Raw genomic sequence first — 143,683 nt, forward strand, 5'->3', positions numbered from 1 at the left:
TCCTTTTCTCCGGGCCAATCATTGGGGGACCCAGGACCATGGGTGTTATGCTGCTTGCCACTAGGAGGACACTAAGTGAACACACAAAAAGTTAACTCCTCCTCAGTATACACCCTTTCTCTGGCTGAGATTTTCCCAGTTTGGTGAAAAAGCAGTAGAAGTATTAAACAAAGAACAATAGACTGTCAAAACCTAAGAACGAGACAACAAGCAAATAGGCTAACAGGGTGGGTGCTGTGTCCCCCAATGATTGGCTTGGAGAAAAGGATTTTACGGTGAGGACACACAAAAATCCCTATTTCTCATATACCTCATTGGGGGGGACACAGGACCATGGGAGGTCCTAAAGCAGTCCCTGGGTGGGAAGCAATCACAACTGCTAATACCCAATGTACCACTGGCTTACCGCTGTGGTACTGCCGATTGCAGAATGCGCCTACCAAGAGCTGCATCTGCAGAGGCCTGAGAGTGAATTTAGTAGTGTTTTGTAAAAGAATGCAAGTTGGACCAAGTCGCAGCCTTGTAGACCTCTGCTTCTGCCTGGTGCCCACTGATTGAGTAGAATGTGCCTTAATCCCTGCTGGGACAGGTGTGCCCCTGACACGTTAGGATTCCTGAATAGCCGAGCGAATCCACTTGGCTAGTGTGGCTTTTGAGGCAGCTAGACCCTATGCCCCTCTGGAAGCATGAACAGGGCATCTGACTTACGGAAGGGAGCTGTCCGTGAGATGTACAGTCTAAGAGCCCTAACCACATCCAGGGTGTGGAGGGCCTTCTCGATACGATGGACTGGTGCCGGACAGAATGAAGGCAAAACAATCTCCTCATTGAGATGAAAAGACACGACTTTGGGCAGAAAAGACAGGGACGTTCTCAAAACTGCCTTGTCCTGATAAATTCAGGAAGGGAGGACGGCAGGACAGGGCCACCAACTCCGAATCTCGTCTGATTGATGCAATCGCCACTAGGAAAACCACCTTCCAAGAAAGAAAAGTTAGCGATATGTCCTGCAGTGGTTCGAAAGGGGCTTCCTATACCAAGTTAAGATCCCATGAGTCCAACGGCCTTTTATAGGGAGGCGCCACATGGGAAACTCCCTGAATGAACGTCTACACCTGCAATTTGGTGGCAATTTTGGCATTGAAATAGAATTGACAAAGCTGAAATTTGACCCTTGAGCGCGAGGCCTGACTCTAACCCGGATTGTAGGAATTCCAATATGGAAGGGATGGAGAACACCAGAGGGGAACGACCATGGTCCTTGCACCACGAGAAAAAGATCTTCCAGGTGCGGTGATAAATGCGCAAGGACAATGGCTTCCACCAATAATCATGGTGGAGATCACCTTGTGAGAAACCAGCTTGTGCTAAAATCCAGGATTCAACGGCTACGCTGTCAAAGACGGCCCCGGAGTTCTGGTGGTAAATCGGGCCCTGTGAAAGTAGATCCATGTGATCTGGAAGTCGCCAGGGAACGTCGGCTATAAGTTGGACTAGTTCTGCGTACCATGTCCGGGGCGGCCAATCCGGCACGACTAGGATCACTGGTACCCCCTCTGCTCTGATTTTCTTGATGACCCTTGGAAGCAAGGGAAGAGGGGGGAAAATGTACGGGATTCAAAACCGGTGCCACGGCAGAACTAGGGCGTCTGCTCCGATGGCGCATGAATCGCGTGATCGGGCAGTGAATCGAGGAACTTTGTTGTTTAGTCTTGACACCATGAGATCCACATCCGGAGTCCCCCAGCAACGGCAAATCTGAAAAACTTCCGGATGAAGAGACCACTCTCCTGAGGTGAGGCCCTGGCGACTGAGAAAATCCGCCGCCCAATTTTCTACCCCCGGGATGTGGATCGCCGAGATGGGCGAGTGGTTGGTCTCGGCCCAACGGAGGATGTGACTCACTTCGTGCATGGCCATCCTACTCCGTGTACCCCCGACAGTTGTAAGGCTCGTGACAGGGACGCAGCCCACTCAGGGGGACTAAATTCAGAGGGCCCGGTGGCGGATGGCGTTTGGGCACAAGCTGGGTCGCAATCCGTGCATAAAGGATTAGTTTGAGCACTGGGCAAAGCAGTCTTGGAAGTGGCACAAGAGGTAAAGAACGCAGTGTGCTTCTTAGTAGCCCTTTTGGCTACCTTAGATTGAGACATAGTGCCCCCAAAAGGGAAAGGGTTACAGGCAGAGCCTGGGCTGCAGATGATGTGAATGTGCAGAGAAGGGGTTATGCTTTCTTCCTAAGGCAGATGCCGCTTACCCACAGTCCTGATGCTGTGTCCCCGGGAGGAATATCGGTGGCCCTGCATCTCCAGCTGCCGTCAGTCTGTGCGCGCCCCCCGCAGCCGTCACAGAGCAGGCTGAGGTAAAAGACATGGCCCCCGAGACTAGCAGGGCGCTTCTCGTTCAGAGCGAGAAGCGCCAACGACGTGGGCGGCAGCCCCAAAGGTGGGTGGTGCCATGTAAATTGCGGCCTAGTCCGGCCAAAAAGCTGGGGACTAAATTTCTGGCCTTGCCAGCGCTGAGCGCCGGATGAAAGGAAAAATGGGGGACCGCGACATGGCGCCGATGTACCGCCGCTGACATTAGGTCAGCGCTTCTCCCAGGACCCGACTCCGTACCTCCAATCAGGTGCTCACGCAGTCCGCGCTGTCCGGGACCCAGTTGCAGATCTCACCCTCCCGGGTGATGCAACAGAGCTGGAGGAGTTCTTAAAGGGGTATACCTCAATCCATTCTCCCTATAGACAGAGATGGAGAGGCCATGGGGCTAATTCAGGCCATCAGAAGCGCTCCTCAAGTGTGGTCTTCGTGCGCTTGCCCTTTTATCCGTGCAAGGAGATCGGGACCGATAAGGAACCGTCGCCCTGAAGAATCAGGTATGCCCCAGTCATCGCAGGAGAGGGTACGGGGAGGTATACTCCGCGTTCTTGCCTGTTGGTTCGGGGGAGAGCAGACCCTTGAAAGGAATTCATCGCCCCCTTCACTCCATTAATTAAAAAATGAAAATTTACAGAAAAGGATTCAAAAATTGAAAATAAAAACGATGGGGTCTGAAGCCAGACCCAAGTGCCTCCTACAGACACTAAGCAAGAACTGGGGAAAGCTCAGCCAGCGAGAGGTGTATACTGCAGAGGAGGCGTTACCTTTTTCTGAGTTCACTTTGTGTCCTAGTGGCAAGCAGCATAACACCCATGGTCCTGTGTCCCCCAATGAGGCGTAGGAGAAAAAAGCTGGAACCTAACAGTTTATACTCCAGACATCCCATCCTAGATGCACAGCAGAAGTGTCAACGGCTAGAACGCAAATCATAAACTACAAACCATGAGCATCAATAAAGCCCAGAAGAGTATAATATAGCCAAAAACAAATCACTTTTACTGTAGAGTCTGTGCTGCCCCAACGCATGTTTTTTCAAAACCTTCCTCAGGAGGCGTGTTTTGGGGAGGTCCTGATATTTATAGTAAGGTACCCCAATTGTGTGCGTAGTATTGAGGATGTGTAAACCACATGAACGCAGAGGTGTATATAGGTAGGTGAGTGGAACTGCATGATGCACCTAGGAGAATGCGAGGTGTGGCGCTACAAAGAATCACACGATCATTAGTGAGAAGCGAGCGGGCACTGTTGTTATCAGAGTATCTCAGCCGTGCCCTAGTAATATATTTGAGTCCCTGAGGCTGCATGATTCACTGCTGTTAGGCCGGTTTCACATTAGCGCTTTTTCAGCGCACGCACGGCCGGGGGTAGCTCCGCCCCCGAGCCGGCTCTCTGCCCGGCGTGCCCGCTCCTTGCTTGTAGCGCCGCCTACTAGCGGACAGCGGCGCCTGCGATCGGCGCACCCTATCTTTAGCATAAAATCCGAAGTTTGATTTTGGCGCGCACGGCGCACCGTCAAAAGTGCGCAGCGCAGGTCAAAGCGCAACTAGCGCACGGCCTGCGCACGATCTGCGCACCCTATGCTAAAGATAGAGTGCGCCGATCGCAGGCGCCGCTGTCCGCTAGTCGGCGGCGCTACAAGGGGCGGACACGCCGGGCAGAGAGCCGGCTCGGGGGCGGAGCTACCCCCGGCCGTGCGTGCGCTGAAAAAGCGCTAATGTGAAACCGGCCTTAGACAGCTGCAACACATGCAGGGATTGTCTAACAGCAGTGAATCATGCAGCCAAAAGCAGATGGATTTACCGTCTGGATACGGTCACACCTAAAGACCTAAACTAAAATCTTATGTTTGCTTCCTTTTTATAAGTTTTGGTCATTTTTTTAAATAATTTTTTAGGGGTTGGGATGGCCTAGCATTTGAAGCTGTTTTTTATAGGCATAACACAGGGCTTCTCTTGATTTTGACTAGTTGCGGGCAGACTAGATTCATATATCAATATCAGATTATTCATTATTTACTTTTTTCAAGTTTGTCATTGGAATCTTAGGGACGGTGCAGCCATGGTTGGATGTCCATCCTAAGATCATCAAGAGTGATAGAGAATACGAGATGGACTTTACTATGATATACCTAACTTTGATGAAGTGGGAGATCCACCAACCTTTAGAATCTTCGGGTTAACGTAAAGGAGGAATAATGGATGGACACTTATTGGAAGATTGCCAAATACAATGTGAATAATAGGTGAGACTTGCCCTCAAAGAACGATAACATTTACTCTTCATGATCAGGTTCTTAAGACCACAATTTTTTTTTATTATTATTGTACTCACTTTTTAGGGGAGACTGTTTTAATACTATTTGTTCCTTATACATAGCGATGAGCCTTTCTCCACACTTGTGCTGTTCGGGGCACTCCTCCATGGTCCTCTGGTATCGTGGCCACCAGGGGTGTAGACGTATTTATTCTTTGGCTATATTATACTCTTTAGTTCTGTTCATGTTTTGAAAGTGATCTCAAACATAACGGTGTAGTTGCAAGTCCCTTCTCTGTCTTAAATAAGAGCAGGGCTTCGTTTTCGCTTGTTCAGTCCCTTACCGAGTAACTGCCTGAGCGTCATCCACACCACGTAAACCAAAAAGGGATTGACTTATGGAAGACTTAATCCATAGGTTATAGGAAATTACTTAAAAAAAACCCCCTTCTATTGTGTCAGTAGATGAGAGTGACTTATAAATCGTATTTAGATTGGAACTGGCTGGTGTTTCTCCTGACCGGAGCGAGGGAGCCTCATAGAAATACATGAAGCAGTGTCACACTTGGGAGAGCCGCCGGGCCAGTCCATTCACTGTGTTCCCATCTCGGAGTCCCATTTATACTTTCCCTAAGGAAGAGTGATGACTGTGGGAGAGTACTATTGATTAGAACTGAATCTGATATGGTCCAGAATGTTTGTGGACCTGTATCATGGAGTAGGAAGATACACTGGATAATAAAGGAGATAGTATGGGGTTGGGTTATTTAACAGATAAGGAGGCCTAACACTCACATGCAGTGATAGTAAAATAAGTAAATAAAAAAAAAACAACTGATGTGGAACTGGAACAATCAGAATGGTCCTGGTCTGAACTGTTGGGAGGCCATATTGCTGGACAGCTAATGTATTTGTGGACAGAGTGATTTAACACTGCCTTGTTATAGACTTCAGGTATCTTAAAAAATGTTTCTTTATGTCTTTACACTCAGTGGCTGCTGACCTCGAAATAGAAAAACCATCCATGAAGTGGCGTGATCAGATTAAAAGGCCTGGACTAGGACAAGATGAGTTTCTTGTTCCTTTTAGAAAGCACATGGAGACCTGATTGCCTTGAAAAGGGAGGGCGCTCATCTCTCCCCATAGAGTCAGATGGGTGGGCATCTCTGAGTAGTTGGCCCATAAGCAGGTAGGCTTTGGAGTTGAAGATTTGCACCTAGAGAGGAGCAGTCTAGAGGGAGATCTCTTTGTAATGTTTTTGGACCTTGCCTCAGGAAAGATACCTGAGACCTCCATTTTCCTGCAAAGAAGATGAAGATCTGACAAAGGAATACATTGGGATTTGTAAAAATTGTATTTGTCGCTCATTCTTAAACCATAGAGGTCTATCATTGTGTTTGAGATCCTCGAAGAGGGTGTACTTGAATAATGCTTTGATAAAGCTAACCGGCCCAACTGGTTGCAGCTATGCCAAGTATGGAAAGGCAGATCAACCAAAGTTTTCATAGAGCAAGACCTTTATCATCTGACAACAGCTGAATTTGCCTGGAGTAAAAGGATAACCCAGAACCAACATAGGATTATGATGGATCAGTCTTGTCATACTCATCTGATCACCATCTATGAGAAGGTAAATTCCACACTGCACTAGAGTAATGACATCGATGACGTCTATCTGAAGGTATTTGATAAGGTAAAAGACTGGCATATAAAATGAGAACGATGACCAGGATACAATATCTACAGTTGTGTTAACTGGTTCTTTGTTAGAATACAAAGGTGATATATATACATACATACACTGCTCAAGAAAATAAAGGGAATACTTAAACATGGTGCTGCCCTCCAAAGAAATGCCACCCCGCACCATTACTGACTCACTGCCAAACCGGTCATGCTGAAGGATGTTGCAGGCAGCAGATCGCTCTCCGCAACTCCGTGACTCTGTCACATGTGCTCAGTGTGAACCTGCTTTCATCTGTGAAGAGCACGGCGCCAGCGGTGAATTTGTCAATCCTGGTCTGTGGCAAATGCCAAGCATCCTGCACGGTGTTGGGTTGTGAGCACAATCCCCATCTGTGGACGTTGGGCACTGAGACCATCCTCAAGGAGTCGGTTTCTAATAGTTTGTGCAGACACGTGCACATTTGTGGCCTACTGGAGGTCATCCTGTTCCTCTTTACACAAAGGCTGAGGTAGCGGTCCTGCTGCTGGGTTGTTGCCCTCCTACAGCCCCCTCCACGTCTCCTGGTGTACTGACCTGTCTCCTAGTAGCGCCTCCAGCATCTGGACACTACGCTGACAGACACAGCAAACCTTCTTGCCATAGCTCGCATTGATGTGCCATCCTGGATGAGCTGCAGTACCTGAGCCACTTGTGTGGGTTGTAGAGTCCTCATGCTACCACGAGTGTGAAAGCACAACCAACATTCAAAAGTGACCAAAATATCAGCCAGAAAGCATTGGTACTGAGATGTGGTTTGTGGTCCCCACCTGCAGAACCACACCTTTATTGAGGGTGTCTTGATAATTGCCAATAATTTCCATCTGCTGTCTATTCCATTTGCATAACAGCATGTGAAATTGTCAATCGGCGTTGCTTCCTATGTGGACAGTTTGATTTCACAGAGGTTTGATTTACTCGGAGGTATATTCTGTTGTTTGTGTTCCCTTTATTTTTTTTGAGCAGTGTATGTAAATATATATATATATATATATATATATATATATATATATATATACACACACACACACATACATAAATACAGAGTGGGGAAAATAGGTGTTTTCCCACCTACAAAGAATGGAGAGGTCTGTAGGTACACTTCAACTGTGAGAGAAAGAATCTAAAAATAAAAGTCAAAAAATCACATTGTATGATTTTTACATAATTAATTTGCATTTTATTGCATTAAATAAGTATCTGATCACCTACCAACCGGGAAGAATTCTGCCTCTCACAGACACAGTTTTTCTGTAAGAAGTCTCCTACTCTGCACTCATTACCTGTATAAAACACACCTGTCCACACACTCCAACTCTCCACCATGGCCAAGACCAAAGAGCTGTCTAGGGACACCAGGGACAAAATTGTAGACCTCCACAATGGATGGGCTACAGGACAACAGGTAAGCAACTGTTGGCACAATTATTAAACACGAGATGACTGTCAATCTTCCTAGGTCTGGGACTTCATGCAAGATCTTACCTAATGGGGTAAGGATGATTGTGAGAAAGGTCAGGGATCAGCCCAAAAATACACGAGAGGACCTGGTCAATGACTTGTAGAGAGCTGGGATCACAGTCTCAAACATTACCATTAGTAACTAATGATGAGCGAACGTGCTCGGATAACGTGTTATCCAAGAATGCTCGGGTGTTATCCAAGTATCTTGGGCGTGCTCAAATATTGTTTGAATCACTGCGGCTGCATGTTTTGCGGCTGTTAAGCAATCCCCGCAAGTGTTGCGACTGTCTAACAGCCGCGAATCATACAGCCGTGGGGACTCGAACATATTATTCGAGCACGTTCCCTCATCGCTCTTAGTTACACACTATTCCATCATGGATTAAAATCCTGCAAGTCATGCAAGGTCTCCCTGCTCACCCAGCACACGTCCAGGCCCATTTGATGTTCGCCAATGACGATTTGGATGATCCAGAGGAGGCATGGGAGGAGGTCATGTGGTCAGATGAGACCAAAATAGAACTTTTTGGTATCAACTCCACTCGCCGTGTTTGGAGGAAGAAGGATGAGTACAACTCTAAGAACACTATCCTAACCGTGAAGCATAGTGGAGGAAACATCTTACTTTGGGAGTGCTTTTCTGCAAAGGGGACAGGACGACCGCACTGTATTGAAGGGAGTATGGATTGGGTCATATATCGCACTATTTTGGCCAGCGACCTCTTTCCCTCAGTAAGAGCATTGAAGATGGGTTGTGGCTGAGTCTTCCAGCATGAAAATTACTCGAAACACACAGCCAGAACAACTAAGGAGTGGCTCCGTAAGAAGCATTTCAAGGTCCTTGAGTGTCCTAGCCAGTCTCCAGACCTGAACCCAATAGTGTCTTTGGAGGGAGCAGAAAACTCAATGTTGCCCAGCGTCATGTCCTGAAACCTGGAAGATCTGGAGATCTGTATGGAGGAGCGGGACAAAATCCCTGCCGTAGTGTATGCAAACTTGGTCAAGAACTACAGGAAACGTCTGACCTCTGTAATTGCAAACAAAGGTTTCCGTACCAAATATTAAGCTCTGCGTTTCCATTGTAGCAAATACTTATTTCATGAAAGAAAACGCTAATCAATTTGCATGATTTTTACATATGTGATTTTCTGTTTTTTATTTTTAAATTCTGTCTCTCACAGTTGAAGTGTACCTACGATAAAAATTACAGACCTCTCCATTCTTTGTAAGTGGGAAAACTTGCAAAATTGGAAGTGTATAAAATACTTATTTTCCTCATTGTGTATGTATATATGTATATTGTGTGTGTGTGTATACACACAACCTGTGTTTTTAATGGAAAAGTATGTTTGTGTTTTTGTTTTTTTACATACTTTTAACTTTTATTTACTTGGTCCCACAATAGACTTTTACACTTCTGCTTTCTGGTCCGATACCCTGCAATACTCATGTATTACAGATTATAGACAAATCAGTTTTACACTGACACATGGCCTGTTAGACTCTGCTTATGCCAGGGCCTAACAGGCCTCTGTAGCTAGCAAATACCTAACCCAGGTAATGCCATCAGTTCATTGTGATCATGTGCTAGTGGTGCCGATGGCAGGAAAGAGGAAGCAACCTACTCCATTCACCATCTAGATGCCGCTGTCGCTATGGACATTGGCTAGGGGGCTAAATAGCCTCAATGGTAACAATGCAGTTTTACTAGTTGTACGGTGGCAGCTGTGGTACACCACTGACATTCACATAGCCAGGTCTATGCTGGAGACATCGCTGAGGAATATAGCCCATTAATAAAAACTGTAAAAAGGCATATCGGCGATCACTAACTAGGAGTTTAATAACACGTGTTCTTTCCTTATTGAGTGCTCCAAACTAGGAGACCTAGCACTTTGTTAAAAAAAAACACCTTTCTCACAAATCCATCATAAAACAAACAAGCCCTTATACGCTGGTGTAAATGAGGACAACTCTACTTTTTTATTCCTCTCCTTGAAAACCAGTTTGGTTGAATTGAGGATAAGTAAGGCAGAACTATCTCATTGTTAAGGTGGAATGTGACCTCCTTGAGAAAAAAGGATGGAACTGGCAGAAAAACCACTTTATCCAGTAGAACATGAGGAAGGGCGGGTAGATGTGATCACTATGATGAAAAGACATCTTCCATGAAATCAGCTGCATGGGAACTTCCTGTAAGGGCAAAGACTGTATAACCTCTAGTACTAGGCTGAGATCCCACAGGAGCACAGGGGGTCAAGTAGGGAAGAACAGAATGGGCAACACCCTGGAAGAGGGTCCTGTATCTCTGGCTACTGGGTTGCCAGGAATGAGTCAACTTAAAAGGTGGCTTTTCTCTTGAGGAGTGGAGGTCTTCTCCTGGAGGATAGAGGTATAAGAGCAAAAGGAACAGAACTAGTGTGTCCTGCAAAGTGCCCTTGCCTTGACAACCCCCCCCGAGGAAGCTGATGCGAAACGTGCGTCGGGGTTCTGTTCTTAGTCGCCAGGTATGCACACAGCACTTTTCTAATAGATTATATTTACTGCTTTTTGGGCTATTTTTTTAAGCGGGCATTGGTGCAATTATTTGTGTACTGACTTCACATCATGTGGAACATTGTCTTGTACACTTATACCGGACTTTTCCTATGACATTTGTCATAATATCTTTTCTTTAGGGGACATACTTCATTAGAGGCCGTATTTTGGTCTATATACCCCCTTCTATAGGAGTCGTGTGGTTGCCATATGGCATACATGTTTTTTTTGCACTTCCGCTAGAGGATTTTTATTGCACATATGTAATCCCATTTTCACAGCTAATTTGATGTGAACCTGAGTGTATTATATTTGGAGATGTCACATCTGTTTGTCTCTTCACTTTGTCATCATTTTATTATGGGCATTAATAAAATTAATTGCATTTATGTCTATTGATGTGCGCCTTATTCTTCCGGTTTGGTTGGATTTATATGATAATTGGGAAGGGCGATTTACCCAGACCTTTTTTTAGGGTTCCTTCAGAAATGATCTAGTCTAGCTTTGCCCCTAGAAAATGTAAGATAGCAAGGGATTTTGTGTAAGCAAAGTCTGAATTCCAAACCTTAAGCCAAAGAAATCTCCGAATGGCAATGATGATGGCAGACACATGAGAAGAGCATCTGGCGGCTTCAAGTGAAGAAGAGTAGAGGTATTTGCCTGTATGCGTGATCTGATAGGCTAGGTCAGCAAGTTCTGGAGTTCAGAACACCAGAGAGGATGTCCTGGCATAGTTACTCAAACCAAGAAAAAATTGCTTTAGAGGCTGCAAAGACCAGGTTCAAGGTAGATTTAACCAGATACACGTTGTGTGTCCACCAATGACAAGTTAGTGGACTTCAATAAAGCAGAGACTTGCGAGACTACCTTAGGGGAGGAAACTCATTTACAGAGAATATCCAAGTGCTTTGGACTCTGAAAGCATTTGTCCGGGGGCTTCCACGTCCTGGTCAGAATTTTGTCAAACTCAGAATGGTTACAGAAGTTTCACAAAGTGCGTTTGGCTCTCTTAGGCCTCTTTCACACTTCAGTCTTTTGTCGTCAGTCAAAATCCGTCAAAGTGTGAAACAACGGATCCAGTAAAGATTGGCAAAAAACTGATGCACCAGACTGTTTTTTCTTTTTAACGGATCCGTCGAAGCTGCAGATCTTGGAATTTAAAGGAATAGGATGAGAGAGAGAAAGAAAAAGAGAGAATTTTTTTTATTCCAGAATGGAAAATGCAGCCGTAGAGGTTAAAATAAAGACAGAGAAAATCTTCCGGGCATGCTCAGTTTCAAAAGACGGAATCAGTCACTGGATTCCGTTTTTGACGGACAGCGACGGATCCTGCACCCATAGGCTTCCATTATAGCCAACGACGGATGGCGCAGGATCCGTCGCGATCAGTCATTTCAATGCAGACAAAAAACGTTACAAAGTCCGTCTACTCCAGACGTCGGACGCTGAAATTCCGGCGGTTCCGTCAAATGACGGATGAAACGGACAGCCATCCATCGCTAATGCAAGTCTATGAGAAAAAAACAGATTCCGCCAAAAAAAAAAAAAAAAGGCGTATCTGTTTTTTTCTAAAAACGGCGGATTTCGACTGGCGTCAAGAGCCTGAAGTGTGAAAGAGGCCTTAATGAAGACACCCTCTGACAGAGTAGAGGCATCAGCTTCTTTTGTCTGCAAGGAGTCATTGACTGCCTGCAGTAGATTGTCGACCATTTCTTGCAAATTTAGAGGATCAGTGTCTAGATCCAAGTCAAAATTAGAGAGGGAGATTTCCTGTCTGAGAAAAGGCCTCAGGAGCGAGGGACCGAGGAGCTCTGGGAGAGGCCAGCAGGGGAGCTGACCCGGAGGACCTCAGGCGCAACTGCCTGCTTTGCTTGTGCAAACAACCTTGCTGGATGGTCTCAGCTGGCGGTTCTAACCTTGGGAAGTGTTCAGAGTTCCAGAGTCGATAGATGAGATGGGCAAGGGTACCATAACGGTAACCAAACACTTGGAAACATTGGTTAGCTCAGTCGCAGATTGACCACTAAGGGCGAGACGCAATACACTCCCCAGATGTCTTGGAAGGTAACAACAGGTAGCAACAAGTTGGGTCGAAGAAAACTTGTGCTTGCACATAGATATGCAAAATTGGTGTCTTTTGGCAGTGGTCCTGGCTGGTGTGTGAGAAGGAAAGAACAGTGAGAGAAAAAAAGAAGCAGGAACCAGCAAAGTAGCCAGGGAAGGAGACTTGTTGGGGACAGACAAGTGTCAGCCTCTGAGATAACAAGGCCTATAAGAAGCTGAACTGCTGCGGAGAGACTGCTGTGAGATTCCACAATCGCCATTAAAAGACAGATGCATCTGGAAAAGAAAGCCATGCTGTCTGATAACAGGGTTCCTCTGAAGTGTCAGGAGAAAATAGAGTTAATATCAGGGGAAAGTAGGGGATGAGAAGAGCACTCTGATAAGTCCAGCAGAGCAAATTTGTGTGTGCGTGTGTGAGGGGGGGGGGGGCCATTGGAGCTCTAGTAGGCTGTAAAAGCTACATTTTAAGATAGGTCAAAGTATGGGAGTTGCTGAGGGAGGACGAGTAGCTGTGCCAGAACTGCAGTAAAGAACATGGAGAGTAGAAGGGTGAGGGGCAGAGGAGGGCAGAGGAGTATACATGGTATGTCCTGAAGACTGCCATATGGATACTGTCCATCTTCTCTCCTGCTACATGCCATGCTCCAGGAATGGACAGGCAGGAATTAAGGCAAGAGTCTACAGCTTGATAGGAGATGAGATATTTTTTTACCTATCCCCTTTCTCTTCCTCCTTAAAAAGAGAATCATTCACTAGGTTAAAAGTGGCCAGTTTTTTTTTTATCTTATCGCATACCTGCTACTCTCCTAACTTCTTAGCTTTTGTGTTTTTTTTTAAATCTGCCAAATTGAGCTCCAGCTAACTTACCGTATATGATCTTTACCTAGGGGGCATGACTGAAGGGGTAATTATGAGAACAATCTATAGAAAATCGGCCCTAGAAGAATCCTGTGAGCCATACCCCCTTGGTAAAGACCATAAAAAATAGCGCTAATTAAATGACTAATTAAACACATCTCTTAAGCCATATGTCAGATCTAACAAAAAAAAAAAAACATTCAGAGGATCAGTGGGAATAAATTAACAGCAAAACATGGATTTTTGTGATAAACTCACCGTAAAATCCTTTTCTCCGAGACGCTCATTGGGGGACACAGATACCGTGGTGTATGTTTCTGCCGCTTGGAGGCTGACACTAAGTGAAAAAAAGAGGTTAGCTCCTCCTCCGCCGTATACACCCTCGCCCCTATTGCGGGCAGAAATCAGTTTGGTGCCAAAGTAGTAGGAGGACAACAAAAATCAGCCTTACAACATGTCCAGAAAAAAGACCACCCTTATATCACATAAATAAATGCGTATAAATTAAACAAAATAGAAGCCAACTTGGCTAATAGGGTGGGTGCTGTGTCCCCCAATGAGCGTCTCGGAGAAATGGATTTTACGGTGCGTTTATCACAAAAATCCCTGTTTCTCCTTCGCCTCATTGGGGGACACAGATACTGTGGGACGTCCTAAAGCAGTCCCTGGGTGGGAGATTGACTCACCGATCCAAGCTACATGCACCTCTTGTTTAAAGGTGCGCCAACGCTGCTTGGAGAATCCTTCAACCCAGGCTCGCATCCGCCGAGGCCTGAGTATGGATATTATAATGTTTGGCAAATGTGTGCAGCCTGGACCAGGTTGCTGCCTCGCAAACCTGTTCCGTCGAAGCCTGGTGCCGAAGCGCCCAAGAGGCGCCCACTGCTCGAGTAGAGTGCGCTCTAATCCCTGCTGGAATCGGCGTGCCTCTAATGCGGTAGGACTCCTGAATAGTCAAACGAATCCATCTGGCTATGGTCGATTTTGAGGCAGCGAGTCCCATCCTGCGCCCTTCGGGGAGCATGAACAGCGTGTCCGTATGACGAAAGGGTGCCGTCCTTGACACGCACTTCCGGAGGGCTCTTACTAGGTCTAACGTGTGAAGAGCCTTTTTTACATGGTGCACCAGTGCTGGACAAAATGAAGGCAAGACAACATCCTCATTAATGTGAAATGAGGACACGACTTTCGGCAGAAAAGGAGGGGCTGGTCTGAGCACCACCTTATCCTTATGGAAAGTGAGGAACGGAGCTCGGCAGGATAGTGCCGCCAGCTCTGAAACCCGCCTGATAGAAGTGATGGCCACTAGGTACACCACTTTCCAGGAAAGGTACCTCAAAGAGACATCCTGAAGTGGTTCAAATGGAGCTTCCTGCAGAACACTTAGGACCAGGTTAAGGTCCCAGGCGTCCATAGGCGCCGTATAGGGAGGTACCAAGTGGGAGACTCCCTAGATGAAAGTCTTAACCTGCAAATTGGTAGCAATTCTGCACTGGAACAGGACGGATAAGGCCGATATTTGTCTCCGGAGGGAACTTGGGGCCAAGCCCGAGTCTAGGCCCGACTGGAGAAAGGCCAAGATGTTGGGAATCGAGAATCTCAGTGGAGAAACACTCCGGCCTCGACACCAAGCAAAGAACACCTTCCAGGTGTGGTGGTAAATTCATGCTGAAGCAGGCTTCCAGGCGCTAAGCATTGAAGCGACCACCTTGCTCCCAAACCCTGCCTGGGTTAGAATCCAAGATTCAACGGCCATGCCGTCAAACACAGGGCCCCTGAGTTCGGGTGGCAAATCGGCCCTTGAGAAAGTAGATCCGGGCACTCTGGCAGTCGCCAAGGAACGTCGGCGAGCAGCTGCATTAGATCTGCATACCACGCTCGACGAGGCCAGTCCGGGGCATGCAGAATCGCCGGAACCCCTTCCGTCTTGTTCTTTTTGATGACTCTCGGGAGTAGTGGCAGTGGGGGAAATAGACATGGGAGGCGGAACTGGTTCCATGGCAGAACCAACGCATCCACAGCGATTGCTTGCGCTTCTCTGGCCCGAGTGACATATGTGGGCACCTTGGCGTCCTCTCTGGACGCCATCAGGTCCACATCCGGAGTTCCCCACAGTTGACAAGACTGCTGGAAGACCTCGGGATGTAGTGACCACTCTCCGGACACAAGACCCTGCCGACTGAGAAAGTCTGCCGCCCAGTTTTCCACGCCTAGGATGTGGACTGCCGAAATCACAGAGTGGTTTGCTTTGGCCCACTGAAGAACGTGCCCCACCTCACACATGGTTGCTCTGCGGCGGGTGATCCTTGGTGATTTATGTAAGCCACCGCCATGGCGTTGTCTGATTGGATCCGGACGGGGCAGCCTGCTAAGTGATGAAACTGCTGCAGAGCCAGCCGAATTGCTCGTATCTCCAATAAGTTGATCGGGAGGCGTGCCTCCTGTGGCGACCACCATCCCTGGGTCGTGTGGTGGCGAAACACCGCTACCCAGCCGAGGAGACTGACGTCGGTTGTTATCACCAACCAATGGTCTGGGGGGGAAGGGTTTCCCCTGGGTCAGAGAGGAACTGGTTATCCACCATCCGAGCGACTGCCTGACTTGAGAGGACAGTAGGCACCGCCGATCGAGCGTGAAAGGATACTTGTCCCAGGCTGACAAGAGAGCGTGCTGCACGGGGCGAAAATGGAACTGGACGAACGGTATTGCTTCCATTGCTGCCACCATTCTTCCTAGAATCCTCATCCCAAAACGAATGGTATGAGGGACTGTTTGGCGAAGAGTCCTAACTCCCTGCCGGAGAGCTAGGGCTTTTTCCTGAGGGAGAATCACCAACCCTCGGCAAGTGTTGAAGACCATTCCTAAGAAGGAAATCCTCTGAGCTGGCACAAGGGATGACGTCTTCGCATTGACCAACCACCCTAAGCGGGTAAGTTTATCTAGCGTGATGGTGACATTTCCCTCGCATGCCCGTCTTGAAGGGCCCTTGACCAATAGGTCGTCCAAGTAAGGCAAGACGACTATGCCTCGAGAATGCAATATGGCCCTGACAACTGCCATAACCTTTGTGAACACTCTGGGAGCCGTGGCTAACCCGAAAGGTAGCGCCACGAACTGAAAATGTCAACCGTTGATGGCGAAACGCAGGAACCTTTGATGAGGAGGAAAGATGGGAATATGCAGATATGCGTCCTGGATGTCAACCGAGGCCAAAGTATTCTCCCTGCTCCATGGCCGATATGACTGAACAGAGAAACTCCATCTGGAAATGTCTGACCCTGATGAATTTGTTTAGAAGTTTGAGGTCCAAAACAGGTCTGACAGACCTGTCCTTTTTGGGAACCGCAAACAGGTTGGAATAGAAGGCCTGAGCCCTTTCATGCTCTGGCACGGGAAACAATGACCCCGTTGCGCTGGAGCGATTCGATGGCTCCCAACAGAGCTCTTGCCTGTGTATCCACCCTGGGAAGACGAGAAAGAAAAAAACGTTTTGGAGGGTTTCTGACAAACTCTATTTTGTAGCCCGAGGCCACCAACTCCTTTACCCATGCGTCGTCTGCGACACTGAACCAGACGTGGCGAAACCAGAGTAGTCGGCCGCCCACCTTGCTGATGTCGTCTGGAAAACGCTTCGAGTCATTTGGCTGACGATCTGGATCCCCTCGATCTGGGCTGTTGAGTACGCATTCTCCCCAATGGGTTGTTTCTATACGAGACCTGCCGCTCCCTATCCTGGTTGGGGCGGCCTGAAGCGGTGGAATTGGCCGCTGTGGTCCACCTGGGGTTACGAAAGGCCCAAAAATGTGCCTGAAAAGGGTGGCGAAAAGGTGGTTTGACCTTTTGCTGAGGGAGAAAACCGCTCTTTCCTCCTGTGGAGTCGGAGATAAGTTGATCTAACTTCTCACTAAAATAGACGGCCGCACTGATAGGGCAGGGAAGTCAAGGACTTCTTGGAAGTAGAATCGGCCCGCCATGTCCTTAACCATAGAGCTCTTCTGATAGAAATTGCGTTAGCGGCAGCAAGTGCTGAGCAATTGGCCGCATCCAAAGATGCATTGATTACGTAGTCTCCGGCCATCGCGATCTGACTCGCGATCTCCGATATCTCTGCAGGTAGCTCTTGCTCCTGCGTGACCTTGTTTAATGATTCTGACCATGAGATCATGGCCTTGGCTACCCAAGTTGCTGCGAACGAGGGAGAGAGCACTGATCCTGACGCCTCATATACTGAGCGACCTAAGCTCTCTATGAGGCGATCCGTGGGATCCTTAATAGAGGAACCACTAGGTACGGATAACAGAGTTTTAGTGGCTAGGCGTGACACCGGTGGATCCACCATCGGAGATTCCGTCCATTTTTTACGGAGGTCCGGGGCAAATGGATACCTTGCTTCGAGTGCCTTTTGACCCGAGAAACGCCTGTCTGGTCGTTCCCTGTGTCGCTGCACTATGTCCTCAAACTCAGGGTGAGAGGAAAAAATTCTGTGCGGCCGCTTCACTCGCTTAAACGCCACCTTATGCCCTGTAGCTGCTGCGGGATCATCCTCAATCCCCAAGGTCTGATTGACGGCTTCTATGAGGCTGTCCACTGTCTCACGTGACCCTGGAGCATCCAGGTCAAGGGGCTCGTCTGAGTCGAAATCTGAGGTCTACTCGCTATCAACCACTGGCGACGGGGAGCGGATGCCAAAGCACCGGATGGATTCTCTTCCCCCGGGTCTGCCTGGAATGCAGGCCGAAGGCTCTAGTGAGGTGGAGGTTCCCTCTCAGGCCGGCGAGCCACTGTCCCTGCCCCTATCTGGGGCCTGAAGGGACTCGATTGCCCTCGTAAGCGACGCCATGGACTGTGACAGTGATAGAGCCCACTTCGGGGGGTTCGGGACCTCGGTCGCAGTCGCAGGGGAGGGCTCCTGGGCACGTTCGGACTCGCAGGCTTCGCATAAATTGCTTGCTCTGTGCCCGCGGAAACGCAGCCCGACTAGAGATGCATGCAGCATAAAAAAAGTGTGCGTCTGCTTTTTCAGACATGCTGTATCTGTCCGCTGCTGGGGAGGGGGGGAGGTAGCACCTCGTTTTCCCTGTAGCGTGGCCTCTTGGGCAGCACTTACCCCAGGCCTGGGGGGCGGGCCGCCGGAAGTGACGCGCGGCCCGGAGGCAGAACTTCCGTCCGCGGCCTAGCTCCGGCCTCAATTTATCCCCTGCCCACGACGGGGGGGGGGGGGGGACGCGGGCTTTCCATGGCGCCGCAAAAACTGGCGCTACTTACTGGCGCGGGCTGCTCCGCACTGCGCTCTCCATCTGCAGCCACGCTCAGCCAAGAATGGCCGGTGGTATCCGCCGGCTAAGGGCTCCAGCCCCGGATCTTCGTCGCAGGAGCCCTCCCAGGCCCTCTCCTCACTGACGATCCTCTTCTGCTTCCCAGCTCAGGTATGTGAGGGGGCCTTGAAAAATAGGACGGTGCAGGCACCCTAGCTCCATCTAACCCCTTCAGGGGGTGAGGAGAGGGACCGTCTGCCGCCTTGCAGCACCGCAGTCTAAGCATTGGTGGAGCAGTGGGGGCCGCACGGACTAGTCTTGTGCCTCTGTACAGCCCATGGTTTCAATACCTAGGGGTGGTCAAGGCTAAGTCCGGCATCGTGTCCCACGTCAAGGGAGAGGATACGTGGAGGGACACTCGCACGTGCTCGCCCGTTGTTGGTTTCAATAGGATCCGTTGCCCGCCTTCATGGAAAGTCTGGAGCAAAAAAACAGACGTGTGCCTCCATGGTCACTAAGCAAAAAAACGGATTTCCGCCCGCAATAGGAGCGAGGGTGTATACGGCGGAGGAGGAGGTAACCTTTCTTTTTTCACTTAGTGTCAGCCTCCAAGTGGCAGAAGCATACACCACAGTATCTGTGTCCCCCAATGAGGCGAAGGAGAAAACTGGCCACTTTTGACATGGTGACAGGTGCTTTTTAAATAAGTTTTTAACCTTCCGTGTATCAGGAAAAATTTACATTTTTTTCTCTCATATGGTCTAGGTGTAACATAATAAACCTACTTCTTTTAGTGTAGACTGCATCCTCTCCACAATGGCCCATTCCACTAAAGTGCAAATCATTCTTTTTCTCAATCTCCCTTAAATGTAGCTTGTTCTGTGCAGGTTTGTACAGACATTAGACCATAGTCTTCCATGTATCATACCTCGAGTCCTGCAATACCTCTCCACATCACATAGTTGATGCCTCGGGTAGTCATTAATCAAAGCCAATCTGATAACGGTTGCAAAATCCTAAAGAGGAGATGATTCCCAGATTCTGTGTCTCATTAGTTGCTGCATCAGTGCTGCAATGGGCGATGTCTTCAAGGCATTTTGGAAAATAAAAGTAACGACCCTACTGGTTATACTGGGAAGGTAATCCACCTTTATTTCAGAGCAGTTTTTATTAAATTCCCTAGTATAAACTGTAGGTGGCGCTAGTAACCGTAGAAAAAAAAGAGAGGAACACTTGCTGCAAATTAAGAACACACACCACCAATGTGATCAATAAAATATAAATAATTAAAATTTGCACTTAATAATGAACCCCTTTAGCTTGTAGTGAACTATAAAATACACACAAATAAATTGGATTGCTCCTAATTAGGTATTTATTACCTTAAGGTGTAATCTGAGCAGATGTCTGGACTCCAGAGAACCAATAAAGTAGTGAGCGCTGTATATCTTGATGTGAAGTCAGATGAAATGATATTTGCCAGATAAATGTGGGTTAATACCACAGCTCTTCAGGAGTGCTGTCCCGGCCGGTGACAGACACTCCACGCTCCCCTCTTCCAGCGGTGCGTCGGCGTGCACGATATGAAGCTGTGGCTTGAGATGAGCCAAAAGGACCTTTGTGATGTCACCGGTCACGTGATAGATTACAGGGAGCGCAGTGGCCCAATTCCTCTCCGACTATTTTCGGAAAAAACACAGTTTCCTTGATCAGGGATGGTCCAATGGAGGAATTTATTAAATTCCCATTAAGTGCTGTAAACAATTGCAATTGTTTCTCTGTCTTCATAGATGATCATACCCCACAGGTCTACAGCTTCACCTACATTTTCCAGGATCCCCTTTCATGTGCTCATAAATCACAAAGATGGACACAAACCTGATGTTTTACCGTTGCAAAAACAGATTATGGTTGTTTTGTTTCCATCAGTAACCGGCGCCGCTTATCGGCCACATAGACGGAATTTGAAGAATACGGATGCAAGATGGAGATTTTACAGGGTTTTTTTTTAATAAAAATACTTATTTACAGTTATTTCCTGTAGTGCATCTATATATATGAACTGAATGTGTGCAACTCGCAAATCAACAAACAAAACTGCAGCAAGATGATCACTCGGTTCCAGAGGTTGCTCCAATAACCAAATAAAACTTCCTCGAGGGCCATGAACGTCTTAAGAGTCTGTAAACAAACCAATAAATACCAGACGTGTTCTTCAGACCGGATATGGATATGCCGGACTCCTCAGAACTGCTTCCAGCTGACTTTCTTCTCTGGTGGGTCGCCACTGGTGCAGGCTTCAAGGTGGCTGCTCCAGGTTTTGGGCTTGCCATGAGTGTGCCGGGCTAGGAGAGCCGAGTTGAGACTATCCAAAAACATAGGGGGATAGGTACTGATTGAAATGAACGGTATTCATAAGCACAAAACAAGTCAAGGTGATGATTTTACACTGGAACGCTGTACAGAAAGAGGGTCAATATGGCTGAAAATTACACATCCGGAAGCTAGGAGCAGCTTTTGCTGTAATGTGAGACATGATAGACATTTAAAGGAATTTTCCAGGACAAAAAAAACATTCATCACAGGCTTAGATCTTTAAAAAAAATGTTTGACAAACTGGTTGATACTCGCCCACCAGAATCCAGTGGCGATCACACCACCACAGGAACTGAAGACTTATCCGTTTCACCTCCTGCAGGGGTCACACGACTTTGAACGGCGCATTATTAGAAAAACATCTGATGATAGGCTACTCAAGTCACCTGACCGCTGTGGCTGAGAACGGTGAGGTCACGCTTCCTGTCCGGCTGCAGATCGTGGGAGTGGTCAAGCTCTAGATTTATGTGGGTGTTGGTAGGGGAGTATCAATTATCATGTTATTTATTTATTTTTTACAGATTACATCCCTAGTGCAACTTTTCTTTTTGCCCCGAAGAACCCCTTGAAGTGTACACCCTAACAATAATACAGGATGTATATAAGAAAAAACTGAATGTTCTCTTTTTCTACACAGATTTATCATCCACCTAGTTCTAATGCACTGATCACACGTAAAGGTTTCTACTAAATGTGGCAGATAACTACAAAATGTTTTGAAAAATACGTAATAAATCATTCACCTTAGAGTCAACTGGCACCAAAGACAGGAAATCCAAACCTAATACAAAAATAAAAACAAACAAAATTATTTTATTGAAATGTATCACAGGTTCACCAATTATGCCCGTTCAAGATCCATGTACGTCAATGTGGAAAATGTTGTATGAACAGAACTAAAAAATGAAAACTTAAAGGTGGCTACGGGGACAAAATTCACTTTTCTCGGATTGTTCTACAGTTCTGTAACGCTGTGTCTCAGTCTTCCATGTGGCAGCACCATACAGCCATGGTTTTCAGTGTTCCCCAATGAAGGCTCCGAGAAATCGATTTTACGGTGGGTACCAAAAATCCTCATTTCCGCCCGTGAGCCTTGGTCTATCAGTCAAAGTGAGCAGCGGCTGAGAGCACGCACGACAGTTTGACAACTTGATCTACAGCCCATCTGTGTGGTGCGTGCCTACAGACATTTTTCACAATGCTGTGCACAGTTACAAACCTTTGTAAACCTTGTTGACTGAAAGCTGTAGGTTCCCGTGAGGAAATTGGTTCATTTTCTCCTGGAAGCCGGGCTTTCAGGACGTTGCATTATTTTCTGCAGGAAATACCTGGCAGTAAAGAAGCTACTTACAAAAAGCATGTTTTGCTGCGTTTTTAAGTTTAGTGCCCCCCCCCCCCATCAAAAACAAAAAAAAGAAAAAACATGATGCAACTTCTTTAGATTTTTGCACCAAAAACGCAGCAAAACCTGATACCTTCGGTTTTTGCTGCGCTTTTGCACTTATTGCTTTCTATGGGTGAACCAAACCTGCAAAAACACTAAAACAAGTGACATGATGCAGTTTTCAAAAACACAGCACTATTCCAAAACAGAGTCAGGGACAAAAAAAACCCAACAACGAGTGCATGAGATTTCTGAAATCTCATAGCTTTTGCTGGTACTGTAACACACAGCTTAAAATTTGCATTAAAAAAACGCAGCAAAAACGCAACATGTGAACATAGCCTATGGCCGTCAGACAACATTGTAATGTTATTAACCTGCATATTGAAAGCAAGTTAATCACATTGCCCTGGAGTAAGTCCTAAGCAGAGGAGACCACCCTGTAAGATACTCTGTGGGGTAAGTGTGAGGCCTCCAAGTACATAAAATATACCTGGTAAATCTGCAGTGAGGCCAGAGATGGCCGAATGGTGGAAGTGATCTTGGTATTCCAGCATGGACTGATGTAAGGAGTCAGGCTCTATGCCCGCCATCTTCCCAAGTCGCATTGTGGATGGTTGATAAGATAACACACTTTAAAAAAGGAAAATAACAAATTAGTCAATGTCACACACGTAAAACCATGAAGTAGCGGCTGGTGTAATTCTGGATGGGAGGTTTTCTTCAGAAGCCTGACAAAATGTATTTAAAAGGTGAAAATCTGAGACATGCAGATGATTCAGGACACTTATACTGGATAAGCTGATAATCGCCGCACCTTTTCATCGGAGACCCCTGTGAGTCTGGCATATACAGACAATTCCTTTTCCGAGCTGGCTCATCCTCGTCTTCAGAGGAGCTGTCGATGGTCAGGTCGATGACTTCTGCCTTCTTCTTAGGACTGATCTCAGCCGGCTCTTTAGTAGAGTAGATCTTGCTGATCACTCCAGATCCTGTGAGACGAGGCGAGAGAACAGATCAGGGCCCACATAGAAGCAGTGTTCCATGATTTGCTTCCGGTTTGATGATAACAGGATGGCTACGCTAACAAAGAGAACATGTACAACTCCTATATTAGTGTCACAAAATCATGATCCATCCCCAACAGTTTTAATATTAGTCCTAAAGTGGCCAAACCTTTAAATTTAAAAAGAGAAAAAAAAAAACCCTTTAGGCCACTATGCTCTGGCCGTACCTTCATTGTGTGGAAATTGTGAGGTCGGTGAGCTCAGTGACTCTTTCTTTGGTCTCATGGGACACCAGGATCCGTCCTCCTGGAACTGAATCTCATCTACGTCTGAGCACTGATTGAGAATCTCCATGAAGAGTCTGTGAGAAGAGTACACAGTGATATAAAGATCAGATGGAAACGAAAGGGGAATTTATGCTCTGTTAATAAAGGGCTTCTTCCCTCACTATTTATATTTGACAGCTGCAAGATATGGTCGTAATATAATGAAAGAAGTCATACTCGCTCTTGGATTCCTCTTCATTGCTGCTGCTACATCACACTGGAAGCTATGATGTCATGACCACGGGTGATCTAATCGCTGAGGCCAGTGATTGGCTGCAGGGTTAAGTGACTGGTGGTCGGGTGATAAGCATTGCTTATTTTTCTTCTTTTAAAATTAAAGGGTAACAGTCGTTTTAATTTTTTTTTTGCAACATAAAATCAATCAATACTGCACGTGAAAATAAGAAACTCTATATCACAGAAATCCTCTTCTTTCTCCTCCTTGACTGATCATTCATTCTCAAACCTTTCAATTCACAAGTAAAATCTGTCTTCAGTTAATGCATGTTTCCTCATTAATAAATTAGGAGATGACAGTTGGTGCTCTTAAAGTTCTATGTAGAACTGTAACTGTGGTTTTCAGGAGAACTTGCAGTAGAATGTCTGTCTCCAGCTCCTCCCCCACATCACCCTCCAAATAGAACCTTATAGGCACCATCAGTCACTTTCTATTTCATCAATGTGAAAATCTCTCTCCAGTGAATACATTTTGCAGATTTTCTCCATGAATTGAGAGTGAAATACAATGTGCCACATGGTGGCCCATGTAAACCACGCGCAAACAAACTTCAAAAGATACCTGGCGCCCGTGGATTCTTTTCAGATCGAGCGACCATTTTGTCATGTTACCACAAACGTAGTCATAAAAATGTGCTGACCGGTGATGCCTCACACAACCTTACCCCACATACCTTTCTCTACCCTTTCGGTTTTTCCTTATCCTATGCTGCTTACTTCTACTCTTTATTCAACTCTATCAAAAAATTTGGTTACTGGAAACAATCTTGTGTTTCTTAAAATTGATAAATTACTTATATTTTCTCTGGCTCCAAGCCAATAATTCTTATTACTGATATACAGTCATGGCCAAAAGTTTAGAGAATGACACAAATATTAATTTTTACAAAGTCTACTGCTTCATTTTTTCTAATGGCAATTTGCATATACTCCAGAATGTTATAAAGATTGATCAGCTTAACAGCAATTACTTGCAAAGTCAATATTTGCCTAGAAAATGAACTTTATCCCCCAAAACACATTTCAACATCATTGCAGCCCTGCCTTAAAAGGACCAGCTAACATCGTTTCAGTGATTGCTCCATTAACACAGGTGTGGGTGTTGATGAGGACAGGGCTGGAGATCAAACTGTCATGATTAAGTAAGAATGACACCAATGGACACTTTAAAAGGAGGCTGGTGCTTGGCATCATTGTTTCTCTTCTGTTAACCATGGTTATCTCTAAAGAAACACGTGCAGTCATCATTGCGCTGCACAAAAAATGGCCTAACAGGGAAGAGTATCGCAGCTAGAAAGATTGCACCTCAGTCAACAATCTATCGCATCATCAAGAACTTCAAGGAGAGAGGTTCCCTTGTTGCCAAAAAGGCTCCAGGGTGCCCAAGAAAGACCAGCAAGCGCCAGGACCGTCTCTTAAAAGTGTTTCAGCTGCGGGATTGGGCTACCAGCAGTGCAGAGCTTGCTCAGGAATGGCAGCAGGCAGGTGTGAGTGCATCTGTACGCACTGTGAGGCGGAGACTCTTGGAGCAAGGCCTGGTCTCAAGGAGGGCAGCAAAGAAGCCACTTCTCTCCAGAAAAAACATCATGGACAGACTGATATTCTGCAAGAGGTACAGGGAGTGGACTGCTGAGGACTGGGGTAAAGTCATTTTCTCTGATGAATCCCCTTTTCGATTGTTTGGGACATCTGGAAAACGGCTTATTCGGAGACGACCAGGTGAGCGCTACCACCAGTCTTGTCTCATGCCAACTGTCAAGCATCCTGAAACCATTCATGTGTGGGGTTGCTTCTCAGCCAAGGGAATGGGCTCTCTCTCAGTCTTGCCTAAAAACACAGCCATGAATAAAGAATGGTACCAGAATGTCCTCCAAGAGCAACTTCTCCCAACCGTCCAAGAGCAGTTTGGCGATCAACAATGCCTTTTTCAACATGATGGAGCACCTTGCCATAAAGCAAAGGTGATAACTAAATGGCTCAGGGAACAAAACATAGAGATTTTGGGACCATGGCCTGGAAACTCCCCAGATCTTAATCCCATTGAGAACTTGTGGTCAATCATCAAGATACGGGTGGACAAACAAAAACCTTCAAATTCAGACAAAATAAGAGCATTGATTTTGCAAGAATGGACTGCTATCAGTCAGGATTTGATCCAGAAGTTGATTGAGAGCATGCCAGGGAGAATTGCTGAGGTCCTGAAGAAGAAGGGTCAACACTGCAAATATTGACTTGCTGCATTAACTCATTCTGTCAATATAACCTTTTGTTACTCATAATATGATTGCAATTATATTTCTGTATGTGATAAAAACATCTGACAAACATACATAAAAACCAGAGGGCAGCAGATCATGTGAAAATATAATATTTGTGTCATTCTCTAAACTTTTGGCCATGACTGTATTAGGCAAGTTGTAAGTACCATATGCTGAATCATAATTATCTTAGATTGACTTGCTTTGTACTTTTTGGAGCATTGATCCTTATCTGTTTAATATTCGTCTGTTTAATGATATGTTCTAAAATTCAATAAAAAGAACATTGAAAAGAAAAAGAGAGTGAAATATAAGTCCAGGAAGAGGAAAAATCAGATTTCTCTGATACGATATAATACAAAGTTGCTTATTTTAATGTGTACTATTGATGTATGAAATACAAATTAAAACAACAGACACTCTTTAAAGCTTTACTATAGAAAAAAACAAACAAAAAAAAAAAAGACTATAGTAAGAGACAGATCTGGGCCTTAAAGGGAACCTGTCATCAGTTTTGGCCGATATAGGTTACGGCCATCACCTTTCATCAACCCGACCTGGAGAAGAAGAAAAATAACTTATTATACTCACCTGCACGGCGGGGCAGTCCGATGGGTGTCGATGGTTCTAGTCTGGCGCCTCCCATCTTCTTATGATCGCCGCCCTCCTTCTCCCCGTGTTTGCGTGGGTTTCCTCCCACATTCCAAAGACATACAATACGGATAGGGAATTTAGATTGTGAGCCCCATCGGGGACAGTGATGATAAGGTGTGCAAACTGTAAAGCGCTGCGGAATATGTTAGCGCTATATAAAAATAAAGATTATTATTATTCTTGTTTCGTGTGGATGACGCGTCCCTGCGTCATCCACACAGTCTCCTCGGCATTGCACCCCTGCGCAGGCATAAAAATCTGCCCTATTGAGGGCAGAGCAAAGTACTGCAGTGTGCAGGGCCTCTCTGACCTTTCCGGGCACTTGCGCACTGCAGTACTTTGCTGTGCCCTCAACAGGGCAGAAAGTATACCTGCTCAGGAGCGCGACACGAAGCAAGCAGGAGCACGGCATCTCATGAAGATGGGAGGCGTCAGACCAAGAAGAACGACACCCTTCGGACCGGACCGCTCGCAGGCGAGTATAATAAAAGTTATTTTTCTCTTACAGGTCGTGTTGGGGGAAGATATACAGCAGATACAGATATACAGCATTATACAGGGTGGGCCATTTGTATGGATACACCTAAATAAAATGGGAATGGTTGGTGATATCAACTTCCTGTTTGTGGCACATTAGTATATGGGAGGGGGAAAACTTTTCAAGATGGGTGGTGACCATCGTGGCCATTCTGAAGTCGGCCACTTTGGATCCAACTTTATTTTTTTCAATGGGAAGAGGGTCATGTGACACATCAAACTTATTGAGTATTTCACAAGAAAAACAATGGTGTGCTTGGTTTTAACGTAACTTTATTCTTTCATGAGTCAATTACAAGTTTATGACCACTTATAAAATGTGTTCAAAGTGCTGCCCATTGTGTTGTATTGTCAATGCAACCCTCTTCTCCCACTCTTGACAGACTGAGAGCAACACCGCAGACAAAATGCTAGTCTAAGGGGGTCAGATTCCTTGTAGGAATGCTCGGACCTGACACCCATAATGTGGCGGTGCACCATCTTGCTGGAAAAACTCAGGGAATGTGCCATCTTCAGTGCATAAAGAGGGCAACACATTATCATGTAGCAATTTCAGATATCCAGTGACAATGAGGTTTCCATTGATGAAGAATGGCCCCATTATCTTTGTACCCCATATACCACACCATACCATTAATTATGGGTGTCACATGACCCTATTCCCATTGGAAAAAATAAAGTTGGATTCAAAATGGCCGCCATGGTCACCACCCATCTTGAAAAGTTTCCCCCCTCCCATATACTAATGTGCCACAAACAGGAAGCTGATATCACCAACCATTCCCATTTTATTTAGTTGTATCCATATAAATGGCCCACATTATAGAATGCTGTATATCAGCCCCGAAAGGTGATGGCCATAACTTATATCAGCCAAAACAGCTGACAGGTTTCACTTTAAACCTGTGTCTGCCTCCTATGTGACACATAGCTAAACTGAGCAACTTGGTGCTGGTAGGCGGGAGTAGCCCGCTGGGGAGGAGCTGACACCTCTGATGGCAGCAGTGTACACCCACGCCCATGGTCTCCTGTGTCCTCAATGAGGCGCATAAAAAAATCCATTTTAACTTGCCCAATTCCCAACCACCCACTGATTATATATAAAAAGTGCTGGTCTTAAAGGCGTTAAAGGTTTTGTCCAGGACTATTATTTGTTTTTTTTTACTATGGGCCTAAAAGTGAACTAACAGGGGCAACTGCCTGCCTGTTCTACCTGATGCCAGCTATTCATTTGCTCCACATCCATAGAGCACACGATGCGGATCCGCTGCAGATCCACAGGCATTGTACAGTACAATGCAAATCAATGTGATTTCAAAATCGCAGTGCACATGCTGCGGATTTTTTCACGCGGATTTGCTGCGGTTTTAAATCCGCACCATGTCAATTCTTTCTGCGGATTCCACAGCGGTTTGACACCTGTTCCATAGTCCAGGTTTCAAACCGCAGGGGAAAACCGCTGGCAAATCCGCAGGTAAACCGCACGTCACTTTACCTGTGGTTTTACCTGCAAATCCGCAAAAATCCGCAGCTCAATCCGCACTGTGTGCACTCACCCTTACTCTTCCGTACTGCTGGCTTCCCGCAGTTGGGCAGTGGGGAGCTTGTTATCAATAAACATAATGCTGGCAGTCATGCCCAGTTAACACAACAGAGCAGGTGAGAATCTGCTGCTCTGTTGACGTGACGAGAGAGGGAGCAAATAAGTTAACAGCAGAAGTGATCTGTGACCACTCTATGCCGGCAGACATCGGAGCTGGGTACAATAGGCAGGTAGTTAGCAACTACCTGTCTGTTAGTTCTTAGGTCGTAGTTAAGAAAAAGGAGATTTTTGTGTACTCACCGTAAAATCTCTTTCTCTTAACCTCTAATTGGGGGACACAGAACCATGGGTGTTATGCTGCTGTCCACTAGGAGGCGACACTATGCATAATCTGAAAAAGATTAACTATGGCTCCTCCTCTGCAGTATACACCCCTGGACGGCGTCAGCCTTCTCCAGTTTTGTGCAAAAGCAATAGGAGGAACGTAACAGAAACGACATAACCATGCCTGTAGAGAAGGCAACTATGTACGAGATCAAAGAACAATATGAGAACTCAACCGTAAACAACGGCCCGTAAGGGCAACAGGGTGGGAGCTGTGTCCCCCAATTAGAGGCTAAGAGAAAGAGATTTTACTGTGAGTACACAAAAATCTCCTTTACTCTGTCGCCTCATTGGGGGACACAGAACCATGGGACGTCCCAAAGCAGTCCCTGGGTGGGAGGCAATGGACGAATATTGTGCTAGCAGGTCCCTAAACTTGGGGCACTGCCGCCTGCAGAACCCGTCTACCCAGGCTCGCATCCGCTGAGGACTGGGTATGAACACTGTAGTGTTTCGTAAACGTGTGTAGGCTAGTCCAAGTGGCCGCCTTACAAACTTGTTGTGCCGAAGCCTGGTGCCGAATGGCCCAGGAGGCCCCTACTACCCGCGTAGAGTGTGCCCCAAGAATTGTTAAGGCGGTAAGCCTCTTGTATGGTGGACTTGATCCACCTGGCAAGGGTGGCTTTGGAAGCCGGCAGACCCTTTCGAACGCCTTCCGGAAGAGGGAAAAGGGAATCAGACTTCCGAAAGGGTGCAGTCCTAGACACGTATATACGCAATGCCCTGACAAGGTCAAGCGTATGCAGAGCCTTCTCCACTCTATGAACCGGAACCGGGCAAAGGGATGGCAATGAAATTTCCTCATTGAGGTGGAAGTTGGACACAACCTTCGGAAGGAAGGATGGGACTGTACGGAGAACCACCTTATCCTGGTGAGAGGCTAGGAAGGGCCGTCTGCAGGAGAGTGCTGACAATTCAGACACCCTGCGAAGCGAGGTGATTGCTACCAGAAAAAAAACACTTTCTGTGATAGAATGCGGAGTGGGACTTCCTTAAGGGGTTCGAAAGGTGGTGCCTGCAATGCTGCCAGGACCAAGTTGAGGTCCTACGTTTCCAGTGGAAGTCTGTAGGGGGGAACCAATCGGGAAACCCCCTGGAGAAAGGTCCTTACTTGCGGCTTGTTAGCGATGCGCCTCTGAAAGAGCACTGAGAGCGCTGACACCTGGCTCTTAAGCGAGCCTAGGGATAGCCTGGTGTCCAGGCCCGATTGAAGAAACCCAAGTACTTTTGGGAGGGAATAAGGGAGTGGGACCTGTCCGCGAGATTCGCACCAGGTAAAAAAAGCTCTCCAGGTACGGTAATAAATCTTGGCGGAGGCTGGCTTCCTTGCCCTGATCATGGTCGTAATGACATCGGTGAGAGCCCTGCCTGGGTTAGTACCCAGGTTTCAAGGGCCACGCCGTCAAATTGAGAGCCCGAGTTCTGATGGTAGAACGGACCTTATGACAGAAGGTCGAGACGGTCGGGGAGACGCCAGGGGGCATCTGCTGTAAGTTGTACGATGTCGGCGTGCCATGTACTTCTGGGCCAGTCCGGCTCGATCAGGATAGTTGGAACTCCCTCTTGTTTGATCTTCCTCACTACTCTGGAGATCAGGGGGAGGGGTGGAAAAATGTACAGAAGCTGGAACTGGGTTCAGTCATGAACCAGGGCATCCACTCCTAGCGACCGCGGGTCGCGTGTCCTGGCCATGAAATTGGAGACCTTGGCATTGAGATGGGATGCCATTAGGTCCACGTCCGAGGTCCCCCAGCGATGGCAGATCTGATGAAAAATTTCGGGATGGAGAGACCACTCCCCCGAGTCCATTCCTTGTCTGCTGAGGAAGTCGGCTTCCCAGTTGTCCACACCCGGAATGTGGACCGCCGAGAGTACCGACCTCGTGTCTTCCGCCCAGTGGAGGATATGTGCCACTTCTCTCTTCGCTTGGGTACTGCGGGTGCCGCCTTGGTGATTCACATATGCCACCGCCCTGGCATTGTCCGACTGTATCCTGATATGAGAGGCTGCCAGCAAGTAATGAAAGGCTCTCAGTGCCAGGAAGATGGCCCGAATTTCCAGGATATTGATGGGCAAGGTCGCTTCCACTGGTGACCACTTGCCTTGTGCCCTGTGATGTAAGTGCACCGCACCCCAACCTGTCAGGCTTGCATCGGTGGTCAGGACCTTCCATTGACCTGAGAGAAAGGATTTTCCCCTTGCAAGCGAAGTTGGCTTGAGCCACCAGTGTAGGGACTCCTGGTCGACGATGTCAGCCGGAACTCCCTGTCGAGGGAGAAGGGATTCCTGTTCCAAGACTTGAGGATGGCTAGTTGAAGAGGCCTGAGGTGAAACTGGGCAAATGGTACCGCCTCCATCGCTGCTGCCATCCTGCCGAGGACTCTCATGGCAAACCGGAAAGATCGGGGAGGATTGCGGAGGAGTATGCGAACTCCCAGACGGAGAGCCAGTGCCTTGTCCATGGGAAGGAGCACCAGACCCCTGGAGGTGTCGAATAGCAGCCCCAGGAAGGTCAGGGACTGACTCGGGGTAGTCGATGACTTTTGTAAGTTGACTAAACAGCCCAGTCGACTCAGAGTGTCGATTGTGATTGAGACGCTGACTTCGCAGTCCTTGAAGGTGGAAGCCTTGATGAGAAGGTCGTCCAGGTATGGAATGACTATAATGCCTCTGGAGTGTAGAACGTCCATGGTGGCTGCCATGATTTTGGTAAACGTCCTGGGAGCTGTGGCGAGTCCGAACGGGAGAGCCACGAACTGGTAGTGGTCCTGGTTGATCGCGAACCTGAGAAATCTTTGATGGGCGGGAGCAATTGGTATATGCAGGTAGGCGTCTTGTATGTCTATGGAGGCGAGATATTCTCCCTGCTCCATGGCCTCCTTTCTTGGGGACTACGAATAGATTGGAGTAGAACCCTCGGAAGCGTTCGGTCGTGGGAACCGGTACTACGACTCCTGCTTGAAGGAGAGGAGACCGCCTGGTGAAAGGCACGAGCCTTGTCTGGCGGTTTTGGTGGAACAGAGAGGAAGAACCGGTTCGGTGGACTGGAAGTGAACTCTATCTTGTGTCCGGAAGACACTATTTCCCTGACCCACCTCCTGTCTTCTGTAATAGGCAGCCAGACTTGCTGAAAGAGAAGTCGTCCGCCTACTGTTGGGGTGTCTTCTGGAGTTCGTGAGTCATAATGAAGCGAAATTCTGAGGTTTTCCTCCTTTGGGCTTCGCCTGGCCTGCTTTCGACTGCCAGGTCCTGTCCGGCCTCTGCGCCGTCCGTGGGTTGTCCCTGTGTGGAGAGCGGTTACGATTTTATGCTGGGCGCGAGACTGACCAGCCCGAAGAATTCCGAAAGGATCGGAATCGTGTTTAGTTACGCCGTTTAAACGTGCGTTTAGGTTTGAGCTGAGGGAGAGAGGTACTCTTACCCCCAGTGGCGTTGGATATCATTGTGTCCAACTTTTCACCGAAAAGCCGTCCACTGCAGTACGGGAGATGCGTGAGGGATTTCTTTGAGGCTGCATCCGCTTTCCATTCCCACAGCCAGAGGATATGCCGAATTGTGATGGCGTTTGCTGCTATCCCCGCTACACTTCTTGCGGAGTCAAGGGCTGCATGAAGCATGTTATCTGCTACTACTGCTATTTGAACCGCATGGTCCAACAGCTCAGGATTTGAAGTTTGAAGGCCATCTTGCAATGTTTTGGCCCAAGCCAGAATGGCTGTGGCCGCCCAAACTGAAGCGAACGCGGGGGCCAGGGAGGCCCCTGCCGCTTCGAACACTGAGCGAGCCATGCGTTCTACCTGTCGGTCTGCCGCGTCCCTGAGGGTTGAGCTATCTGGCAGTGAGAGGAGGGTCTGTGCTGCTAGTCTAGAGACTGGGGGGTCCACTTCGGGTGGATCTGTCCACTGTTTGGTGTCCTTTTGTGGGAAGGGGTACCTAGCTTCTAAATATTTACGATTGGTGAATTTTTTATCAGGCTGTGCAAACTGCTTGGTAAGGATCGTTTGAAATTCCGGGTGGTTAGTGAAAACCTTAGGTGGCTTCAGAACACCTTCAAAGCAAATCTTGTGTTCTGGGACTTCCGGGGTTGGATCGGAAATGTCCAGCACCCGATGGATGGAAGAGATTATGTCCTCAACTAGCGCTGTGTTGCTAGGGGGACAAGGGACCAGAGACCTCTCTGTCTCATTGTCTGAGTCGGAGTCACAGATGCCTTCCGAATCCTGCGTATCGCTCAGGGGTTCCATGGTGGGTGAGCTGGGGCAGAGGTCTTCTTGCGGAGATCTGCGTTGTCTGTCTCTGGTAGGGGAAGGTCTAGGCGTCCTGGGACCACGGTGTCTCTCCCTGGAGGGGGATGACTGTGTGCTATGGGATGACGCAGAGGAACGCGACTTGTGGGTCCGCTTACGTCTGAGAGAGTCAGAAACGGCCTGTCCCTGGGTGGAGCTGTCCCTTTGCTGGGTAACACTCATAGGCGAGACATGACCCTGCAGAGCCTGGAGTAATGTGGAGGTCAGGTTATCTATGGACTGTGTCATAGACTGCGACATCTGGGTAGCCCATTCCGACGTGGTAGCGGCCGCTGAAGCAATGATAGGGGCTTCCTGGGGCTCTGACCCAGTATTTTGGATACAATCCTTGCAGTGCGGCTATGTGCTGCCACTGGGGAGAGTGGCTTTGCAGGCTGTGCAGAAAGCATAAAAACAGTCCTGCCTGGTTCTTTTCCTTGAACCTGGCATAGTGCACAGAGGCTGGCTAGCAGAGGACTGTACAGGGGTGACTAAGCAGGGGAGCTACAGGAAAACCTTGTAGGTAATATGGATTCACAGCCGAGTAAAGAGAACCAGGCTGTGATCTTACCCCACCAATGTGCCCCTAGGTCCAGCGCTGACAATTCACAGTCCTGTGCCCCCCGGAGACTGCTGGCGTTGCTGCTGCTGTATGGGACAGCGTCTGCTGCAGCGAAGATGGCTGGCGAGGAGATGAGGGAGAAGAAGGGGGCGGAGAGCAGAGAAAGAGCGCGCAGAGATGTGAAAAAACGCGCCCTTTCTGCCTCGATCCGCCCCTCCTATAACACTGTGGAGTGTCATATTTGTCATCCGGGGGGCGGGCCGGGGGGGCGGAGAGGAGGCGGCGACTTCAGCTAGACCGAAGCCGCGGCCTAAATTAGATTTCTATGCCCAGGAAGGGCTCCAGGTCGGCGGGTAGTCCGGTGGGGGGTCGGATTTTTACCGGACCCCCCGGATTGAAAGGCAGGCTAGCGGTGGGGCCACAACCTGAAGCGGGGCCCTGTGGTGGGTTCCCCTGCGGCGCTGTAGACTAATGCTGCCGCAGACACAGGGGCGCATAGAGCCCTGTGTCTGCATGTGCTATGCCTGCCTGCACTCCCCCCGGCCCCCGACAGGAGCCCGCAGCTGGCTGGGGTCCCTAGATGCGGCGTAGGTTGCCATGGACAGACCCTACCTGCGGCGTCTCAACCTAATACCCCCAGAGGGGGATTAGGGAGGGTGCTGCTGTCACCGTCAGGGGGCTTCTTCCTCGCCCTCAACCCAAGACCAAAAGGAATTGGGGAAGGAGGGGGAGTCTCAACTTCGAACCAGCACCAGCAGGACTGGGGAAGGAGTGACATGGGGAACCGCCATCTCAACTTCAACTGGGCACCCCATAATAGGGGGCCGAGGAAGGAGCCATGCCGGGAGTCTCACTGAGGAGACCCACTTTTCTTCATCTGTCATCCTAAGAAAAAAACGGAAAAAAAGAAAAATCCTTTAGGTGTGCCTCCTTGCGACACTAAGCAAAAACTGGAGAAGGCTGACGCCGTCCAGGGGTGTATACTGCAGAGGAGGAGCCATAGTTAATCTTTTTCAGATTATGCATAGTGTCGCCTCCTAGTGGACATCAGCATAACACCCATGGTTCTGTGTCCCCCAATGTGTCCCCCAATGAGGCGACAGAGTAAAAATTATTTAGTCCTGGAAAACCCCTTTAAGGAGAAAGACAATAAGACATATCTCAAACGAAAAATTTTATGCTATCCCTTATACAGTCATGGCCAAAAGTATTGACACCCCTGCAATTCTGTCAGATAAAACTCAGTTTCTTCCTGAAAATGATTGCAAACACAAATCTTTGGTATTATTATCTTCATTTAATTTGTCTTAAATGAAAAAACACAAAAAGAATTGTCCTAAAGCCAAATTGGATATAATTCCACACCAAACATAACAAAGAGGGTGGACAAAAGTATTGGCACTGTTCGAAAAATCATGTGATGCTTCTCTAATTTGTGTAATTAACAGCACCTGTAACTTACCTGTGGCACCTAACAGGTGTTGGCAATAACTAAATCACACTTGCAGCCAGTTGACATGGATTAAAGTTGACTCAACCTCTGTCCTGTGTCCTTGTGTGTACCACATTGAGCATGGAGAAAAGAAAGAAGACCAAAGAACTGTCTGAGGACTTGAGAAACCAAATTGTGAGGAAGCATGAGCAATATCAAGGCTACAAGTCCATCTCCAAAGACCTGAATGTTCCTGTGTCTACCGTGCGCAGTGTCATCAAGAAGTTTAAAGCCCATAGCACTGTGGCTAACCTCTCTAGATGTGGCCAGAAAAGAAAAAATTGACAAGAGATTTCAATGCAAGATTGTGCGGATGTTGGATAAAGAACCTCCACTAACATCCAAACAAGTTCAAGCTGCCCTGCAGTCCGAAGGTACAACGGTGTCAACCCGTACTATCCGTCGGCATCTGAATGAAAAGGGACTGTATGGTAGGAGACCCAGGAAGACTCCACTTCTTACCCCGAGACATAAAAAAGCCAGGCTGGAGTTTGCCAAAACTTACCTGAAAAAGCCTAAAACATTTTGGAAGAATGTTCTCTGGTCAGATGAGACAAAAGTAGAGCTTTTAGGGCAAAAGCATGAACAATAGAGTTTACAGGAGAAAAAAGAGGCATTCAAAGAAAAGTACACGGTCCCTACAGTCAAACATGGCGGAGGTTCCCTGATGTTTTGGGGTTGCTTTGCTGCCTCTGGCACAGGACTGCTTGACCGTGTGCATGGCATTATGAAGTCAGAAGACTACCAACAAATTTTGCAGCATAATTTAGGGCCCAGTGTGAGAAAGCTGGGTCTACCTCAGAGGTCATGGGTCTTCCAGCAGGACAATAACCCAAAACACACTTCAAAAAGCACTAGAAAATGGTTTGAGAGAAAGCACTGGAGACTTCTAAGGTGGCCAGCAATGAGATCAGACCTGAATCCCATAGAACACCTGTGGAGAGATCTAAAAATGGCAGTTTGGAGAAGGCACCCTTCAAATATCAGGGACCTGGAGTAGTTTGCCAAAGCAGAATGGTCTAAAATTCCAGCAGAGCATTGTAAGAAACTCATTGATGGTTACCGGAAGCAGATGGTCACAGTTATTTTGGCTAAAGGTTGTGCAACCAAGTAGTAGGCTGAGGGTGCCAATACTTTTGTCCGGCCTATTTTTGGAGTTTTGTGTGAAATGATCAATGTTTTGCTTTTTGCTTCATTCTCTTTTGTGTTTTTTCATTTAAGACAAATTAAATGAAGATAATAATACCAAAGAATTTGTGTTTGCAATCATTTTCAGGAAGAAACTGAATATTATCTGACAGAATTGCAGGGGTGTCAATACTTTTGGCCATGACTGTAAATCCAGAAATTAGTAATGCCCAGCAGTCACAACCAAACCAAAATAAAGGAGACCATTCCACCCCTGGATATAATGTATATGTCTGACAGTTTCCCTGACATCTGTAGAGACTGCATGTCATTGGAGGACTTCAATATGCCCAATGAATTACAAACGTAAAAGAATAGCGCTGCCTGAAGCAGATGCATCTGATGGCACGTTTGACAGTAGATTATTCCTCACTTCCCATGGTTTACGGATAAGAGAGGGACATTATCTATAGGCCATAGCTTCTACTATGTCTGTGGGCAGCAAGGGGCTGACTAGCAACATCCTCTTTAGCGCTAGAACAGTACTGTATGGAGAAAGACTTGGGGATAAGGTCATGTTTCATGTTAAATCACCGAAAAATAAATATCCATTTCTATCCATAAAAAAGCAGAGAAACCAGGCAGTTGCCGTCACTTTGGTTGCACTTTCAGAGATGTGACAAGACTACTGCCATGTTCCACTAGCACCAGACTGCTAGTTTCTGCTTCTATGCCCCGCGAATAGCGAGAAAGAAAAACCCTCTCCTGTCTGACCCGTGTAAGACACAAACACTACATACCCGTCTAATATGAGACTCTCGTAGCTCGCCTTCTTGTCACACACGGGGCAGATCCAGGTCGGCTTCTTTTCATTCATTTGCAGGTAAAGTGCAGCGTCGAAGCATTGTAAGTGCGAGCAGGTGACGGCCCGACAAGGGAACGTGAGCCTCATTTTCCCAAGCTGAAGCGCAAGGTTTCCAAAAATGCATAATCAATCATTGACAGACAACCAGAACATGCCTTCTATACACTAGATGTGGAAACTACAGCCTGAAAACTTCTCAGCCGTAATACTCGGTGCATGGAGGCTAAGGCTGTGTGCACACGCTGCGGAAAAGGTGCGGATTCATCCGCGCGGATTTTGTACAATCCGCAGGTGAAACCGCAGGTCAAAAGACCTGCGGTTTTACCTGCGGATTGCTCTGCGGTTTTGCCCTGCGGTTTTTCATCTCCTCAATGGAGGAGATGGCAAACCGCAGGAGAATCCGCAGAAAGAATTGACATGTCAATTCTTTCTGCGGATTGAAAACCGCAGATAATCCGCGCGGAAAATTCCGCACCGTCTGCACTGCGGTTTTTGATTCCCATAGGGAATCATTGTACTGTACACCGCAGCAAAAACTGCTGCGGGTCCGCAGCGGCCAAAACCGCTGCGGAACCGCAGCAAAATCCGCAGCGTGTGCACACAGCCTCACAGTGCTGCTCCCACTGATTCAACCCCTTTCTGTCGTATCTTTATTCCTATGTGGGCTTTTATTTGTTCCTTCCTTTTCCCCAGAAGTAATAACGTTTTTTTATTATTATTACTTTTACGGCAACGTAGCCATATAACGGCTTGTTGTTTTTTTACAGGACGAGTTGTAGTTTCATATGTGACCATTTTCTTTCATAATATATAATGTGCTAAAAAAATTACAAAGCGAGGTGAAATAGTAAAAAAAAAAAAAACCCCACAAGTCTGTAATTATTGTTTGGGTTTCCTTTTTTAAGGGAATCAATATGTTGTTAAAAATAGAAAAAGAAAAAAACGACTGGAAACGGGATTCTTTAGGGCACAATGATTAAGGCAAAGCTAAATTTACATACATAATACACAGTACAGACCAAAAGTTTGGACACACCTTCTCATTCAAAGAGCTTTCTTTATTTTTATGACTATGAAAATTGCAGATACACTCTGAAGGCATCAAAACTATGAATTAGCATATGTGGGATTATATAATTAACAAAAAAGTGTGAAACAACTCAAAATATGTCTTATATTCTAGGTTCTTCAAAGTAGCCACCTTTTGCTTTGATTACTGCTTTGGCATTCTCTTGATGAGCTTCAAGAGGTAGTCATCGAAAATGGTTTTCACTTCACAGGTGTGCCCTGTCAGGTTTAATAAGTGGGATTTCTTGAATATAAATGGGACCAGAAGTCTGGTGGATACACAGTTGATAGTCCTACTGAATAGACTGTTAGAATTTGCAGTATGGTAAGAAAAAAGCAGCTAAGTAAAGAAAAACGAGTGGCCATCATTACTTTAAGAAATGAAGGTCAGTCAGTCCGAAAAATTGGGAAAACTTTGAAAGTATTCCCAAGTGCAGTGGCAAAAACCATCAGGCGCTACAAAGAAACTGGCTCACATGAGGACCGGCCCAGGAAAGGAAGACCAAGAGTCACCTCTGCTGCGGAGGATAAGTTCATCCGAGTCACCAGCCTCAGAAATCGCAGGTTAACAGCAGCTCAGATTAGAGACAAGGTCAATGCCACACAGAGTTCTAGCAGCAGACACATCTCTACAACAAATGTTAAAGGGAATCTGTCACCCCTTTTTTGAGATATCATACAATGATATCATTCAATTGTGTGTCACATAAGGATACTCTTAGTACTTTTGTTTCCCCCTGACCCCGCACCTTTCATGCATAAATAGCTTTTTTTTTATATCGGTTCAGATGTATGTAAACTGCCGCTGTCCGGTTCACTGGGCGGGGCTTATTCGACTGCCCCCCCCTCCCTGTCTTGCTCTACGCATTTCTTCTTGGGTAGAGCAAGACAGGGAGGGGGGGAGCAGTTGAATAAGCCCCGCCCAGCGGACCGGACAGCGGCAGTTTACATACATCTGAACCGATATAAAAAAGCTATTTATGCATGAAAGGTGCGGGGTCAGGGGGAAACAAAAGTACTAAGAGAATCCTTATGTGACACACAATTGAATGATATCATTATATGATATCTCAAAAAAAGGGTGACAGATTCCCTTTAAGAGGAGACTTTGTGCAGCAGGCCTTCATGGTAAAATAGCTGCTAGGAAACCACTGCTAAGGACAGGCAACAAGCAGAAGAGACTTGTTTGGGCTAAAGAACACAAGGAATGGACATTAGACCAGTGGAAATCTGTGCTTTGGTCTGATGAGTCCAAATTTGAGATCTTTGGTTCCAACCACCATGTCTTTGTGCGACGCAGAAAAGGTGAACAGATGGACTCTACATGCCTGGTTCCTACCGTGAAGCATGGAGGAGGAGGTGTGATGGTGTGGGGGTGCTTTGCTGGTGACACTGTTGGGGATTTATTCAAAATTGAAGGCATACTGAACCAGCATAGCTACCACAGCATCTTGCAGCGGCATGCTATTCCATCCGGTTTGCGTTTAGTTGGACCATCATTTATTTTTCAACAAGATAATGACCCCAAACACACCTCCAGGCTGTGTAAGGGCTATTTGACCAAGAAGGAGAGTGATGGGGTGCTACGCCAGATGACCTGGCCTCCACAGTCACCAGACCTGAACCCAATCGAGATGGTTTGGGGTGAGCTGGACCGCAGAGTGAAGGCGAAAGGGCCAACAAGTGCTAAGCATCTCTGGGAACTCCTTCAAGACTGTTGGAAGACCATTTCCGGTGACTACCTCTTGACGCTCATCAAGAGAATGCCAAGAGTGTGCAAAGTAGTAATCAAAGCAAAAGGTGGCTACTTTGAAGAACCGAGAATATAAGACATATTTTCAGTTGTTTCACACTTTTTTATTATATAATTCCACATGTGTTAATTCATAGTGATGATGCCTTCAGAGTGAATCTACAATTTTCATAGTCATGAAAATAAAGAAAACTATTTGTTGAGAAGGTGTGTCCAAACTTTTGGTCTGTACTGTATATATATATATATATATATATATATATATATATATACACACACATACACACACACACAGTATATATAAATACATACACATATACATACACATCTGTTTATATATTTTACTTGTTTGAAGAAAATTCTGAACTTAAAGGAAGAAAGTCGTACCTTTATTTTCCCATCGATTGAGTTGTACAAGGGCTTGTATTATGAATGGTGAGCTATATTTTTATTGGTATTATTTTTGGATACGTGTGACATTTTGTTTATTTAATGCATTTCTTTGGGGGATATGTAAGTTTTCATTTTTTTCTTTGCAATATCTACCATAAAGGTTAAATGGAATCTGTCAGCAGGTTTTGCTATGGAATCTGAGAGCAGCATGGGGTAGGGACAGGGAGCCTGATTCCAAGGATGTGTCACTTACTGGGCTGCTTGGTGCAGTATGCATAGAATCCCTGCTTAGATATAGCAGAGCTCTGAATTTTGAGTTCTTATAACTCCGCCCACACCTCTGATTGGCAGCTTCCTGTGAACACTGTGAATGGTCAGTAAGCAGCCAGTGGGGGGGGGCGGGGTTACACAGATCAGCTGCATGTGAGAACTTGTCTTGCAGTGATAATCTCCTGCTGATAAAACAATGATTGCATTGTAACTACAGCACACAGCCTAATAAGTGACCCATCTCTGGAATCAGGCTATTTTGCTCTTAATTATTCTGCTCTCACATTAAATAGCAAAAAGCTGCTGACAGATTCCCTTTAAATCATTTCATATTTCGATAGTTCAGACTTTTATGGATGCAACAAAAAAAAAATCCTAATTTTTAATTTTGTGTTCTTATTTCTTTAGTTTCAGATTAGGAAAAGAAGGGGTTCAAACGTTTAGTTTTTTATATTTTTTTTTTATTTCTTTAATATGTTTTTCTACTTTTTTTTTTTTCATATTTTTTTTATTCGCCCTAGCGGACTTCACTCTACAATCAATTTATAATGAGATTAGCTATCTCCTACGAAGTGCAGGCGGAAACTGGGATTCATAGGAGCACTCGGGCCATGGGTGCACCAGGATTCAAATCACTTAAATGGCGCTGTCATTGATTGAGGTCATCATCTAAGTTATCAGCAGTGAACGGTGCTAGCTCCGATTGCTGCTGTTAGAGGCAAGTGTTGGCCGTACAACACAACCATTAATGCCATGTTGTGAGTTTAGCTCTCTATACTCCAGTGTATGTCTCATGTTGAGAGGAGGACAATATACAATATAACAGAGTTGTCTATACTGAATATGAGACTGGTGGAAACAAACACTTTTGTGTGTTAATTTTAACATGCTGAATTATTTCCTGTGCAAGATAAATGAATACTAGATACATTACTAGAATGGGTATAATAAGATGTATACTTACTGCACAGCGCTACTTACAGGGCACATTAAGGAAACACGTAGGCTAGTGGTGGCAATCTCACTGTCTGGGTCTGCAGTTAGCTTCTCCTTTACTAAAAAGTCAGAAGAAAAAATAAAATAAAATTTCCATTTATCATAAAACTACAGGACAGGCGACTATGTCTGACCGCTGGGGACCTCGCTAAATACTAAAATGGGGGTTCCTGAATTCCGATCTTCCTCCCCATTACAGAAGTGGGGGCTTGGTTGGAGCATGTGGTGCTGCACCAAAGGCTAAAGGATTAACATAGATAGATAGGATAGATAGATAGACAGACAGATAAATAGATAGAGAACAGCGGGGCGGGGCCTAGCTCTTCATGTGAGAAGTCGGGTGGCTGTGCTTCTCTGCCACCATTAGCCTCAATTATCCTGCACAGAGCCCGAACCAGCTAATTCCTTTACCAGGATCAGATGTCTGAAGGTCCCAGGAGTCAGGGGTGAGCTTCTGCCAGACTCAGAGAGACAGACATGGGCCGCAAAAGGCAGAAAGATGTCAGAGCCTGCAGCAGTGCCTCAGTCCAAGATGGTGCAGAGAGAGAGGAGGAGGCGGGAAGAAGAAACACAGCCTTTGCACAGAGGCTGGAAGTCTCAGCCCGGCTGAACAGGTATGTGAGGGGCATAGAGACAGATGAAGAAGGAAATGGAGAGAGTGAGAAGCACAGAGATGAGGAGGAAGACGATGAGGAGATGCCTGTGCTGAATGCAGAGCTGGAGCAGGAGGAAGAGGGGGATGGTGACACTGTGCAGTTAGCTGAAAGTGCAGATGTAGCAGAGCCCACCCTGCGGGATGTATTCCAAGCTGTCTTATACTGCAAGACTGCCTTAACTGCTCTAACAAAGCAAGTGAATTGCTTGAAAGAAGAAATGGGAGGCATAAAAACATCTATGCAGAAAGTTACAGCCAGATTAACTGAGGTGGAGGACAGAGTTGGTGTAACAGAAGATCACTTAACCTCAGTGCAAAAGACACAACAACAGCACACTCAGAGGATCACAGTAGTAGCCAATAAAAATGATGACCTGGAAAACCGGTCACGTAGGAACAATTTGCGCATTGTGGGCATCCCTGAGAGAGCTGAGGGTGCTGACCCCACAACCTTTATTGAAACCTGGCTGCTGGACAAGTTTGGTGCTGATAACTTGTCGAGAGTGTTTGCGGTGGAGCGTGCCCATCGCGTACCCATGAGACCCCCAGTGCCGGGAGATGGACCTCGCACGATGCTAGCCAGAATCCTGAATTGCAGAGACAGGGACACTATCTTACGAAAGGCTGCAAAGTTGACAGATCTTAACCTGGAGGGCAAACGAATCGAAATATACCTGGATTACTCAGCCGAGGTGCAAAAGTTGCATTTGAAATACTCTACAATTTATCCTGCTAAATTAAGAGTGGAAGCTTTTGGAAAGGTCATTTTTTTCCCGTCACCGGTTGAGGCTGTTTCGTGGTTGGAGCGCAACCGGAGCAAATTGAGAGAAGATAATGGCAATATGACCACATGACCCTGCTAGACTGATCACTGGACAGGGTTGTGGCGCTGCTTTGCTCTGCGAAATAGGAGCGCAGAGGAGGGGGAGAACTCCCCACTGGGATCTACTGTCACGGCCGCCGCTGATACTCACCTGCCGTGTCCTGTGCGCACCTCCCGGCGCGCACCCGCTCCCCGGCGCGTCCCCGCTGCTGACCTCCGGCCTCCCCGACGTCGCTCCCACGCTCCTCTGGCCGGAGCTCTGACGGCGTCCACAACATGGCGGCGCCGCGTCATGTGACGCGGTGGCTCCGCCCCCAACATGGCGGCGCCCATCAGCTATTTCTGGCAGGCGTCTCCCCAGGTAAGACGCCTGTGAATCGTTCTCGGACTGCTGTCCTTTTGGCCAGCGCCCTGCACGCTCTCAGGCCCTGCTACACTTCTCCTCCTACCCCCGCTCTGTTAGGTTTCCTTGACTGTTCTCCCTCGGTTTGCTCCTCTGGCTGTTCCGTTTCCCTGTCTCCTTCCCGGTGTGCTAGCGCCCTGTGGACTCCTTGTCCGTGCCCTCTCTCACCCGCTCTCTCTCTCTTGCAGCCTCCAGCCACTACCTGCTTCGAACCCTCCAAGTGTCTGCGTCCTTCTGTCTCCTACCACTGACCTCCCGTGCCGCTGCTCCGCTGACTCTCCACCCTAGTTCCTCTGGTGCTCACCCAGTCGCCCCTTTGGCTCCGGCTGTCACGGTTCCATCCCTTGTGGGCCTGCCCCTAACACTCCCTGTATAGGGGGTGGCTCCACCTGGTCTAGCTCGCCCGCAGGGGCTCTGGGGCCGTGACCCAGAGGGTCCACTCCGTGTTGCTCTCCTTGTTTTCTGCCACCCGTAACACTCCGTAACAGATTCACAGGCCATGGACCCCGCTGGAGTCACGGCTACGCAGAAGGAGTTACTTTTTTTACGCGAGAACCAAACGCGCATAATGTCCGTCATGAAATCGATGGACGCGCGTCTCTCCGCTCTCCAAACCTCCGATCCCAGTAATGCGGCCCAGCTGGCTGGCTTACAGCAAGAGTTAGCGCAGCAGCGGGACGCACAGAGTCACATCCTCAGTTACATGGCTTCAGTTGATGGCCGCTTACTCGCGCTCCAGGCAGCCGCGGCTGCTCCTCCTCCTGTTACTGGTCCTCACCCCCTTCCACGGTTGGCCAAACCCCCCCCGTTATAACGGTGACGCAAAACTATGCCTCCATTTCGAGTTGCAGCCTCAAGCATACCCCACAGATCGCTCTAGAGTGGCCTTCATAATCTCTCACCTCGAGGGGGACGCTTTGGCATGGGTAAACCCCCTCTGGGAGCGCGATGACCCCCTGGTTACTCATTTGTCAAGTTTTTTGGACACTTTTCGTCGTGTATTCGACGAGCCAGGTCGTCTCGCCTCCACCACCGAATCTCTGTTCAGTTTATGTCAGGGGTCCCTTACCGTGGGGCAGTATGCCATCCAATTCCGGACTCTGTCATCCGATTTGGGTTGGAACAATGAGGCTTTGGTAGGAGCTTTTTGGAGGGGGCTTTCGGGTCGGATAAAGGACGAGTTGGCAGGCCGCGACACTCCCACTGTTCTTGAGGATCTAATCTCGTTGGCAACCCGAATCGATCTGCGGTTCCAGGAACGAGCTCGTGAAAGAAGACTCGCGCGCCCGCTGCCGTCTCCTCGCAGACCACCCAGTCCTTGGTCTAGAGCCTTTCCCTCCGCGTCTGGACCCGAACCTATGCAAGTAGATCGCTTGAAACTCTCCGAACAACGATGTAAGGAGAGAAGTTCTCACGGCTTATGTTTCTATTGCGGTAGCGGGTCTCATTTGCTCCGTGCCTGCCCGGATCGTCCGGAAAACTTCTCCGCCTAGGTCAGGTAAGAGAGGCCTCCCTAGGTGTGCATGATTCCTCTCAACCCCTTTCTCTATCTGTCTTATTGCATGTGGGTGGCAAGCGGGTCTCCTTGGCAGCCTACGTGGACTCTGGCGCCGCTGGGAATTTTATTAGACTCGATGTAGTTTCCCAATTTTTGGTCCCTGTGAAGGCCCTCGAGAAACCCCAAGTCCTTGCATCCGTAGACGGCAATCCCTTGCAAGAGACCGTCAAGTTAGTTACGCATGAGGTCGAGCTTCAAATTGGCGCCTTGCACAAGGAGAAAATCTCGTTTTTTGTTTTAGCCGGTATCTCTCATCCTATTCTCCTCGGTCTTCCCTGGTTGCGACTCCATGAACCCACTTTGGATTGGCGTAACGGCAATGTTTTGTGCTAGGGGGACTCTTGTCGGTCCCAGTGTCTGCAGCCGGTGCATCCCGTAGGTGTTCCCCGTCTCCTCCCTGGTCCCTCTAGTTTGCCGCCCGCTTATCGGATCTACGCGGATGTCTTCGACAAGAAGGAGGCTGAAGTTCTTCCACCTCACCGACCGTATGACTGCCCTATTGAGCTCGTTCCTGGTGCCACTCCTCCCCGCGGCAGAATTTTTCCTCTCTCTTTAGCCGAGACGCAGGCTATGTCGGAGTACATCCAAGAGAACCTAGCCAAAGGCTTCATTCGAAAGTCTTCCTCGCCGGCTGGTGAAGCTTCTTTTTTGTGAAGAAGAAAGATGGGACTCTTCGTCCGTGTATTGATTATCGGGGCCTTAACCGCATCACGGTAAAAAACAAGTACCCGCTGCCATTAATTCCTGAACTCTTCGATCGCCTGAGAGGAGCACGAGTCTTCACCAAGCTGGATCTGCGAGGAGCCTACAACCTAGTTCGTATACGATCCGGGGATGAATGGAAGACGGCATTCAACACAGGGGACGGGCATTACGAGTACTTGGTGATGCCATTTGAACTCTGCAACGCTCCTGCAGTTTTCCAAGAACTCGTCAACGACGTATTTCGAGATCTCCTCTATGTCTGTGTAGTGGTCTATCTGGACGACATCTTGATTTTCTCTCCCGACTTGTCTACCCACCGCCGAGATGTCCGTCAGGTTCTACATCGTCTCAGGGAGAATTACCTGTTCGCTAAGTTGGAGAAATGCCTCTTTGAGCAGTCCTCTCTACCGTTCCTTGGCTACATCGTTTCGAGCACCGGCTTGGAGATGGATCCTGAAAAGGTCTCTGCCGTTCTCAAGTGGCCGCGTCCCCAAGGAGTGAAGGCAATCCAGCGTTTTTTGGGCTTCGCCAATTTTTACAGGCAATTCATTCCGCATTTTTCCTCCCTAGTCAAGCCTATCTCTGCTCTCACTCGCAAAGGGTTTAATCCCCACTCCTGGCCGCAGGAGGCTGAAGCCGCTTTTAAAGATTTAAAGCAGGAACTCGCTAAAGCCCCAGTACTCCACCGTCCAGATGCCAGTAGGCCATTTTTTCTGGAGGTTGATGCCTCGTCTGTGGGTGCAGGAGCGGTTCTTCTACAAAAAACCTCCTCTGGACGCGTGGTCACATGTGGGTTCTTCTCCAAGGTTTTCTCCGCCCCAGAACGTAATTACGCTATCGGAGACAGAGAACTACTGGCCATTAAACTCGCCCTTGAAGAGTGGCGCCATCTTCTTGAAGGAGCTGTCCATCCGTTTACCATATTCACGGATCATAAGAATTTGGCTTATGTTCAGACTGCCCAAAGGCTCAACCCGCGTCAAGCTAGATGGTCCTTGTTCTTCGGGCGCTTTGATTTCCAGCTCCATTTCCGGCCAGGGAATAAGAACGTCAAGGCTGACGCCCTGTCTCGGTCCTTTTCGCCTGTGGACAGTGAAGATGACCCAGCACACATCATCAATCCAGCTAAGATTATCACTGTGGCTCCCCTAAACGTACTTTCTCCACCACCCGGTAAGACCTTCGTTCCGAGCAGGGACAAGGCTAGGGTCTTACACTGGGGACACTCATCTAAATTTTCTGGACACGCAGGAATAAGGAAGACTCTCTGTCTCGTCTCTCGCCATTATTGGTGGCCATCGCTTCGCCAAGACGTCCTGGACTTCATCGCTTCCTGTCCTTCGTGTGCCAGGAACAAGGTTCCTCGATCCCGACCTTATGGGCTCCTACACCCATTACCCATACCCACGACTCCTTGGACCCACATAGCTATGGACTTCATCACTGATCTGCCAGAGTCCTCGAGGTGTTCGGTTATCTTAGTGGTCGTGGATCGGTTTTCAAAAATGGCTCACTTCGTTCCCTTGTCTGGTCTGCCTTCTGCCCCCGAGTTGGCGAAGATTTTCTTGCTCCACGTCTTCCGTCTCCATGGCTTTCCACAGCACATTGTCTCGGACAGAGGAGTCCAATTCACCTCTCGATTCTGGCGAGCTCTCTGCGGGTTGATGAAGATAACTCTGGATTTTTCATCGGCCTATCATCCCCAGTCTAACGGACAGGTGGAACGGGTCAATCAAGTCCTGACTTCGTACCTTCGGCATTTTTCTAACGCGCACCATGATGACTGGGTTTCTCTTCTTCCATGGGCTGAATTCGCGTACAATAATCACCCCAGTGAGGCCTCTACCAGGTCCCCTTTTTTTGTGGTTTTTGGTCTACATCCCGGCATTCCCCTTCCCGTTTCCCCCACCTCGGGTGTACCGGCGGCGGATGCTGTGTCGATAGATTTCTCCCAGATTTGGAGGGACACCAGGGAGGCCCTTGAGAGAGCCAGTTGCAAAATGAAGAATTACGCCGATAAGAGACGTTTAGATGCTCCTCCGTACTCCCCTGGGCAGAAGGTCTGGCTTTCCTCACGGCATATCAGACTTAAGGTTCCGTCCTATAAGTTGGGTCCACGTTTCATCGGTCCTTTTGAGATTCTAAGGCGCGTCAATGACGTGGCCTACAAATTAAAATTGCCTGCCTCGCTAAGAATTCCCAATGTTTTTCATGTTTCCCTCCTCAAGCCTGCGGTATTTAATCACTACCACTCAACCGCTTCGCAAAATTTCCAACCCAGCACTTCTGATAATACCTTTGAGGTTAAAGATATACTCGCCACTAAGACTGTTAGAGGTCGAACATTGTTTTTGATCGATTGGAAGGGTTTCGGCCCTGAGGAGAGGTCCTGGGAACCTCGAGAAAACATTAATGCTCCTCGGATCATGAAACGATCTCTCGACAACCTTAGGAGAGGAGGGAGTAGAGGGAGGGGTACAGTCACGGCCGCCGCTGATACTCACCTGCCGTGTCCTGTGCGCACCTCCCGGCGCGCACCCGCTCCCCGGCGCGCACCCGCTGCTGACCTCCGGCCTCCCCGACGTCGCTCCCACGCTCCTCTGGCCGGAGCTCTGACGACGTCATGTGACGCGGTGGCTCCGCCCCCAACATGGCGGCGCCCATCAGCTATTTCTGGCAGGCGTCTCCCCAGGTAAGACGCCTGTGAATCGTTCTCGGACTGCTGTCCTTTTGGCCAGCGCCCTGCACGCTCTCAGGCCCTGCTACACTTCTCCTCCTACCCCCGCTCTGTTAGGTTTCCTTGACTGTTCTCCCTCGGTTCGCTCCTCTGGCTGTTCCGTTTCCCTGTCTCCTTCCCGGTGTGCTAGCGCCCTGTGGACTCCTTGTCCGTGCCCTCTCTCACCCGCTCTCTCTCTCTCTTGCAGCCTCCAGCCACTACCTGCTTCGAACCCTCCAAGTGTCTGCGTCCTTCTGTCTCCTACCACTGACCTCCCGTGCCGCTGCTCCGCTGACTCTCCACCCTAGTTCCTCTGGTGCTCACCCAGTCGCCCCTTTGGCTCCGGCTGTCACGGTTCCATCCCTTGTGGGCCTGCCCCTAACACTCCCTGTATAGGGGGTGGCTCCACCTGGTCTAGCTCGCCCGCAGGGGCTCTGGGGCCGTGACCCAGAGGGTCCACTCCGTGTTGCTCTCCTTGTTTTCTGCCACCCTTAACACTCCGTAACATCTACGTATTATGGTTAATTGTTTGACTAATGGTTCGGGACTATGCATACTGTTGACAATATGGCGGAGAGGCTGCCAATGATGGAGGAGGACACGACGCATGTTGAAGTGCGGAATACTGAGAAGTTGCTCAGGTTCTTTGAGCTCCCACTCTCACGTTGGGGAGAGAGTGACAACTGCAAAAGGAGAAGGGTGGGGGGAGGGGAAGCGGAGAGGGATGGGGGGAGGTGGGTGGGGCGGATTTGTAGGGAGATGGGGGTTTTCATGCTGTTTGACCGGATATGATTGGGACCACAATGTAATGATGTTACTTGATGATGATGGATTGTTCTTTCTAATGCACAATGAGTAACCGTACTGTTCGGATGTTAAGTTGGAATGTACGTGGTATATCTGATAAGGTTAAGAGGGCGGCTGTTCTGAATCATATCAAATCCTGTGAACCTATGATCGCGTGCTTGCAGGAGACACACCTCACTAGAGACACTATGCACTGGTTGTCAAGAGCCTGGATGCTAAAGACATATCATTCTACTTATTCCTCGTACTGCAGGGGGGTGTCAGTCCTAATACACAAAAACACACATTATGAAGAGCTGGAAGTGCATGTAGACAGTGAAGGGCAGTATGTATGGATTGCTTGCAGATTGTTCGGACACAAAATGATTTTAGTGGCTTTATATATCCCTCCACCTTACTCTAAAAAGAAACTACAAGCAGTACTGGAACTGACGGGCAGATGGGGGGAGACTCCATTGTTGATTATGGGAGACGTTAACAACACTATGAATGATTATTGGGATAAAGTACGACCGGCAGGTACGGAGGCTAGACAGGACAGGATGACTGCCTTTGGCAAGTATGTAGGGGAACTTGGGCTGGTAGATCTGTGGAGAGTACGAAATGAGGGTAAGAGGACTTTTTCATGTCATTCGGCAACACATGGAACACTGTCGAGGATAGACCTGGCTTTGGGGGATACCGCTATGGACGGGATGGTGGGGGAGGTGGAATACCTACAGAGGACTCTCTCGGATCATGGTCCATTGGTGGTCACGCTTCTGGTGTGATCTGCTCAGGGTCAGAGGGGAGGTTGGCGTCTTCACCCGACGTGGCTTAAAGTGGTGGACATGGGTGGCATAACCAAAGAGCTAGAGCACTTCTTCTAAATGAACGAAGGGAGTACTGAGGCCACAACGGTATGGGATGCCATGAAGGCGTTTACGAGGGGACTTTTTATAAGTGAGATTGCGAGGTGTAAGACCAAAACTAAATTGGCAGATCAACAAATAAAGGATGACCTGACAAGAGCGGAGGCAGACATGATTTTGGCGCCAACGAGTGAAGCTCACAATAGACTAAAATTGGCTCAGGAGGCAGTTGATAAACTGCACATGATGCAAGCTGAGAGGAAAAGGGCATTTCAGCAAGCTCAATTCTTTGAAGAAGGAGAGAGAGTAGGTCACTTGTTGGCGGTGATATCTGCGGCACAAAGGGAGTCTTCCAGGGTGTATAAACTGAGAAATCAAACAGGGGCAACTGACAGACACAAAGGACATACTGGAGGTCTTCAGGGCATATTACATGGCACTGTACACTTCGAGAGCACGGGACACAGAGGGGGATGTGGAGAAATTTTTGGAAGGCATTTCACTACCTAAATTGTCTGAGGAAGATAGGTTGAGGTTGGAAGAACCTGTGAGTGTGGAGGAGGTGGAATGTGCAATACTGTCTATGCCCAATAACAAATCACCGGGAGCTGATGGTCTACCTGGGGAGGTGTACAGGGAGTTAGTGGAACTGCTGGCTCCGAAATTGAAATATGTGCTTGATGAGGCTTTAGTGACGGGGGCACTGCCGAGATCAATGGAGGAAGCGGTGATAGTAGTTCTGCCGAAGGAGGGAAAAGATCCCATGGATGCGGAGTCGTACAGGCCCATTTCGTTGTTGACAACGGATGTCAAAATACTCGCTAAGATCCTGGCCACCCGGCTCACCGGGGTTGCGCATACCATTATACACGAGGACCAGTCGGGCTTTATGCCTAACCGCTCCACGGCTGTTAACTTAAGAAGATTATTTCTTAATATGCAACTGCCTGCTGATAATGGTGGCAGGAGAATAGTGATGTCATTGGACGCTAGGAAAGCATTTGATAGCGTGGAATGGCAATACTTATGGAAAATCATGGAACTGATGGGATTCGGCCCCACGTTCATGTCCTGGGTGAAGTTATTGTACTCATCCCCAAAGGCGGTAGTTAAGGTGAATGGAGAACAGTCCGGGATGTTTGACTTGCATAGGGGCACAAGGCAGGGGTGTCCGCTGTCCCCGCTATTGTTCGCGGTGGCAGTGGAGCCCCTGGCGGCCAAGATCAGAGCTGAGAGGGCAGTGGTAGGATTTAAATTTGGGAAGCTGGAAGAAAAAATATCATTGTATGCCGACGACATCCTGTTGTTTTTGGAAAGTGCAGGAGAGACACTGGGGTGCGCGATGGATGTAATTAAACAATTTGGGAGCATTTCGGGACTGGAGATAAATTGGCACAAGTCTTATGTCATGGCTGTGGATAAAGCAACAGAAGCGGAGGAGATAGATGAGAGGGGGAAACAACTCCAGCTAGTTTCACAGTTTAAATACCTAGGGATATGGGTAGCTCTTCCACTGTCCCGATTCACGGGTCTGAATTTGGTTCCTCTGCTAGAGAAATTTAAAGGGAAAATAGGTGCATGGTGCAAATTGGCTTTAACGGTAACGGGTAGAACTAACCTGATTAAGATGGTCCTTGTGCCACAACTAATGTACGTTTTGCACAATTCGCCGATATGGCTACCAAAAAAACGGTTTCGGGGCATTGATTCTATCTTCAGATCCTTGATGTGGGGCAAGAAGCAGGCACGGATTAAATTTGGAACTCTGCAAAAAGGAAAGGAAGAGGGAGGACTGGCCACACCAAATCCATGGGTCTATTTCTTGGCAGTACAGGGCCAGCATGTCAGGGGATGGAGAGAGCTCGATTGTGGAGGAGCAGCTCACCGGGTGCTGGTACATGTGACGGGGAGACGCCCACTTATCCAGGGTCTAGAGGATGGTACCTTTAAGAAACTGGGAGCACCATATCCTACCATAGGCATGATTCAGAAGGTATGGGACACCATTAAAAGGATCAGAGGGGTGGATGAGCTGACTAGGTACTCACCGGTGTGGGACAATGAGCATCTGCCGGAACTTAATAAGCTGCGTCAAATGGGCAATTGTAAGGCGAAAGGAGTAAGATATGTGTGCCAGCTGCATAGTGGAACGGACCTGAAGACCTTTGAGACATTGAGAGAGGAATTTGATTTGCCTTCGGTATGGGGGTTTCAATACTATATGCTTCGACATGCTTGGAGGGCACAGTGTAGATTGGGAGCCATGACGGTTCAGGGCGACATTGTACTAGACTTTGCGTGTATGAAGGGAGGGTCGAGGGGAGTTATATCGAGCATATATCATGATCTACTACACTCCTATCTGGGGGACAATCACCTCACTGCAAAGAGTAAATGGGAAAGGGAGGTGGGTACCCTCACAACAGAACAATGGGAGACTATTCTTGAATATGTCCCGAAGATCTCTCTAAGCGAGCAGGCACGGCTCTCCCAATTATATGTAATACATAGAACATACAAAACACCGCTGGTCCTATTCAAGGCGGGCTTGAGGGGAGACTCTAGCTGCCCTAGATGTGGCACAGACCAGGTCGGACTGTTACACATGCTATGGTCGTGTCCGCGGCTGGTGGCATACTGGCTGGTCGTTATCAACAAAATTGAGAGAGCTTATGCATGTACGCTCGACAGGAATCCAGTGCTGTGTGTTTTGGGGGAGGTGGATGGGATACCTGTCTCAGAACATTACAAAGTGGCAATAGCGAGGTTGCTGTATGTGGCACGCAAACTAATAGCACGAAAATGGAAGGATTCGGAACCCCCATTAGGAGGGAATTTATTGCTCAGACACGTACGGTAGTGCATTTAGAGGAAAGCATTTACAGGCGAAGGCATGGTGAAAGCACTTTCGAAAAAATATGGTCCGCCTGGATGGCGGTGATATGATTGCTAAGACTCTCAAGTATACCCGGCATAAGGAGTATTGGGGAGGGGGGATGGCTTTGATTGTATTACTACAAGATATGTGAATTGTTACATGTATATTGATATCCACTGTTTATTGTTTAAAATCTTTTGAAACCTAAATAAAAATAACTGGTTTAAAAAAAAAAAAAAAAAAAAAGAGAACAGCTCTAGGCTGGTTCCATCTGTTTGATAGACTTTCAAACAAGTAGCGGACAAGTAAAGTTAAGAAATGACTAACAAGTCAGCAGCGGAGAGAGGACAGAAAATTTGGGAATCGATAAGATGCGCATACACTTACTCAGGGCCCTGGAGTGATCTGGATTCCTAATGCCTTTCATCTTTAGCTTTTGTAATAACACCGCTGATGTCAGCTGCCGGACCAGGTACACAGACATCGAGTAATTCTACAGCAAATAAAAGCACTCACTTTAGAAGAACTGAAGGTTTAAAATGTGCGTTTGACATAAAACCCCATAGCGTTCATACACATTGTGACCGTCCCAATTTGTAAGTAACGTTGCTAGGAACTCACCCACCTTTCCAATCTCTGAAGCCCAGGAGATAGAAACTTGGTTTGGGACAGCAGATGACAGGCGAACCAGAGCGGTGATATTCAGCGGGCGTCCTGGTCGCTTCTGTTCAACACCATTTTTTGGAGGTGGAGCACAACCCTGAAATAGCAGAGACCAAAAAATCATTCTTAAAGTACATAGAATAAAACAGCTTCTTCAAAAGATTATTGGTAGATTTAAGGCCCTTTTTGTGGTTGCCTTAAAAAGGTGTATTAACGGTACAGTGAAGGGTTGTATTCCTGTTCCGCTCAATAAAGTGGGACAGGTGAATGATACCTGAAGACCGAAAATTTGGTATCACTGTGTCGGTAGAAGTCTGATCCCCCCCCACCCCCAAAAAAAGGGCAAAAAAATGTTATGGCAAAACAAACAACATTTTTTGTACTAAGTTCTGAATTTTTTAACAAGCTGTATAAATGTGACATTTCTGCTATATGTTCTATTCAATGAATGGTGTAAAAACAAAACTCAAAAACCATGGCAGAATTTTGTTTTTTTCCCATCATGTTATCACACTTGGAATGTTTTCCTTTCAGCACACTATACAATAAAATTAACAGTGTGATTCAAAACTACAACTTGTCATGCAAAAAATAAGAAGCCTTTGTACGGTGAAACAGATGAGAAAAAAAATGAAGGCTCTAGGAAATAGAAGTGGAAAAAATGATGGTGTAAAAAAGAAACCTGTGTGTGGCGGGAAGGCGTTGAAGTGAATGCTACTGTATATTGCCCGTGTAATGAAAGATAGAAAAGTAGTAGTATTATACTGATTCCTCACATTTTTGGAATACACGCTGCTCAAAAAAATGGAGGGAACGTGAAAATCACATAAAATACACATCGGATCTCACTAGCAAAAGATTCAAGTTGTAAACTTTTCTTGATATAAATTGTGGACATTGTTGAGGACAAAATTATGTAACAACGGTGGATGGAATACAAGGTGGTAAAACGACTGAGGGATGGATTCCAAATCTCCCTGAAAATCAAAAGTAAAAAACTGAAATCACGAGCGGATTTGAACAGAGTGAATTTCTTCAAGGGAGCTCATAATTTGATTCAGAAGTGTGTACGGCCTTTGTGCTCTCCCACAAGGTCTGGGCATGGTTCTGATGAGATGGCGGATGGTGTGCAGAGGAATCTCCTCCCAGACCCGCGTCAGGCCATCAGTGACCTCCTGTACAGTCTGTGGAACTGCTTGATGGCGTCAAATACACTGGACCATAATGTCCCAAAGGTTTTCAATTGAATTCAGGTCGGGAGAATACGAGGGCAGTCAATGGCATCAATGCCTTTGTCATCCAGAAACTGCCTGCACTATGGCTCTGAAGATTTCACCCCAATATCTAACAGCAGGCAGGGAGGGTACTGTCAGTCATCGCATGGAGATTTGTGGGACCCTCCAAAAATATTCCTCCCCAGATATCGCTGATCCACCACCAAACCGGTCATATTTGATAGCGTTGCAGGCACCATAACATTCACCACGACAACTCCCAGGGTCTTTCGCTTCTGTCACATGCTTAGTGTGAACTTGCTCTCATCTGTGAAAACAATGGGGTGTCAATGGCGGATATGGTAGTTTTGGTGCTTTGTGTCCCATGCTACATATGGATGTTCCAGCCTGGAGGAGTTGGGCTACCTGTGCGACATATATTGACTGCAGGTACCACCTCGTGCTACCAGTACTGACAAAGACAACAAAACACAAAATGAGAGAAGAATCAGTGGAAAGGATTAAGAAAATTCTCTGTTGCCACCGCCTGCACCACTTCCTTTATGGAGGTTGTCTTGCGGTCTCATCTCCAGTGCTCCTACTGTAACTTTCATTAGCACCAAAACCGGTGGCAGAGATTCACAATCGTTTCTGATTCCTAACTGGACAGATGAATATTCCCGAGGGTTATACTTGGACGTGTAAAAGTTCCCTTCAATTTTTGAGCAGTGATGCTACTGACATAAGAGAGGAAATGTCAGGATTAGTGAGTGAATAACCCCATCACATGAGCAGGACACATTTTTTGTTTGCACTGATAATCAGAGAAGGTTCCTATGCAATGACAGCAAGCAGAGATCTTGCGATACTAGAGGAACAGATAAACAAACTAGAGACTGTTTCCTCTGACACTTTATATAAGCAAAAGTGCATGTCAATAACTCACCGGCAATGGAAATAGCTTCCCATTAACTTTAATACAAAGGCTGCTGGGATAGTTATCCTCCTGAGGACAACTTGTCTCTGCTAAGCACAACCTGGACAGAGAGAGCATAAAGATCAGTCAGTCTTCATGTACAAAAACTTTTTCTAGGATAGCCAAAAGTGGTCATACCTCAGCTGAACTTGCACTGTATAGTCTCGCCGTCCCCCTGGCATATAATCCCTGTGAACAGAAGGGAGAAGAACACAAATTTTCCTGGATGCTCAGACATACGCAAACACAATACCCTCTCCTATACAGTCTGAATTACCTTTTCCCATACATTCAGGACTCCTTTCTATGAGGAAAAGCAGACAAAAAACCTTCACGGGAACGGACATCATGCAAAACAACCAAGTTCCAGGAGTGAGAGGCGCAGTGGTCAGCCAGTGCCAGGGGTGAGAGGCGCAGTGGTCAGCCAGTGCCAGGGGTGAGAGGCGCAGTGGTCAGCCAGTGCCAGGGGTGAGAGGCGCAGTGGTCAGCCAGTGCCAGGGGTGAGAGGCGCAGTGGTCAGCCAGTGCCAGGGGTGAGAAGCGCAGTGGTCAGCCAGTGCCAGGGGTGAGAGGCGCAGTGGTCAGCCAGAGCCAGGGGTGAGAGGCGCAGTGGTCAGCCAGTGTCAGGGGTGAGAGGCCCAGTGGTCAGCCAGTGCCAGGGGTGAGAGGCCCAATGGTCAGCCAGTGCCAGGGGTGAGAGGCCCAGTGGTCAGCCAGTGCCAGGGGTGAGAGGCCCAGTGGTCAGCCAGTGCCAGGGGTGAGAGGCCCAGTGGTCAGCCAGTGCCAGGGGTGAGAGGCCCAGTGGTCAGCCAGTGCCAGGGGTGAGAGGCGCAGTGGTCAGCCAGTGCCAGGGGTGAGAGGCGCAGTGGTCAGCCAGTGCCAGGGGTGAGAGGCGCAGTGGTCAGCCAGTGCCAGGGGTGAGAGGCGCAGTGGTCAGTCAGTGCCTGGGGTGAGAGGCGCAGTGGTCAGCCAGTGCCTGGGGTGAGAGGCGCAGTGGTCAGCCAGTGCCTGGGGTGAGAGGCGCAGTGGTCAGCCAGTGCCTGGGGTGAGAGGCGCAGTGGTCAGCTAGTGCCAGGAATAAGAGGTGGGGCGGTCAGCTGGTCACCTAGTGCCAAGCCCTTAATTTTTATTGATTTTGTACAAAGTTATAGGGATTGTCCAGGTTTGGAAAAACATGGCTGCTCCACTCCTGACCATGGGTTGTGTCCGATATTCCAACTTGCTTATATTGAGGTGGATGGAGCATAGATGCAATGCCAATCACAATCCAGATTCATGGGTGGTGCAGTTTCTGAAAGAAAGTAGCCATGCTTTTCTAATCCTCGATAATCCCACAAACCGTCCAACTAAAGCAGGCACTGTCAGATTAGGGATCAGCTCTGGCCATCTAAGGCTACGCGGCATTAATCATACTGTCCTTCCTTACAATACCTATGAAGCAGAATCTCCATATTCTATCATCGTCTGTGCCCTTCCTTATGTCAACTGCATCTAAGCAGACGAGCATCCCAGAAAGCAGTAGCAAATTATTATGTATAACATTTTACCTGGAGATGCAAATTTCCCGCACTTGCTGAGGTGTCAGTGCAAAGATAAAGAATTTCTCTTGAAACCGCTGCAAACTGTTCTGAACTGCAAGAAACACAAGACATATGTATCAATGCCTAGCACTAATATGCTGCTAAATATTGCTTAGCAGAAGATTCATTGGGGGACACAGGAAACCGCAGGTGTACGCTGCTGACACTAAAAATTACAACTTTAACAAAAAAAAGTCAGCTCCTCCTCAGCAAGCTACGTCCGCCTATTGGCAAGATGTTTTATAAAGCTTAGTGTCACTTAGGAGGCAGACAGGTGCCTGGAGTCTCCAGGCTGTTTTCTGCCAAAGGTGTATTTATTATTTTCTCTAATCTTCTTCCCTGGTCTTTTCTAGACAGTGTAACAGTGGGGGATGGTACACACTGTTTTCCTGACTCAAAAGAAAGAGTACAGTTCTGCCAAGGCTCCGGTTGTATCCTCTACCATCTGGATGGCAGGACCTTTTCTTCTCCTAACACAGTCAGCATTCAGGTATTGGTACGAACAATCATTGCCCTTAGTGTCCTACCCACCAAAGCATGGCGTGTTGCATGGAACGAAGACCGAGCTGAAGATTCGGACCATGGGTGGATCAAGCCTCTGTACGACAGGCGAGCAGATCTTCTTCCGCTTCCCAGCATCTCACTGCATTGCGCTAGCTCCAGGACCACACTTTCTGTGGTGCTTGCTTCCCGTTTTTTTTTTGTTTTTTTTCCCCTCGCTGTACCTTCTCCAGTTTTTTTCTTATATTTACTTGGGGTTCCCCTTGAGTACACTGCCTTTTAATACCATATCTGGAGTTGTGGCTCAATTTTAGTTACCAGCTTCAATTGCAGACTAGCCAGGCCCGTAAGCAATACCCCCTCCTCCGCGGGCTTTTTTTCCTGCTCGGCAGCATCTCCGTCCCTTCCTTCCAGGAACTGCCATTTCTTCCCTATACAGTGAACCCTCTTCAGGACATGTGGCTTTCCAAAGTCAACGTCACCTGCGTCAGAGAAATTGTCTCCTCCTGATACAAGATAGAATTCTCTACTCCAACATCATTTTTTTTTTTTACTATCCCATCCTCCACGGATATTCTCTTTGGCGATGGTTTCTCCCCCAAACCATTTCCTCTCTTTCCAGTCAGGCATCATAGTTCTGCCTCCCTTCCAGGAATGGTTCTAAGGTTTTATGAAATCCTTTTTGTCAACCCCAAAATAAAAAGCTTGGTTCGTCCCATTCTGAACCTAAAATTGCTAAACAAGTTTATCCGGCTCTGCTGCTTCAGGGGGTGGTGTCCCTTTACTCGGTTGTTGACTCCATGAAACCTGAAGAATTTCTTTCTTTCGTGGTCAATAAGAATGTGTAGCTCTACACCACGAATTTTTCGGTGCACCAGAAGTTTCTCCACTTTGCTGTCAATCAATTCCATTTTTAGTTTGTAGTCCTCCCCTTCAGACTGGCCACAGCCCCAGGGTGATCACAATAATCATGGCTGCCCTCATGTATCTTCTGCATGTAAGGGGGATAGTGGTAATCCCCTACTTGCACAACATCCTTGTCAAGGCTCCCTCTTACTCCAAGAACCTACAGAGTAGTCTGCAGATCACGGACACACTGTCTCGCTTCGGATAGATTGTCAGTTAATCAAAGTAATCTCTGATCTCTGCTCAGCACATCATCGTCTTGAAAATGCTTTTCAACACAGTTCAAGCAAAGGTTTTTCTTCCAAAGCACAAAAATAGTCAGCTTTACAAACCAGCATCCAATCTCTAACTTTCGCATGAGCATTTTAGGCAAGATGGTGGAGGCCATAGAGGCGATCCCATTTGTTCAGTTCCAGACCAGGACTCTGAAGCTGACCCTGCTCTCCTAAGGCCTGTTTCACACTTCAGTTTTTTCTTGTCAGTTAAAATCCGCCAAAATGGCGGAAAGCGGATCCGTTGGTAACTGAAGAGAGAGAGAGAGATTTTTACCGTCCGGCAGAAATGATTTCAGGGTTAAATTTCCGGCTGAGATCATTCCTCCGGACATGCGCAGTACAAAAATGCGGATCCTTCAGCCAAAAAACGTTACAAGCTCCGTCCGGTCATGTCGGCGGACGCAAAAAAATTGGCGGATCCGCAAAAAACGGATCCGACGGATGGCCATCGGTCAAGATCCGCCAGTAATGCAAGTCAATGGGAAAAAAAACGGATCCGCCAAACAAAATGGCGGATCCGTCTTTTTAAGAAAATGGCGGATCTTGACTGATGGAAAAAAACTGAAGTGTGAAACAGGCCTAATGGGACAAGTCTGTTCTCTCGTTAAATCGGCTGATCCTTCTTCACCCTCCCGCTGGATCACACAACATCTGATTTGTTGGCGGGACTCTCCCCTCGTTCTTCTCGGTTGTTCCTTCCTCCAGTTTCACTGGCAGTTTGTGATGACGAACGCCATTTTTTTCAGTAGGGGAGCAGTCTTCCAGAAGTTACTGCGCAGGGTCAGTGGAAGAGTTACATAAACATTCCTTGGTGACTTCCAGATCAACCAGACCTACTCTTCCAAGGTCTTCTCTTCCACCCAAATTCTCGGTAGCTCAATTTAACACCATGGCTATTGAAGCCGCAGTTCGAAAGTCCTCAGGATTTTCTGATCAGGTTGTGAAAACCATGATCAAGGTTTGGAAGCCATCCTAGTCTCATATTTACAATTGTAACTGGAAGATGATCTTCCTTCCGTTCCTACAAATATCATTGTCTCCCCTATGGTTATTTCCCTACTATCTCTTCCACATTCCTGCAGCTGGGTCTGGAGTCTGGCCTGGCCCTCAGTTGCCTCAGGGGCCAGGTCTTGGCCCTACTCTTTTGCAGAATGATCTGGCTTCTAAACCTTAAATCAAGAATTTTCTTCATGGTGTGACCCACTCTGTTCCTACTTACCGGCCTTCCTTGAATCCCTGAGGCCTTAACCTGATGCTTAATGCATTAGTGTCATCCCTTTGAACCAACTTAAAGCATTTGCCAACTTTGACTTTCCTGGAAAGTGGCGTTTCTCATTGTTCTCTTTCCTCAGGTATCAGAACTAGTCAGGGCTCTGTTCTGCCCCTCTCTTTTTCTCATCCTTCACCTGGACAAAGTGGTGAAGTGTCACGTGCCTTTGTTCATAACAGAATTGCTTGCTTGATTTCTTCTTAAAGGGGTTGCCCGGTCCAAAATGATAAGTCTGCAGTCACTCTATGAGCCAGAATCGGTGGGTACATATGCGTCATACATATTTCCGGCCAGAGCCTTGCTAATGGGTGCAGCCTCGCTCCATACACTTGCATTGAGCGTGGTCGCGCCCACTAGTATGCCACACCCACTGGATGTCCGCGTCACTAGACAGGGCAGGGCTTTGCTCAATAGAAGTGTATGTAGCAAGGCTGTGCCCACTAGTCGGGCTCTGACCAGAAGTATGCATAACGAATACATACCCGCTGGTCCCGGTTTAGAAACTAGCTAATCCCCTCAGCGTACAGTGCTTGCGCTGGGAGAATTCATAAGTATGCATTTACACAGAGTGACTACAGAATTATCATTTTGGACCAGATAATGTCTTTAACACATAGAAAATTCTTCCGTCCCTCTACTCTTATAGAGAAATCCTAATTTTCCTGAAAGGTGGTGTTCCTGATTGATATCACTTACATCAGGCAAGTGTCAGAACTTGCGGTTCTGTCTTGCTGCTATACTTTTCTTGTCCTTCATCGGGACAAAGTGGTTTTGAATCCGGTACCTTCATTTGTTCCCATGGTGGTTTCTTCCTTCCACCTTACCGAAAACATCATTCTGCCTTCACCATGTCCTTCTCCTTTTCTTTCTTATCCAGCATAGAAATCCTTACACTATTTGGATTTAGTCAGAGCGATGTGTCACTACCTGGCGTAAACACCTTTTTCAGACTTTCATATTCTGTTTATCAGTCTAGAACGACCTCGTCAAGGTCTCTCTGCTTCTTTGGTGAACATTGCCCACTAGTTTCGGTTTGCCATTCTGGAACTTATAAAGCCAAAAAAAAGCAGCCATACCGGGGATCAAGCCTCAATCCACTGGGCAATGGGGGCTTCTGGGCTTTCCGTCAACAGACCTCGACCTTGCAGCTTTGTAAGGCTGCTACTTGGTCCTCGGTCCACACTTTCTCAAAATTCTACAAGGTTCACACTTTCGCTTCCATGGATTTGAGTCTGAGCAGAAAAGTGCTGGAAGTGGCAGTCTTTCGGGTCACTACTTGAGGGACTGCTTTGGAAAATCCCACGGTTTCCTGTGTCACCTAATGAAGTGCCCCAGAAAATAAGATTTTTAGGCTTACCGTAAAATCACTTTCTCATAACCTTCATTGGGGTACACAGCACCCACCCTTTTATTCTTGTTAGAGAGTATTCATTATTTTTTTCTACTTCTCCCACTAACTGAATGCCTGTAGGCAGCTGTAGCTTGATGAGAAGACAACTTTTTTCTTAAAGGGGTTGTATGGTTCCTTCCTAAAGGTTGCCATCAATGTTTGAGAGGTCTGCAATGCTTCAACAAGTGCTTCATGTTACGAGGCAAGGCATTAGTTTACTACAACGTTGTCCTATACGGATGATTTGAACTGAGCTCCAATACCAGGTACAGTCACCAAGAGTTAAGGCCCCTTTACATTTAGCGATGCACCAGCGATCCCGACAACGATACGACCCGGTCAGGATCGCTGGTGCATCGCTAAATGGTTGCTAGTGAGCTGCCAAACAGGCAGATCTCACTAGCGATGCGGCAGCGGTCGGCGGTCGCTCTTTCCTTTCAGACGCGTCGAGGGTGTACGTCTTCCACCTGTGTCCATGGCTCGCTCGTCGGCGCCAGCAGGAAGCCGACGATGAGAAATGGACAAGGCCGATCTCGCGTGATCAGCGATAGCCAGCCGGGGAGCCGGTCGGAGGTAAGTATCACATGTAGCGATGTCGCTAGCAATATCGCTGCTGCGTCACAAAATCGGTGACGCTTTAGCAATATTGCAAGCGATATCGCTATGTGTAAAGCCCCCTTTAGCCCTCCACTTATCTAATATTGGTAACCTGTATTAAAGGAGATAAGAATAAGAAACCACATTTTCTTCCCATGAAATATACATAGGGCTGCAGTACAATGTGTTAGGGTTGGTGGATTGCACTAAATAAAAATAATAATAGAGTGAAATCGCAACCCGGGGTCCACCGTGCAGAGATGTAAAACTGCTGCAATGAACAATGGCGGAGCTAACCAGCGAGCGATCACCTTAGAGTGGTTATAACTCTGGAAAGCTTCAACGGATCCCAGTGATTCTGAGACTGTTTTTTTCATCACATATTGTACTTTATGATAGTGGTAAAATTTCTTCAAAATTTCTTGTATTTATTTGTGAAAAAAATATAAATTTGACAAAAAATTTGAAAATTTCACAATTTTCAAACTTTTAATTTTTATGTCCCTATGTCCCGTTTTATGTCACACAAAATAGTTAATAAATAACATTTCCCACATGTCTACTTTACATCAGCACAATTTTTGAATCAATTTTTTTTTTTGTTAGGAAGTTTTAAGGGTTAAAATTTGACCAGCGATTTCTCATTTTTACAACAAAACTTACAAATCCATTTTTTTACGGGCCACATCACATCTGAAGTCACTTTGGGGGCCTATATGACAGAAAATACCCAAAAGTGACACCATTCTAAAAACGGCACCCCTCAAGGTGCTCAAAACCACATTCAAGAAGTTTATTAACCCTTCAGGTGCTTCACAAGACTTGAACCAATGGGGAAGAAAAAAATTAACATTTAACTTTTTTTTCACAAAAATTTTATTTCGGACACAATTTTTTATATTTTGTCAAGGTTATCAGGAGAAAATGAACCACAATATTTGTTGTGTAATTTCTCCTGAGTACAGTACATGGATACCTCATTTGTGGAGGATGACCACTCGTTAGGCGCACGGCAGGGGTCAGAAGGGAATGAGCATCATTTGAGGTTTTTAACGCAAAATTGGCTGGCATTAAGATTGGACGTCAGGTCGCATTTGGAGAGTCCATGATGTGCCTAAACAGTGGAAACCCCCCATAAGTGACCCCATTTTGAAAACTAGACCCCCCAAGGATCTTATCTAGATGTGTAGTGAGCACTTTGAACCCTCAAGTGCTTCACAGAAGTTTATAACATAGAGCCGTGAAAATAAAAAATCATATTTTTTCACAAAAATGATCTCTTCGCACCCAATTTTTTATTTTCCCAAGGGTAACAGAAAAAATTGGACCCCAAAAGTTGTTGTGCAATTTGTCCTGAGTATGCTGCCCATATATGGGGTTAAACCACTGTTTGGGCGCATGACAGAGCTCAGAAGGGAAGGAGCACCATTTGATTTTTTTCAACGCAAAATTGGCTGGAATTGAGATAGGACGCCATGTCGCATTTGGAGAGCCCCAACAAGTGACCCCATTTTGAATACTAGACCCCTCAAAGAATGTATTTAGATGAATGGTGAGCACCTTGAACCCCCAGGTGCTTCACAGAAGTTTATAACAAAGCCGTGAAAATTAAAAATCACGTTTAGCACCAAATGTTTTATTTTATCAAAGGTAAACAAAGACTGACTGACCGATCACATCGATATGGGTGCGGGAACTGACAGCATGGGTCCCCTGCACCTCTTCCAGTGCCTCAGTTGTCGGCACTGAACTGTCACTGCACGTGACAGTTTAACTGCATGACTGACACAGTCTGTCCTGGTGCGGGAACTGACATCCTGCCATGACGGACTGCATTGGACGTTAAGTGGTTAACCAACTCCACTTTACAGAGACTGGCAAATTATTATGCAGATTGCTATTACCCACTCCTAGGGTGGTTTCACATGTTGGTATGATTATCGCCTGCGATGTCCAGATTGGCCGTGGGTCTCCTAACCCAAACTCAACCTACTTGCTTGTGAAGCTGTTGAGTTTGGGTCTGGAGACCTATGACTGGTCTGTACATCACAGACCATACTTGGACCATAAATGTCAGATGTATGAAATCAGTCTTACCCAGACTCGTTGGTTTGATGAGGACATCAAGTACATCATAGAAAGGAAGACTTCGGAGATGGACATCTGGATGGACAGGTGGGATTGGTGGAGAAAGTTGCTGTAAGTCAAAGTGTGGCTTGGTATCCTGTAGGAGTACTGTGCCAAGTGGGGATGCAGGGGAGTGCGGAGCTACAGATGTGGAAGGTAGGGAATGGATTCCAGCCAAAGCGAGATCTGAATCTACGGATGAGTTGCTATCCAAGTTGAAGACATTAGATCTGATGGATGAGAGACCTGGACCTGCTTCTAAGTTACGAGGAAACCTTCTTCGGTACAACTCTTTGATTTTAATCTGAACAGCGGGACTGCATCCGTTCTTCAGTAAGTGGAGGGCTCTCAAGAGGAGGTCGTGTTTGCGACCGCTTTTGTTGCGGCCAGCAAAGCCCAAAAGTACTTGGAGTTCCGACACTCGAAAACTGGAAACCATGTTCTGAATGCAAAAAATATGTAGTTAATATACAGAACTAATGCAAAGAAACAAAGAATATGGTGATACCTTAGAGCCAAGTCTCGAAAGACTGCTAATCAATAGTAGGCTTTTAAAAAAAAAGAAAAATTAAGACGCGACAACTGGCGTGAAAACATAAGGAAAAGATAATTTATTTTATAATTTTGTAAGTACTGTTTAGGCCCATTTGGTTCATTGAGTTGCAAATAAGCAAGGATTAGAAAAAAGCTTCGGATAGGTACTTATCCAGCTATAGCCCTTCCCGAAAAGCTGCCTCCGGAACCCGGATACCTGGAGCACTCCCGATAATCAGCTGTTTGGTGCCGCAGCTGCATGTGTCACGACTGTGTCACAGTCTCAACAAACAGGCTATCCATACATGTGTTGTGACTGTCACACAGCCACGACACATGCAGCTGCGGCGCCGAACAGCTGATTATCGGTAGCGATCCAGTTATCCGGGATCCTGAGGCAGCTCTTCGAGAAGGGCTATAGCTATTCGGATAAGTACCTATCTGAAGCTATTCGATCAACCCTAGCAATGATAAACCTACTAACATGACAAGAATTTGTAGACTTAGGAGCCAAAATCATAGCTCACCAATAAAAAAAAAATCAAACAAAAAAATAAAGGCCAGCAACAAATTGTAAGAGCTTTGGCTACTGAGATGACTCCTCTCAGTTAATATAACAACCCCTTAGTGACAGAGCCAATTTTGTACTTAATGACCAAGCCAATTTTTACAATTCTGACCAAGACCACTGTCACTTTATGAAGTTATAGCTCTGGAACGCTTCAACGTATACCACTGATTATTTTCATGACATATTGTACTTCTATTAATGGTAACATTTCTTCAATATGACTTGCGTTTATTTATGAAAAAAATGGAAAATTGGCAAAAATTGGAAAAATTTAGCAACTTTCAAACTTTGAATTTTTGTGCCCTTAAATCAAAGATTCATATCGCACAAAACAGTAAATAAATAACATTTCCCACATGTCTACTTTACATCAGCACAATTTTTGAAACATCATTTTTTTTTTGTTAGGATGTTGTAAGGTTAAAAGTTGACCAGCGATTTCTCATTTTTCCAACAAAATTTAAAAAAACATTTTTTTAGAGACCACCTCACATTTGAAGTGAGTTTGGAGAGTCAAAACAGAAAATAAAAAGTAACACCATTCTAAAAACTGCATCCCTAAAGGTGCGCAAAACCACATTCAAGAATTTTATTATCCCTTCAGGTGCTTCACAAGAGTTAAAGCGATGAGGAAGGAAAAAAGCCGGATTACTTACCGGTAATACTCTTTTAATGAGTCCACGACGGCACCCACTGGAGGTAGCGGGATCCGCCCCAAAGGAACAGGAAACCTACAGAGAAATAAAAGGGGGCGGTCCGCCTCTCCCCCTCAGTTGTATTTCAGAGCATCAGGAGGACCGCCAATAGTTAGGCAAAGTTCTTGCATTTTAAGTTTAACTTATTTACTTCACATTTAAGGAATACACTCTTATTAACACATGGTGTATCTATCGCTATTATCTTCATAGGGAGGGTAGTGAGCGGGTGCTGTCGTGGACTCATTAAAAGAGCATTACCGGTAAGTAATCTGGCTTTTTACCCTTCGCCACGACAGCACCCACTGGAGAGATTCCAGAGACCATCACCTGGGTGGGACCACCGTGCCAAGGACAGTCCTGCCAAAGCTTAGGTTGGAAGTTGATGAGAGGTCAAGCCTATAGTGATTATAGAAAGTAAAAGGGGTTGACCAAATTGCCGCCTTACATATGGCTTCGATTGGAACGTCTCCCCTCTCGGCCCAAGATGATGCCATTGCTCTAGTAGAATGAGCTTTAATGTTCTCCAGAGGATCTTCATTTCTCGCGGAGTAAGCTAATCGGATGGCGTCCCTGATCCATCGGGATAAGGTGCTCTTCGTGACTCCGTACCCCTCTTTACAGCCCTGAAAAGATATGAACAGAGCCCTACACTGCCTCCAGCTCCAAGACCTTTCGATGTATTTTAAGACAGTTCTCTTAATGTCTAAGGTGTGAAATTTCTGTTCTTCAGGAGTGGAGGGATCCCTGAAGAAAGTGGGGAGAAGTATCTCTTGTGACCTATGGAATTTTGCTGATACCTTAGGAAGGTATGAGGGATCTGGTTTTAAGATCAACCTATCCTGATACGTTTGTAGGAAGGGTGGATCTATGGATAAGGCTTGAATGTTGCTAACTCTTCTAGCGGATGTTAGTGCTATTAAGAGGGTCGTTTTGTGTGACAAGTATTTAGGAGAAATACTGTCTATTGATTCAATCAAGAGGGGCTTCAGTTAGGGCGTCTAGAACCAAAATTTAAATCCCAAGAAGGGATTCTAGGTATGTGAACAGGTGTCATCCGTTCACAAGCTGTAATAAATCGGGACACCCATCTGTTCCGGCTATATTATGGCCGTAGAGCGTTCCTAATGCAGACACTTGGATTTTATTGCTAGACCCAGTTCTTTACCTTTTGGTAGAAATTCCAGGATAGGAACTATCGGAATTTCTGTGGAGTGAGAGGCTGTATAGAACTGCAGAAAAAAATGTTTTTTTTCCCCATATTTTTGCATAAATCTGAGTAGTAGACTGCTTCCTACTCTGTAGGAGCGTAGTAATTTGTGTCTCAAAAAACCCTCCTGTTTTTAGTAGCTGCTTCTCAGATTCCACGCCGACAAGTGTAGGCTGTCCACCTTGGGGTGGAGAAAAGGGCTTTGGGAGAGTAGGTTAGGGATCGACGGCAGGACCCAAGGATCTGATATGGACATGGTTTGTAGCCATGAGAACCATGGTCTCTTGGGCTAGAACGGTGCTATCAAAATTATCCTCTCACTGTCTTCTCTAATCTTCCGAATGATCTGTGGTAGGAGGATTATCGGAGGGAAGGCATATGTTAGGTCGAATTTCAATGGGCCCTGAAGGGTGTCTAGTATGTCTGGATGATCCATCACGGACAGGGAGGCGAATGTTTTAACTTGTCTGTTCTCTCTCGTGGCAAACAGGTCTACTTGAGGTTGCCCCCATAGAGCTATTATGTCCCTGAAGACATGGTGATTGAGGCGTCATTCCCCCTGCCGAATTGTGTATCGGTTCAAGAAGTCCGCTTCCTGGTTGTTCTTTCCCTTGATGTGGAGGGCAGAAAAGGGACGACAAACAATTTTCGGCTAATGTTAAGATTTTTGCTGCGGAAGACATCAGAGTCTCTGATCGAGTACCTCCCTGTCTGTTTAAATACGCCACTGTGGTGGTGTTGTCCGATACGATCCTGACATGCTTCTGCTGAAGCTGTGGAAGAAATTATTTAATCTACTGCCGTCAGCTCCTTTAAGTTAGATGAATATTGTGGTTCCTCCTTATTCCATCTTCCCTGACAGCAGCTATTCCCCATATGGGCTCCCCTGTCATGGGGGATAGTGTCACTGGCTATAGTATGGGACAGCGATATTACCCATGGAACTCCTGTGGTCAAATGGTTACTATCTAGCCCCCATACTCGAGAAGTCAAGACTTCCTGTAATAGGGTTATCTTGCTCTCGAGGTGACCGCCAAGCCGTCTGTCCTCATGGAGGATGTGATGTTGCAGTGTGCGGATGTGATATTTGGACCCCCTAAACTGCCGGGGTACAGGAGGTGAGCGACCCCAACAACGACATTGCCCCTCTCAGGGACATGCGTGGTCTGTTCATTGCTGCTTTAACTTTATCTTTGATGAGCATAATATTTTTCCCCTGAGGAAGTAGACACCTCAGGGTCGTAGAGTCTAGCTGGAACCCTAAACCCATCTGGAGGGATAGTGGAACAAGTCTGGACTTCTGGAAGTTGATGATCCAGCCTAGATCCAGCAAAGATGAGACCGTATCAGCCACACGTTTAGTACACTGGGCGATCGAGTTCCCGATAACTAAAAAGTCATCTAGGTAGGGCACAATCAAAGTGTCTTTTTGACGAAGATACGCCATCACCTCCAGCATCACTTGGTGAAAATTCTCGGTGCTTTAGAGAGACCGAAAGACCTGGCCTGGCCGTATACTGAAAATGACGAATCGCGCCTTCTAATGCTACTGCGACCCTCAGGTACCTTTTGTATCTGTCATGGATAGGGAGATGATAGTAAGCATCTTTTAGGTTGATGCCCGTCATAGAAGAATTTGGAAAGAGAAGCCTAATGGTGGACCTGATCGACTCCATCTAAAATTATAATTTTGGATAAACGTATTAAGTTTTTGTCTTTTGTTTTTTTTTTATTTATGATTGTCCTAAACATACCATCAAGTTTGGGAACTAAAAATAAAGGCGAGTAGAACCCTCTACCCTCTTGTCCCTCTGGGACTTTAACTAAGACCCTCTTGGATAATAAACTCCGAATTTCCATTTTGAGGCTTTTTGTTGTACTGATGAACTAAGGGATGTTATTTACTTCCACTTTGGAGCAAAGAGTTTCAGTCTACCCCCTACTGGGGCATTGACCGTTCAGTATTTATTCTCTTTCCTGAATCCTGAACTCCTAAACCTGCTTTTGCTTCTCTTCTTTGTGACCCATCTCGTTTTCCAAAACGGCCGCCTTTTAAAAGGTTCTCTTATAGAAAGGGATAGAAGAGTCAGGGAAAGCCTTCTTCTTTTCTTTAGCTTTGGCAAATATGCCATCTAGGGTTTTCCCAAGAGGAACCCGGGATCGCGCAGATCTTAGATTTTGATTGTGTGTCTCCCTTCCAGCTTTTTCATCCATAGTGCCCCCCCTGGCACTAATAACAAGACCCGCCAATCTTGCTGCTAAACGTAGGGTGTCTGGGAATGCATTGGCCATGCAGGCTGTTGCTCCTCTAATTAACGGAAGAGTGGTACGCAGCTTTTCCCTCGACACTTTCTGCTCGATCTGTTGGTCCAACTGGTGTAACCAAACGAGCAATGATCTGGCGGTGCATGTGCTGGCTACTGCTGGTTTAAAAAAGCCCATAGATGATTCTCATGACCTTTTTAATGATGCCTCTGCTTTACGGACTAATGGGTTGGACAATAAACCTGCATCCTCTACCATAATAGTAGACTGGTTAGAGGTGGAGGCTACAACAGCATCGACCTTGGGAGTTTTTGTCCGTTTTAGTAGTTCATCATTACTAAATGGATATTTCCTTTTCGAGGCCGATGGGAGAAAACTTCTCTAATCTTGCTTTCCCCATTCTTTTTATTAAGGCCTTAATTGCCGGTATTACTGGAAAAGCTCTTATTCTTTCTGCCAAACCCGCAACCATTATATCTTGCGTGGTTTGAGCGCCTTTTGTCTCCTCACACCCCATAGTGTTTCTTACGGATTTGACCAGGTTATCAACACTATCCAGGGGGAAACATGATCGTCCCTCAATTTCTGATGATGACGTGCGTGAGGAGTCTGAGGCTATCTCTTGTACCTCCTCTGACTCTGAAATGAGAGTCACTTGGTTTTTTTGCCCCTGGACTCCGAGAGAGTACTAGTATGGGCGATGGCTTGTAGTTCCCCTCTAGTGATGGCCCGTATGTCTTTAGATGACACTGCGGCCCCCTGTCTGGTTTCCCTAACGCACTGTTTGCAGAGCTTTTGGGGTAGGAGTCAGGGAGAGGCTGAGCGCATAAAGCACATTCTTTGTTTAGTCTGGAAGAGGGGGGAGACATAGTGAGAAAAGAGAGGGTGTCAGCTTAATAGGCAGAGTATGTTTTGCGCACTCACCCAGTGAAGCTTATGGTACCGGATCAGATGGCAGAGGAGCAGTCCTGGCGTCACTTCTGCGAGCGGTGTCTGTAGATCCTCTGCCAGAGCGGTCTCGGGACACCTGCAGAGTCCCCTGCACCTCTGAGCGTTCGTTTAAATAAACACTTATATTATTTTTTTTTTTTCCCGACCTCAAAGTTCTTCTGCTACTTCCGGGTCCAATCGCGTGCTTCGCGCTTGCGCAGTAGCGCTAGTGGGCGCCCTGCACCTCAGCCATTGTGCCCCGGAAGTTCACCTATTACTTCCCGGGCCTGGAGCATCGATGTCGGGTGGCGCATGCGCAGGCCCGCTCTATACACCGGGCCGCGTCCCCATGCCCTGGAAAGCCCCCTTCCAGTGCGGTTGCTTCTCCTAGTCCCAGAGCCGCCGCTGGGCATCGGCGCTCCATGCGGCCCCCGACGTGCTCCTGAGTGAGACCGGACGGCCCTTCCCGGACCCAGTCATCGTTCCAGACGATCCACCAGACGAGGGGGGAGCCGTCTAACTGAATTCCCCCGACGCTGCTTCTGGACCGCAGCCCCTGCCGTTCGGCAGAAACTGCACAGGTGGCATGCCTTGGCCCAGGTATGTCTTCTGAAGGATTCTTCCTGAGGTTCCCCTGGGAACAGGAAACCAAAAACTGAGGGGGAGAGGCGGACCGCCCCCTTTTATCTCTCTGTAGGTTTCCTGTTCCTTTGGGGCGGATTCCGCTACCTCCAGTGGGTGCTGTCGTGGCGAAGGGTAAAAATTAACATTTTACTTTTTTCACGAAAAATTTACTTTGGAACCAAACATTTTAATTTTCACAAGGGTATAAGGAGAAAATGGACCACAAAATTTGTTGTGCAATTTCTCCTGAGTACGCCAATACTCGTATGTGGGAAAAGCCCACTGTTTAGGTGCATGGCAGGGTTCAGAAGGGAGGGAGCACAGTTTTACTTTTTGAACGCAAAATTGGCTGGAATCAATGTTGGGTGCCATGTCGCGTTTGGAGACCCCCTGATGTACCTAAACAGTGGAGACCCCCCCCATTCTACCTCCAACCCTAACACAGCCCTAACCCCAACCCTAACACATCCCTAACCATAACCTTAACCACAACCCTAACCCTAGCTCTAACCCTAGCCCCAACCCTAACCCCAATGGAAATACATTTTTCTATTTTATTATTTTTACCTAACTAAAGGGGTGATAAAAGGGGGTTTGATTTACTATTTTTTTTATTTTGACCACTGTGACAGAGGGAGAGAAGTGTCAGTGTGTCTGGTCCCATAAGTAATGGTGGTGTCACACCCCCTCAGACATGTTTGTTTTTCTGCCTATTTTATAATGCTACTCTCATGTGCTGCTATGGATTAATAATACACTTTAGATTTTAACTAGCTGAAGAGCCCGGCGTTGCCTGGGAATAGTAACCAACTGTGGTTAGTTATAACAAATTATAATGCTTATATTGCACATAAAAACCGTGCATCTAATCCTATCCTGTGTGATACTGACTGCTGAGCCGTGTATCTAATCCTATTCTGTGTGATACTGTGTGCTGAGCTGCGTATCTAATCCTATCCTGTGTGATACTGCCTGCTGAGCTGTGTATCTAATCCTCTCCTGTGTGATACTGACTGCTGAGCTTTGTATCTAATCCTATCCTGTGTGATACTGACTGCTGAGCCGTGTATCTAATCCTATCCTGTGTGATACTGGGCTCCCCCTGCAGTCAGTGTCAGAGGGTGGTCTGTGTTGGCACGGTAATAAATTGTGTTATTTCCAGCTTTATAGAAGGACGTTAACACCATAGAAATGATAAGAATAATAGGCCTCAGTTAACACAACTGTCTACAAAGAAAACTGTTGCTGATAGCAACCAATCACAGCTCATTTTTCATCTTTTACACAGCTCTGGGACAGCGTGGCGAGTTTTGAGTGGCGACTTTTGTGTTTCGACTTTTATGTGGTGAGGTTGGTGTATGTGTGGTGAAATGTGTGCTGAGGGTGGTATATGTGTTGAAGCACGTGGTAGTGTGTGGCGCATTTTGTGTGTGTGTTCATATCTCCGTGTGTGGTATCCCATGTCAGGGCCCCACCTTAGCAGCTGTACGGTATATACTCTTTGGCGCCATCGCTCTCATTCTTTAAGTCCCCCTTGTTCACATCTGGCAGCTGTCAATTTGCCTCCAACACTTTTCCCCCCATTATGTAGATAGGGGCAAAATTGTTTGGTGAATTGGAACGCGTGGGGTTAAAATTTCGCTTCACGACATAGCCTATGACGTTCTCGGGGTCCAGACGTGTGACTGTGCAACATTTTGTGGCTGTAGCTGCGACGGTGCGGATGCCAATCCCAGACATACATACATACACACCCACATTGAGCTTTATATATTAGATACATACTGAGCCCTTGACTCCATTTACTTTGCCCTCAGTGCTTTTGTTTTTTTTAACTCAGTGTAAACTGATGTGTGGTCCATTTTTGAAATCCGCAACATGTCAACTTCTCTTACGAGCACATTGAGTTTCATGTACAGATTTACCCCATACAAATTGCACTCAGGTTTTAAATACATTAGATAGGACTGCTCCGTGAAGGGTATACCGTGACGAGTTGCTTAGTATACATTTTTTGCAAAAAACGTATCAACTAAATACGCTGTGTTTGTTATCATCTTTTACTAGCACTTGCTGCTTACTGTTACATATATTTTACAACAGAGTACTCATGCACGTTTGTCATACTGTGTTTTTTCTGTGTCTTAGGCTATGTGCCCACGTTAGAGTTTTTAAACGCTCAGCAAACGGGTCTCCTCCCCAGAAAACGCGTGTTTTTTTCTGTGCGTCTTCTCGACTATAGGAAATAGCCAAAAACGCGGACATAAGCAGAAATTAATGAACATGCTGCGTTTCCTTAGCGCTAAAAAACGCATCCATTGGCACAAAAAGGCCAAAATGCATTAAAATGAATGGGATGCTTCCTGTAAGCGTTTTTGATGCGATTTGACACCGAAAAACGCATCAAAAACGCTTAAAAAACGCAACGTGGGCACACAGCCTTAGTCTTTAGGTGGTGTGAACTGTTTCTTACTGACCTGTTCATTTTTTGTGCATGTCTCATGTGTTCTTAATCCAAATTGCACTAGATGCGTAAAATCAGGCGGTTAAAAATATATACACACTTCACCAAAGAAGAAGTATAAGAAGTTTAAAATGTTTATTTTTTTCATATGAGAGTTTTAAAACTTTTCTGTTTTCATTCATTTTAACGTTAACCCCTTAGTGATGGAGCCAAATTTTAAAAATCTGACCAGTGTCTCTATGTGGTGATAACTCTGGAATGCTTCGACAGATTCAAGTTATTTTGAGATTGTTTTTTCATGACACATTATACTTTATGACAATGGTAAATATAGGTCGATATGCTTTGTGTTTATTTATAAAAAATATCAGAAATTTGACAAAAATATTGAAAAAAAAGAAATTTTCAAACTTTGAATGATTATCCCTTTAATCCAGATGGTCATACCATAGCAAAACATTAATAATATTGGCTGTTGTGAGTTCATTTTCCCCTTCGTCACTGGGGTCTGGTGAACTCCCTATTCTGGTAAAGGAAGGTAATGAGCCTGATTATCAGGCACCTGAGTCTAATGAGGATGACTGGCTGAGTGGAGTCACGGACTGAATATAAGTCTGCCGACGCCCTTCTGCCCTGCGGGTGAGTTCTCTGTGGACTTCTAGGACACCAGTCTGATTCCTGCTCCCTAAAGCTAAGTTTTCTGTTTTGCCTGTTAGCTTTTTTGTTTTGTTTTTTGTTTTCCTTGCTTTTCAGTATTCTGCCATTCCCTGCTGGGGTGAGCTGAATCTCCTTTTGCCTGTAGCTCTGTCTTCAGTATATTCCTGAGTACTGACATAGCTTTTTTGAAGCCTAGCGTCTTCAGGGCCTTTTTCACTGTCAGTCTGTTGGCTTTTATTTTCATAGGGTTTTTCACGGATTGCAGACAGCAGCCTTCCTGTCCTTTTCTATCAAGTTAGCTTGGGCCCCTCTTTGCTCAGTCTATCTTTCTGTCTGTGTTAGTATTTTCATCTTGCTTCACCGTCATTATATGTTGGGGGCTGCCTATTGCTTTGGGTTCTGCTCTGGGGCAGTTTAGATTTCCCCTTTCTTTCTTTAGGCCTATTTAATTCTCCGGCTGTGATCGAGGGGTCTAGGACATCGTAGGAACCCCCCACGGCAACTGCTAATTGTGTTGATAGGTTCAGGGGTCTGCAATCCGATAGCTGCCAACTTCTCTGGTTTTCTGGACTTAGCTAGCATTTCTGTTTTTGCCTCCTACGGTGACTCAATCATAACAATTGGCCACATGTCTGCTTTACATCATCATCATTTGTAAAATGCTATTTTATTTTGTTTGCATTTTAAGAGGTTTAAAAATGTAGCAGCAATTTTTTAACTTTTTCAAAGAAATGTACAAAATTATTTTTTTAGGGATCTATCCAGGTTTGAAGTGACTTTAGGGGTCCTATATATTGGGAAACCCCCAAAAGTGATAGCATTTTAAAAACCGCACTCCCTGACATACTGACATCCCTGACATACCGAAAACTGCTGTCAGGTAGTTTATTAACGCTTCAGGTGCTTTTCAGGAATTAAGACAAAGTGGCATGATGGGAATGAAAAAGTTGATTTTTATCATCTAAACGTCGCTGACATTTGAACAGGTCAGTATAGCCGGCAGACTCTAAGGCCACTATTTGCTCATGAATTGCCATGGCAAACATCAGGACCACACAATCATGATCTCAGGGTGCCGATGGGGGTAAAGAGGGAGAAACCACACTCTTTTAAACATTTTTATGATATAGTCACTATTGACATCAGAATCTAAGGGGTTAAACAGATATGGACTGTGACAACACTGATCGTTTGTGATGCAGCAAGTTGTCAGCTATGGTGTACAGCCGACAGCTGCTGGATTGTCACCTCTATGGGGATGCTAGTCTCTTATACCTCAGGTCAGTTAAAAGACGTATTGACGGTCATTAAGGGGTTAATTTTCCTTCTGCTAGGGAGCTTGAAACTGCAATAGTTATACTTTAGTATTGCAGTACATAGTAAAATTAAAAGAGGTACGTGAACAGGTATAGTGATGAGCGAACGCGCTCGGATAAGGTGTTCTCCAAGCATGCTCGGGAACTAATCGAGTGTCTTCAGCATGCTCGAAAAATATGTTTGTGTCCCCGCAGCTGTATGTCTCGAGGCTGTTTCACAGCCTTGCACGGTTTACCTGTTTGTTAGGCAACCCCTGCATGTGTCGAACAGCTGCGAGACATGCCGCTGCGGGGACTCAAACATATTTTTTCGAGCAAGTTCGCTTGTCACTAGACAAGTGATAACTTTTAGAACAGTAGGGGGTATGACAGCTGGGAGTCACGTCAATCAGCAGAACGGGACGCTTAGATCCCTGTTATGGCGCATTCAGATATATTAATCGGCTCACAACGCCAAGAGATCGGACCACCATGCCAACACACTGGCCGTGGCTCTCCCGACTCAAGCGTGACCGCTTCATATATTCCTATGGGACTGATGTATACAGCTGTCTGAATACACCTTACATGTTTGACCGTTGCATCATTCATTCTCTATGGGGCTGCTGGAAAAATTGAAAGCGCACCGCTTGGCTGCCCCATAGGGAGTGAATGGAGAGCAGGTGGAGCCTGTGCACTGACAGGGATAAGAATTTACCATTCTACCGGTGGTCGGGGGTCCCAGCGGTTGGATCCCTGAGGATCAGTAAGTTACAACCTATCCTATAGAATGGAGATAACTTTGGGGGTCTAGACGACCCGGCATTCACTTGGCGCCGCTGGAGTGGCAGCCTGTTACAGTAGCTCCTTCTTTGCTCTCTTTTTTCTCTATTTTTTTCTATTTTTCCTTTCTCTTGTTTATTGTTACTCCAAAGGACATTGCACTGTGGAAAACCATAAGAGGACCTGGACCTTCGATGGACTTTTTACCTTGTTTTTACTTGGATCTATTGTGTTGGGAAATCCAGGAACTGAAAAAGACCCTATTGTCTACTCCAGAGAAGCTATACTGCTGCTTAGGGATACAGCAAGGCAGCATGCTGCTAATAGACCAGAGGACATTCTACCAGAAATAAGGAGGACTAAGAGAAGAGGTTGCAGAGCTGGAGCCCTCAGGAAAGCTAGAAGAAGGCGCTATAGACCTGCTCTTCCCTCCGTCATTATGGGCAATGTGAGGTCACTCGGGAATAAGATGGACGAACTGTCGGCGCTGACCAGACATCATCGGGAATTAAGGGAGTGCAGTATGTTGCTGTTTACAGAGACCTGGCTCACCGAAGGTACTCCGGACACTGTTGCCTCGTTGGATGGCTTTAAACTCATTCGTGCGGGCAGGACAAGGGAGAGCGGTAAGAGGAAAGGCGAAGGGCTGGTGATATTTGTGAATGATAGATGGTGTGACTCTAGGCATATCGTGTCAAAGAGCAAACATGCTGTAAGGACATTGAGCTATTAGCTGTGGGCATGAGACCGTTTTATTTACCGAGGGAACTATCGCATGTAATCATGATAGCTGCATATGTCCCCCCTTCTGCGAAAGCTGATGCCACCACTGAGGTCCTACAATCCACAGTGAGCATGATGCAGTCCCTTCACCCCCAAGCACTCCTTCTGGTTTCGGGAGACTTCAATCATGTGTCTCCAGCATCCATACTACCCGGTTGCACACAGTATGTTACCTGCCTCACTAGAGACAAAATATTGGCCTTGTTCTTTGCCAATGTGAGAGGGGCATATGCCTCGTCAACCCTACCACCCCTTGGAAGATCGGATCACAACCTAGTGCACTTCCAACCCGTGTACAAGCCACTTGTACAGAGAGAACCTGCTGTCACTCGCACAGTGAGGATATGGACTGAGGAGAGTGATGATGCTCCGAGAGACTGCTTTGAAACAACCACTTGGGATGTGCTGCAAGATTCCTATGGTGATGATATGAATGGTCTCACACACTGTATAACAGACTACATTAATTTCTGTGTAGACAACACGGTACCCACAAAAGTAGTGAGGTGCTTCTCTAACAATAAACCATGGATCAGCCCCGGAATAAAGACTCTTCTCAGAGAGAAGAAGTTGGCCATCAGATCAGGTGACAAGGGCAGGCTGAGAGAGGTGCAGAAAGATCTGAAGAATCTAATCAGGCAGGGAGAGGCTAATTATAAGAGAAAGATTGAACTGAAATTGTCACAGAAAAGGATTCATGAAGTCTGGGAGGGTCTAAAGTCTATATCTAGGCATAGCAGACTGTCTCCAGGATGGTTGTAGATAAAGAGGGGCTTAATGAACTTAATCTATTCTTTAACAGATTTAATCACACACTGGCAGCTCCTGCCCCTGCATACCATTCACACCTCTCTGCTACAATAACCTCACCCCCTGCTGCAACTTGTCAACTAAGCCAGGGTCTGTTCTCCACAAGTACCCAGGTTGCAAAAGAACTGGATAAGATCAAAGTTTTGAAGGCTGCAGGTCCTGACGGCATCAGTGCAAGGCTAATCAGAACCTGCGGGCACCAGCTGAGTGAGATCATTACATATCTGTTCAATACGAGCCTGAGAATAGGTATAGTACCACAACTGTGGAAATTATCGTGTGTGGTACCAGTTCCGAAGAAACCTTATCCGAAAGACCTTAATGACTATAGACCTGTAGCATTGACATCACACCTGATGAAGGTACTAGAGAGACTGGTTCTCACACGTCTCCGTCCTCTAGTGAGCTTGGATATGGACCCTCTCCAGTTTGCCTACAGGCCGGGCATTGGTGTGGATGATGCCATTATCCACCTTCTAGATAGGACTCTCTCTCACCTGGAGAAACCTGGGAACACTGTGAGAATAATGTTCTTCGATTTCTCTAGTGCTTTTAATACCATACAGCCAGGTCTACTGAGAGACAAGCTGGGCCTTGTTGGCGTGGACCTCCAACTCTCCACCTGGATCCTTAACTACCTCATGAACTGACCTCAGTTTGTAAAGGTTCGGGACAGTGTGTCAGACACGGTGATCTGCAATAGAGGGGCACCTCAAAGTACAGTTCTTGCCCCTTTTCTCTTCACACTGTACACTGCGGATTTTAAGTGCAACTCATCTAGCTGCTACTTGCAGAAGTATTCTGATGACTCTGCAATAGTAGGCCTCATCACAGGAGGAGATGAAAGAGAGTACAGAGATACTAACCAAGCTTTTGTGGAGTGGTGTCAGAGGAACCACCTTAATATTAATTCCAGGAAGACCAAGGAATTGGTGGTGGACTTTCGCAAGGGAAAAAATCCACCAGTAGTGGTGAACATTCAGGGAAGTGACATTGAGACAGTCGACACCTATAAGTACCTTGGTGTGATCCTCAATAATAAGCTTGACTGGGCCCATCACTTGGATGCAGTGTACAGGAAGGGCCACAGTAGGCTTTATCTGCTCAGAAGGCTGAGAGCCTTCGGAGTTAGGGGGGCACTCCTTGCATCCTTCTTCAACTCTGTTATGGCATCAGTCATCTTCTTTGGTGTGGCATGCTGGGGTAGTGGCATATCAACCAGGGACAGGAATAGGCTGGACAAAATGATTAGAAAGGCCAGCTCTGTCCTGGGATGCTGCCCTGATCCAGTTCAGGAAGTAGGCGACAGGAGGATACTGGCCAATATGAGCTACATGGTGCAGAATGATTCCCATCCCATGCATGAGACCATGACAAAGATGTGCAATACTGTCAGTGACCGGCTACTTCATCCTAAATGTGTGAGGGAGCGCTATCGAAAGTCCTTCCTTCCTGCTGCAGTTAGGTTGTATAACCAGCACTGTCCAAAACGGAGAACGACCCAAACAGAGAACTGATAGATCCAAACTTGTGATGGTTATATCTTTTTTTTTCGTATATGTACCTACCTACTGTCAATGTAATGCCTTTATGCATCTGTATCTGTACTTGTTCCTGCCTTGCTGCTGTAATGCTCTGAATTTCCCCATGGTGGGACGATTAAAGGATTATCTTATCTTAATTACTCCGTAGGCAGCTCAGCCATTGGAAGACCAAAAATGAGGGTGACAGCGTACTCTCAGTGGCCCTGGTTACCGTGGTAACTCAATGGCGCCTCCACATCACATGTAGTAGGGGCCAGAACAGGGCGGCAGAGGATGACACCCGAGTAATAGAGCCAGCATATGCCGGGTAAGCAGCAGGCGCAGCTCCTGAACCCGCTCCATACCCAGCCCCATGCATAAGGCCTGTTTCACACTTCCGTTTTTGTGTCCGCCAAACGGATCCGTTTCCGTTTTTTGACGGAAACGGATGCAAACGGATCCGTTTTTAAAACTCGGATCCGTTTTTTTGACGGATCTGCGGTAACCGCTATGGGACAAAAACGGATCCTGCAAAAAAATGGCGGATCCGTTTTTTAACGGAAACCAACGGATTTTGACGGATTTGAAAAAACGGAAGTGTGAAACAGGCCTTATAATAACGTTTTCACGCCTTCCTATTTCCTTTACGTTTGGCGGCCGTCTCCATAACCGTGCCGCAGTCTTGTACAACGCCGCAGGGCTGGTCTGGAGTCGGTATATCGATATTTGATGTGAAATACAGATGTGACCACTGCAGACAATCACCAGACGGAGAAGCTACATTCAACTGGCAGTGACTGGCTGCAGCGGTCACAGATGGGACAGAAATAATCAGTGACACAAGCAGCCGCCACGACTGACAGGTGCCATCATGGCCATTTTATAGATGGACAGGTGTAGACGTCACTTGTGTGACCGCAGAGTCATCCTCCATATATTTACCACAGAATCCCTCCTGACCACCCTGCCCATCCCCCTCAGTCACCCACCCACCAGGGTTGTCAGCAGAGCCCGGCCTGTGACAACAATCCCTATATCGCAGTCCTGACGTCCCCTCCTACGTCCTTCTCTCAGTAGCGACTATTTGCTCTCACCCGTAATTCCTCGGGATCCGCCATTTTCTCCCGACACCATCCTGCTTCCCGGCGGCGGCGGCGGGGGTCACGTGACGGGGCAGTGGGGGAGGGAGAGAGGGGCGGAGCCACGCCACTGACAGGAATCCCGCCCAATGTCCAATCACGTGACCGACGTCTCGGGCGCGAAATTGAGTGTGCGGAATCACATACAGTTCGCACAGGGGAGACCTGACTCCTGACAGGGAGAGGTAGGAAGCGTGCGAGCTGGGTAGTGCGGCAGCTCTACGGAGACCTGAGGAGGGGAATGGTCTACACAGAGAGCTGAGGAGGAGGACAGGGGGTCTCCACAGAGAACTGAGGAGGAGGACAGGGGGTCTCCACAGAGAACTGAGGAGGAGGACAGGGGGTCTCCGCAGAGAACTGAGGAGGAGGACAGGGGGTCTCCGCAGAGAACTGAGGAGGAGGACAGGGGGTCTCCGCAGAGAACTGAGGAGGAGGACAGGGGGTCTCCGCAGAGAACTGAGGAGGAGGACAGGGGGTCTCCGCAGAGAACTGAGGAGGAGGACAGGGGGTCTCCGCAGAGAACTGAGGAGGAGGACAGGGGGTCTCCGCAGAGAACTGAGGAGGAGGACAGGGGGTCTCCGCAGAGAACTGAGGAGGAGGACAGGGGGTCTCCGCAGAGAACTGAGGAGGAGGACAGGGGGTCTCCGCAGAGAACTGAGGAGGAGGACAGGGGGTCTCCGCAGAGAACTGAGGAGGAGGACAGGGGGTCTCCGCAGAGAACTGAGGAGGAGGACAGGGGGTCTCCGCAGAGAACTGAGGAGGAGGACAGGGGGTCTCCGCAGAGAACTGAGGAGGAGGACAGGGGGTCTCCGCAGAGAACTGAGGAGGAGGACAGGGGGTCTCCGCAGAGAACTGAGGAGGAGGACAGGGGGTCTCCGCAGAGAACTGAGGAGGAGGACAGGGGGTCTCCGCAGAGAACTGAGGAGGAGGACAGGGGGTCTCCGCAGAGAACTGAGGAGGAGGACAGGGGGTCTCCGCAGAGAACTGAGGAGGAGGACAGGGGGTCTCCGCAGAGAACTGAGGAGGAGGACAGGGGGTCTCCGCAGAGAACTGAGGAGGAGGACAGGGGGTCTCCGCAGAGAACTGAGGAGGAGGACAGGGGGTCTCCGCAGAGAACTGAGGAGGAGGACAGGGGGTCTCCGCAGAGAACTGAGGAGGAGGACAGGGGGTCTCCGCAGAGAACTGAGGAGGAGGACAGGGGGTCTCCGCAGAGAACTGAGGAGGAGGACAGGGGGTCTCCGCAGAGAACTGAGGAGGAGGACAGGGGGTCTCCGCAGAGAACTGAGGAGGAGGACAGGGGGTCTCCGCAGAGAACTGAGGAGGAGGACAGGGGGTCTCCGCAGAGAACTGAGGAGGAGGACAGGGGGTCTCCGCAGAGAACTGAGGAGGAGGACAGGGGGTCTCCGCAGAGAACTGAGGAGGAGGACAGGGGGTCTCCGCAGAGAACTGAGGAGGAGGACAGGGGGTCTCCGCAGAGAACTGAGGAGGAGGACAGGGGGTCTCCGCAGAGAACTGAGGAGGAGGACAGGGGGTCTCCGCAGAGAACTGAGGAGGAGGACAGGGGGTCTCCGCAGAGAACTGAGGAGGAGGACAGGGGGTCTCCGCAGAGAACTGAGGAGGAGGACAGGGGGTCTCCGCAGAGAACTGAGGAGGAGGACAGGGGGTCTCCGCAGAGAACTGAGGAGGAGGACAGGGGGTCTCCGCAGAGAACTGAGGAGGGGGACAGGGGGTCTCCGCAGAGAACTGAGGAGGGGGACAGGGGGTCTCCGCAGAGAACTGAGGAGGGGGACAGGGGGTCTCCGCAGAGAACTGAGGAGGGGGACAGGGGGTCTCCATAGAGAACTGAGGAGGGGGACAGGGGGTCTCCATAGAGAACTGAGGAGGGGGACAGGGGGTCTCCATAGAGAACTGAGGAGGAGGACAGGGGGTCTCCGCAGAGAACTGAGGAGGAGGACAGGGGGTCTCCGCAGAGAACTGAGGAGGGGGACAGGGGGTCTCCGCAGAGAACTGAGGAGGGGGACAGGGGGTCTCCGCAGAGAACTGAGGAGGGGGACAGGGGGTCTCCATAGAGAACTGAGGAGGGGGACAGGGGGTCTCCATAGAGAACTGAGGAGGAGGACAGGGGGTCTCCATAGAGAACTGAGGAGGAGGACAGGGGGTCTCCATAGAGAACTGAGGAGGGGGACAGGGGGTCTCCGCAGAGAACTGAGGAGGGGGACAGGGGGTCTCCGCAGAGAACTGAGGAGGGGGACAGGGGGTCTCCGCAGAGAACTGAGGAGGGGGACAGGGGGTCTCCGCAGAGAACTGAGGAGGGGGACAGGGGGTTTCCGCAGAGAACTGAGGAGGGGGTTTCCGCAGAGAACTGAGGAGGGGGTTTCCGCAGAGAACTGAGGAGGGGGTTTCCGCAGAGAACTGAGGAGGGGGTTTCCGCAGAGAACTGAGGAGGGGGACAGGGGGTCTCCGCAGAGAACTGAGGAGGGGGACAGGGGGTCTCCGCAGAGAACTGAGGAGGGGGACGCGAGGAGTCTCCCCAGAGAAATGAGGAAAGGAGTCTAAGGCCTCTTTCACACTTCCGTTTTTGACAATCAATCAAGATCCACCAATTTTGAAAAAAAACGGATCCGCCATTTTTCTTTGCTGAACAGTTTTTTTCCCCCATTGACTTTCATTATTGGTGGATCCTGACTGATTGCCGTCCATTGCATCCGTTTTTTTGAGGATCTGCCATAATGTTGCTGTCCGTCACCATCCTCAAAGATTTCCAAACGGAGCTTGCAACGTTTTTTTGGCCGGCGGATCCTCCAGACACTGAATTAACCCCAAATTCTGTCTGGGTGCCGGACAAAAAAAAAATCTCTCTCTCCCTCCCTCCGTTTCCTTTAAATTTCCTCATTTTCAGGATTCGTCTACAAACGGATCCTGTGCCATCCGTTCACATCAGTTGAGAACGGATCCGCTTGTCTGCCTTTTTGGCGGATTTTAACTGATGCAAATAACTGAAGTGTGAAAGAGGCCTAAACAGAAAAAGGAGTCTGCACAGAGAACTGAGGAGGAGAGGTGTCTGTACAGAGAAGAGGGAACACCACAGAAGAGAGGGGTCTATGTGAGTGGGATGCAGTGAGGCGGCAGAGCAAGGCTAAAGGGGTTTTACACATAGCGATATCACCGATTTTGTGACGTTATAGCGATATCGCTATGTGTGATACTTACCTCCGACCGGCTCCCCCGCTGTCCATCGCTGATCGCGCGAGAATGTCCGGCTCCATTTCTCGTCGGGCGCTTCCTGCTGTGACGACGAGCGACGCGTGGAGGCGGGCGGGGGGACGCCAGGATCGCTGTGTGTGAAAGGTGAGTATCGTGCGCTGCGTCGCTGTGAGATCTTCCTGTGTGACAGCTCACTAGCGATCATTTGGCGATGCACCAGCAATCCTGACCGGGTCGGATCGCTAATTGTAAAAGGGCCTTTAAAGGATTTCATTAACAGGGGAATACTTGAAGATAAAGCAATTTAAATGATGGAACAGGTGGTATGATGGGGGAAAATAGCAGTTACTATAACAACATAAGTTCTTTTGGTTGACTTATCATGAAGGTCGGTTCTTGGATCGTGGATGTTGCTGAACAGAAGATGGCGCCCACAACGGCGGGCACGATGCTGATCTGATGAAGTCCTATGGATAACGAGGATCCGTCTTCTGGCGGCAGCAGTTGGCTTCCGATACCTTCCCCTGAGCTTTTAGTCCATTTACTAATGCAGCCAAGAAGGTATAGGTCTCGGCACTCTCCGGGTTTAACGTAGACTGGTGGACGTATACAGGGGAATCGGGGCACAGCTTACGGTCCCACACTGAGTCAGAGGTGATGCATATGTGGTACTCACAAACCCGGAGCGTTTGACACCTCACTTCAGGGTGACCAACAGGGGTCTTGCACGTCTCTCCTGGCGGACGCCGCTAATTGCCGTGGGGATCTACACAGAACAGGTACCCGTGGTCCGGTCTTCTTACATCTACACAGAGAACTGAGGAGGAGACGACGATGAGCCTCCACAGGAAACTGAGGAGAGGAGTCTACACAGAGGAACTTGGGCTGTTATGCACCTCCTCACTGAGCACAGAAGAAAATCAGCATCACAGGCTCAGTATATGGTCACTATTTGTTAACCAAAACCAGGAGTTGGTGAAAAATTCAGGAGTGTTGCACATTTCTAGTATACTTTTTTCCTCTGATTGTTCCTCTCCTGATTTTGGCTTATAAATACTGAAGTAAAATACTGAACATGTGAACGTGACTTAAATACCGCTATAGAGAGCAATACACCATAATGCGACCATATAGATCCCAAATAATACCGCTTTTGTAGCGAGACAGCATAATACTATCATATAGAGCCCAAATAATACATTATAATACCACAATAAAAAGGCCAAATAATGCATCATAAACTGCAATACCCATACAGTTATATGAAGCCCAAATAATAGTGAGCAATACAGCATAATGCTACTATAGAGTACCCCCATTGTACTGTTTTATAGAGCTATACTTCTTAATACTACTATGCAGCTCTCATACCATCTTGGAGCCCAAACAATTTTATGTCCTATAGAGCAATACACAATAATACCTGTATGCAAAGCACAAATAATGTAATTTATACAGTACACCATAATACCAGTTACAGAACCCAAATAAAATTGTCAAAGTAATACAGCACCTTATATAGCCCAAATAATACATTAGAGCAATACACCATAACACCGATATATACAGGTGATTCTCAAAAAATTAGAATTTCATAAAAAAGTTAATTTATTTCAGTTCTTCAATGCAAAAGTGAAACTCATGTATCATATAGAGTCATTACACACAGAGTGATCTATTTCACGTGTTTATTTCTGTTAATATTGATGATTATGACTTGCAGCCAATGAAAGCCCAAAAGTCATTATACCATGCCGTATTTCCTTCCTGCCACAGCTCCGGCACACTGCTCTGCCCTGTTGAGGGCAGAGAAGAGTCCTGCAGTGCGCAGGCGCCGGGAGAGGTCCGGCACCTGCGCACTGCAGTATTCTGCTCTGCCCTCAACAGAGCAGAGCGCCTGCTCAGGAGCCGCGACAGGCAGCAAAGAAGACGTCACCGTTAGAAGATGGGAGACGCCGGACCGTTCTACTGACTTTGGTCTTGATATAACACAGTGGACCTACACCAGCAGATGACATGGCTCCCCAAACCATCACTGATTGTGGAAACTTCACACTAGACCTCCAGACAGCTTGGATTGCGGCCTCTCCGCTCTTCCTGCATCCTCTGGGTCCTTGATTTCCAAATGAAATACAAAATTCACTTTCATCTGAAAACAACACCTTGGACCACTGAGCAACAGTCCAGTTCTTTTTCTCCTTTGCCCAGGTAAGACACGTTGTCTATTGGTCATGAGTGGTTAGACACGAGGAATGTGACACTTGTAGCCCATGTCCTGGATACGTCTGTGTGTGGTGGCTCTTGAAGCAATGACTCCAGCAGCAGTCCACCCCTTGTGAATCTCTCCAAATTTTTTGAATGGCATTTTTTTACCAAACCTTTCAAGGCTGAGGTTATCCCGGTTGCTTGTGCACCTTTTTCTACCACACTTTTTCTTTTCACTCAACTTTCCATTAATTTGCTTGAATACAGCGCTCTGAACAGCCAGCTTTAGCAATGACCTTTTGTGGCTTACCCTCCTTGTGGAGTGTGCCAATGACTGCCTTCTGGACAGTCAAAAACAAGGCACAAAACACAAATATCCTAAAATAAAAAATACATTGCAAAAAATGCATGGAGGTAATAAGGGTATTTAGTACACATAATTTATTTTTTTTGTATCTGTCAAGTCAGCAGTCTTCCCAATGATAGTGGAGCTACTGGAACAGAATAAGGGACCTTTTTAAACACTTAGGAAGCCTTTACAGGTGTTTTTTATTAATTCTAATTTACTGAGATAATGACTTTTGGGTTTTAATTGGCTGTAAACCATAATCATCAACAGTAACAAATAAACACGTGATATAGATCACTGTGTGTAATGACTCTAGAATAGATGAGTTTCACTTTTTGTATTGAAGAACTGAAATAAATTTACTTTTTGTTGATATTCTAATTTTGTGCGAAGCACCTGTAGATCTCAAATACCGTTTTATATAACCCCCATAATACTGTCATATACAGTAATACACCATAATACCACTATGCGAATCTCAAATATCATATGATGCTAGCGCCAACTCTATTGATATTATTTTACCAGATGTCCTTTATATGAATTCATCTAAATAAAGAGGAACCTGTTCGTCGGCTGGATTCCTTTTCCATTTACTTGCATGCTTGGGCTGTGGCAGGGCCAGTATCCGTGCTCCGGACAGACCGAGAGTCAGTGACCATGAACTGGAACTGTTATTATACTATATGATACTACGGTACAGCCGAACCAAGGAAATGGCAGGAAGCTGGTAGGCCTGGAGCACGAGTGGGACAGAAATTGTCCAGAAGAGGGACAGGGATTGTCCAATAGTGGGTCAGGGATTGACCAAGAGTCTGACACAGGATGCAAGGATATAGACAGAGTTGACGGGAAGAGCCGAGTTTGCTCGGACGACAGGGAAAGATAACAAGATGTCTCTGTGTTTGAACTGTGCTGTCTGTGAGATGAATATGCTGCTGTTTAGTAAAGTTAACCCCTTCACTACCAAGGGTGGTTTGCACGTTAACTCCCGGGCCAATTTTTACAATTCTGACCACTGTACCTTTATGAGGTCATAACTCTGGAACGCTTCCATGGATCCCGGTGATTCTGACATATTGTACTTCATGTTAGTGGTAAAATTGCATTCAAATAACTTGCGTTTATTTGTGAAAAAAACGGAAATTTGGCGAAAATTTTGAAAATTTCGCAATTTTCCAACTTTGAATTTTTATGCCCTTAAATCACAGCGATACGGCACACAAAAAACTTAATACATAACATTTCCCACATGTTTACTTTACATCAGCACAATTTTGGAACCAAAATTTTTTTTTGTTAGGAAGATATAAGGGTTAAAAATTGACCAGCGATTTCTCATTTTTGCAACACCATTTTATTTTTAGGGACCACATCACATTTGAAGCCACTTTGAGGGGTCTATATGATAGAAAATACCCAAAAGTGACACCATTCTAAAAACTGCACCCCTTAAGGTGCTTAAAACCACATTCAAGAAGTTTATTAACCCTTTAGGTGCGTCACAGGAATTTTTTGAATATTAAAAAAAATGAACATTTAACTTTTTTCACAAAAAAAATACTTCAGGTTCGATTTTCTTTATTTTATCAAGGGTAACAGGAGAAATTGGACTGCAAAAGTTATTGTGCAATTTGTCCTGAGTACGCTGATACCTGATATGTGGGGGGGAACCACTGTTACGGCGCATGGCAGACCTCAGTAGGGAAGGAGCGCCGTTTGACTTTTTCAAAGCAAAATTGGCTGGAATTCAGATCGGACGCCATGTCGCGTTTGGAGAGCCCCTGATGTACCTAAACAGTGGAAACCCCCCCAAGTGACCCCATTTTGGAAACTAGACCCCCCAAGGAACTTATCTAGATGTGTGGTGAGAACTTTGAACCCCCAAGGGCTTCACAGAAGTTTATAACGTACAGCAGTACAATTAAAAAATATTTTTTCCACAAAAATGATCTTTTCACCCTCAATTCTTATTTTTCCAAAAGTAACATGACCCTAAAAGATATTGTGCAATTTGTCCTGAGTACGCTGATACCCCACATGTGGGGGTAAACCACTATTTGGGCGCATGGCAGAGCTCGGAAGGGAAGCAGCGCCATTTGACGTTTTGGGCTGGAATTGAGATCGGACACCATGTCGCGATTGGAAAACCCCTGATGTACCAAAACAGTAGAAACCCCCCACAAATGACACCATTTTGAAAACTAGACCCCCTAAGGAACTTATCTAGATGTGTGGTGAGCACTTTGAACCCCCAAGGGCTTCACAGAAGTTTATAATGCCCAGGCATGAAAATAAAAAAAATCGTATTTTTTCCACAAACATGATCAGTCTCCAATTTTTTTATTTTCCCAAGGGTAACAGGAGAAATTGGACCCCAAAAGTTGTTGTCCAATTTGTCCTGAGTACGCTGATACCTCATATGTGGGAGAAAATTACTGTATGGGCACACGTCGGGGCTCGGAAGGGAAGTAGTGATGGTTTGGAATGCAGACTTTGATGGCATGGTCTGCGGGTGTCATGTTGCTTTTGGAGAGCCCCTGATGTACCTAAACAGTGGAAACCCCCCACAAGTGACCCCATTTTGGAAACTAGACCCCCTAATGAACTTATCTAGATGTGTGGTGAGCACTTTGAACCCCCCAGTGCTTCACAGAAGTTTATAACGACCGGGCGTGAAAATAAAAATATCGTATTTTTTCAACAAACATCATCTTTTATTCCCCATTTTTTTATTTTCCCAAGGGTAACAGGAGAAATTGGACCCCAAAAGTTGTTGTCCAATTTGTCCTGAGTACGCTGATACCCCATATGTGGGAGAAAACTACTGTATGGACACACGTCGGGGCTCGGAAGGGAAGTAGTGACGTTTTGGAATGCAGACTTTGATGGATTGGTCTGCGGGTGTCATGTGCGTTTGGAGAGCCGCTGATGTACCTAAACTATTGAAACTCCCCACAAGTGACCCCATTTTGGAAACTAGACCCCCCACGGAGCTTATCTAGATGTGTGGAGAGCACTTTGAACCCCCAAGTGCTTCACAGAAGTTTATAACGCCTGGGCGTGAAAATAAAAAAAAGATTTTTTTCCGCAAAATTATATTTTTGCCCCCAATTTTTTATTTTCCTAAGGGTAACAGGAGAAATTGGACCCCAAAAGTTGTTTTGTAATTTGTCCTGAGTAGGCGGATACCCTACATGTGGTGGTAAAACACTGTTTGGGCGCATGGCAGAGCTTGGAAGGGAAGGAGCACCATTTGACTTTTTCAACGCAGAATTGTCTGGAATTGAGATCAGACGCCATGTTGCCTTTGGAGAGCACCTGATGTGCGCAAACAGTGGAAACCCCCCAATTATAACTCCAACCCTAATCTGAGCCCTAACCCTAGCGGGAAAATGGAAATAAATACATTTTCTTTTAGTTTTATTATTTTTCCCTAACTAAGGGGGTGATAACGGGGGGTTTGATTTACTATTTATGGCGGTTTTTATGTTTGGCAGCTGTCGCACGCTAAAAGACGCTTTTTATTGTAAAAATAGTTTTTGCATCACCACATATTGAGAGCTATAATTTTTCCGTATTTTGACCCACCGAGTCATGTGAGGTCTTATTTTTTGCGGGACGAGTTGACGTTTTTATTGGTACCATTTTCGGGCACGTGACATTTTTTGATCGCTTTTTATTCCGAATTTTGTGACGCAGAATGAACAAAAACCAGCGTTTCATGAATTTCTTTTGGGGGGTGCGTTTACACCGTTCCGCGTGCGGTAAAATTGATAAAGCGTTTTTATTCTTCGGGTCAGTACGGTTACAGCGATACCTCATTTAGGTCGTTTTTTTATGTTTTGTCGGTTTTTTGCAATGAAAACAATTTTTATATAAAAATTAATTATTTTTGTATCGCTTTATTCTGCGAGCTATAACTTTTTTATTTTTTTGCGGATGACGCTGTATGGCGGCTCGTTTTTTGCAGGACAAGATGACGTTTTCAGCGGTACCATGGATATTTATATGCGTCTTTTTGATCGCGCGTTATTGCACTTTTTGTTCGGTGGTATAATAAATCATTACTTTTTGCTTCGTTTTTTATTTTTTAAGGGGTTCGCTAAAGGGGTTAACTAATGGGACAGTTTTATAGGGCAGGTCATTACGGACGCGGCGATACCAAATATGTGTACTTTTATTGTTTTTGTTTTTTTTTATTTTGAAAAAATGGATTTATTGGGGAATATTTTTTTTTTTTTTACTAATTTATTTAGCGATTTTTTTTTTTTTTTTTTTTTTAAATTATTTTTAACACTTTTTTTTTTTACTTTATTACCTTGTCCCAGGTGGGACATCACTGTCCTGTGACAGATCGCTGATCTGTCACATCACAGATCACTGTGACAGATCAGTGATCTGTCACAGGCACTGCTGCAGACTTCCTCATGCCTGCGCTTTGCAGGCAGTGAGGAAGTCAGCTCTCTACAGGCCCCCGAAGGCCCCCGTCGCCATCTTGGATCCGGGGGCCTGTAGGGAAAGAGCCCCCCGCAGCAGCGCTGCACATTGCGCTGCCGTGGGGGGCTCAGGGAAGCACGGAGGGAGCCCCCTCCCTGCCGATGCTTCCCTTTAACCCCCGGTACACCGCGATCGCGTTTGATCGCGGTGTACAAGGGGTTAACGTGTTGGGGGCGGTCCGTGACCGCCCCTGACACATTGTGCCGGGTGTCAGCTATGATAATTAGCTGACACCCGGCCGCGATCAGCGGCGCTCACCACGTGGGCGCCGCTGATCGCTGGGACGTAATATTCCGTCCATGGTAGTTAGGTCCAGGGTCACATGGACGGAATATTACGTCCTTTGTAGGTAAGGGGTTAAACTGTTGGAAAAAGATCCTGTCTCTGAAGTGATTTGCTGAGTCGATATGACAGCAGCCGAGAGGCCGCTAACAATAACCCTGTGTGTTGTTGCACGTGCAGTACAAGGGACAGTGTATTTCATCTGTAGGGCGCCAGGGTGTGGGGACACTACAGCCTGTTGCCATGACTACCACCCTGGCAGCCTTACACTACCCATTCATACACAGCGATACCGTACATACACCGCGATACCGTATATACACAGCGATACCGTATACACAGCAATCATACACAGCGATACCGTAGATACACTGCGCTACCGCACATACACAGCGATACCGTACATACACAGCAATCATACACAGCACTACCATATATACACAGCGCTACCGTATACACAGCAATCATACACAGCGCTACCGTATATACACTGCGCTAGCGTACATACACAGCAATCATACACAGCGCTACGGTATACACAGCACTCATACACAGCGCTACCGTACATACACTGTGCTACCGTCTACACATCAGTTATACACAGCGATACCGTATATACACAGCGATACCGCGCATACACAGCGCTACCGTACATACACAGCAATCACACAGCGCTACCGTACATACACAGCAATCATACACAGCGATAGCTTACATACACAGCGCTACCGTATACAGCAATCACAGCGCTGCCGTACATACACAGCGAAACCGTATACACAGCAATCATACACAGCGCTACCATACATACACTGCGTTACCGTATACACAGCAATCATACACAGCACTACCGTACATACACTGTGCTACCGTATACACAGCGATACCGTATACACAGCAATCAGCGCTACCGTATACACAGCAGTCATACACAGCGATACCGTATACACAGCAATCATACACTGCGCAACCGTACATACACTGCAACCGTATATACACAGCAATAATACGCAGTGCTACCGTATACACAGCAATCACACAGCGCTACCATACATACACTGCGCTACCGTACATACACAGCGACACCGTATACACAGCAATCACAGCGCTACCGTACATACACAGCAATCATACACTGCACTACCGTATACCCAGCGCTACCATACATACACTGCACTACCGTATACCCAGCGCTACTGTACATACACAGTGTTATGATACATACACAGTGGTCACCAATGAGAATGAGGCAGAAGCAGCTATGTAGCCTTATTGTATGCACGTGGCTCTGTGTGTATAAAGTTGGCTTAAAAAAAAAGGAAACTGCCGCCCTCGCTGCTGTCATGTTAGGATATCATGGCGAATGACGGCTCAGGGTTGTTCTTGTCCTCTTGCCCTTGAGCGAATAAAGCTAACACGAAAAAAAAAAAAAGTTCTGTCTAGTGGGTGGAGCCTGCGGTGGGCGGGAGTGACCTTCCTTCACTAGCTCGCTGCCGGGACGCCATTTTCTCTCAGTCTGCACGGACAAGCGGACAGGGAGGACGCCCCGCTCATCTGACGTAGAGCCTCACCGGCCTCTGGAAGCATGCTGTCTGTCCGTGTAGCCGCCACCCTCGCCCGCTCCCTGCCCCGGCAGGCCGGTCTGGTAGGTTGTACAGCTTCTTACTGCCGCAGCTCCCGGCGTGGCCGCCTGCGGCCTGCACTGCCGCTCCGCGCCCTCCTGCGCTCTGCGGCCTGGTGATACGGGGTGTCGTGCAGAGGTCACCGGGGTACAGCAAGGCTGATACTGCAGGACCGGGCGTGGGGCGCAGGGATAGACTAGGCCGCAGGTGTCCTGTGAAGGTCACTGGCCCGGTGTCATTGTCAGCAGTGACAGGCGCTGCCCTCCCCCAGTACTGCCCGTACACTGCCCTGTGCTGGCGCTGCCCTCCCCCCAGTACTGCCCGTACACTGCCCTGTGCTGGCGCTGCCCTCCCCCCAGTACTGCCCGTACACTGCCCTGTGCTGGCGCTGCCCTCCCCCCAGTACTGCCCGTACACTGCCCTGTGCTGGCGCTGCCCTCCCCCCAGTACTGCCCGTACACTGCCCTGTGCTGGCGCTGCCCTCCCCCCAGTACTGCCCGTACACTGCCCTGTGCTGGCGCTGCCCTCCCCCCAGTACTGCCCGTACACTGCCCTGTGCTGGCGCTGCCCTCCCCCCAGTACTGCCCGTACACTGCCCTGTGCTGGCGCTGCCCTCCCCCCAGTACTGCCCGTACACTGCCCTGTGCTGGCGCTGCCCTCCCCCCAGTACTGCCCGTACACTGCCCTGTGCTGGCGCTGCCCTCCCCCCAGTACTGCCCGTACACTGCCCTGTGCTGGCGCTGCCCTCCCCCCAGTACTGCCCGTACACTGCCCTGTGCTGGCGCTGCCCTCCCCCCAGTACTGCCCGTACACTGCCCTGTGCTGGCGCTGACCTGCCCGTACACTGCCCTGTGCTGGCGCTGACCTGCCCGTACACTGCCCTGTGCTGGCGCTGACCTGCCCGTACACTGCCCTGTGCTGGCGCTGACCTGCCCGTACACTCCCCTGTGCTGGCGCTGACCTGCCCGTACACTCCCCTGTGCTGGCGCTGACCTGCCCGTACACTGCCCTGTGCTGGCGCTGACCTGCCCCATTACTGCCCGTACACTGCCCTGTGCTGGCGCTGACCTGCCCCGCCCCATTACTGCCCTGTGCTGGCGCTGCCCTCCCCCCAGTACTGCCCGTACACTGCCCTGTGCTGGCGCAGCCCTCCCCCCATTACTGCCCGTACACTGCCCTGTGCTGGCGCAGCCCTCCCCCCATTACTGCCCGTACACTGCCCTGTGCTGGCGCAGCCCTCCCCCCATTACTGCCCGTACACTGCCCTGTGCTGGCGCAGCCCTCCCCCCATTACTGCCCGTACACTGCCCTGTGCTGGCGCAGCCCTCCCCCCATTACTGCCCGTACACTGCCCTGTGCTGGCGCAGACCTGCCCGTACACTGCCCTGTGCTGGCGCAGACCTGCCCGTACACTGCCCTGTGCTGGCGCAGACCTGCCCGTACACTGCCCTGTGCTGGCGCAGACCTGCCCGTACACTGCCCTGTGCTGGCGCAGACCTGCCCGTACACTGCCCTGTGCTGGCGCAGACCTGCCCGTACACTGCCCTGTGCTGGCGCAGACCTGCCCGTACACTGCCCTGTGCTGGCGCAGACCTGCCCGTACACTGCCCTGTGCTGGCGCAGACCTGCCCGTACACTGCCCTGTGCTGGCGCAGACCTGCCCGTACACTGCCCTGTGCTGGCGCAGACCTGCCCGTACACTGCCCTGTGCTGGCGCAGACCTGCCCGTACACTGCCCTGTGCTGGCGCAGACCTGCCCGTACACTGCCCTGTGCTGGCGCAGACCTGCCCGTACACTGCCCTGTGCTGGCGCTGACCTGCCCCATTACTGCCCTGTGCTGGAGCTGACCTGCCCCATTACTGCCCTGTGCTGGCGCTGCCCTCCCCCCAGTACTGCCCGTACACTGCCCTGTGCTGGCGCTGCCCTCCCCCCAGTACTGCCCGTACACTGCCCTGTGCTGGCGCTGCCCTCCCCCCAGTACTGCCCGTACACTGCCCTGTGCTGGCGCTGCCCTCCCCTCAGTACTGCCCGTACACTGCCCTGTGCTGGCGCTGCCCTCCCCCCAGTACTGCCCGTACACTGCCCTGTGCTGGCGCTGACCTCCCCCCCAGTACTGCCCGTACACTGCCCTGTGCTGGCGCTGACCTCCCCCCAGTACTGCCCGTACACTGCCCTGTGCTGGCGCTGACCTCCCCCTGTACTGCCCGTACACTGCCCTGTGCTGGCGCTGACCTGCCCCATTACTGCCCGTACACTTCCTTGTGCTGGCGCTGACCTGCCCCATTACTGCCCGTACACTCCCCTGTGCTGGCGCTGACCTGCCCGTACACTCCCCTGTGCTGGCGCTGACCTGCCCGTACACTCCCCTGTGCTGGCGCTGACCTGCCCGTACACTCCCCTGTGCTGGCGCTGACCTGCCCGTACACTCCCCTGTGCTGGCGCTGACCTGCCCGTACACTCCCCTGTGCTGGCGCTGACCTGCCCGTACACTCCCCTGTGCTGGCGCTGACCTGCCCGTACACTCCCCTGTGCTGGCGCTGACCTGCCCGTACACTCCCCTGTGCTGGCGCTGACCTGCCCGTACACTCCCCTGTGCTGGCGCTGACCTGCCCGTACACTCCCCTGTGCTGGCGCTGACCTGCCCGTACACTCCCCTGTGCTGGCGCTGACCTGCCCGTACACTCCCCTGTGCTGGCGCTGACCTGCCCGTACACTCCCCTGTGCTGGCGCTGACCTGCCCCATTACTGCCCGTACACTGCCCTGTGCTGGCGCTGACCTGCCCCATTACTGCCCGTACACTGCCCTGTGCTGGCGCTGACCTGCCCCATTACTGCCCTGTGCTGGCGCTGACCTGCCCCATTACTGCCCTGTGCTGGCGCTGACCTGCCCCATTACTGCCCTGTGCTGGCGCTGACCTGCCCCATTACTGCCCTGTGCTGGCGCTGACCTGCCCCATTACTGCCCTGTGCTGGCGCTGACCTGCCCCATTACTGCCCTGTGCTGGCGCTGACCTGCCCCATTACTGCCCTGTGCTGGCGCTGACCTGCCCCATTACTGCCCTGTGCTGGCGCTGACCTGCCCCATTACTGCCCTGTGCTGGCGCTGACCTCCCCCATTACTGCCCTGTGCTGGCGCTGACCTCCCCCAGTACTGCCCGTACACGCCCCTGTGCTGGCGCTGACCTGCCCGTACACTCCCCTGTGCTGGCGCTGACCTGCCCATACACTCCCCTGTGCTGGCGCTGACCTGCCCGTACACTGCCCTGTGCTGGCGCTGACCTGCCCGTACACTGCCCTGTGCTGGCGCTGCCCTCCCCCCAGTACTGCCCGTACACTGCCCTGTGCTGGCGCTGCCCTCCCCCCAGTACTGCCCGTACACTGCCCTGTGCTGGCGCTGCCCTCCCCCCAGTACTGCCCGTACACTGCCCTGTGCTGGCGCTGCCCTCCCCCCAGTACTGCCCGTACACTGCCCTGTGCTGGCGCTGCCCTCCCCCCAGTACTGCCCGTACACTGCCCTGTGCTGGCGCTGCCCTCCCCCCAGTACTGCCCGTACACTGCCCTGTGCTGGCGCTGCCCTCCCCCCAGTACTGCCCGTACACTGCCCTGTGCTGGCGCTGCCCTCCCCCCAGTACTGCCCGTACACTGCCCTGTGCTGGCGCTGACCTGCCCGTACACTGCCCTGTGTTGGCGCTGACCTGCCCGTACACTGCCCTGTGTTGGCGCTGACCTGCCCGTACACTGCCCTGTGTTGGCGCTGACCTGCCCGTACACTGCCCTGTGTTGGCGCTGACCTGCCCGTACACTGCCCTGTGCTGGCGCTGACCTGCCCTGTGCTGGCGCTGACCTGCCCTGTGCTGGCGCTGACCTGCCCTGTGCTGGCGCTGACCTGCCCTGTGCTGGCGCTGACCTGCCCTGTGCTGGCGCTGACCTGCCCTGTGCTGGCGCTGACCTGCCCGTACACTGCCCTGTGCTGGCGCTGCCCTCCCCCCAGTACTGCCCGTACACTGCCCTGTGCTGGCGCTGCCCTCCCCCCAGTACTGCCCGTACACTGCCCTGTGCTGGCGCTGCCCTCCCCCCAGTACTGCCCGTACACTCCCCTGTGCTGGCGCTGACCTGCCCGTACACTCCCCTGTGCTGGCGCTGACCTGCCCGTACACTCCCCTGTGCTGGCGCTGACCTGCCCGTACACTCCCCTGTGCTGGCGCTGACCTGCCCGTACACTGCCCTGTGCTGGCGCTGACCTGCCCCATTACTGCCCGTACACTGCCCTGTGCTGGCGCTGACCTGCCCCGCCCCATTACTGCCCTGTGCTGGCGCTGCCCTCCCCCCAGTACTGCCCGTACACTGCCCTGTGCTGGCGCAGCCCTCCCCCCAGTACTGCCCGTACACTGCCCTGTGCTGGCGCAGCCCTCCCCCCATTACTGCCCGTACACTGCCCTGTGCTGGCGCAGCCCTCCCCCCATTACTGCCCGTACACTGCCCTGTGCTGGCGCAGCCCTCCCCCCATTACTGCCCGTACACTGCCCTGTGCTGGCGCTGACCTGCCCCATTACTGCCCGTACACTGCCCTGTGCTGGCGCAGACCTGCCCGTACACTGCCCTGTGCTGGCGCAGACCTGCCCGTACACTGCCCTGTGCTGGCGCAGACCTGCCCGTACACTGCCCTGTGCTGGCGCAGACCTGCCCGTACACTGCCCTGTGCTGGCGCAGACCTGCCCGTACACTGCCCTGTGCTGGCGCAGACCTGCCCGTACACTGCCCTGTGCTGGCGCAGACCTGCCCGTACACTGCCCTGTGCTGGCGCAGACCTGCCCGTACACTGCCCTGTGCTGGCGCAGACCTGCCCGTACACTGCCCTGTGCTGGCGCAGACCTGCCCGTACACTGCCCTGTGCTGGCGCAGACCTGCCCCATTACTGCCCTGTGCTGGCGCTGACCTGCCCCATTACTGCCCTGTGCTGGCGCTGACCTGCCCCATTACTGCCCTGTGCTGGCGCTGACCTGCCCCATTACTGCCCTGTGCTGGCGCTGACCTCCCCCAGTACTGCCCGTACACTCCCCTGTGCTGGCGCTGACCTGCCCGTACACTCCCCTGTGCTGGCGCTGACCTGCCCGTACACTCCCCTGTGCTGGCGCTGACCTGCCCGTACACTCCCCTGTGCTGGCGCTGACCTGCCCGTACACTGCCCTGTGCTGGCGCTGACCTTCCCCATTACTGCCCGTACACTGCCCTGTGCTGGCGCTGACGTGCCCCATTACTGCCCGTACACTGCCCTGTGCTGGCGCTGACCTGCCCCATTACTGCCCGTACACTGCCCTGTGCTGGCGTTGACCTGCCCCATTACTGCCCGTACACTGCCCTGTGCTGGCGCTGACCTGCCCCATTACTGCCCTGTGCTGGCGCTGACCTCCCCCAGTACTGCCCATACACTGCCCTGTGCTGGCGCTGACCTGCCCATACACTGCCCTGTGCTGGCGCTGACCTGCCCGTACACTGCCCTGTGCTGGCGCTGACCTGCCCCATTACTGCCCGTACACTGCCCTGTGCTGGCGCTGACCTGCTCCATTACTGCCCTGTGCTGGCGCTGCCCTCCCCCCAGTACTGCCCGTACACTGCCCTGTGCTGGCGCTGCCCTCCCCCCTGTACTGCCCGTACACTGCCCTGTGCTGGCGCTGCCCTCCCCCTGTACTGCCCGTACACTGCCCTGTGCTGGCGCTGACCTGCCCCATTACTGCCCGTACACTGCCCTGTGCTGGCGCTGACCTGCCCCATTACTGCCCGTACACTGCCCTGTGTAGGCGCTGACCTGCCCGTACACTGCCCTGTGTAGGCGCTGACCTGCCCGTACACTGCCCTGTGTAGGCGCTGACCTGCCCGTACACTGCCCTGTGTAGGCGCTGACCTGCCCGTACACTGCCCTGTGTAGGCGCTGACCTGCCCGTACACTGCCCTGTGTAGGCGCTGACCTGCCCGTACACTGCCCTGTGTAGGCGCTGACCTGCCCGTACACTGCCCTGTGCTGGCGCTGCCCTCCCCCCAGTACTGCCCGTACACTGCCCTGTGCTGGCGCTGCCCTCCCCCCAGTACTGCCCGTACACTGCCCTGTGCTGGCGCTGACCTGCCCCATTACTGCCCGTACACTGCCCTGTGCTGGCGCTGACCTGCCCCATTACTGCCCGTACACTGCCCTGTGTAGGCGCTGACCTGCCCGTACACTGCCCTGTGTAGGCGCTGACCTGCCCGTACACTGCCCTGTGTAGGCGCTGACCTGCCCGTACACTGCCCTGTGCTGGCGCTGACCTGCCCGTACACTGCCCTGTGCTGGCGCTGACCTGCCCGTACACTGCCCTGTGCTGGCGCTGACCTGCCCTGTGCTGGCGCTGACCTGCCCTGTGCTGGCGCTGACCTGCCCTGTGCTGGCGCTGACCTGCCCTGTGCTGGCGCTGACCTGCCCTGTGCTGGCGCTGACCTGCCCTGTGCTGGCGCTGACCTGCCCTGTGCTGGCGCTGACCTGCCCGTACACTGCCCTGTGCTGGCGCTGACCTGCCCGTACACTGCCCTGTGCTGGCGCTGACCTGCCCGTACACTGCCCTGTGCTGGCGCTGACCTGCCCCATTACTGCCCTGTGCTGGCGCTGACCTGCCCCATTACTGCCCTGTGCTGGCGCTGACCTGCCCCATTACTGCCCTGTGCTGGCGCTGACCTGCCCCATTACTGCCCTGTGCTGGCGCTGACCTGCCCCATTACTGCCCTGTGCTGGCGCTGACCTGCCCCATTACTGCCCTGTGCTGGCGCTGACCTGCCCCATTACTGCCCTGTGCTGGCGCTGACCTCCCCCAGTACTGCCCGTACACTGCCCTGTGCTGGCGCTGACCTCCCCCAGTACTTCCCGTACACTGCCCTGTGCTGGCGCTGACCTGCCCCAGAACTGCCTGTACACTGCCCTGTGCTGGCGCTGACCTGCCCCAGAACTGCCTGTACACTGCCCTGTGCTGGCGCTGACCTGCCCCATTACTGCCCGTACACTGCCCTGTGCTGGCGCTGACCTGCCCCATTACTGCCCGTACACTGCCCTGTGCTGGCGCTGACCTGCCCCATTACTGCCCTGTGCTGGCGCTGACCTCCCCCAGTACTGCCCATACACTGCCCTGTGCTGGCGCTGACCTGCCCCATTACTGCCCTGTGCTGGCGCTGACCTCCCCCAGTACTGCCCGTACACTGCCCTGTGCTGGCGCTGACCTCCCCCAGTACTGCCCGTACACTGCCCTGTGCTGGCGCTGACCTCCCCCAGTACTGCCCGTACACTGCCCTGTGCTGGCGCTGACCTGCCCCATTACTGCCCTGTGCTGGCGCGGACCTGCCCCTGTAATACCTCTACATTGCTCTACTACTGGTTGCGGCCTCTGCAATAGAAACCCATTGGTCTCCTCAGCCCATACATTGCTCACCTTACTGCACATGTGCAGCAGCTACCAGGAAATGTTCTGCTTAAGGGGGTTGTCCACCATTGGGGGCTCTTTTTTCTGGCTCTCCCACCCCCACCCTTTTAAATGCATGTTTGGGGATGAAAACCTTTATTTTACTAAAAGCATTGCATCGTTCACCTTCTATAGTTCCAGTGCTGTACTGAGCTCTACTGGTGGCTGCAGCCGGAGCTAAGCGTGTCAGTGAGCCCGACCTTACAGGAGAGAAAATGAAAGTGGTGAGCCCACCACATCTTGTGGCCATCAAGATTTGTCCAGAGGGACAAGAAGACTGTAAAAGCAAAACCTGTCATGAAATAGAATTTCAAAAATGATTGATTAGCCCCAAATACATGCATTTTAAAGGGCTTTTCCACTACTTGGACATCTTTCTTAATCACAATTTCCCCCCATGTAAAATAACACCTATACGTTTGTCTACATGTACTCGTACATTGCATGGTTTGTGCTAATTCCTCTCCCCCCCCCCCCCCCCCCCCCTCCTTATTAACAAAATCTTTTGCCGGTTCCCCCTGCAGACTGCATGTATCTCTCTATAATAAAAGCTGCTGTACTGGGGCAAATGGATGGGGGACAGAGCTCTGAATCCTCCTGTTGCTAGTAATTCTAATATTGAAGTGAGCGGCTCTGAAACATCCTTTGGCTATGTGTCCACGTTGCAGAAATGCTGTGGAAATGTCCGCAGCATTTCCGCAACTCTCCGCCGTGGGTAAAACATGCGGAATTCGCTTGCGTGTTCCTGCAAAACACAAGCGTTTTGCAAGTGTTTTTAGTTTGCAGAATGCTAGCGCTTTTCCAAGTGATTGGAAGCATCGCTTGGAAAAGTGATTGACAGGTTGGTCACACTTGTCAAGCATAGTGCTTGACAAGTGTGACCAACTTTTTACTATTGATGCTGCCTATGCAGCATCAATAGTAAAAGAATATAAAAAATAGGGTTATACTCTCCTTCTGTCAGCCCCCGCAGTTGTCCCGCCTCTCAGCGACGCTGCTGGCAACTTCCGTTCCCAGGGATGCCTTGCGACAATGACCTCTGATGACGTAGCATCATGTGAGACCGCTAAGTCATCACAGGTCATTCGCACAATGCATCCCTGAGAACTGAAGTTGCTGAGGGCCGGGAGGACTCCGGGGGCCATCAGAGGGTAAGTATATCCCTATTTTTTTATTTTAATTCTAATTTTTACGGGGATATGGTACCCAGGGCCTGGAGGAGAGACTCCTTTCCTCCAGACCCTGGGTACCATTCGCACGTGAAGCGCTCACTTCAGGCATGGTAGGCATAGCCACATGCGTAAAGTAAGCGTTTCAATTCAATCCTATGGCGGCAGAATTGCCACGATTCCGCAGAAAAAAAATGAACATGCTGTGGATTTTACCGCTATGCGATTCCGCAGCGGTAAAATCCACAGCATGGGCACAGCAACTGTGGATTCCCATAGGATTGCATTGGGATGCGTTTTGTTAGCTTTTTTTTAAGCATTTCCACTGCGGCGGAAACGCATAAAAAAAGCAACGCGTGCACACAGCCTTTGACTTTACTCACATGGGTAATAGAGATCTCTTTACACCCATTATTTTCCTAAATGGGATGTCTCATACTAAACATCCAGGCTTCTTGGATGTGTCTAGCTGATAAGCTTTGATGTAATCTTTTCCAGGTAAGTCCAGTGGGTGGTCCTAATCACAGCTGTGATCACTGGCTAGGACCGCCCACTGGACTCCTAAGCACATAATTAGCATGGATTAGATAAGACAAGTTATAATAAATCTCTTCCCACCAGAGTATATCCAGCTGTAATATATTACCTGCAGAGTGGACCGCATGTATAACGTGACAGGTTTTTGTGGCTTTGGGTTTAAAAAAAATAAATAAAAAAGCAACCAAAAGAAAAAAATGACTACTTTATTCTATTTTCATTGTTTGAGACCGTTCTATTTCTGCTTGTGTGATTCTGCGGTAAAGCTCACTAAGGACAGGTTAATGTCTTGCGGTGCACGTGTAGTTCTCCAGGCTTCTTACACTCGCTCTCGTTCCTCCTCGTGTCGTGCTCTTGGCTTCTCTGCACTTTGTCCTCTGTGTGACCTACAATGAATGAAGTCACTTACGGAACAGCCTATAAATACTTCCCTTCACTTGTCTTTCCACTCAGGTCTCTAAGAAGGCCCTTGGTGCTGCTTTCGTTGCCACCCGTAACATCCATGCATCCGGATCATGGCTTCAGAAGACTGGTGAGTGCTTATGATGCCTCTGTGCTGGTCATCCCACATGGCCAGGACCAGAGGTCCTGAAGCTGCTGTGAAATGTCAAGGGAGGGCAGCCTCCTAGGTAATGTGAAGGGGACCAGCTTGGGTCTACGCATTGACAGAATAAGCCCAAATCTAGTGCTGCTCTTCTAGGACAGTATGCTCAATAAAAGCGAAGGCTATAAGCTCAATTAAAAGCACGCCCCCCTTCTTTTTTTTTTTTAAACCAAAGATTTTTATTATATTCAAATGTCGTTATAATTACATTCAAGCACAGCTTTCAAATCATTTCCATTGCATATAGAAAAATACACGACATTCAATTTCCTCCCCGTCATAAAGAAAAAAAAAAAGATAAACTAATCCAACCTCCTCCCTCCCCCCCCTTCCCAGCTGCAATACAGACTTTCTCAATGTGATTGTCTCCACTGTAACCACATGGCCCAGAGTTTTTCAAAGTGAGCTTCCGTATGTCGCCTTCTATAAATTCTCTCCTCCAATCGGATTACGTTATTCACACGAGTAACAAACTCCCCAACCGTTGGGGGTTCAGCATCGATCCATTTTTGAGCTATCAGCTTACTGGCAATATATAAGAGTTTTGCTATGATGGACTTATAGGCATTCCCCACCGACACCTCCTCCACATACCCCAACACACACGTTACCGGGTCCCTTCCTATAACACATCGGTATATCTTCTCAACAAGCCCTATAACCTCCTCCCAGTATGATGAGTCGTGGACAAGACCAAAGCATATGAAGCATTCCCGCAGGTTCATACCCACATCTTGGACATTCCGCATTATCCCTTAAGCCCATTTTCCTCATAAGTTCTGGAGTCTTATATGTTCTATGTACAATATATAGTTGCGATATCCTACCTGGCTCACTCAAAGAGAGTTTAGGTATATACTCTAAGATAGACTCCCATGTGTCATCTACTACTTCCCCCACTTCTCTCTCCCATTTAGATTTTACTGTTAAAGGAGACCCAGCCAAGTAAGAATATAATAAGTCTCTATAGATGGTAGAAATAACACCTCTCGTACCCCCGGACGCACACACATAGTCCAATACCACATCCCTCTGCACCGTCATATGCATTATCTGTTTCTGCGCTTGAAATGCATGCCTGAGACCAAAATATCGAAATTCCCCACTACATGGGAGTCCAAACTCTTATTTTAAAACAGTAAAAGACTTGATCTCAGACCCTTCCAATAGTTGCCACACATATTGCAAACCTCTCCTCTCCCAATCAATAAAGTCCTTCAGTTTGTATAGTTCAGAAAGGTTCACATTATCCCAGATAGGTGTGTATGTCGTCAATTCCTCAACTCTTCTAAGAATTTTGATATGTTGCCATATTTTGTGCATTAGTCCAAATGTGGGCATTTCCTTCCCTAATCTCCCGAAGTTTCCTGCTTCTAGACTCTGTACCAATGTTCTCTTGTTGGTCATTTGGGCCAAAACTCTCCCCATAATGCTCAAGTTCCCCTCCTCTCTCCAGCCCCTAAAGTGCTGCCCCTGCGTTGCTACAAAGTATATCCATGGATTTGGCGCCGCCAACCCACCCTCTTCCTTCCCCCTTTGCAGTATTTCAAATTTAATTTTTGCTTGTTTTTTCCCCCAAATCAATTCCCTAAAAATGGTATTAATTTTGTAAAATTTTTTCTTTGGGATCCAAACCGGGGCATTATGGAGGACGTACATCAACTGAGGCATCATAATCATTTTAATTAAATTTGTCCTCCCCACTATTGATAGTACTAGCTTACACCATGCTGTCATCTTAACTTTAAATTTAACTAGTAATGGGTCCAAGTTTAGTTCGAGAAATCTAGACACAGGCATAGATACCCATATTCCGAGGTATTTAAATTCCTTAACTACTTTCAAGTGTCCAGCTACCCCCCCCACATCTCGAACTCCCAACACTCTATCAACCCCCATGATACATGACTTGTCCCAATTAATTCTCAATCCGGAAAAGTATCCAAATTTCCCTTTAAGGCCCATGACCTCAGTCAGTGCTTCTCCGCCGTCTTTTAAGAACAGGAGTATATCGTCCGCGTATAGGGCGATCTTTTCCTCCAATTCCCCATATCTAAAGCCTTGTATTTCTTTGGAGTTACGAATTTTAATCGCTAACTGTTCCATCGCTACAGCAAACAATAACGGTGACAATGGACATCCCTGACGAGTTCCTCTGAACAACCCAAATGCCTCCGAAGTCTCCCCATTAATCCTAATATATCCTTTGGGGTCTACATACAGTAACTTAACCCAGGAGATAAATCTATGCCCAAATCCCATGCATTTCAGTACTGCCCATAAATACTTCCACTCTACCCTATCAAATGCCTTTCGTGCATCCAGTGAGACCACCACCCTTTCCCCCCTGTTATCTGCTGGGATTTGAATATTTAAAAAAAGTCTTTGCAGGTTAATGGCGGTGGATCTATTTTGTAAGAACCCTGATTGGTCTGGATGTATCAATTTTGGGACAACTCTAGACATTCTTATCGCCAACATTTTGGCTAGTATTTTAACATCTGATGTCAATAACGAGATTGGTCTATAGGATTCTACGGATGAGGCATCCTTCCCTTCCTTAGGAATCACCACGATTACAGCCTCCCTCATAGATCTTGTTAATACCCCTTTCTCTACTGCTACCTCAAGTACATGCTTAAGTTTGGGTGCTACAATTCCTATTAACTCTTTGTACACTTCTCCTGGGATCCCGTCAGATCCAGGTGATCTGTCATTTGTTACGCCCCCCTTCTTAGGTTGTGCTTTTAGGTACGGCACTTATCTACCCAAGAAGATTTAGGACTGTTCCTCCTTGGTAAGTCTGGCAGCTAACGCACTGCTTTGAAACGTTCTATGACGCAAGCTGGAAGCCTTGGGGTTGATAACAACTGGCAAAGACTTGTAAATTAGGCCATCAGGCATGAGGAAGTTGCTCATATACAACAGAGTGGTCTGGTTTTCATAAATCTTATGTATAAAATTAGTAAATGGCAATCCTTGTTCTATACAGGCACCGCTGAGGTGTCCTCCATCCTCGAGGAGCGCATCCTCGGTGCAGACACTAGTGCAGACCTAGAGGAAACCGGTCGTGTCCTCTCCATTGGTGACGGTATCGCTCGTGTCTATGGCCTGAGGAACGTCCAGGCCGAGGAGATGGTGGAGTTCTCCTCTGGACTTAAGGTAGGTCTGTTATCAGTAGTCTCACTCTCCACTGGAGGCCTTGATTTTGCACCCACTACAACTCCCCTCTTAGCTTTTTTACTAAAAAGGCTGATCAGAATCATAACTTAAAGATGGCATGTGTATACCCATCATGTGAATGTGGGCAGGATATCTTAAGGTGCCTTGAATGAATCCCCTCTGTATCTCGCATCTGAATGGCGCCGCAGTTATAACGTGTACTGCTGCCTCGTTTATGGTCTACGGGATTGACTGAATTGGCAGAGCGTTGTACTTGGTCCTGCAGTTAGTGAATAGAGATGCAGTACACATACTTAACCTTCACTGCATTTAAATGGGTATACAGGACCCTCTCCATTCTAATAAATCAGCAGGGTCTTGGCTATGGGACCCAATTGATGGAACACTTACAATTGTGCCTCAACCCCTTAAAGGTAAATGAGGGAATCACTATGTCCCAGACATGGTTAGTGCCACGGCAAAGGACACAGCTTACCAGTAATGTCACGAGACTGGGGAAGGTGATGTGATTTTGTGTGACGTGACCTCACATTGGCAGTGTTGATGCTGCTGTACAGTACTTTGTGCCTTTTGGGTTAGGGGAAACGACTGTAAGGTGTCTGTATAAAACCTGTGATGTTGGGGGCAGAGAAAGATTTGTATGTAATTGTAGTAATTTATTATTAGGGAATGTCCTTGAACTTGGAACCCGACAATGTTGGTGTTGTCGTGTTTGGTAACGACAAACTCATCAAGGAAGGTGACATCGTGAAGAGAACTGGTGCCATTGTGGACGTTCCTGTTGGTGATGAGCTGCTTGGCCGTGTTGTGGATGCCCTGGGAAATGTTATTGATGGCAAGGTGAGATGACCTGGTGGGGGATACAGGGCCAATGAAGGCTATACCGGTCAGAGAAGCTTTCATAAGAAGTTGTCTGCCACTCCTGTAATAGGTGATCGGCGCTAATTAAGTCATCGACATATCTGCTCGTATCTGCAAAGACTCATGAACGATCGGCAGATATGTGCAGAAATCATCAGCACCGGATAATCATTTTTATAAAGCGTTTAGAGTGGATAATGAGGTTAAAAAAAAAATAAGGAAATGGAACACCAGATCTGATATTGGCTTGCTTTTCTGATAAAAGGGCCCACTTACAGGGAAAAACCGCAGAAGAGTTGGACTGAAGGCCCCTGGTATCATTCCACGTATCTCTGTGCGGGAGCCCATGCAGACTGGAATCAAGGCCGTCGACAGTCTGGTGCCCATTGGCCGAGGACAGCGCGAGCTGATCATTGGTGACAGACAGACTGGGTAAGGCTATCTCCGCTCTAGAAATGGTGATTTTTTTTTTTTTTTTCTTTTTGCATTGAGTCATGCTGTTGGTGCTGTGGCTGCCATTTCTGACACAACTGCAAGAACCCTGGCTGTTATCATGAAGGAATTGTACTAACTAGAAAAGGGCACAAGTCTGATACTTGCTAGGTCACATACCATAGAAGAAAAAAAGCAGGACAAAGGCACAGCTGTATGACCTCGGGCTAATGAAGCTGCACACACATCAGGGAACACGGGTGCCAATTCCAAGGAAAATAGTCTGTAAAACCATAGAGAAGAAAGTGGATAGGCACAATCCGTCCCATACAAAAATATCCTTTATTGTGGCATCAAGTTACCAACAGCAGGCAGATAAAACCATGGAGTTCCATGGTTTTATCTGCCTGCTTTTGGTAACTTGATGCCGCAATAAAGGATATTTTTGCACGGGACGGATTGTGCCTAACCACTTCTCTATGGAGATACTTGCTAGGTGCCCAACAGGAAAAGTCCTGCCTGACATGCAGAATAGTGTCAGTGCCCTTTGCAGAAAGGTGCTGCATCATTTCTGTAATTGTGGACATCTCTACTTTCTGCAGTGAGGTGTTGCCTTCACTCAGTTTTTTTTAGCCTAAAATATATGGGAGCCATGCACAGAGGCATCTCCTAGAATCAATGTGCAGGACTACGACGCTTTACCTCTAGTGCTGTGCTTATTGCCTCCATCCACATCACCAACACTGTAGGTATCTGCTTAAGATGTAGTTACGTACCCCAACCTCTAGAGTAAGACGTGCACGATGAGCCGGCAGCGTCTACGATCAGACATCGGTGATCCAGCAGGAGCTTATTCCCCCTCTACTGTCACAAACTGAGAGATACTTGGCCCCAATTCCCTTAAGTTTTGCATGGTGTAATCAGTGGTGAGATACATATAGGATGAAGAGCTACAATGCTTTAATTACTGCTCAAGACTACAATCTTTTTTTAATGACATCTGGCCTCTTATCTTTTCAGCAAAACCTCCATTGCCATTGATACCATTATCAACCAGAAGCGATTTAATGATGGAACTGATGAGAAGAAGAAACTATACTGTATCTATGTGGCCATTGGTCAGAAGAGGTCCACCGTGGCTCAGCTGGTAAAGAGGCTGACTGATGCAGGTACGACCACATCTTCAGCTGCCTACCTGTATAGTGTAGCGATCCGCAACATATGGCGCTCGAGCAGTTAAACTGCCGCTCGCAGCATGAAGGTTGTCAGGGAATACTGAGAGTTGAAGTTTCATAACTGCAGTGCCACCCGTTGCACCTCTTAAAGCGGTTGTCAGAAAGATATTTTTGACAGGCTGCTCTTCCGGGTTGCTCTTCTGATGTCATTCTGATTGACAGCTGGCTTCCTGCAGTTAGACAGCAGGGAACCAATGGTCAATCAGTATGATGTTGGCAGTCACACCCCATCAACAGACCTTAAGATCTACTGTCATTGTGCCAGAAGCCGCTGAATAGCCGGTAGGAGCTGTCTGACTGCTCTGTACCAGCAGAGATTGGTGATGACACTTTTCAATGGTGGTATATATTTTATTATTTTTTATAGAGGCTATGAAGTACACAATTGTGGTGTCTGCCACCGCCTCTGATGCTGCCCCTCTGCAGTACCTGGCACCATACTCCGGCTGCTCCATGGGAGAATATTTCAGAGACAATGGAAAACACGCTCTGATCATCTATGATGACTTGTCCAAACAGGTAACTGACATTAAAAACCTGCTGTTGTGAACGTTACATACTTGTCGTCTATAAGGACTGCACATCTTGTGCAACGTAAATTGGCATAAGACTAGGCCTCCGCAGTGATGCGTATAAGTCGCAGAAAATCTTTCTATTAGACTGGCTGTGACACAGCCCCAAACCTGCTACTCGCCCCATTGTCATATGCCCAAAAGTATTACAAAGTGCAAAGCCTTCTGTGGTGTAAAACCTAAAATCTGCTTCCTTTGCCCCCTCTCCCTGGATTCTACCTACTTCTCTTGCTACCATCAAAACATAGTATGAGAAGTCATGACTGTTGGAGCGACATCGCACACATCCATGCACTAGTGCACCCCAAAGGGGGTTTAAATTGATTGCTGTGGACTAAATATTTTTTACAGCTTCTTACTTAATATTTTTTAAAAGCCTTTGCTGCCGTCTGTCAGATAATTAACTTTTTTTTTTTTTTTTTTGCCAGGCTGTGGCCTACCGCCAGATGTCTCTACTACTGCGTCGTCCTCCTGGTCGTGAGGCCTACCCTGGTGATGTGTTCTACCTCCACTCCCGTCTGCTGGAGAGGGCTGCTAAGATGAACGACCAGTTTGGTGGTGGATCCTTGACTGCTCTCCCCGTCATTGAGACCCAAGCCGGTGATGTGTCTGCTTACATCCCAACAAATGTCATTTCCATTACTGATGGCCAGGTAAGTTTGTAAATTTGTAACACTTCTGCATACTTTAGCTAATTGAAATGCCCACTTTTTTTTTTTTTTTTTTTTTGGACAGCTTATATTTTGCTAATGCTCTACAACTACTAAACATTGGGATAGGAACTTGAAGACGGGAATAGCCCTTAAGTCCTTTGAGTGTTGACGGCATTAATACACACTGTCTCTGTCTTAGATCTTCTTGGAGACTGAGTTGTTCTACAAGGGTATCCGACCTGCCATCAATGTCGGTCTGTCTGTGTCCCGTGTCGGATCTGCTGCTCAGACCAGAGCCATGAAGCAGGTTTGTAGGTTCTATTTGCATGTGATAGAGGACTGAGTGGGGGGAAGAAACCAATCCTCAGTGTATATGCTCTGACCATAGGTGGCTGGTACCATGAAGCTGGAGTTGGCTCAGTACCGTGAAGTAGCAGCTTTTGCCCAGTTCGGCTCTGATTTGGACGCTGCTACCCAACAACTGTTGAACCGTGGTGTCCGTCTGACGGAGCTGCTGAAGCAAGGACAGTATGGTGAGCCACAAACTTATTTCTTGTAGTATTTTGTTGCCTGATGCGTCCTACAGTGACATGTATTCTAACATGGCTTCTTCTGCAGTGCCCATGGCTATTGAGGAGCAGGTGACTGTTATCTATGCCGGTGTTAGGGGTCATCTGGATAAAATGGAGCCAACCAAGATCACAAAATTTGAGAATGCTTTCCTTGCCCATATTAAGAGCCAACACCAGGATCTACTTGCAACCATCAGGTATGTCAAAATTTGGTCAACGGTACATCTCAAAGCAACACATGTTTGAGGTCTCCTGTGCAGGACATAATGCAGCACCCAGAGATGTTTGATCCATCTGATAAAAATGGCAATTCTCACCCCCCCAAAAAAAAACTTTGCTTATCAGATGATTTTGATCTACTGTTTATGGCAATGCTAACATTTTACCCATCATAATTGCGTTTTGTTTTTTTGTTTTTTCATCAGGGCTGACGGGAAGATCTCTGAACAGGCAGACGCCAAGCTGAAAGAAATTGTAATAAATTTCCTTTCTACTTTTGAGTAAACACCAGTTTCCATTTCCAGTCTGTGGCTGTTGCTGTCAATGCTCTTCTCTTGTTCCATTTTCACTAAACTTATTGAAGCTCTTGTGGCTTTTAATGTACAGAAATTTCTCAATTGGAGAGTAAAATGTTCCGTGAAAACTTTACTGGACATGCCTGGTTATTTCATTTTCTTATATATTATCTTGTTAGGTTCTCATTTTTACCCTTTGTCTGAAAAGGGGACAAACCCTTTAAAGGGAATCTGTCGCCTATTTTTTCGTATATAAGCTGCAGCCACCGCCATCAGGGGCTTATCTACAGCATTCTGTAATGCTGTAGATGACCCCCCGATGTAACATGAAAGAAGAAAATAAGTTATATTTATTCGGTCGTCCATGACAGCAGCACCTGAGAGGATCCGGCCTCCAGGAACAGGAAATCCTACAGATGCACAAAGGCGGCACCTCTCCCACCTCCAGTGGTTTCCTGTTGGAGGACAGGATTCCCTACTGATCATGCCATCATGGATGAAGGAATCCCCAGGCCAGCTGTCCGACTCAGGTAGCGGGGGGGGTCTCCTACCTCGGGCAGTGTGGATTCCCCTGGAAGCGCCACAGTGGCCCGGGTAGGGTTCCATGTCAGTGTGCGGGGCAGGTGGGAGCAGGGTCGGCAGATGCCTGTCTCCTGGGCTGGCGCCGGCGGGTAAGTATGGATCTGGACCCCGGTCCTTGGTCCTGCTGGTGCGGTCTCCCTTTGTCCGGGTCGGGGGGCGTGCAGCTGTGCCTCGGTGGCGTGCAGGGGGGTGCTGTGCGGGGTCAAGTGGCGCTGGTGGCCTGCGCGTCCCCTCAGACCAGAGGTGACGCGGGGCCGGAAGTCGGATGCCGGCTGGCTTTTTCTCCCCGCGTGTCGCCGGGCGCAGCAGCGTGGGCGCCGACAGCGGTGGGGGAGGGGGGCGCATGGGGGGGGAAGTACCCATGGATGTCGGCGGGAAAGGGGGGGGGGGGGGGGCGAGAATCAGCCCCTGGCCATGACACCTGTGAACCCAGATTCCCGGGGGGAAGAAAAGGGCACCGAAGCACTGCAGAGCGGTTTCAGCTCAGGTGCAGGAATGGATGACCCGGAGGCTCCCGTGGCCCAGCTAGACCGAGAGCAGGAACGTACCTAAGAGAGGTCCCAAACCAGCTCCCAGCAAAAGAAAAAACGAACTGGACAATCCGGCCATAGAAGTTCCTCCAGGCCGAAGGATCCAGCTGGCCCCAAACCCCCCCCCCCTTCTGTGAACCAGTACCTATGCCTTCTGCTCAGGGTAAGAGAGCTTCGTGAATGTGTCCTGATGCAGTGTTCCCCTTGTTTTCGCCTTATAGGGGAAGAAATGCGCTGACAAGGCAAAAAACGGAATGCGCCCTTTGCAAATGCCCCTTGCCGGATGCCTACCCTAAAAGGCTGTGCCAGTCATGCATACGGCAGATGGTAAAAAAAAAAAAGGGAGGGGGCGCAGTCCCAAAAAATTACCAGGCATACTTCCTTACTCTGTCCCCCCTCCTGTAGGTGGCGGAAGAAACCCCAAACTTCGCTACAAGTCTTAAGGGAAATCATCAGGATGGAGGTTAAAGTCCTAAAATCCATACCCCAGGGGGAGTCGTCTAGGAAGAGGAGAGCAAGTTTCTCAGGGTCAGGCTCTTCAGCTGACCCTAGAGGAAGTGAAGACTCCACAGAGCCCTCCACCTCCGCGTCTGCGTCCTCTTCAGAGGAAGACGCCAGTCGTTTCTGCCTCGGTCTGGAACAAGTGGACAAGCTAGTCGGGGCTACCATGGGGGTAATGGACACAAAACCAGAACGGTCAGCGCAGGACCTAATGTTCGGGGGTTTAGACCCCAGAAAAAGTAAGTCGTTCCTGTTAAACGACAAGCTCCAAAATTTGATTAATAGGGAATGGAGGAAACCAGAAAGGAAAGGCTCCCTACCACCAACTTTTAAACGGCGATATCCCTTTGAGGACCCTGTGGTAAATTGGACAAAGCCCTGAAATTGGATGCAGCAGTGGCTAAGGCGTCCAAAAAATCCGCTATCTCCTTTGATGACATGGTCTCTTTAAAGGATCTGCTGGATAAAAAGGCAGACTCCTACTTGAAAGGCACATGGGGAATGTCAGCTGGTGCCCTGAGACTGGCAGTAGCAGCTACCTGCACAGCCAGATCTATGATGGTCTGGTTGGACCAGCTGGAAACGCAGTAAAAGGACAGAGCCTCGAGGGAGTCTATCTTGAAAACCCTACCTACCATCCAGGATGCGGCAGCCTTTTTAGCCAACGCTTCGGCAGATTCCGCAAGAAAAATGCAGCCCGACGGGCTATATGGCAGAATTGCTGGCCCGGGGATATCCAGGCCAGATCCCGGCTTTGCTCCATCCCGTGTGAGGGGGAATATCTATTCGGACCAGTCCTAGATGAACTTCTGGAGAAGGCTGGCGACAATAAAAAATTCCCTCTCAGGAAAGCAATGTCCCTCCTGGGTTCTCTCTCATCCTGTTTTCACACGGTCCGATGGGCCCAGTTCCATACAAGGGGGCTACAGGGTGAGGTTTTACGCCATCAAAAGATCCTGGGTGGTTATCTAGAAGGCCAGTTGACTATCCCAACATACCTTGAGATCCCTTGAGTGGTGGCTAGATGAGAACAATCTAGCCAGAGGGGTGCCTGTTATGAATGAGTCACCGGAGGAGGAAAAAAAAATGCAAGCTAAGTCCAGAAAACCAGAGAGGTTGGTAGCTAGCGGATTGCAGACCCCTGATCCTATTCACAACAACTAACAGTAGCCGTGGAGCGTTCCTACGGTGGTCCTAGACGCCTCTTCACAGCCGGAGAATTAAATAAGCCTAAAGAAAGGGGAAATCTAAACTGTCCCAGAGCAGACCCCAAAGCAATAGACAGCCCCCAACATGTATTGTCGGTGAAAACAGATGAAAACGCAAACACAGGCAGAGCAAACTATGGGGCCCAACTAACTAGATAGGAAAGGACAGAAAAGATGCTGGCTGCAATCCGCAAAAACCCTACCAAAAATGTCCCAACACGTCTGATAAGAAAAACGGCCCTGAAGTCACTAGACTTCAAAATCCCTATATCAGCACTCCCGATATATTCTGAAGACAGAGCAAAAGAGATTTAACCGATCAGGGACAAAAATGGAAATTCAGCAGAGCCCCAGCCGGGGCTGGCAGAACACAAAACTAAGCAAATCAGACAATCTCATGGAACAATAACAGAGCAAAAGTTAGCTTTAGAAGACAGGAACTGAACTGGAGGCCGGAGCTCAGAGCAGAGAAATCACCAGCAACCCTACAGGGTGTCGGCTGCCTTATATCCACTCAGATTCCGGATGTCCAATTGCAATCCACCTGTTCAGGTGACAGGTTTCTCCCATCCAAATCAGTTTCACCACCTCCTTTCACCAGCAGAGGGAGTTCATCGGACATCAAAGGTGAACGAGAAAATGAGCTCACAACAGGTGCCCTGGGAATATAACGTAACCCGGGTAGTCACCACAGATGCAAGCCCTACGGGTTGGGGGTCCCACATGGGGGAAGTTCTGATCCAAGACCTGTGTGAATGCCATCAGTTGGGAATGTCCTCCAACCTGAAAGAGCTAACAGCCGTAGAGCAGGCAGTCAAAAACCTTTTTGTGTATCTACAGGGTCACCATGTTCGAATATTCTCCGACAATCAGGTCACCGTGGCTTACATCAACCACCAAGGTGGGACTCGTTCCAGGCCCCTGATGGAGGTAGCAGAACGGGTGTTCCAATGGGCAGAGGAACATCTCCTGTCTTTAACAGCTCTGCACATAAAGGGAAAAGAAAACACCACAGCAGACTTCCTAAGCCGCAACCTTCTAAAATGGGGAATGGTCCTTAAAAACGTCCATCTTCGACTGAATCGTACAAAAATGAGGGCAGCCAGAAGTGGACCTCTTCGCCACCAGAGAGAACAGGAAGGTGCCTCAGTTCTGCTCTCTAAATCCCAGGGATAATCCTCTGGCAGTAGATGCTCTTCTTGTCAAATGGGACTTCGGGCTAGCATACGCCTTCCCTCCCCTGGCTCTACTACCCCTGGTGATGCGGAAGGTCAGGAAGGACAAAGCAAGGATTATAGTGATCGCCCCGTTTTGGCCCAGGAATGCCTCAGGACCATGTCGGTGTCCGACCCTTGGGTCCTACCAAACATCCCAGACCTCCTATCCCAGGGCCCAGTTTACCATCCTCAGGTAGCTGGCCTACATCTGACGGCGTGGATTTTGAACGGGCACTACTAAAGGAGAAGGGTTTCTCCCCGACCCTAATTAACACCCTGCTCAAAAGCAGAAAACCGATTACAACCAAAGTCTACGTTAGGATCTGGAAAAGATTCCTTCAGGGGTAGTAGCTGGGCAGCCCACTCCCATAGCACAGCTCTTAGAGTTCTTACAAAGAGGTCTGGACATGGGACTCTCCACCAGCACCCTTAAGACCTGTTTCACTCGTACATTTTTCTTGTCAGTTATAATCTGCCAAAAAGGCGGAGAATGGATCCGTAAGCGTCGAAATACCAACGGGAGCCACCGGACCGTTGGTGCGCCGGGATCCGCCGATCTGGGAAAGTTAAAGGAGCCGCGCTTAAAAAAAACAAAAAAAAAAAACGCCGATGTAGCAGATGAGAGCCGGGATATCGCAGAGAGAAAATTCTCCAGTGGCCAGATTGGATTTAGGGTTAAATATGTAGCAAGAGGCAAAAATGCGGATCCGGCTACCAAAAAAAGTTGTATTGTCCGTCCGGTGATGTCAGCGGATGCCAAAATTTTGGCGGATCCGCAGAAATACGGATGCAACAGATGACCGTCAGTCAAAATCCGCCGCTAATGTAAGTAAATGGGGGGGGGGGGGGGGGGAAACGGATCCGCCAAGAAAAATGGCGGATCCGTGTTTTTTTTTTTTGTTTTTTTTTGCAAAGCAGTGGATTTTGACTGATGGTGACAAACGGATGTGTGGAACAGGCCTAAGGTACAGGTGTCTGCTCTAGGGCTGCTTTTCAACTGCAACATCGCCAGTAACTATTGGATCAATAGGTTTATTAATGCAACAGGCAGGTCCAGACCGGTAGTGAGAAATAAATTTATGCCATGGGATCTAAACCTAGTCCTTACGGCCATGACAGGGGCGTCTGAGCCTATTTCATCAGCTTCCACCAAAAACCTGTCCCTTTAAGTGGCTCTCTTGGTAGCGTTGACCTCAGCCCGGAGAGTTAGTGACATCCAGGTGCTGTCTAGACTTCCTCCTTACATACAATTCAGGGATGACAGGGTAATTCTTACACCTGATCCAGCATACCTGCCTAAAGTAGCCTCCAGTTTCCATAGAACTCAGGAGATAGTCCTTCCATCCTTCCTCCCTAATCCCACGAACGATAAGGAAAGGAAATTACACACGCTAGACGTTAGGAGATGTCTCCTAGAGTACCTGGCAGTTACGGACCCCTGGAAAAAAATGCCTTGTATATTTCCTATCAGGGCACTAGAAAGGGCCTTAGGGCTTCAAAAAGCTTGCTAGCGAGATGGATTAGGGAGGCCATTTAATTGGCATACACCTCAAAAGGCAAACCGGCCCCTGGCAAGCTGAGGGCGCATTCCACCAGAGCCATGGCAACCTCTTGGGCAGAGAGATCGGAGGTCTCAATCGACCAGATATGTAAGGCAGCTACTTGGTTATCTCCGAGCACCTTCTACAACCATTATAGACTAGACCTGGGTGCTTCCTCAGACCTCTCCTTTGGTGTCAGGGTTCTGCAGGCGGTAGTCCCTCCCTAAAGTAATTATTACTCTGTAATTCTCAGGTGGTGCTGTCATGGACGACCGAATAGAGTCGTAGTTACTCACCGGTTAACGGTATTTTTCGGAGTCCATGACAGCACCCGTATATTCCCTCCCTTTAGTTTAATTTGGGTGTGCACTTCTTCCTCATGTACACGGGTAATTAAGTCATGTAAGAGTATTGTATATAAATTATGCTATTAACCTTTGTGGTCCTCTTGTGCTCTGTAAACCAACTGATGCGTGGGAGAGGTGCCGCCCTTATGTATCTGTAGGATTTCCTGTTCCTGGAGGGCGGATCCTCTCTCAGGTGGTGCTGTCATGAACTCCGAAAAATACTGTTAACCGGTGAGTAACTACGACTTTTACTCGCCCAGGGGCGGTCCGAGTTCCGATGGGTGTCGCGGTCCGGCGCCTCCCCATCTTCTAGCGATGACGTCCTCATCTTTGTTTCCTGTCGTGGCTCCAACGCATTCCTCTGCCCTGTTGCGCCGGAAGTGGACGTCATCACTAGAAGATGGGGAGGCGCCGGACCGTGACACCCATCGGACCCGGACCGCTCCTGGGTGAGTATAATATAACCTGAATTTATTCGGTCGTCCATGACAGCACCACCCGAGAGAGGGGATCCGCCCTCCAGGAACAGGAAATCCTACAGATACATAAGGGCGGCACCTCTCCCACGCATCAGTTGGTTTCCTGTTCCTGGAGGACGGGATTCCCTACAGATCATGCCATCATAGACGAAGGAAGGTAGCGGGGGGGGGGGGTCTCCTACCTCGGGTAGTGCGGAGTCCCCTGGAAGCGCCGCGGTGGCCCGAGCAGGGTTCCACGTCAGTGTGTGGGGCAGGTGGGAGCGGGGTCCGGCGGATGCCCGTCTCCTAGGCCGGCGCCGGCAGGTAAGTATGGCCTCTCCCTCCCCTGATCCCGGTCCTGGTTCACGGTGCGGTTCCCCTCGGCCCCAAATCGCGGTCGGGGGAGCTGTCAGGCGCCGCAATGGCGCTGGGGGCCTGCGCGACCGTGCGCGCCCAGACGGGATGCGGTGGGGGGGCGGGGCCAGTGGCGCTGGCGGCCTGCGCCCGGATCGGATGTGGGGGGCGGGGCCAGCGGCGCCGGACCGGAAGTCGGGTGCCGGCGTTTTCCTCTCCCCGTGTGTCGCCGGGCGCAGCGGCGCGGGCGCCGGGAGGGACACGGCACGCAGACGGAGGGGAAAACGGGGGAGGGGGGGCAAAAATCAGCCCCTGGCCACGTCTCCTGATTTGACATCCTTATAAAAAGTTAGAGACTAAAGATCCTGTCATGGTAGAGTAGCAACTCATTTGGGAAAATAGGTAAAAAACTAAACACTGCAACAGACCCTGCCGGTTCCTGTACAGACTAAAGATTCTGACACCGCAGTCCCTACTGGTTCCTGCATGAGCAGAGATGGCCCTATCCACAGAATAGAAGATGGCAACTCGGACCTATGCTGCCTGAAAGGCCATCAAGCCTTGTAAAGAACAGTAGGGCAGAGCACAGTGTAAATTACCTACAAAAGGGGAAGTGTGCTGAAATAAGACATCCCAGAGTGAGTAAAATATACCACAAAATACAAAATAAAGTATAAGGAACATACTGTTATATTATTAAGCCTACTTCCAGTTTTGTTTGTTTAATTTACCCTTTCTGTTGTACCCTTAATTCTTTATTGACATGGTTTATACTTCCTTAATTGTTACTATATGATGACATTGTGGCATTTATCATTGATCACACTGCCTTTTGGGGTTTTTGTGGGGTCTTTATAATGTTGTTTTTTTTTTAGTAATTGTGTTTTCTCTTTCTGTATTTAATATGTATATATTTGTATATAGTTATTTTTTACTGCAGTTTCTGCTTTAAGAGTAATTTATAGGCATTTACACTCAATAGGAAGATTTACACAGACATTTTCCCAAACTTTCAGATATATGGTGCATCTTGATGGTTCAGAAACATAAGTTTCATAGTTTTATAAAAAGTCAAGAAATGTGTTCCTTGGTGGCTGCTGACTTATAAGATGATACTCCTAGTAGCAATCACTTCTGTCTTGGCTGAACAGCAACAAGAAACTATCACCAGCAGGAAATACCAGAAAGGGGACATAAGATAAGGCTGCACCCAAAAGGTGATAGGGCAGACAAATGAAAACACCTGTCTTAGGCTAAATAGACTGCAGTCAGAATAACATAACCTAAACACCTAGAGAAAAGGTGTCTGCTGTGGCTCGGCAGAAAGAGAAGTCAAAAACACAACACAGGAGCATGACAGATACACATATAAAATTACACACAATGGTAAGAAATATATAAGAAGACAAAAAAAACAAAACCGCACACTGGCAGCCAAGCAACAAGTACGGTGAGATGGGTATATTGACAATAGCGAAAGCATATTGACAGACATAATGATCAGAAAAAAGCTATATTCTCAGTATTTATATCATAAACAAAAGGTCCGAGATCAGAATGTACAGCCAAAGTACTAGCAGTCGATATGACTAACCAGATTAATCACTGCTTTTGGTGTAAATTATATTACCACATGTCAAACAATTTACCAGTTGGTGCAGTAAATTCTTTGAAAATCAACACACTCAGCATTCATGATCTTCAGGATTCTGAGTCTATGTATTAGAATAATTAATTGAATGGTGGTGTTCAAAATAATATCAGTGTGGCGTTTATTTAGTGGCGTCAAGCATTCTGTGAAGAGACAGCTGTGAATTAGATGGCCTTTATCTAAGGTTGACGCCAGGACATGTTGTACATGCATTTCTCCTCGAATGCCTGAGAAATATGGGTCATCCAAGATATTGTTCAGAAGACCAGCGTACTGTGATTAAAAAGTTGATTGGAGAGAATAAAACTTATAAAGAAGTGCAGACAATGATCGGCTGTTCAGCTAAAATCATCTCCAATGCTTTAAAATAGAAAGCCATACCATAGCGACGTTGAGGAAAATGGAAGACGACCATTCCAATGGATGGAAGCTGTTGTGAGTTCATTTTCCCCTTCGTCACTGAGGTCTGGTGAACTCCCTATTCTGGTAAAGGAAGGTAATGAGCCTGATTATCAGGCACCTGAGCCTAATGAGGATGACTGGCTGAGTGGAGTCACGGACTGGATATAAGGCTGCCGACGCCCTTCTGCCCTGCGGGTCATTTCTCTGTGGACTTCTAGGACACCAGTCTGATTCCTGCTCCTCTAAAGCTAAGTTTTCTGCATTGCCTGTTAGCATTTGTGTTTTGTTTTCCTGGCTTTTCTGGATTCTGCCATTCCCTGCTGGGGTGAGCTGAATCTCCTTTTGCCGGTTGCTCTGTCTTCAGAATATTCCTGAGTACTGACATAGCTTTTTTGAAGCCTAGCGTCTTCAGGGCCTTTTTCACTGTCAGTCTGTTGGCTCTTATTTTCATAGGGTTTTTCACGGATTGCAGACAGCAGCCTTCCTGTCCTTTCCTATCTAGGTAGCTTGGGCCCCGTCTTTGCTCAGTCTATCTTTCTGTCTGTGTTAGTGTTTTCATCTTGCTTCACCGTCATTATATGTTGGGGGCTGCCTTTCGCTTTGGGGTCTGCTCTGGGGCAGTTTAGATTTCCCCTTTCTTTCTTTAGGCCTATTTAATTCTCCGGCTGTGATCGAGGGGTCTAGGGCATCGTAGGAACCCCCCACGGCTACTGTTAGTTGTTGTGGATAGGATCAGGGGTCTGCAATCCGATAGCTGCCAACCTCTCTGGTTTTCTGGACTTAGCTAGCATTTCTGTTTTTGCCTCCTACGGTGACTCAATCATAACAGGAAGCATAGCCAGAATGGTAAAGGCTCAGCCAATGATCGGCTCCAGGATGATCACAGACAGTCTCACGTTACACGTGAAGACTGTGACAGAAGATGCCGGTGTGATGCTAATCTCTTAGCAAGAAGACCCCGCAAAGTCCCACTGTTAAAAAAAATGACGTACTGAAGCGGATACCGTTTGCCAAAGAACACATAAAGATTTTGTGATTAACTTAGACATATTTTGTCATGATTCTCACAGCTGACACCCGGCACTAAGTGCCAGGAGCAGTCACAGACCGCTACCGGCACTTTAACCCTCGGAACACTGCGATCAAACATGATCACAGCGTTCCAGGTGCATTCAGAGGGGCTGACAGCCCCACTGCCTTTGGATCAGAGACCCTGCAGCATGACACGGGGTACCGATCGCTCCCATAGTAACCAGATGTCATGACGACTTCCAGGTTACCAGAGCAGAGAGACTTGCTGTCATGCGCAGTGCATGTCAAGAAGTCTCTCAGGTCAGTGTGCACAGAGTGCAGCGCTGACAACTTTTATGGCATGCAGATCTCCATGCCATATAAGCGATCAGCCTGCAAAAAATGAGTGTCCGATAGTGGGACACAGTGTGAAAGATAGAATGAAATTTAAATAATTGTAAAAATATTAAAAAGAATAATAAAAAAAATCAATATTCAATCAATAAATAGATATTTAAATAAAAAAAATCTAAACAATAAAAGTACACACATTTAGTATTGCCGCATCCGTAACGACCCGACCTATAAAGCTGTCCCACTGGTTAACCCCTTTAGTGAACACCATTAAAAAAAAAAAGAAAAAAATAATGCTTTATCACCATACCGCCGAACAAAAAGTGGAGGGAGCGGGGAAAGCACAGCTGATCGCGGCCGGCTGTCAGCTGATTATCACAGCCGACACCCGGCACTATGTGCCAGAAGCGGTCACGGACCGCTCCCGGCACTTTAACCCCTGACACACTGCGATCAAACATGATCGCACTTTTCCGGTGGCATAGGGAAGCATCGTGCAGGGAGGGGGCTCCCTGCGTGCTTCCCTGACATTCTCACAACAACGCAATGTGATCGCGTTGTTCCGAGGGCCTCCTTCCTGCAGAACCCCGGATCCAAGATAGCCACGGGGCCCTTCCAGGTCCTGCAGGGAGGTGGCTTCTCAGTGCCTGCTGAGAGAAGGCACCGGCAAGCCTCCTGCACTGCCTGTCATCGCTGATCTGACACAGTGCTCTGCAAAGTGTCAGATCAGCGATCTGACACTATATAGTGATGTCCCACACTGGGACAAAGTAAAAAAAAGTGTAAAAATATTTTTTTAAAAATCCTAAATAAAGAAAAAAAAATATTCCCCAATAAATACATTTCTTTTTGAAGAAGAAAACAAAAAAAATACATATTTAGTATCACCGCATCCGTAACGACCTGACCTATAAAACTGTCCCACTAGTTAACCCCTTTAGTGAACACCATTAAAAAAAGGCAGAAATCAATGCTTCATCATCATACCGTCGAATAAAAAGTGGAATAACACGCAATCAAAAAGACGGCTATACATAAACATGGTACCGCTGAAAACGTCATCTTGTCCCGCAAAAAACAAGCCGACATATAGCTCCATCACCGGAAACATATATCTCAGAATAAAGTGATGCAAGAATAATTATTTTTTCTATAAAATAGTTTTTATTATATAAAAGTGCCAAAACATAACATAAATGAGGTATCGCTGTAATCGTACTGACCCGAAGAATAAAACCGCTTTATTAATTTTACCACACACGGAACTGTATAAACGCCCCCCCACCCACTATAAATAGTAAATCAAACCCCCCTTTATCACCCCCTTAGTTAGGGAAAAATAAAATAAAAAATGCATTTCCATTAGGGTTGGGGTTAAAGTTAGGTTTGGGACTAGGGTTAAGATTAGGGTTAGGGGTGTGATGGGGAAGGGTTGGAGTTAGAATTGGGGGGTTTCCACTGTTTAGGCACATCAGGGGCTCTCCAAATGCGACATGCATCTGATCTCAATTTCAGCCAATTCTGCATTGAAAAAGTCAAACGGTGCTCCTTCCCTTCCGAGCTCTGCCATGCGCCAAAATAGTAGTTTACCCCCACATATGGGGTATCGCCATACTCAGGGCAAATTGCACAATAACTTTTGGTGTCCTATTTCTCCTGTTACCCTTGGGACAATAAAAAATTGGGTGCGAAAAGGTCATTTTTGTGCAAATAAGATTATTTTTACGGCTCTACATTATAAACTTCTGTGAAGCACTTTGGGGTTCAAAGTGCTCACCACACATCTAGATAAGTTCCTTAGGGGGTCTACTTTCCAAAATGGTGTCACTTGTGGGAGGTTTCCACTGTTTAGGCACATCAGGGGCTCTCCAAACGCGACATGGCGTCCGATCTCAATTCCAGCCAATTTTGCATTGAAAAGTCAAACGACGCTCCTTCCCTTTCGAGCTCTGCCATGAGCCCGAACAGTGGTTTACCCCCACATATGGGGACAAATTGCACAATAACTTTCCATGTCCAATTTCTCCTGTTACCTCTGGTAAAATAAAACAAATTGGATCTGAAGCAAATTTTTTGTGAAATAAAGTTAAATGTTCATTTTTTTTAAACATTCCAAAAATTCCTGTGAAGCACCTGAAGGGTTAATAAACTTCTTGAATGTGGTTTTGAGCACCTTCAGGGGTACAGTTTTTAGAATGGTGTCACTTTTGGTTATTTTCTATCATATTGACCCCTCAAAGTCACTTAACCCCTTCACAACCAATGACGCCACATAGGCGTCATGAAACCTGGTTCAAATCTGACCAGTGATGCCTATGTGGCGTCATGACTTCAAAGCCCCCCTGCGGGTCGGGTGACCGGGGTCACTGAAAGGTCACCCGACCCGCAGATACAGGGGGCTTTGTAATTCACCACAGGGGGCGTGGCTTCGCCCCCACGTGGCTACGATCGCTCTGATTGGCTGTTAAAAGTGAAACAGCCAATCAGAGCGATAGTAATATTTCATCAATGAAAATTGATGAAATATTACAATCCAGCCATGTCCGACGCTGCTGTAGCATCGGACATGGCTGGAGACACCGATTCCACCCCCCCCACCGGCGATCGCCCCCCCCCCCCGCAACTGAATGACAGCAGCGATCTGCCGCCGCTGTCATCTGCCCCCCTCCCATTCCCTCTGCTCCCCGCCAGCCTCCGATCCCCCCTCACCCCCCCGGTACCTCCGGTGTCCCTCGGGTCCGGATGATGGGCGCAGCCATCTTTGAAAATGGCGGGCGCATGCGCAGTGCGCCCGCCCGAATCTGCCGGCTGCAGATTCCATTCTTTCATTTTGATCACTCTCACAGTGATCAAAATGAAAGAAAAAGTAAATAAACCCCCCGATTATCACCCCCATAGGTAGGCAGAACTAATAAAATAAAGATAATATTTTTATTTTTTTTTTTTCCATGAGGGTTAGGGTTGAAAAGAGGGTTAGGGTTAAAAAGAGGGTTAGGGTTGAAAAGAGGGTTAGGGTTAGGGTTGGAAAGAGGGTTAGGGTTGGAAAGAGGGTTAGGGTTGGAAAGAGAGTTAGGGTTGGAATTAGGGTTAGGGTTGGAATTAGGGTTAGGCTTGTGGTTAGGGTTATGGTTAGGGTTGGGATTAGGGTTCGGGGTCTGTTGGGGTTAGGGTTATGGTTAGGGTTGGAATTAGGGTTAGGGATGTGTTGGGGTTAGGGCTGTGGTTAGGGGTGTGTTGGGGTTAGGGCTGGAGTTAGAATTGAGGGGTTTCCACTGTTTAGGCACATCAGGGGGTCACCAAACGCGACATGGTGCAACCATTGATTCCAGCCAATTTTGCGTTCAAAAAGTTAAACGGTGCTTCCTCCCTTCCAAGCCCCGACGTGTGCCCAAACAGTGGTTTACCCCAACATATGGGGTATCAGCGTACTCAGGAAAAATTGCACAACAACTTTGGGGGTCTAATTTCTCCTGGTACCCTTGGGAAAATAAAAAATTGAAGGCTAAAAAAATATTTTTGTGGAAAAAAAAATTTTTTTAATTTTCACGTCTCTGCGTTATAAACTTCTGTGAAGCACTTGGGGGTCCAAAGTGCTCACCAGGCATCTAGATAAGTTACTTGGGAGGTCTAGTTTCCAAAATGGGGTCACTTGTGGGGGGTTTCTATTGTTTAGGCACATCAGGGGCTCTGCAAACGTAATGACGACCGCAGACCATTCCATCAAAGTCTGCATTTCAAAACGCCACTACTTCCATTCCGAGCCCTTACGTGTGCCCAAACAATAGTTCCCCCCCATATATGGGGCACCAGCGTACTCAGGACAAACTGTACAACAACTTTTGGGGTCCAATTTATCCTGCTACCCTTGTGAAAAAAAAAATTGCTGGCTAAAAATAATTTTTTTTGAGGGAAAAAAATTTTTTTTTATTTTCACGGCTCTGCATCATAAACTTTTGTGAAGCACTTGAGGGTTCAAGGTGCTCACTACACATCTAGATAAGTTCCTTAGGGGGTCTAGTTTCCAAAATGGGGTCATTTGTGGGGGAGCTCCAATGTTTAGGCACACAGGGGCTCTCCAAACACAACATGGTGTCCGCTAACGATTGGAAGTAATTTGCATTTCAAAAAGTCAAATGGCGCTCCTTCCCTTCTGAGCCCTGCCGTGTGCCCAAACAGTGGTTCCCCCCCACATATGGGGTACCAGCGTACTCAGGACAAACTGGACAACAAGATTTGTGGTCCAATTTCTCCTGTTAGCCTTGTGAAAATTAAAAATAGTGTGCTAAAAATCATTTTTGAGGAAAAAAAATTATTTTTTATTTTCACTGCTCTGTGTTATAAGCTTTTGTGAAGCACTTGGGGGTTCAAAGTGCTCCCTACACATCTAGATAAGTTCCTTGGGGGGGTCTAGTTTCCAAAATGGGGTCACTTGTGGGGGGTTCCACAGTTTAGGTACTTCAGGGGTTCTGCAAATGTAACATGATGCCCGCAGACCATTCCATCAAAGTCAGCATTTCATAATGTCACTACTTCCCTTCCGAGCCCCGACGTGTACCCAAACAGTGGTCCCCACCCACATATGAGGTATCAGCGTACTCAGGACAAACTGGACAACAACTTTTGGGGCCAATTTATCCTGCTACCCCTGTGGAAAAAAAATTGCTGGCTAAAAATCTTTTTTTTTTTTGTGGAAAAAAAAATATTTTTTTATTTTCACGGCTCTGCGTTATAAACTTCTGTGAAGCGCTTGGGGGTTCAAGGTGCTCACCACACATCTAGATAAGTTCCTTGGGGGGTCTAGTCTCCAAAATGGGGTCACTTGTGGGGGGGTTCCACAGTTTAGGTACATCAGGGGATCTGCAAATGTAACATGACACCCGCATACCATTCCATCAAAGTCAGCATTTCAAAATGTCACTACTTCCCTTCCGAGCCCCGACGTGTGCCCAAACAGTGGTTCCCCCCCACATGTGGGGTACCAGCGTACTCAGGACAAACTGGACAACAAATTTTGGGGTCTAATTTATCCTGGTACCCTTGTGAAAATAAAAAATTGCGCACTAAAAAATAATTTTTTGAGGGAAAAAAAAAATTTTTTATTTTCACGGCTCTGCATCATAAACTTTTGTGAAGCACTTGAGGGTTCAAGGTGCTCACTACACATCTAGATAAGTTCCTTAGGGGGTCTAGTTTCCAAAATGGGGTCATTTGTGGGGGAGCTCCAATGTTTAGGCACACAGGGGCTCTCCAAACACAACATGGTGTCTGCTAACGATTGGAAGTAATTTGCATTTCAAAAAGTCAAATGGCGCTCCTTCCCTTCTGAGCCCTGCCGTGTTCCCAAACAGTGGTTCCCCCCCACATATGGGGTACCAGCGTACTCAGGACAAACTGGACAACAAGATTTGTGGTCCAATTTCTCCTGTTAGCCTTGTGAAAATTAAAAATAGTGTGCTAAAAATCATTTTTGAGGAAAAAAAATTATTTTTTATTTTCACTGCTCTGTTATAAACTTTTGTGAAGCACTTGGGGGTTCAAAGTGCTCCCTACACGTCTAGATAAGTTCCTTAAGGGGTCTAGTTTCCAAAATGGGGTCACTTGTGGGGGAGCTCCAATGTTTAGGTGCACAGGGGCTCTCCAAATGCGACATGGTGTCCGATAACGATTGGAGCTAATTTTCCATTCAAAAAGTCAAATGGTGCTCCTTGCCTTCCGGGCCATGCCGTGCACCCAAACAGTGGTTTATGACCACATATGAGGTATCTGTGCACTCAGGAGAAATTGCTCAACAAATTTTAGGATCCATTTTATCCTGTTGCCCATGTGAAAATGAAAAAACTGAGGCTAAAAGAAAATTTTTGTGAAAAAAAAGTATTTTTTTTTTTTTACAGATCAATTTGTGAAGTACCTGGGGGTTCAAAGTGATCACTATGCATCTAGATAAGTTCCTTGGGGGGTCTAGTTTCCAAAATGGGGTCACTTGTGGGGGAGCTCCAATGTTTAGGCGCACAGGGGCTCTCCAAACACGACATGGCAACCGCTAAATATTCCAGCATATTTTCCATTCAAAAAGTCAAATGGCGCTCCTTCCCTTCTGAGCCGTGCCGTGCGCCCAAACAGTGGTTTATGACCACATATGAGGTATCGTTGTACTCCGGAGAAATTGCCCAACAAATTTTAGCATCCATTTTATCCTGTTTCCCATGTGAAAATGAAAAAATTGATGCTAAAAGAAAATTTTTGTTGGAAAAATAAAAATGTCCATTTTTTCTTTCCACATTGCTTTAGTTCCTGTGAAACACCTGAAGGGTTAATAATCTTCTTGAATGTAGTTTTGAGTAGCTTGAGGGGTGCAGTTTTTAGAATGGTGTAACTTTTGGGTATTTTCTGCCATATAGACCCCTCAAAGTGACTTCAAATGTGAGGTGGTCCCTAAAAAAATGGTTTTGTAAATGTTATTGTAAAAATGAGAAATCGCTGGTCAAATTTTAACCCTTATAACTTCCTAACAGAAAAAAAATTTTGGTTCCAAAATAGTGCTGATGTAAAGTAGACATGTGGGAAATCTTATTTATTAACTATTTTGCATGACATATTTCTCTATTTTAAGGGCATGAAAATTCAATTCCGTTTTTTTCACAAATAAACGCAAGTCATATTGAAGAAATGTTAACACTAACATGAAGTACAATATGTCACGAGAAAACGGTGTCAGAATCACCGGGATCCATGGAAGTGTTCCAGAGTTATTACCTCATAAAGGGACAGTGGTCAGAATTGTAAAAATTGGCCCAGTCATTAACATGCAAACCACCCTTTGGGGTAAAGGAGTTAAGCTGCGCAAACTAGTAGATAAAGATGTACAATCCTATACAGATCTAGTACTGCTACTTAGAAAAGGGATCATATGTTTATGTTTGCCAAGTACTACAGATTACCTTCTAAAAAAATGGGATTTAGCCTTTGTTAGGATACTGCCAGCGCCCCTGCACATGCCCTCTCCCTCCCCCTGCAGGGACACCAGCATGTGAACCTATGTGTCCACACTTTCTCGATGGCTGTCTGCTCCCAGGACCTGTGCGTGGCATGCAGGTCTCCTGGGAGTAGGCTTAGGTCACGCACTCCCTGATTCTTAAAGGGCCAGCGCGTGCACTGCTAAAGACATCCCCAGCCAATGGCTGGGAGACTTCTTGTATATAAGGCATCTTCCCCTATTGGGAGGTGCCTCTGCAACTTGGTTACCATTTGTGTTCCTGCTAGTTGTTTTTAGGTCCCCGTGCACTTGATATGATCCTCCCCTGTCTGTTCCTGTCCCAGTACACCAGGGGAAGAGTCCTGAGGATATAATTTGCATATTCCCAGTGGCTTCTGGGATAAGTGAAGAGTCTCCGCGAGCTCAACGATCACTGGATTTTGGCCGTTGCAGCTGAAAAGAGGTAATCGGTAAACCAGGGGAAGAGTCCTGAGGAGATAATTTGCATATTCCCAGTGCCTTCTGAGATAAGTGAAGAGTCTCCGCGAGCTCAACGATCACTGGATTTTGGCCGTTGCAGCTGAAAAGAGGAAATCAGTAAGTCGTGCGCCTATCGGCGCACAAATTTTGGGTCATTTTTCATTACTTTGAAATCTCTTTAATAATAACAAAATGAAAGAGGCCAGGGGCCATTTGGTGAGCTGCATTTCTTGCTACATGTTCACAGACTTACCAGTGGAAAAGCCAAACTTCACATGCCACAAATGCAAGCTTGTGTCCCTGTTGGAGGAAAAGTTGCAAAATCTCGTAGAGGTTAGCTACGTTGAAGATCATTAAGGAAGGTGAAGAGTTCTTAGACAGAGCAGAATTATCTCTTCATGTTACAGAAAGAAGAAATTCGAAGTGCACCTGAAGAAACAGGAATGGAAAAGTGACCCACAGAAGCAGGAGGATGGGGAGGCAGTCAGCACCCATACTGCTAAGGAACCAGTACCAGTCTCTTACGCAGGAGAATAATGAAGAAATACATAAGACTTTGCCCACAAACAGCAACTTTGTACGCCCTCAGAGTCGTCCTGGATGGAGAAAGGAAATGTGAAGAAGAAACGGAGAGTGGTGGTCATGGGGGATTCCCTGTTGAGAGGAACAGAGGCCGCTATCTGCAGACCGGATATAACCTCAAGAGAAACGTGCTGTCTTCCAGGTGCAAAAATTAAAGGTGTCTGACAGGATATCGGAACTCTTCAGACCTACTGATGACTACCCATTCCTGCTAATACATGTGGGGAAAAATGACACAGCAAGAAACGACCTGGAAACCATCTGCAGAGACTTTGAAAACTTAGGTAAGAAAGTGAAATGAAAGAACTGGGAGCGCAGGTGGTCTTCTCTTCCATCCTCCCAGTGGATGGCCATGGAACAAGGAGGTGGAATAAGATTCTGCAGGTGAACAACTGGCTACGTCGATGGTGACGTCAGCAAGGATTTGGATTTCTGGGTCACGGAGTGAATTACCTATATGATGGACTACTTGCTAGAGATGGGGTGCACCTTACGAAGACTGGAAAACATGTAATTGGAAGTCGCCTTGCTACATTCATCAGGAGAGCTTTAAACTAGAACAATGCGGGAAGGGAAGCAAAAGGCCAGAAAAAGCCATACACCTGACAAATGCTATTGAGAGCTCTGCTATTAGAAATGGGAGGAAGGAACAAAGACAAAAAAATCTAAATAATAAAAATATCGGAGAAAGAGAAACCAATCACAAACTAAAATGTTTCTATACTAATGCACAAAGCATGGGCAACAAACAAGGAGAATTGGAACTACTAACACAGGAAAAGAAATATGATGTCATTGGAATCACTGAAACTTGGTGGGACGATACACATGATTGGAATACAAGGCAATAAGGATACAACTTATTTGCAAGAAACAGACTTGATAAACGAGGAGGAGGTGTCGCATTGTATGTTAGAAACGCGTATATCTGCACAGAGATTGAAGCTTCAGAAACTGGGAGTTCTGTGGAAACTGGGTAAGAATACAAGGACAGAACAATGGAAAGGACACCATTGTAGGCATTTACTACAAGCCGACTGTGCAAGCTGAAGATATGGATGAACTCTTTATGCATCAAATGGCCAAGTTCTCCAAAAAATATGACACAGTTGTCATGGGAGATCTCTCAGGCAAAACTATCAGGTCAAGGAAATTCTTATTCTCTCTTGCTGATAACTTTATCTTCCAAAAGGTAGGGGAGAAAACAAGAGGAACTGCTACCTTGGATCTAATCCTTGTAAACAGGGAGGAAATGGTTGAGGAGGTAAAAATGGCTGGGACCCTAGGAGGTAGCGACCATGCTATTTTAGAATTTTGGATAACTAGAGGAGGAAGACCTGTGAAGACTCAGACGTCAAGGTTAGATTTTAGAAAGGCAGATTTTAAGGGATTCAGAAAGAGAATTGGAGGGATCCAATGGCTGGATATCCTTAAGGACAAAAATGATCAGGAAGGATGGGAAATCTTGAAAAATGAAATTCTCAAAGCACAGTCGTTAACATTTCCGAAAAGAGGGAAGAATAGGAAGCATTTAAGGAAACCAGGATGGATGAACACAGAACTTAAGCACATGCTAAAAAGGAAGAAAGAAATGTTTATAAAATGGAAAGAGGGAGGCATATCTAAAGAAGAATATAATGCTGTCTGCAGAACCTGCAGGGCACGAATCAGATTACTAAAGCTGACAATGAATTGAGGCTTGCAAGAGACGTCAAATCCAATAATAAAGGATTTTGGGGATATGTCAAAAGTAAAAGAAAAGTCAAAGATGCTATAGGATTTCCACAGGATGAAAATGATGAAATGGTAAGCCAGGATGTTGAGAAGGCCGAACTGTTAAATTCCTATTTTGCATCTGTTTTCTCTCAGAAAGGAAATGTAACATCAACTATTCTTCACTGTCCTATTAAGGGAATAGAAGAATCCAGGATATCTATAAACAGAAATATAGTGAGGAAACACTTAGCTAACCTAAATGAATTCAAGTCTCCAGGTCCGGATGAATTACACCCCAGAGTATTGAAGGAGATAGCAGAAGAAATTTTTGAACCGCTCTCCATAATCTTTGAAAATTCGTGGAGAACAGAAGTCCCAGAAGATTGGAGAAGAGCAAATGTTGTTCCTATCTTCAAAAAGGGGAAGAAGGTGGACCCAGGCAACTATAGGCCGGTGAGTCTGACGTCTATACCAGGAAAGATCTTTGAACCAATTATTAAACAACATGTATGTCAGTACCTGGATAAGAATGAAGTGATTAAACAGAGTCAGCATGGATTTGTAACTAATAAGTCATGTCAGACTAACTTATTTTCCTTCTATGACAGAATCACTGATTGGGTGGATCAGGGAAATGCTGTAGATATAGTATATCTTGACTTCAGCAAAGCATTTGACAATGTATCTCACGCAATCCTTATTGAAAAAATTACAAAGTATGGAATGGACAAGGCAACGGTTATGTGGTTTCATAACTGGCTTAGTGATTGGACCCAAAGAGTGGTCGTAAATGGCTGCACATCCAGTTGGAAGAATGTCTCAAGTGGGGTACCACAGGGCTCTGTCCAGGGCCCTGTATTGTTCAACATCTTTAGCAACGATATGGATGAAGGAATTTGTTAGGCGTCGGATTCCTGCAGCGACACAACAGGAATCTAGAGGCTCACATGCTGCTCTGCAGCAAGCCATTCCTGAGGCTAAGTCCTCTGCTGCTCCACTGAGCATGCTCACGAGATGATCTCCCATTGGAGGTCAGGAGTCATGTGCTCAGGTCCCTCTCCAGATCTGATTGGTCCATCTCAGAGATCTGGAAGGTCCCGGCAGCGCACGCCTATAAAAGGCCCGCATGCCACTCGGCCATGCGCTAGTATAGACTTTACTTGCTAGATATGTGAATGGTGATGGATGTATGATTCTGGTGACTGAACGCAAGCAATGACTAGCCAGGTCTTTCCCCGGGAAGGAACAACCACGGGAAGGGCAGTCTCCAATGAAGGAAACCACCTATGCCAAAACATGGTATCCATCCACAGACAGCTGTTTCGGGGTATTGCCCCTCATCAGTGTGGAGTAGGAAACTGGCTAGTAGGAGCAATGCCTAGTAAAAGACTGTGAAAAATGAGGATGAATGAACTCATGGAGATCAACATCCAACACTGCGGAGACACCATCACATGTTTCTCAACGCAGTGATTCTAGAGCAATGCTCCCATCCCTTATGGGAAATATGCAAAAACATGCAAAACACAAGCCGCTGAGACACCATCACGTGTTTCTCAACGCAAGCAATGACTAGCCAGGTCTATCCCCAGGAAGGAACAACCACGGGAAGGGCAGTCTCCAATGAAGGAAACCACCTATGCCAAAACATGGTATCCATCCACAGACAGCTGTTTCGGGGTATTGCCCCTCATCAGTGTGGAGTAGGAAACTGGCTAGTAGGAGCAATGCCTAGTAAAAGACTTCCTAGAATGCTCTAGAATCACTGCGTTGAGAAACATGTGATGGTGTCTCCGCAGTGTTGGATGTTGATCTCTATGAGTTCATTCATCCTCATTTTTCACTGATTCTGGTGACTGACTTATTAAGATTCCTCTCCCTCTGATAATACGAATGTGGATTGGGAACTAGAGAAAGAGTCAGCGCCAGTCAGTGGCAAGCCTTAGGCCACTGTGCACACCGCACCTCTACACTAGCGTCCGATCGTGCCACGCCTCACGGCACTATCGTATAGTGGTAGCGATGCCACACGCACGGTAGATCTAGACGGACACCGACCTCAGCCTTGGGCCCGTGTCCTGTGACCGTATACCGCGCGTGCAATATAGCTGAGACCTGTGAGTCTAACAAGCTTGGTGTTTGTGTTTATGTTACAGCACCTCTGTGAGCTAACAGAGTCCGCTTAGTGCACATCGGGTGGCGTTTAACCCGTGCGCGTTATACCGCCATATAGTGCGTCTGCCATTACTCAGCAGCAGTGATAACACCGTCTGCACGGTGGACCCTGAGCGGCGAATGCACTTTATTATTTATTTATTCAGTGCGTTCCGACGTTCCTAACAGAATTGAGGGTAAACTGATTAAATTTGCTGATGACACAAAGCTAGGAGGGATAACTAATACTAGAGAAGAGAGAGAAGATTCAAAAAGATATAAATAAACTGGAGCAGTGGGCAGCAACTAACACAATGGTTTTTAACAGGGAAAAATGCAAAGTACTACATCTGGGCAATAAAAATGAAAAAAGCATATACAGAATGGGAGGAATAGGGCTAAGCAACAGCACATGTGAAAAAAACTTGGGTATACTAATAGATCACAGACTGAATATGAGTCAACAGTGTGATGCAGCAGCAAAAAAGGCAATTGCAATTCTAGGATGTATTAACAGAAGCATACAGTCTAAATCACATGAAGTCATTATTGCCCTCTACTCCTCTTTGGTCAGACCTCATCTGGAATATTGTGTCCAGTTTTGGGCGCCACATTTTTAAAAAGACATCAACAAACTGGAGCAAGTTCAGAAAAGAGCGACCAGAATGGTGACCGGTCTGCAAACCCTGTCTTATGAGGAAAGGTTGCAGGATTTGGGAATGTTTAGCTTGCAAAAGAGAAGACTGAGAGGAGACTTAATAACTGTCTACAAATATCTCAAGGGCTGTCACATTGCAGAAGGATCATCTTTATTCTCATTTGCACAAGGAAAGACTAGAAGCAATGGGATGAAACTGAATGGGAGGAGACACAGATTAGATATTAGAAAAAACTTTTTGACAGTTAGAGTGATCAATGAGTGGAACAGGCTGCCATGAGGGGTGGTGAGTTCTCCTTCAATAGAAGTCTTCAAACAGAGGCTGGACAGATATCTGTCTGGGATGATTTAGCGAATCCTGCTTTGAGCAGGGGGTTGGACCAGATGGCCCAGGAGTTCCCTTCCAACTCTACGATTCTATGATTCTATACGCCTTGCTATTCCTATACGCGAATCCATCCTGCCTGTGCCTAGTCCTGTTCCTGATCCGCTTGCTCTGTACCTGTGCTACTTATCTACCCTGTCTGAACTTGCATCTGAGTACCTGCACTTTCATCCAGTATTGTGGCCATCCCATGTTCCTGTTCCAGTCTTGCCTAGACCATACCTTTCCACTAACCAGCTGCTGGCAGGTCCTGCTTCCCTGTCACCTGAGGGGGTCAGCTGTCATGGGTCCATCCTGGAGTAGCACCTGGTTTGCATCTGGAGCAAATCCTAATCCCCCCAATGGAGGCTCTAGCGAAGAATGAGGTGCAAGCTTAGTTACGCCCCTCCCTGGACCATGGCACAGTGTGTAAGAGCCTTAAAGGGAACCTGTCCTATTGAGAATGGTATCTGATCTGCAGGCAGGATGTTACAGAGCAGGAGGATCTGATAAGATTGAAAAGTTTCAGTAAACCTTGTATTTTACTAATTGAAGTGAGTGGTCCTATTCAGTGATTGACAGTCTTTCCTGTGTGCATACAGAAATAGCTGTCAGTCACTATAAGGACTGCCCACAAGACTCATTCATACAAATCATGAAATGAAATACTAGAATCCCTAAATGTTAAAATTAATATACTGGTTATACCAGATTTAATGAAGCATTCCAAATGGTGAAATATGGCTGTGCTAGGTGTCAGGATCCTGTCAGCGCCGGCGTGCAGCCTCCGCTGAGCAGGGACTCACCCGCACTGTAGGGGGGTCCGGGGTCAGGTACAGCCGGAAAGTACAGATACACAGGACCTGTGGACACTGAAGTTCAGCAAGTAGTCACAGGACCTACGGTCCTGTGACTGCAAGGGGGCGGGGCTTAGCGTCCTGCTTTCAGAGATGGCAGGACACTATACAGAAATACTTAGAGTCAGGCAAAACGGAGGTCATACACAGAGATATCAGTAAAGTACCAGGGATGAGACAGAATGGATAGTCAGGGCCAAGCAGAAGTCAAAACCAAATAGACATAGAAGGTACCAAGCAGAATCCAAAGCAATATCCAGAGAACAGACCGAGTCGTACACAGAGAATCAAGCAACCAGAACACAGCACAAACACACTCAGGGGTCACCACACTATGCCAAGGGCGAAAGTATAACTGACGGGGATGGGAGCGTCCTGAGGCTTTAAGAAGCCTCTCCCAGAACCAGGGAGAGGCCACAATCATAGCCCCAGGTGTGCAGGTAAGCCTACACTGGGATCACAACCTTTAACCCCAGAAATGCCAGTCATCAGCACTGGTTCCAGACATTAACCCCACGTGTGCGAGTCAAACCCGCACTGAGATCTTGACACTAGGCATCAATAGGCCTTAGCATTAAAGGGCTCCTTCACACCTCGTATGCACCTTTCAATGAATCAGGCATCTCGCACTCCACCTCACCTCCTCATCAAGACCAGAGTGAAAACCATCAGTCTTGATGAATCAGGTCCTCAGTCCATTCACATGGCATTGGTAAAAATCATAATAATTCAGAAAAGAGGGGTATTTTGGTGCAACACTACAAAATCTGCAACAGCCAGAGCCTTTGTTCATACTGTGGTCTGTGTCCTAATTTGTGACTCCATCAAGAGCTTCCATCTGAATCCCCAAAATATGTGGTGCACAGGTGCCCCTGACACCTAATGACTTCAATGAGGCAACCCAAGTCTAAAACATAACATTTGGACTTCATTTGATCTCTTTATGGTGGTAATATAGTCCTAGGCCTCATTCACATGTTCGATCTTTTCACGTAGGAGAAAATAGGACCTATTATTCTGATCAGACTCTGATCACATTTTGATCAGAGTTTTATTAGAGTGTCTTACGAGTGTCATCTGATTTTCTCGTACGTGGAAAGAAAATAAAAAACAAAAAAAACGAAATCTCCACCTTTCTGACAGTCCGTGAAAATAGGACCACATTTGGAAGTCATCCAATGCAGGCCGATTTTTTTCAAGAACCCATTGACTTGCATTGCCCATTTTGATCCAAACCTCGGCTCAAAATTGCACGTCTCCACTACTTGCTGCCAACCACTCGGTCCTAGGATAAAATTGGACATGTGAATAATCCCATAGAAATTCATGGGTAGAGGGCTAGCCGTGAAAATCATAGCACTCGTACGCAAAAAGTGACATAGAGAAAGCTGAGGCTTGATGAGCAATAGAGTCAGGGAGGTAGTGGCTCGGGAAGTGCTTTAACACTCCTAAAGCACATAAGCCTGATCTGCATATTAAAACAGTGATTTATTTCAAAGAGGGCGCTACAGATTGAGTAAGGAAGGGGCCCAATGGTTTGAATGTCAGGTATGTCTACCAAATCTTCCGATTACGCAGAAATGATCGTTCTGCCAAGAACAAACGGATTGACAGTGCAAAATTGGACATGTTAGTTCCTTCTCTTCCATGATATCATCATCTGCCATTGAAGACTTGCGAGACCACCATACACATAAGAATGTCCTCCGAGCCTGCAGATATCAGCAAATTCAGCCAGCATTAGTCTGATGGGCATGGTTCAGAGGGTAACATAACCATATAAACAGTTTGGGAAGGGTGTGTGGTGGATCGATATGTGAGGGCTGAAAAGTTATGAGGACAGGAAGTAAACTTATTATATTCCTAAGAAACAGCTTGGTCAGTGTTAGGTTGGGATCAGATGGAGTATTTAAAAAAAAAATGGATGCAAAAAATGATAAATAGATGCAAAAACAAAAAAAAAAGCAAAACCAGACAGATGTAAATATGGAAACAAATGTGTTCATGTGGCTTTAGGACTCGTTCAGACTTCCTTTTTTGCCTTGTGCATTCTATTTCTGCTTTTCATGATTACAAAATGTAACCACTATATTCTATGGGCCTGTTAGTGATCACTAATACAATACATAAAATACATACCGGTAGTGAACCAGTAGCTGCCGGTAGCTGGCGTAATGATTGTCGCGCGTCATGTTGTAGAGGGAAGAGGTGTACGCCCATCTACAAATGCGAGCGTGCACTGAAGTGCATGGAGTAAGTATGTATGGAGCCCCCGAAGGCGGAATAGTGTAATTAATCATATATTTTAACCACTGGGGTCTAATTGACTTTACTTCCCCAGATGAAGCCATGCTTCATGTGGCGATACGGGTGTGTCAGGTGTGACAGTCATCCTGGATCACTTTTGCATCTCTGGTATGGAGTGATATCCTTCTCCCTGTAGGACCCAACAGTTACCTCCACCTTCTGCAGCTAATTAACACACCCTTGCTGAAGGTTTAAATATCTACAGTTTCTTCAGTAAGGTGCTGGTATTAGCTCAATTTCCCTCTGTCTGGTTGGAAGTACTAGCAGTCGGCTAAAGTCTTCTTGGAATGCTCTTTTAGGCCTCTTTCACACATCAGTTTTTCGCCATCAGGCACGATCCGACTTTTTTTTGTAAAACCGGATCCGGCGAAATGCAATGCCGACCCAGTTTTTCCCCATTGACTTGCATCAGCGCCGGATGGCATTGCGTTTCATCCGTTTTTTGCCGGATCCGGCTACTTGTCTCATTCCGGCATCTGGAAAAAACGGCTACTGTAACGTTTTTTGTCTCCGGCGAAAAAGCCGGAAACGCCGGATCCGACGCTTCCGGCTTTTTGCCACAATAAAAGTCTATGGGCGCCGGAATGCGCCGGATCCAGAAAAAGACGGATCCAGCCACCGGATCCGTTTTTTTAAGTCTGCGCATGCTCAGATCCAATTGGCCAGCCCCTAGGAAACAGATATAACCTGCTAGACAGATCCGGAAGAAAAACGGATCCGGTTCTACAGTTCTCCAAAATTTATGCCGGATCTGTTTTTTCTAAAAATAGCCGGATCCTGCCTAAGGCAAAAAACTGATGTGTGAAAGTAGCCTTAGGATTGCTGGTGTGATATCTCGGTGGTCTTTTCAAGCTAAGTGTATCCCCTCGTTTGACCACCCTCTCTGTCTTCAGCCGCAATGGGGGCTGACTAGCACTCACCCCATTCCCTCCTATCCAGGGCCTATCGCTAGGGTTAGTCAGGGATTAGGTTCCTGCTCGGCGATATGTGCGGAACCTATTTAGGGACGTTTAGGGAAGACAGGGTGTTGTTAGATCTGCCTAGGGGTCTCCTTCCTCCTTCTCCTAGTGTTTGGACTTCCCCTAAAACTACTCGTTTTGTTGTTGTGCACCTTGCTGCTCCCTCACCCAGCGTGACATACGCGCGGGGCTTGCTGCCTGCCTCACCATGCTTAACACTACTCCTTTCAGCCTCATGGGTCTCACTATTATAGGTGCCTGCAGGTACATCCCTCACTCTGCCTAACCTCTTTCCTTATTCCTCGCTCATTTTGTTTAATCTATTTGAGGTAGGGACTTCTTAGAGGGATAGGATATTATCCTTTTCTTATCTTGGAGCATCCTCTCTTATTATATTTCTATGTATGGTTATTTGCATGAGCTATATTTACCATATGCATTGATGTCAGATTTCTATACTAGTCCTATTTCCTCTTTTCCTCTTCAGACTTTAAAAATAAGATTCCCATGGTACCATATCTATCATTGCTGTTATCACGATTATTTTTTCTGGGTGCTCCCTTACACATTTCTAATTTTTTGCGACCATGTTTGTGCAATTTTCATGGTATTGGCCCAGCTGTATACATCTACCTTAGGGTACATCGCATATTGTATTAATATAATATATTACCAGACTGGTGACTTTTGGACATTTATTTGGGGTCACAGGGTTCACAATAAAACACAGACATGAAAACAACTCCATAGTTTATAGTAGATATAGAGGGGGAAAACATTTTTCAAGCTCTTGGTCAGAGCTTTTAAAGGGACTGCCAGCAGGTATGAGCTATGTAATCCAACAGCAGCAAGATTTAGTAAACAGCAAGGTGAAGGTGTGCTGCCCAGATGAGGTATAAAGTGCAATATTCAGCAAATAATGTTACTTCTTATTGAAGTCCACAAATTGACTGATCACAAAGCGGTTTTCAACTCCGGACAGGAGCTTTCGTCAGGACAATTAGTCCTCTAGTGATAATCTCCTGCTGATAAAATACTGATTGTATTGAAACAGCAACACACAGTCTAGTAAGTGATACATCCCTGGAATCAGAGTGTCACCCCCTACTGTGGATTGCAAAAGTTTTCAACCCCTCCCTCCTTTTGGCTTTTTATCTTTTTTGTTAATTACAACCTGTGTTTAAATAGTTTTGTAATCCGATTTGTGTGTGATGCATCAGCACTAAACAGTCTAAGTTAGTAAAGTGAGAAAAATATAGGAATAAATTAAATTTATGGGATTAAATAGCTAAAAATTGGCATGTGCATACATATTCACAGGCTTTTGCTATGAAGCCCCTAAAAAAATTTCTAGTGCGAGCAATTCCCTCCATAAGTCATGTTTGGGGACAGGACGTCACCTATGTGCAATCTATGTCACGTCTGTGCGTATATACACACAGGGCCATATTTGTCACTAGGCACCCAAGGGCACATACCTAGGGCGGCAGATTGCGGGAGGACGCTACCGTGATGGAAGATTTAAAAAAAATATATTTTTTTAATTTCTTCCCTCTTACCTCTGCTGGACTGGGCATGAAAACCGCCATTTTTTTGGGGGAGGGGGAGGGGAGTATATGGGCAGAAGAGCACCTATCAGCTCCCTGCCGAAGTGGGGGAAGATAAATCATAGAGGTGAAGGCCCTTGATGATGTCATGGCCATGTGATTCTTATGGGCGGAGCCCATTTTCCCAGGCAGAAAACAGCAGAAAGGAATGGGTGACAGGTAATTAGGGAACGGAGATACATGGGGGTGCAGATTCTGTGTGAGGGTACATATAGGTGGTGCAGGCTACATATGGGTGTACACAGTAACGTAGTTATGGGGGGAGTCAGTGGGGGCTCTATGGGGCCCACTCAGAGCTACACTACTGTTAACTGTATCAGCGTGTGCAACGCACCAATACAGTTAAACTCTGCAGCAGAGAGGGGAGACAAGATATACACTGCCATGAGGCAAATATAAGGCTCTTGAGCTGGAGGGCCTAGTGCCAGCATATCCTTCACAGTCCATACGTATGAGGGTGGCACCCCGCTCTAGAGCAATACTGGTTCAGGCTCTTCAGGACACAAAAACCACCGGAGACTCCTCTCTCCAGTCTAGCTGAACCCAGACTGCCTGTAGATCTCAGTTACTTAAACGCAAGACCATGTGACTCCATCATGTGAATGACCACATAATTATGACATCACGCAGGTTCTGGTAGCTCTTCAGGTGGAGATAACGTGGGTGGACCTCCTCCCACCCGCTCTTTGAAGGTCCACATGAAACCAGCCCATTATGCAACTTAACTTAACCCTCCCAACACATATCGTGCTGGAAGAAAATACTCTGGTTTCATATCACTGACGCCATTAAGTGCAGTGACATATATCTCCCCTCTACTACATTACCAGTGACTTTGTCGCAGTATTTATGACCTATCTGCAGATCGGTGCGAGGTGGACAGCTGCTGCCCCCTTCTGATCAGCTGTTTTTTTCCTTTAGCACTGGCTGGATATGAACACTCCGTATGGAGTAGCGGCTGCTGCTGATTCTTTGCATAGAAGCTGTGATGCAGTACCCAGCAGCAACTGCTACACCTTGATTAGAGCTGTAGTGGATGTTGGACTCATTCCTATCTACTATTCATGACCTATCCTGCAAATAAGTCATCATTACTGTATGCCTGGACAACCCCTTTAATATTCTACCAGAACTGGCGTTAAGGCTACATTCACACATCCAATTTTATGTCAGTGTAAAATGGACCATTTTTCTTTCATATGTCATCCATGTTGCATCTTTTTTTTTTTTTTGGTAGGGAAAAAGGGAAGCAGGTAGACGGCCTGAACTTTTTTTATATACATTGACTCTTAGTAATGGATTGGTTAAAAATGGTGGAAACACAGAGTCTGTCTTTCTTCCATTTTTCATCTGTTTTTTTAAAGCAGCACTCCAGTATTTTTTTATTTCAGTGTTGGAGTGGCATCTCTAATGTAAGTTGACTTCCAGTTCACCCAGAAAACACTGGAGTGATTTTCATTTGAAGTCATTTTTGAAAAAATCTACCCAAACTTGATACAATATCAATACGTAGATAAGGCGACAGGAGCCTCCCCCTTACTCCTCAGTCTAGGTGCCATACATAAGATTTTGCCACAGATTTCACTGTATACATTGAAAGGGTTCTGTTGAAAATCCCCAAACTTCTGTTAAAGAACGAGCTTCCTGCTAATTTAAAAATCATATTTTGTTGCACATTTTTTTCTGCTCGGTCCCGATGAGATTTTACACACCATATCCACATGTAAAGTTCTGTAAATTTCTATAAATATGAGGCGCGAGGTCTACACCACAAATCTACATTTCTACCATGTCATGATGTATGGATGTGGACTGTCTTACCCTGTTCCTGCCCCTGAAGACAACGGTCACGCCATGTGTGTGGTGTCATGCGGTTTACATGTAATGGTGAGGTGCGTCTCATGTATTATGGTAATGTACTGTATATAAGGCTGGTTTCACATTAGCGCTTTTTAAGCGCACGCACGGCCGGGGGTAGCTCCGCCCCAGAGCCGGCTCTCTGCCCGGCGTGCCCGCCCCTTGCTTGTAGCGCCGCCTCCTAGCGCACAGCGGCGCCTGCGATCGGCGCACCCTATCTTTAGCATAGGGTGCGCAGATCGTGCGCAGGCCGTGCGCTAGTTGCGCTTTGACCTGCGCTGCGCACTTTTGACGGTGCGCCGTGAGCGCAAAAATCCGAAAAATTTGATTTTGGCGCGCACGGCGCACCGTCAAAAGTGCGCAGCGCAGGTCAAAGCGCAACTAGCGCACGGCTTGCGCATGATCTGCACACCCTATGCTAAAGATAGGGTGCGCCGATCGCAGGCGCCGCTGTCCGCTAGGAGGCGGCGCTACAAGCAAGGGGCGGGCACGCCGGGCAGAGAGCCGGCTCGGGGGCGGAGCTACCCCCGGCCGTGCGTGCGCTTAAAAAGCGCTAATGTGAAACCAGCCTAAGTCATGTAAAGTGTTAATGTATAATGCGAGCAGCAGTATAGGTCATAGGATAACAATAATAGGTTCAGTCTGTAAGATAGGAAATAGTTAATGATAGAACCAGCCCAGTGGGTGGGCACTAGTGTTAATAAAAAGGGGGCACTTCCTGGTAGTGCAGGAATTAGGAGGAGTTAGTGAAGTGCATTGTGAAAGTCAAGTGCAGGTGCAGTGGGCTGCTAGGGACAGCATGTGTTGCTTGTTCCAGGCAGTGAAAGGCATTACTGGGATCCCAACCAGTCGTTCCTGTCACATCTGGAGCCCAAAGTTTGGCATAGGGCCTGCCGGATACATTGTGTCCTCTGGCATACAGTGGAAGATGGACAGGGACTCGTATAGACAGAAGGTGATGGCCGGTCCTGGGTGCACTGCCGAAGTGCACAAGGAATCCCTAAGACTGACAGAGTTTAGGTTTAGTCCAGAACGAGCTAGTGACAGAACTGAAGAGGAGTTGTACCAAGGAGGAAGAAAATGTGAACTGTTGTGCCCTAGCCCACCTATCACCACCTGATGAACTTGAGCTGACTAGTAGCCGTTTGCTTGTTATAAATAAAGAACTTGGTGTACCATGAATGGCCTGCGGTGGCTCCTGAGGACGGAGGACTGGAGTCAGCGGAGTCCTGCGGCCTACAAGTGAGTGTGATGCACAGCACAATCTGACAGCACTTTACATTTGCATAGTTGGCAGGATCGATCCATGCATCAAGAAAACTTGACAGATGCGGAGAAGGATCTAGTGAAAACAAAGATGCCGCTGAACACCGACGACAAGAGTGGTCCAAAATGGCAAGATGGACCCAACCATTGTGGGGGTACGAGAAGGGAAACTGAGTGAAAATCTGTCCAGAGAGGCCGGCCCGTGGTGAGCAGTACCTGCCTTCAATGGGCATGGCGGAAAAAAAAAAACCACACCTGTTGCAGCAAGTCAATAGAGAACGGGCAGAGACTACCAGAAAATGGGCAGGTGTTGCGGAAGTAGCTACACACAGGAAAGGGTGGAGCCATGGAAAAGAACACCCTCAGAATAGCAGGCCAGTGCTGCCATTGTTGGTGAGAGGAAGTGGAGATAGACCATAACATCACACAACCTGTTATGAACAGGTCACCAAGGAGGATGGCAGGAATAGGCTAGGCCACCAGAAAACCAGAAAGGTTGGTCACTTAGTGGATTGCAGACCTCTAGTCCTAACAACACAACAGT

The 143,683-nt window shown here is 47.7% G+C and overlaps 2 protein-coding genes across 5 annotated transcripts; one reads left to right on the forward strand and one right to left on the reverse strand.

Moving 5' to 3' along the window:
* Nucleotides 1-20,520: 20,520 nt before the first annotated feature.
* PIAS2 (protein inhibitor of activated STAT 2) lies at nucleotides 20,521-81,339 on the reverse strand. 4 transcript variants are annotated; one of them, XM_073589770.1, is made up of 14 exons: nucleotides 81,185-81,339; nucleotides 64,917-65,388; nucleotides 57,848-57,932; nucleotides 56,440-56,490; nucleotides 56,272-56,362; nucleotides 54,074-54,208; nucleotides 53,836-53,941; nucleotides 42,038-42,111; nucleotides 37,508-37,668; nucleotides 23,528-23,661; nucleotides 23,111-23,285; nucleotides 22,787-22,926; nucleotides 21,653-21,690; nucleotides 20,521-20,898 (listed from the first exon to the last, which is right to left on the reverse strand). In XM_073589770.1, the coding sequence occupies exons 1-14, from the start codon at nucleotides 81,206-81,208 to the stop codon at nucleotides 20,833-20,835; spliced, it is 1,752 nt and encodes a 583-aa protein (XP_073445871.1). In that variant the 5' UTR covers nucleotides 81,209-81,339; the 3' UTR covers nucleotides 20,521-20,832. The 4 variants fall into 4 exon arrangements, with proteins under 4 accessions (XP_073445871.1, XP_073445873.1, XP_073445872.1 ...); XM_073589772.1 differs by lacking the exon at nucleotides 20,521-20,898 and adding an exon at nucleotides 20,906-20,990; XM_073589771.1 differs by lacking the exons at nucleotides 20,521-20,898; nucleotides 81,185-81,339 and adding exons at nucleotides 20,948-21,053; nucleotides 81,084-81,168.
* Nucleotides 81,340-93,236: 11,897 nt separating this feature from the next.
* Nucleotides 93,237-111,336, forward strand: ATP5F1A (ATP synthase F1 subunit alpha). The gene is made up of 12 exons (XM_073589773.1): nucleotides 93,237-93,414; nucleotides 103,030-103,108; nucleotides 106,173-106,342; nucleotides 107,030-107,203; nucleotides 107,490-107,656; nucleotides 108,677-108,825; nucleotides 109,259-109,410; nucleotides 109,892-110,116; nucleotides 110,316-110,423; nucleotides 110,505-110,649; nucleotides 110,735-110,885; nucleotides 111,114-111,336. Exons 1-12 carry the CDS (start codon nucleotides 93,355-93,357, stop codon nucleotides 111,190-111,192), a joined length of 1,659 nt encoding a protein of 552 aa, XP_073445874.1. The 5' UTR covers nucleotides 93,237-93,354; the 3' UTR covers nucleotides 111,193-111,336.
* The last annotated feature ends 32,347 nt before the right edge of the window (nucleotides 111,337-143,683 follow it).

Source organism: Dendrobates tinctorius, unplaced genomic scaffold (genome assembly GCF_039654945.1).
Source record: "Dendrobates tinctorius isolate UK_male_01 unplaced genomic scaffold, ASM3965494v1 ptg000113l, whole genome shotgun sequence".
Taxonomy (NCBI): domain Eukaryota; kingdom Metazoa; phylum Chordata; class Amphibia; order Anura; family Dendrobatidae; genus Dendrobates; species Dendrobates tinctorius.

Coding starts and splice junctions, on each gene's coding strand:
- PIAS2 (XM_073589769.1), bottom strand. CDS start 81,208: ATGGCGGATCCCGAGGAATTACGG. Junction 54,209..56,271: donor GGAAGCTATTTCCATTGCCG/GTGAGTTATTGA, acceptor CTGCTATTTCAG/GGTTGTGCTCCACCTCCAAA. Junction 42,112..53,835: donor AGATCACTCCAGGGCCCTGA/GTAAGTGTATGC, acceptor CTGACTTTTTAG/TAAAGGAGAAGCTAACTGCA.
- ATP5F1A (XM_073589773.1), top strand. CDS start 93,355: ATGCTGTCTGTCCGTGTAGCCGCCACCCTCGCCCGCTCCCTGCCCCGG. Junction 106,343..107,029: donor AGTTCTCCTCTGGACTTAAG/GTAGGTCTGTTA, acceptor ATTTATTATTAG/GGAATGTCCTTGAACTTGGA. Junction 109,411..109,891: donor ATGATGACTTGTCCAAACAG/GTAACTGACATT, acceptor TTTTTTTGCCAG/GCTGTGGCCTACCGCCAGAT.